Below are 141,813 nucleotides of genomic sequence, written 5' to 3' on the forward strand. Positions count from 1 at the left end.
ATTATTTATTAAATATTTATAATTCCTAATGTCTGGTACCATGGTCTACAATTGTAAAGCGTTCTACGGAGATTTAAGAAGTAGCAGACAAAAACGTTGAGTGGTCACTAGAAATGTTTAGGGACATACAAAAGTGGCAGGTGAGAACAAGACTTAGACCCTGTCTGGAGCTTTTGTTCAGGATTTGAGCTTTCATTCTATAGTAATACAATAGTATACTGACAGGCTAACAGAGAGCCACAGCTCGATTGAGCCTTCTATTCCCATAGCACTCAGTAGTAATGATTTTATGTGCTTTTTTAACAATAAAATTGTTACTCTTAGAAACAAAATTAATGACCTCTTGCCTTTGACCAGTATAGTGTTATCAACAGCTCCCGGAAACGTAAGTTCTAATATTACATTAGATAGTAAACTAGAATGCTTTTCAGCCATAAACCTTGAACAATTAAATTCAATGATTCTCTCTTCTAAACCATCAACGTGCATGTTAGACCCAATTCCAACTAAGCTGTTGAAGGAAGTTTTTCCATTAATTATCACTTCTTTATTAAATATTATGAACATGTCTTTATTATCAGGCTATGTTCCACAATCATTCAAAGTAGCAGTGATAAAATCGCTTCTTAAAAAGCACAACCTCGATCCAGAGGTTTTAGCCAATTATAGACCTATTTCTAATCTTCCGTTCCTCTCAAAAATTATTATTGAGAAAGCAGTCGCAAAACAGCTGTGTGATTACTTTAAAAACAATGATTTATTTGAAGATTTTCAGTCTGGCTTTAGAACACATCATAGCACAGAGACAGCTCTGGTTAAAGTCACAAATGACATTCTAATAGCCTCAGACAAGGGACTTGTCTCTATTCTTGTTTTGCTCGATCTCAGTGCTGCATTTGATACTATCGACCATGATATCCTATTGCAAAGACTAGAGCACTTAGTTGGCATAAAGGGAACTGCTTTAGGCTGGTTTAGGTCCTATCTATCTGAACGCTCTGTTTGTACGTGTCAACGATGAAGGGCTCAGTGCTCGGACCTATTTTGTTCACATTATATATGCTTCCGTTAGGCAATATTATAAGGAATCATTCTGTACACTTTCATTGTTATGCGGATGATACTCAACTATATTTATCAATCAAGCCTGATGAAATTAATCATCTAAATAAAATTCAAGACTGCCTTAAGGACTTAAAAACGTGGATGACCTTACATTTTTTTATGTTAAACACAACCAAAACTGAAGTTATTGTACTTGGCCCGAAGAATCTACGAAACAAATTATCTAAAGATATACTAACTATGGATGGCATTAATTTGGCCTCCAGTGAGACTGTAAGGAATCTTGGTGTTATATTTGATCAGGATGTATCCTTTAACGTCCACATAAAATCAATTTCAAGGACCGCCTACTTCCATCTACGTAACATTGCAAAAATCAGGCATATCTTGCCTCAAAACGATGCAGAGAAACTAGTCCATGCATTTGTTACTTCAAGGCTGGATTATTGTAACTCTTTATTATCAGGGTGTACCAAGAAGTCAGTCGAGTCGCTTCAGCTGATTCAAAATGCTGCAGCTCATGTACTAACCAGAGTTAGGAAAAGGGACCACATTACTCCTGTTCTGGCTGCCTTACACTGGCTCCCTATAGAACACAGGATAGAATTTAAAATTCTTCTTCTCGCCTACAAAGCCCTTAATGGGCAGGCGCCATCTTACCTTAAAGAACTCATTATACCCTACTGTCCTATTAGGGCATTGCATTCCAAGAATGCAGGGTTGTTGGTTGTTCCTAGAGTCTCTAAAAGTACAATGGGAGCCAGAGCCTTTTCTTATCAAGCCCCACATTTGTGGAATCAGCTTCCAGTTTGTGTTTGGGCGGCAGACACCCTATCCGTTTTTAAGAGTGCGCTTAAGACCTTCCTTTTTGATAAAGCTTATAGTTAGGGCAGATTAGATTCAGCCCCTAGTTTTGCTGATATGCTTAGTTTGTCGGGGGACATCTTACTTCTTCCTTCTCTCTGTCTATACCTGTGTACTCTCATGTTCCGATTAACCCAGCTTCCCCAAATGTCTTTCTTTTTGGTGTCTATATACGCCGAGATCCGGAGTCATGGATGATCCCGCAGTCCTGTGTCCTGGATCGCGAGCCCTGGATCTTGAGTCGTGGCTGTGGTCCTGGATCATAGGTCCTGGATGGATATCCTCGTGGATTCATCCTCCTATTATACACACATGCATTTCCAAACATTTGGACTACCTATGTTGCAAATGTATTATCTTTTCAATTTACACACGGCATCTATTGCACGTCTGTCCGTCCTGGGAGAGGGATCCCTCCTCTGTTGCTCTCCCTGAGGTTTTTCCCATTTTTCCCTTTAAACTGTGGGTTTTCTCCGGAAGTTTTTCCTTGTACGATGTGAGGGTCTAAGGACAGAGGGTGTCGTATTGTCATACTGATATTCTGTACAAACTGTGAAGTCCACTGAGACAAATGTAACATTTGTGATATTGGGCTATATAAATAAACATTGATTGATTGATTGATATACAATAGATGGATATTAAAGATATTGAAAATAATAACATGCTTCCAATTATGGAACTGTGGGGATGTATTTTTCCTGTTTATGGGTTTGGAGGAGACCGCAACCCCATATGATACCAATAGGATGAGGAGGAACACCGACTGAGGAAGGTCTTATCCCCAAACATCACTGCCTGACTTCACTAATGCTCTTGTGGCTGAATGGCAGCAAATACATTAAATAGTCTTAGGCTTACTCCTATTTTGTTAACTATTGGCACAATGCTTCCCATAAAGGCTGTAAGAGACCAGCTATATCCTATACTCCCAAACACTTGCAGGCACAAATTACATACACCTACACACAACACACAGACATAAAGTGAGCGCCAGTGTGCAGTGCCTGCCTCTTCTTTCTTTGGTTTTAGGTCCAACAGCATTTCGAACCAGACACCTGGGAATACAACACAGATAAATGTGAGAACAAGGCAGAGAGAAAGCAGAAGAAAAAGTGTGTCTGTGTGTCCATATGAGTTTGTGTGTCCGTGGACTTTTTGTGTGTACATGAGGTACTTTCAATCCAGAAGCTGTGACATCGAACTGTCAGGGAAGCCCAGAAGTGCTCGCTCGCACACTCGCACACACACACGCACTCACACACTTCTCCTATTGTTGTAATTGAAAGCTGTCACTTTGAGATTTCCTCCTTCACAGGGATTTGCACTGCTTGGCTGCCGCTCCAGAATTTCTCTCGTCTCTTCTTTTTGATATTACTCCTCACCTCTAGATTACAGCGCTGACTCTCTCTCTCTCTCTGCTACTGTTGATACACAGACTCCTTCTCCTTTCTCGCACATAGAGACCTGCTAAATTAGTGTTTCTTATAAATTCAGCTGTGAAAAAAAAACAACAGCACTTAACCTCTACAGGTTAGTAAAGAGAACACTGTGACTCCTAAAATGATAATTCAGTTCACTTCTTAGTGACAGCGGCTGTCTAATTGGCCATGGCTATACCTTGACGTGCCCAGGCTCGAAAGTGTCTGCAAATGAAGTAATGGTGCGGTTGAGCCATCCAAGCAGAATAATTTGTTTGTCACTTCACAAGTCTCGCTATTCTCTGATGTCTAAATCTTCTCCCTGGCTCTTCCATTCTCTCTGCTATGACTAAACAGTGTAATTCATTTATTATGGATTAGGCCCTAAATTAGGTTAGCACATATTAAATCATTCATGTGGGCTCACTTCTTTGACTGGCCTGCTGAATCATTAATTAGGAGTTTTGGAGATGCTAATTTGTTCTATGATCCACATGAGCATCTAAAAGTTGGATGAACCGGTGTCCGTTTTTATTTCCTGGAATGAACCTTGAATATTTGTTTTCTGAGGACTGAACAAACATTTTTTTGGAATGATACGCCAGACCAAAGACTCTTGTCCACTTACCTACACACAAAAAGACACCAGAGGTCCTTCACATTTGTATCAGGCTTTGGATATTGATGTACAAATAGATGAAGGATTCATAATAAGATAGACTAGATATCGTGCACAACTATGCACACACGCTCATATACTCTTATTTTCATATCCCTATGGAGTAGGTAATAATACACTTTATGTGCTACAATGTGTTGTGCAGTGAATAAAACAACTCTGGCAAAGATTTTAAACTAAGAATACAACACACATTGAAAGTACTCTCGTTATACGCTGACGATTTACTATTGTTCATTTCTAACCCTATATCTACCATTCCTCAGATAATAGATCTGTTAACCCGATTCGGAACCTTCTCAGGGTACAAGCTAAACTTTTCCAAGAGTGAGTGTTTCCCCCGTAAATGACCTGGCCCTTCAGATCCCCGATAGACTCATCACCTTCAAGATGTCTAGGAGTAATTTTAAGTATTTAGGCGTGAATATAAATGGAAAACTCTCAGACCTTTACAAAGATAACGTCCCACCACTAATTGACAAGCTCAAATATGATTTGGAAAGATGGAATAATTTACATTTAACTATCGCTGGGAGGGTAAACTGTATCAAAATGAACATTCTCCCTCGCTTTCTGTACCTCTTTCAATGTCTGCCAGTCTTCCTACCAAAATCACTTTTTCGTAAAATAGACACACTAATCTCCTCTTTTTTATGGCAAGGGAAGACTCCTAGAATTAGGAGAGAGCTTTTACAAAGGAATAGATCTACAGGAGGATTATTAGCACTTCCAAATATAAGACACTACTATTGGGCAGCCAATATCCACAAAGTAATTATATGGACTAAGGAACCAACATTGAGTTGGTGTGAGCTTGAAGCCAAATCCTGTCCTAAACCTCACTCTTGGCTTTGCTTACATCTACATTACCCAGCCGGCCAACTCAATATTCGAATAACCCGATTGTTGTTTCCACCCTAAGAATTTGGTCCCAATTCAGAAACGCTCATGGACTCTGTGGATCCTCTATACATAGTCCCATTCGCAACAACCATCTCTTTCTCCCCCCTTACACTGATGGGGCCTTCTCTAAGTGGCAGAGATTAGGTCTTATCAGAGTAAGGGACCTTTACATTAACAATGTTTTCGGTAGCTTTAGCCAACTCTCTGACAAATGTTGCCTTCCAAGCACTCATCTATTTCGCTACGTCCAGGTCCGAAACTGGGTTAAACTAAACAACCCTGCCTTCCCCAATATCCCTCCGGATTCAATAATTGACTCAATTCTGGACACTCTAACAATCGAAAAAGGTTTGATTTCAAGAATTTACAATTCCGTCTCCCAGTCACAGAAACATCGCTTGGTAAAATCAAACAAGATTGGGAAGAGGAACGATAGTTACGGCTGTAACTACGGTTCTATGAGTCCCGGATGACCGCCAGAGGCGGTGCTTTAAGCACTGGATATGTCCATCGCGCGCATGCGCAGCTCGAGTACCAATAACAACAAAGTCACCTGTGACCCACGTGACACCGGCTATATCAGCCGGTGTCGTCAGAGGATCTGTTCCCAGAATCTTCTCGCGAGCACACAAGAATTCTGAGTGACAGGGAACTCTGGCGGTCATCCGGGACTCATAGAACCGTAGTTACAGCCGTAACTATCGTTCTATTTCGTCCCTACTGACCGCCAGAGGCGGTGCTTTAAGCACTGGATGACTTATACCAACAATGTCATGAAGAATCCAAGCCCTTGCTCACCACTGGAAACAGCGGAGCTCGGCAAAAGGACCACGCCCAAAGAATGGGGAGTGGCGACATTGACCTGATGACAACTGGAGAATGTTCCAGAAGACGCCCACGACGCCGCGGCGCAGATGGTCTCCAGGGGCACCAGCCTCAGGGCAGCCCAAGATGTTGAGATGCTCCTTGTAGAGTGGCATCTCAGCCCGATGGCAGGGGGCGGCCACTGGCCCCGTAAGCCTGTGAGATGGTATCGACAACCCAGTGGGGCAGCCACTGGTTAGAGGGCATAACCTCCTTTAGTGCCGCCAGGGCAAAATCAAGAGTTGCTCCTACTGCCGTATACAGGCAGTAGCCTTGATATACGCCCTTTGGGCACCCCCAGGACACAGCAACTTCGACGTGCCGTACTCCTGAATGTCAAAGCGTGCCAGCTGGGCAGGCTGATTGAAGTGGGTTTGTGGAAGGACCCCGGGCAGGAATGCCACATTTGCCCAAAGGGCAATGCCTGAGAGTCCCACCTCGGGCATGTATTGTTTATGGAGAGGACATGCAACTCCCCGACTCGCTTCCCTGAGGCTATGGCAAGCAAAAATGCTGCCTTCGTGGGCAGCCACCTAAGCCCCACCTGGGCCAGGGGCTCGAAGGGAGGAGATGATAGGGCATCCGGCAGCAGGGGCAGGTCCCAAGCCGGAGCCCTCGGGGTGCTAGGGGGACGCTGCCGTAAAGCCCCTCTCATAAAGAGGGACACTGACCTGTGGCACCCCGCCGTGGCGCTGTCAACCCGAACATGTCGGGCAGAAATCGCAGCCACATAAATTCAGAGTGGAGTGAGAACGTCCACTATCTAGAAGGGACTGTTGTCTAAGCAACAACGTACATGCTGTCCCCAAGGAACACGCACATTCTTGCCCCCCAGTTGGGGTAGAAAGTGCGTGAGTGCAAGCTGCACAGCCCGAAGCTCTAGCATGTTGACCTGCTGGCCGCTGACCCTGAACGGTCCTGCCCTGCCGCACTGCACCCCACCCTGAGAGACATGCACCTATGGTGATGGTCTCCAGGCGGGATGGGATGGCGCCTATGGGCACGCCCACTAGGAGATAGGCCCTGCCCCTCCAGCGTGACAAGAGAGTGGAGGCAATGCTGCGACACCCTGACTTCCCTGTGCCTGTGCCACTTGGCATCCAAGTGAAGGCTGTTCAGCTACATCTGCATGGGCGCAACGACAGCGGGCCTAAGGGCCCAGCGACCGAGGCAGAGCCAGTCTGCCCAAGGGCCGGAGGAACTGAATATAAGGCACCATCTTGCCCGGCCCACGTGGAAGTAGGCATCCCTCAAGTCCACGGTTGAGAACCACTCCACCTGTGCATATGCAGTGGTCAGCATATAGAATGGCAGCACCTTCGGGAATCTGTTGATTCCTCTGAGGTCCAAGATCGGGCGAAATCCGCCGACTTTCTTGCTCACGAGAAAGTACGCCAAGTAGAACCCCCTGGGCTACGCAGAGGGTCTTACTGGCTTGATTGCGTCCTTGGACAGAAGGACGGACAACTCTTGGGCCAGAGCTAGGGCCCCTGCCGGATCGCTGACGACTGTCAATTAGACCCAGCCGAAGGCTAGGGGCCGGAGCTGCGGTCCGTACCCCTGGGTTAAGGTGAAAACCACCTAAGGGACGGAAGTACAGACCGCCCAGTAACTGAGCTGCTGCTGGGAAAGCAGCCGACGACCGCCCCCGGGATTTCAGGGCCCAGCCCCCCGGTCCCCTGGAGCCGCTTGGGGGGCGCCGGTAAGGCTCTGGGGCACGAGGCCGCCTGGAAGGCGGGCGACTTGGGGCACGAAAGTCTTTGGGTCGCGCCGCTAAGACCTCTGCAGACCACCCCTGTAATCCGGCGGCTGAGTGCGGCTGCTAGAGCGGCCCCTGGGCCTGCTGGGAGTGGGCACAGGTCTGCGAAGACCCGAGAGCTGCTGCCTGGTCTGCCTCCAGGGCAGCTGACCTAAACAGCTCCCCTGGCTCGACTGGTACACTACGGAGGACTCTCCTACATGCCTCCGTTAGTGGTGACTGGGCCAGCGAAACCTGGCGACGAGTCTGTACCAGCGACAAGGCGTCCTCATACAGAGGTGCGTCAGCCGAAGGAGGTGCGCCAACCGAAGGAGGTGCGCCAACCGAAGGAAGGGCGTCAACCGAAGGGGGGGGGGGGGGGTGGCTGCTAGCGGGCCAGGCGGCCCGCTAGCAGCCCCTACACCGGGCCCAGGCAGAAGGGCCAAGAGGCGACTTCATCATGCCCCTATCGGCAGCTAGCCGATCCACTTTAGAGGACAGCCTGTTTCTAGTCCTTCTATTGGGGGGAGCACACATAGCCATCGCTCCCTCAAGTCGCCGGGAACGGCCAAATTGATCTGGACAAGGAGAGGTGTCTGTTGGCTGCTGCCAGACGTTCCACCTCAGTGATTCTAGCCACTCTGAGCGCCCAAGGCATGCAGCTACAGCTCATGCAGGCGTTTACCGTGAGAACCTCCCTCAGATGCTCACATTTCGTCCCCACTGACCGCCAGAGGCGGCCGAGGCAGGAGGGGCAGCGGTTGTGGCCGTCCTCGGGCTCAAAAGAAGCCATACAGGCGCTCCATGAATGAGCCATTCTGTAGGTAGCCAGATGCAGCGTAGCCGGGAGCGGGTGCGGGAACACAGCCTTCACCAGCTACCTGCTTAATGGAAAGAGTAGAGCGTTGCTGCTACTCGCCGAACAGAAAGAGGGATGTAATTACACCCACGTTACCGGCAGAGGGAGCGGGAGCGAGAGCACTGCCGGCTGAGTTAGAGACGAATGCCAGATGCAGCATAACCGGGAGCGGGTGCGGGAACACAGCCTTCACCAGCTACCTGCTTAACTGAAAAACAGGGCAGTTCCGCGTCTACCAGGAGCGGGGGCTAGAACACTACCTTCACTGGTTGAGTTAGAGACGAATGCCAGATGCAGCGTAACCGGGAGCGGGTGCGGGAACACAGCCTTCACCAGCTACCTGCTTAACGGAAAGACAAGGCAGTTCAGCGCCTACCAGGAGCGGGGGCGAGAACACTGCCTTCACTGGTTGAGTTAGAGACGAATGCCAGATGCAGCGTAACCGGGAGCGGGTGCGGGAACACAGCCTTCACCAGCTACCTGCTTAACGGAGTAACAAGGCAGTTCCGCGTCTACCAGGAGCGGGGGCGAGAACACTGCCTTCACTGGTTGAGTTAGAGACGAATGCCAGATGCAGCGTAACCGGGAGCGGGTGCGGGAACACAGCCTTCACCAGCTACCTGCTTAACTGAAAAACAGGGCAGTTCTGCGTCTACCAGGAGCGGGGGCTAGAACACTACCTTCACTGGTTGAGTTAGAGACGAATGCCAGATGCAGCGTAACCGGGAGCAGGTGCGGGAACACAGCCTTCACCAGCTACCTGCTTAACGGAAAGACAAGGCAGTTCAGCGCCTACCAGGAGCGGGGGCGAGAACACTGCCTTCACTGGTTGAGTTAGAGACGAATGCCAGATGCAGCGTAACCGGGAGCGGGTGCGGGAACACAGCCTTCACCAGCTACCTGCTTAACGGAGTAACAAGGCAGTTCCGCGTCTACCAGGAGCGGGGGCGAGAACACTGCCTTCACTGGTTGAGTTAGAGACGAATGCCAGATGCAGCGTAACCGGGAGCGGGTGCGGGAACACAGCCTTCACCGGCTACCTGCTTAACGGAAAAACGAGGCAGTTTGGCGTCTACCAGGAGTGGGAGCGAGAACTGCCTTCACTGGTTGAGTTAGAGACGAATGCCAGATGCAGCGTAACCGGGAGCGGGTGCGGGAACACAGCCTTCACCAGCTACCTGCTTAACGGAAAAACGAGGCAGTTCAGCGTCTACCAGGAGCGGGGGCGAGAACACTGCCTTCACTGGTTGAGTTAGAGACGAATGCCAGATGCAGCGTAACCGGGAGCGGGTGCGGGAACACAGCCTTCACCAGCTACCTGCTTAACGGAAAAACGAGGCAGTTCAGCGTCTACCAGGAGCGGGGGCGAGAACACTGCCTTCACTGGTTGAGTTAGAGACGAATGCCAGATGCAGCGTAACCGGGAGCGGGTGCGGGAACACAGCCTTCACCAGCTACCTGCTGAACGGGAAGAGTAGAGCGGTGCTACTACTCACCGAACAGAAAAAGGGATGTAGCTACATCCGCATTACCGGTAGAGGGAGCGAGAGCACTGCCTTCACCTAGCTGGGTAAAATAAAGAAGCTTAACAGTACACGCAAGATGTTAGCCGAGCAGCTGCTGCTAACGATCAAGCGAGATCAAGTCAAATAACACACATGTTTAAGACCAGATAACTAGCTTCTAAAGAAGAGAACAGCACAGAGCCGTAGTTACAGCAGTAACCATGGCCAGTGCTCACACGGCATATAACCGTAGTTACAGTAGTAACTATGGCCAGTACTTACACGGCTTAGAACCGTAGTTGCAGTCGTAACTTTGGCCAGAACTTACACAGCATAGAGCCGTAGTTACAGTAGTAACTCTGGCCAGTACTTGCATGGCTTGGAACCGTAGTTACAGTAGTAACTATGGCCAGTACTTACATGGCTTGGAACCGTAGTTACAGTAGTAACTATGACCAGTACTTACACAGCATAGAGCCGTTTACGTATTGACTATGGCCAGTACTTGCACGGCTTGGAACCGTAGTTACAGTAACTATGGCCAGTACTTACGGCTTAAAACCGTAGTTACAGTAGTAACTATGGCCAGTACTTACACAGCATAGAGCCGTAGTTACGGTATTGACTATGGCCAGTACTTACACAGCTTGGAACCGTAGTTACAGTAGTAATTATGGCCAGTACTTACGGCTTAGAACCTTAGTTACAGTAGTAACTGTGGTCGGTGCCTAAAAGTGTCAGCCAAACGGCTGCCCACTAGATAATATAATATTGGGAGGATGAAATCCTCCTTAATGGCCACACATGCAGAGCACACAGCACACAGTGAAGATTGTTCTCTGCATATTGTCCTAGTGCTAGGAGTCTAGTACTAGGAGCAGTAAATACAACGATATAGCGCTACTGCAACCATACCATGCGTTTACCGGGAGCGGGAGCGAGAGCACTGCCCTCACCGGCTGAGTTAAATAATGAAGATTAACAGTACATGCAAGGTGTTAGCCAAGCGGCTGCTGCTAACAATCAAGCAACCAAGTCAGAACACAATGTTAAGACCAGATAATTAGCTTCTAAGAAAGAGAACAGCCCGCATAGAACCGTAGGCCATGGTTACAGTAGTAACCGCACATGCGGAGCACACAGCACCCGCAGTGAAGATGTTCTCTGCATATCATCCTAGTGCTAGGAGTCTAGTACTAGGAGCAGTAATACAATGATCTAGCGCTACTGCAATCAAACCCTATGTTACCGGGAGCGGGAGCACTGCCCTCACCGGCTGAGTTAATTGTTAAGCTTAACGGCCCGTCCACACTACAGCGTCTGCAGCGTCGACAGCTTCAATCTGCCCATTCACTTTGAATGGGGTGACGTCACGTTGCCACTTTTTTTCGCCGAACTCAATTGTGGGTAGCAGAGCGGTCCGTCTCCGGCGTCTCAGGCGTCAGAAGTTGAACATTGTTCAACTTCTGACGCCGGAGACGCCGGAATAGCCAGCGCCAGCCAATCAAATCCCGTTTCGGAAAATCTGACAGCTCAAGCCGTAGCCAATCAAACCGCGTCTAAGCTGGGAGAGATATCCCGCCGTTCATTTCTATATTTCAAAAAAAGATGGAGGAGAAACTAATTATCGCCGTAGCGAATCACCCGGTTTTGTATGACCAGACCCTCTTCACCTACCGGGATACAAACCGGAGGAACCAGGCATGGAGGGAGGTGGCAGAGACAGTGGGTGAAACTGGTAGGTTTTCGCCTGTTTGGGGAGTTTATATATATATTGCTCCCATAAAATCCCCGGGGGTTTTTGCTTTGTATGTCGGGGGCGGGAGATTCATGTGATTGGTTGTTGGTCGTGTTGCTTGAATAACATCCCCAAGCTTCAGACACGCCCAGCTCCAAGCTTTTTTTGAAGCTGTAGTGTGGACGCTCCGTAACAGCAAGGTGTTAGCCAAGCTGCTGCTGCTAACGATCAAGCGACCAAGTCAGAACACAAATGTTAAGACCAGATAATAGCTTCTAAGAAATAGAAAGTACTTACCTTACTCTATGCATCTAAACGAAAAACGGGTTTAAAATATGACACTCTGGGCTTTCCATACTAAATTGAATGAGGGACACAGCCAAAGCTTGGGCTCAAATGCTAATGATAGCTCGGGCACAACGCCACAAGCAGAACTTTCAAAAGAGCATAAGGGCAACTTTATGGGAGAGGAAGCGGGAACACTGTCGTCACCAGAAAGTCTAAGCCAAACAAAAAATAAGACAGCAATCAGGACAACTTGGCTGGGAGAGGGTGCGGGGACACAGCCATCACCAGCAACAAGCTGACACCAACCTGTCTGTCGAGGCTCTGCACAGCGCACAGCCGGCCACAGCTCCTGGAGGACGCGTTAACGACCCGTAGCTCCGACTGTCAGTCACGAAGCTGCACGCGGCCAGCTGCTTGCAGAGCAATCCCTCAGATCAAACCTGAACGCTAGGCTACAAAAATGTAGCCACGGTACCCTCGCGCAGCGAGAAGATGAAAGGAACAGATCCTCTGACGACACCGGCTGATATAGCCGGGGTCACACGTGACTTTGTTGTTATTGGTACTCGAGCTGCGCATGCGCGCGATGGACATATCCAGTGCTTAAAGCACCGCCTCTGGTGGTCAGTAGGGACGAAATAGAACTAGTCCAAGCGATAGATCAGGGGTTGGCAACCCGCGGCCCACGGGCCGCATGCGGCCCTCTGCTCTGGCTCCCTTGAGTTTAGACAAAAATAAGAAGGAAATAAAATAAAAGTATTTGTAGGACTATTTATATTTTGTTGCATGGTTGAAAATGTTTCGTATCTTGTATTTTGAGGTGATACTGTGACAGATAAATAAAAAACTAAACGGTTTTATTAGGTCAACTAAAATATGCGTAACATCCTGCTACGGTCCCGCGCGAGCGCCTTTTCTTGGAGGCGAATAACCTGACCCCCGGCTCGATGAGCGAACTATGGATAAATCAAAGAAAAGTACCGGAGGAACACAGGATTTAATTCTGTGTGGACAGAGTTATATGCTTTCACAGCAAACGGATGCTGGTTTACCGGTATGTTTGATATGTAGAGAGAAGTTGTCAACGGTGGTGCAGCCTTTACGTATCGAGGAACAACAAGGGAGAGGAAGACAGCTGACGATCTTCAGTCATAATTCAATGGGGTATGTATACAGTGACGTGCGGTGAGGTTCATGGCTGGTGAGGCACTGACTCTTTCAGAGTCAGATTTACAAATATTATATTCTGACCTTAATCGAAATATTCTGTTATTTTCAAAAGCTTTTTTGGTCTGATGTTTCGATTCATTTTAAACAGACCGTTCAACAAAAGGATACCCACAATCTAAATATTGGATTGTTCTTTCTTAGTAAGAACCAATTTTCATCTTTCATCTTACCTTGACTTGAAGATGAAGTCCATGCTCTCCTTCTGGACAACAATCTCTATTACTTTTTTGTAAAAGTCCTCCTTATCTTCCTCTAGTTTCAAAAGTCTAGTTTGTTGTTCGCGTCTATACCGTCTCTGCGTAGAATAACAGTAGCAACAAGGACCTGTGGGCTCACGTGCGCCCCCTTCAGTGCGGCAGAGGTTATGGCTGCCTCCCCTGGTGCTTTTTTCATTGCCGTTGTACGGCGAGCCTAACGGCCCGTCTACATTACAGGCGTCGAAAAAGCTTGAAGCTGGGCGTGTCTGAGGCTTGGCGATTTTTTGCGAGCAACGCGACCAACAACCAATCACATGAATCTCCCGCCCCCGACATACAAAGCAATAGCAATGTTAAAACGAAGTAAACTGGATATAAAATCCCCAAACAGGCGAAAACCTACCAGTTTCACCCACTGTCTCTGCCACCTCCCTCCATGCCTCGCTCCTCCGGTTTGTATCCCGGTAGATGAACAGAGACTGATCATACAGCACCGGGTGATTCACTACCGCTATAATGAATTTTCCCTCAATTTTTTTGAATATGAGGAAATGACCTGCGTAGTCTCTCCCAGCATACACGCGGTTTGATTGGCTAGCTTGTACTGGCAAGATTTGCATAAACGGGATTTCATTGGCTGACGCCAGCTTCGAGCAAGCATCGAGCCCGGCAAATTTACTGATTTTGACTATAAAAAGCGATTGGAATCATACATAAATCACATTTACAACACAGATCAGTGGAGACATTTTATTATTATTACTATTTAGTTTTTCTTTAGTTGTTTTTCCGTTACATTGTAGTATGGCCAGTCTATGAGTATGACAGGTGAGGCTCTGCCTCCCCTGACTGCACGTCGCTGGTATGTAATGTATTTCAGAAAACACTTTTGTTATATTCCATGGAATGCTCTTAACGTCCCGATAGCAATGAATATATTAAATGCTTTGACAATAAATACATACAAAAAATAATCTCTGGAAGCCGTAGCGCTGTAAAAAGCACGACCAATCATCTGAGCCGGCGCGGCTAAAGTAACTGGATGGCCTACCTGCCTGTCAGCCTTCCATCTGTGCACAAACTTATCTCGTGCCCTCATTGGTCATGTGCGCGTTCGTGTGTGTTGGAGGAGGGACTCTGTAAGAAAGTCTGAAGGAAGTGGCAGATGTTTTCCGGTTGTGTACTTTCAAATTCTAGCGCACTCGAGCTGGTTTCTCCATTCTTACCTACCCTACCTTTAACTCTTTTTAGGGTGCAGCTATATGTTTTATTTATTTCAAAGTGGGCCCATTTTAATAATATTTTGTTTTCCTTCAAATGTGCAGAGGACTCCCCAAGTGCTGTGTTTAATTTATTTTAAAGTAGGCCTGGTTATTATTTTGTATTCTCCTTATAAGAGTTCTTTGTTTCTTATTAGAGGTTAACAGTTTTATATCATGTAATAAATAGCCTAATAAATGCAAAAAAACTGTATTTTTTGTCTGATATAACAATAAAAAACTATGAAATATGTTTTGCGGCTCCAGACAAAAACATGTTTTGGAAAAAGGAGCAAAATGGCTCTTTTGGTCAAAAAGGTTGCAGACCCCTGCTATAGATGATGAGGTCTGGGATGGCGCATTAGCGAGAGTGAACAATAGTACGTCCTGTGCCAGGCTTAATCTTATACAACTAAAAGTTGTCCACCGTATCTATTACACCAACTCTAAACTCTCCAAAATATACCCAAAATGTTACGGACACCTGTAACAGATGCCACACGTCACCAGCAAACATGACTCATATGTTTTGGTCTTGTCCTCGCCTACAAGGATACTGGACAAGCATTTTCAAACACCTTACTCAGGCCTTGGACGTGGTATTGACACCATGTGCAGAAACTGCCCTTTTTGGAGTACTACCTGGCCACCGAATGTTGAAGAGGAAAACTAAAGACAGTATAGCCTTTGCATCTATCTTAGCACGTAGAAGAATACTCCTAGAATGGATATCTTCTATATCACCTAAAGCATCTCTATGGCTTAAAGATGTAATGTTGTACCTGAACTTGGAGAAGATTAAATATAATCTGAGGGGCTCCTCAAAACTATTTGAATCTGTCTGGGGCTCTATGATAGCCTACATAGCTGAACTTAAGACACTAAATTAAGAAGAAAGGGGGGGGGGGGGGGAACTACGAATGTATGTGTATGTTTTTTTTTTTTTTTTTTTCTTGTGTCTCTTTTTATGTGTTTGTTTTTGTTATATTACATTTTATTAATTTTTATTTATTTATTTGTTCTGTCTTTGTATACATGTATGTATGTAGGTAGGTATGTGTATGTATGTGCATGTGTACATGTGGGTATACATATGTGAGTATATGGGTACATGTATTACTGTTACTATTCTTTATTCCCTTATCTATACATTTTCTTTTAATATTATCTTCTACATTACTTTACTTTTACTTATACATGTATCTATTTTATTTAGTTAGTTATTTAATTTACTAGCTAGGACCGGGAGGGGGGGAAAGGGGGAAAATAAATAAAAATATTGACTGTATAAATGTAAACTCATTGTGCCTGACTCAATAAATAAAATATTTAAAAAAAGAAAGTACTCACAGAGCTGCTGTGCTCGATTCGCTTGATGCTTACATCCTTAACATATGCATGATGGCTAACCAGGCAGCACAGGTCCGACAAAGAAAAGCAAACCAAGTTTCCATTGGGGGCATTTTCTCTCACTGTGGGTTTTACCATCTGTTGAGAGAGTACACAGCTCTGTGTGTGATGTATGGATGAAACTGTTGGCTAATTGGCCAATCATTTCTTTGTCAGTCATATTATTTACAGAATAAAAGTATTGAATATAAATGTAAAAGTGTCAAGAGTTTGTTAAAGGCCATGAAAACAACATTTATTTTAAGGTTACAACAGAGGATGTAGTTTCATATTTGTATTGTTTTTTTTCAGGAAACATGTGGACATTCAAGTGCCAATGAGGATTAAGTAATGGTCACCAAATCATTTTCAATCACAATTTGATCGGGTTGAATCTGGTTGGTTGGTTGGTCACAATTATAGCACACCCATACAGGTACTAGCTGACGTTTTGAGTGTTAAACCCTATAAAACCTTAAATAAATGTGGCAATTGTGCATTCTTAGGTACTTGTTGTAATTTCCCTATCTTACAGTTCATTTTAGCTGAATGCTACAAGTGCTGATGTCAATTGAACTGGTTCTCAGTCTTTGATCTCTCCAAACAGAAATACTATAGAACAAAGTGCACCTCAACTCAAATAGCATTTTAATCCACCAAAACACTCACACAGTATGTTAAAGCCAATCACATGAAAAAGGAAGCTGTGATATACTTTATTATGTTAATATGTAAGGAGCTTTCACATTGAAACAAGTAACTACATAATGCTTTAAAAACATGAGGTAGCATCTTTTATGTTAAGTCCCTTGCCAATTAATCTATGCGTGAAAGCTTATGCGTGTGCAGGACTTGCGAACAAATTTGGAACATTATGCTCTCTATTCTCGTTTTACAGTTTCGGCTGAACGCTATGGTTCAGCTCTACTGTATCTAATATTCCACGCTCTGCTGCTCCTGGGTGCTTCGCTCCCTATTTGCTTTGGTGACCCGTGCGGCTTTATCTCACGTCTTCTCTCACTTAATTACCCAGTAGTGAGGTTGCCTTTCCTCTTCAGTCAGCAAAGTCCAGCTTGAGTTGGATGAACTCAGTCGGATCAACATAAGAAAAATCCTTGTAGTGCAGACATTAGGGCTTCTTTAAACTTTCACCGGCTCCAGACTCCCATATGGCACATCTTAGAATGCAGTGACTATAAAGCTGAATCATATTTATTGATCAATGTGCATTATAGATTATAGCCTCAGCTATGGCTAAAGTTGCACTATAAGCACATATTAATAGTCAATTCTTTAGGGAGTGGAATTTATCCTGGAAAATATGCCAGAAGACACCAATAGACATAGGAGTAATATAAGGGTCTCACATATAAACCCCTGCGGGCTTTGCCTCCATACATAAATTCATGAAAAACAGAAAAGCCACAGCATTGCTTCGAACACAGTGGATGGCCAGGGGTTTTCAAATTTTTTCAGCAATTTTTTCCTTTGCTACCTTGTTTCAGTCACATGTTTTTTTACCTCTGATCTTCCTTTGCTTAACAAAAAGGCATTCATGTTGAGCTTGAAGATACATGATCTGTTTATTATCAAATTGAGAATCATAAAAGAAAGCCTTCTCATGCTTACTCTTATAATCCTTTGTGTGCAGATAATTATTCCACACTCTCAATTCTCCACTTTTAATCGGCAACCCTGTTTTTGAGGATTAGAACATTCGATTGAACTCAACTGTGTAAGCCAGAGATGCTAAATAGTATAATTGTTTATCTATATTATCCCTTCAATAGTGTTTTATTTGTCAGATAATTTACAGATTTGTTTCTTCTTAACTTTTATGTTTTATCTTCTATTTTTAGATGTTTATATTGTATAATTGTTTATTTTCTATACTCTTTTTTATTTCTAATTATGTGCAATACTTTGTTTCACATGCTGCTGCAACAAAAATAATTAAGTATATCTTATCTTTATCTTATCTATAATACCTGTTTTGAATGGAAAATAGGGAGTATTATTAACAAACCACCAAGTGGCGTCATAGTGCCATTTACTCTTTGGAGATACTTAGAACTTGACAGGGTTTGAGGATAGTTCAAAATGCATAGACAAGAGGTACACAAAGTACTATTCTGAGCCTCTTGAAAATAATTGAGACTTTTCTTTTTAAAATCTACCATTTTTATATTCATAAAAAAAAATGAAGAAACACTCAAATCCAATGAAAAGAGGTGTGTCTAATTTGTCCAAGGTATTTACAATGTCTGGTATGGATTAGGTCAATGGGTTAGATGACATGGGAGTTATTGGAAGACATTCAATTGATCTTCTTATAACATATTTTTTTGTTAAATCTATTCATGACACAGTAATCAAAGGGAAATGGTGCTACAGAAGACACATTATTCGATTTGATAGCATTTGTTTAGCATAAGTTAGCGCAGAGAAATAGAATATAACATTGTTTTTATGTCACTCAAAAAGTAATTTATAGATTATATCAAAATATCAAAATCAAAATCATCCTCTGACTGACTGCCAGTCTGCGAAACTGAGGGACAAGAACCCGCTGGATATTGAGTTAATGTCTGTCGAATATCCAACCTTAAACAAACTGTATCGAGTTACTTAAGAGTGTATACAAAATGTGCATACAAACCATACAGTCTATGATACAAACCAGTGTCGTGGTTTTTTTTACTGTTATGAATTATCATACGTGATGACGTCGTTCAAGGATTCGCTGTCGATGTCCGACAAATCGAACAACAAACGGAAGTGAAGCATGAGGAAAAATAGAGATGTTTTGTGTATGAAGTTAGTTAGCTAACGTTAAGTTGTGTTGTCATTTAAAAATAAGTCAAGCATTGCATTGTGGAAGGAAGCATTTTCTTCTGTTTGATATCCTCCAAAATTAGATAGTCCTCCTGGTCTCTTTCTCTGAGAGCAGGAACGAAGAGTCAGGTACGTTGTGCTCAAGATACCATTGGACAAATCTTCAAGCTAATGCTAGCTAACAAACCAAGAGTCAGACTGTGTTTTTACAATTGCTTACCTATGTTATCTTTCAAATAACTAGAGTAACGTTTGTCAGCAACGTTTGATGAAGTAGATAACGTTTGTGTTCACGTTATCACAATATAGCAACAACGTCAGGCTAACCTGGAACAATGCCGACTGACTAAAGTTATTTGTTACCTGGTGTAAATTGTAGCTAACTTAGCCGTACACCTAACGTCGCATTAAGAGGGAATTACCTCGTTGCCTTTTCATCTCATGTTCCATTTAAACTTGATGCAAGAGCCCTTATAATTTGAGATGATTTGGCATAATTGACACATCGTTAACAACTATGAAAACGCGACATGCTGGTCCGAGTAAAGGCTGCATTTCTAAACGGGCGACATAGGAAATGCTGTGGAGCTCGTGATCCAAGGTCCCTACAAATCCTAGGTTAAATGATTAGCAGTTGATCCTGTAAGGACATTATTTTGTCAGAATCCAGATGTGTCACGTTCGTTTACATTGTAACTATATGCACATTATAACATATCGGTGTCAAAATCAAATTACTAAATAACACAAACTATAGGGCCAGGTACTGATAAATCAACATAGAAGTCCTATCTGAGGGGACACATATTGAAGTTTGCTGGGAACATGAGCATCCACTTACGATTGGAAGTGGGGTCTTAGCAGCACATTTGAACCCTAGAGCCCCAAAACCTGTACGGTGAAAACCTGTTTTTGTCCAGATATGAAAACAGTTCACGATGTTCTCCTCGCATAGCAAACAAGTATCTGGTTTACTTGAAATGTTTGCCATAACATCATTTCTAATGGATCACTTACTATATTTGTTCTGATTATCATCATTGCTGTTTTTGATGTGTGTTGTACTCTCAGCCAGGATGGATCCAGCTCTACTGAGGGAGAGGGAGCTGTTCAAGAAAAGAGCTCTGTCCACCCCAGCTGTAGAGAAGAGACATGCTGCCTCTGACTCGGGGTCCCATAAAAGGAAGAAGCCCAAAGTTGAGAAAGAGGGCTCCTCTGGATCCAAACACGGCTCTGGTAAGTAAAGGATAAAAAAGATTGTATTGATTCTTTTTTCAACATTCACAGTCAGTAATAGTAAACTGCGGGCACAGATCCTCTTATTTTGCGGATGAATGTGGATGAAAACACGAGGCACCTCAGTGTTTTTATAGGAGTTCCTCAACTATTCTGTTTCTGGAAAAACAAAATGCTTTTAGAGCATCCATCAGCTTTTGGAAGTTGTGGTAACTCCTTCGTTTTCCACCATCCTGACTTCATCAGCTGAAGGCCATGCTCTTATGAGATCTTCTGGCATCCCAAATTGAAAGTTTGTTCAGGAAAACTACTGTTTATATGTGCATGTTTATAGCAGTAGTGTCTAGGCGGTTGAGGTAGTTACAAAGTTTCCTCGTCAGTTTTAACTTCCCTTTGGACAACTTCTTCCATGATATTTTGACATGATATTTGCCCCATGCTAAGCTCACATTGTCTGAGCTCATGTTGTCATGCTCATGCTTCAGTTCTGCTTTCAAATGTTCTTATTCATAAACGGCAATGTCCTCATCATCAGTAGCTTTAGGTACATCCTTATCGTCAGGGCTAATGTAGTCAGAACCCTCTATTATTAAAACATCCTGCTCTGCTCTAACCCTGACACCCAGGTGCTGTGCCATCGTGTCATAGACACTAAGCACATCTTTTCCATCATTTGGTCAGTGTGTATTCATAGTTCACAGTGACAGAACAGTGCCATCCTTTGGCCAATCCAGGTAAACACGACCTAAGAATTCGTCACCTGCATCCAGGTTACCTTGAATAACATTTGTAAGCCTCTTTCATACCACAGGTATCGAGAGACCTTATAACCTTTATGGAGTAAAAGTAGTGCTAATAGGAAATCCTTTTAGACAAACCAGAACATTGTTTAAAAAAAAACGTTTTAAAGAAGCCCGGTGAGTTGAATGTTTATGGAATTAAATGAATACAGTAGACAAGGTTGAATATATTCTCAGGTTGCTAAAGACCCGAGGTTTGCATTTAAGAGTTGATTAAATAAAAAACTGCATTTTGATCAATGTGTTAAACACACTTGTACATACAAGTAAATACAGAAATAGAAACAGTGCTAGTTTGATGCGTATGTCCACGCTAGTATGGGTATGTTACTGTGACATTAATATTGTCATCTTTCTGGCCAGTATTAACAGCATTTGACCTGATCTGTGCCTGATGGTGAAGCACTTCCAACTAGCAGAGCTAGGTCTGCACAGCCCAGTGTTAGCACAAATGATCATGTTCAGAAAGATTTGTAATTAAGCACATTTATAATGAAAGTTGCAACATTTTAGGAACAGTAATAAACGTCTTCTAATTATTTTGAGGCCAGGCTAAGCTCTACACTAAAATGTTTTACGTATCTTACCTTTCCTGATCCCTTTTATATAGCATTTCTCTAAACAGAAAAAAAAGGCTGGTACAGAATGAAGTGGCAATTTATTAGGCATTGTGTGTAATATGACATGATAAATTACATCACTGTGCAGCAACCAAGTGTCCCTTGACTTGAGATAATGTTGACATTTTAAAACATGTTGACATCACTGGCCATCAATTAACTAAAGAACAAAGAAACACAAGCTTTATTCAAAGTAACAACATTTGCCAGCTAAGCTTGATCATTTATTTGCTGTTCGTCAGGTCCTGTTGGGAAACAATGATAATGAGGTCTTTACATTTGGACAGCGTATTCTGTCTGTATACAACATTTGACCATGTCTCTTAGAAGCTCATTTTCATTGACATCCGGCTCATAAGTATGTGCAGTGCTCACAGGGCAGAAGGATTTCCATTCAACAAGCTGATATTGCGTGTTATTAGTGTTTTTATGCAAAAATAGCCACACTTATTAAACTACTTGGGTGCTCTCTTTTTCTCTGGTTGTGTTTCTGGAGTCAAATACGGCTTTTAGTGTCTGCAATATGTGTTAGTGGTAGTGAACGCTAATGTGTGAAGATTCCCTGATTACTGAAATTCGTTTCCAAATTGGTGACAAACTGACTTTTTTTACATTGTTCTGTCACCTTATCTCCTCTCTCTGCATCCTCTAAACTGTGAGCAATGCAACCACTATTGGGCACTAGGAAGTTATTTTCTCAGGGCATCAGGGTCATGGTTGTGTTATTGCCCAGCTCAGAGCTGAAGCCCAAATTCCCATCTTCCTCATCTTCCTCCTTATAGCTGCCCTTATACCACCTCAGTGCAGGATTCTGGCTCCTTGCAAATCCTGGTCATGAGCTTGCCGCAGCTCCCCGGCCCCTCCTCCTGTAGCTGGTGATGTGTCTTCCCTTTGGCACAGCACCCACAGTCCAGTAGCTCATAGAGCACGGCCAAAGCAGCCAGAGACACAACGGTGAGGATGAAGAGCAGAAGGATGATAAAGCAAGCCACATTCCAGCCATCATGGAAAGGGTAGACCTCCTGGACCTGCAAGGACACACGGGAGAGAAGCGCCGCCTCTGGCTGCCCCGGGAGATAGCCTGGGTGTATCGTGGTAGTGATGTTGGCCATGATATCTGGTTTGAAGCAAGAAGAAGAACGTAGAGAAAGACAGATTGTTAATGCGTGCGACACAGTGTGAATCTAGGTATCGCTGCGAGGAGGTGGCAGCAGTCGGGAGACCAAATTAGAGAACAACGGTCGTAAAATCACTGTTTCCATGGTGAGAAGATGATTAGAAAATGAAAGTGGTAGAAGAATGTCTAGGAAAAAAACTCTGCGGTTCATGTGCCTGAATTTCATTTTCACTTTTATACTGCTAATGTACAAGGACTTAGTCTCACTAGAGAATACTTGTAATTTAAATAATGATACCATTTGTTATTAGAGCAAACGGTTATATGGCAATTGAGCATAAACCCTGTTGAGGCCATCTGCTTTGAGCCTGGTAGAAAAGCAAGGCAGCATCTGTGCTTGGTGTGCAACCCTTTGGCCCTAACAACTGAAAATAAATGTTAAAAATAAGCAACTGCTTACTCTAGTAATAAGTAGTAGTTCTGGAGTATGCACACTGTTAGGCCATTTGTGTCGCTTCAGCTATCCGTTGACATTTTCAGCCAAAGCCTACCATTTTAAACGGCACAGCATACTAGTGTCTCTGCCCACACACACATTCAGGTGTGAGCACATACATGCTCTTAACACACATATGCACACACACAGCTACAGATATTTTCATATCGCATACTGAGACCAGGGACGCTCACCTAGATTACTTGAGGGAACCACAGAAATGATTTGAGTTGGAGGGGCATTGGTGTCTCTCTTCACACAAGGCTAATTCCATAAGGTTACATTGTCTCTGCATTTGTATAACTACAACTGTATAAAAACACAGATTCATGTATGCAGGGTAGATTTGTGGCATCTTAGAGTATATACTGTATATGTGTATTTCAGTGCAGTTTAGGTGATGAGTGCTTCTTGTATGATGGTAACCTGGTTTTCTTGTTACTTGAAACCGTAATGTGATAGAACCTGTCTCTGTCGTGGCTTCATTAGTCTCAACAAATGTTCAATTCAGGAAGTGGCCTAAGTGCAGATGGTATGATTTAAACTGGACTATGTAAGGCCGGATAAAATACTACCAAGGGGTCACACAAGGTTATAACTACATTAACTGTGAGTGGTTTAGGAGAGCAGACTGACGCACATCTGTTTACAGAGTGCACAGAATGCAACTCAACTCCATATTTAGCAACCTCTTATTGCAGACCCAGCTCCTAATATCAACACTTCAACTCATTGCCATGACAACAACCTCTTTTAACTATTTTGTCTCCGCTGGTATTGCTCCCCCCGTTCCTCTTTTGTCAGAGCAGTCACATACACATTGACAGATTGGCTCCCTACAGCATCTGTTATCTCTCCCCCAAAATGAGCCCCACCCCGGCCTGGCTTTTAAAGGTGTTGTGGGATCATATATTGCTCTCTGCTGCCTCATTAAACACACTCAAACAAACACACCCACCAAATACACGTATGCACTCTTAATGCCCCTGGCTGGCTCCTCACAGCTGTCAGTCCCTCATTGATTTATCTTGAGAGCTGCAGTTTGCACAGAGTCATGCATTTCCACAAAACAGAGTGCATCCATATGAGAACAGACACAGAAACACAGTGTTGGATGTTTGGTATTCCAGCGGGAAGTGTGGACGGACAGATCCATGTTTATTTAATCCATTACGTGCTTGCCCAGTCTTGGCCTAAATATTACAAGTGCCACCTAAAGCTCTTCGCTTGGAAATTGTTATACTATAAATAACATTTCCCATTCTTAGTTGTTAGATATAGTGATTTGCAATTGAATGCAGAAGGAATCGGCTTCATAGAATTGCTGCCTATAAAACATTTATGATTTACCCTGCTGGGTTACAGGCAAACAGAAACCTTATATGATGCGCACACAGCCTGTAGCTTAAATGATCACTCTGGTGTGTTATGATGTGCTGATGTCAAACACATTATTGGCATGATGCTATTCTGAAAATACGCAGACTCACCTGTGTGTCTGGCTCAGTCTCCAGAAGATGTGAGTCAACAGATGCACTCGTGTGTGTTCGGTGCTCCACCTATTGCTCTGTCTCGTACTCTCTCCTTCATCTGTGTTCACTCCTCGACCCGGTTTCCTCCCCAGCACACTCTCACGCACTATCAGCCGTCGCTCGTGCACTCCGTCACCCCCCTCCGCCACTCCTTGCTGCTCCTCACGTCTCAGCCGAACAGAACGAGCTACTCTCTCCCTCATTGGCTCTTTTCTTTAAGCCCTGCCTCTGCACCATTCGTTAAACGGCCTGTCACAATGTCAGCGTCCTGCCCACAGTGCAGCTCTCAGCAGCAGAAGCTCCCGCCCACACCATGCATCATTCATGTATCGGTGTCTGTTTACAGCTCTGATTGGAGAGTCCAGACCTCCGACAGACTACGGGGGGGGGGGGGGGGGGAGCATTGTTGGACTCCCACAGAGAATGGGACCAGCTGGCCAGACTTCAAAACATTCTTAATAGATTAATCTCATATACTCCTGTACTACTAGAACATGTTTGTTACAGTAAATGATAAGGCTGTTAATAGACTGTATTCACTTATTGTTATCACATGCAATGAAAATACCAAAACTAACAATGAGCTGATCCAGCTAACACATCATTACTTTTTAGCCACGACCTGATATATCTGTTTCCTCTGTGCCAAAAGAGCTCCATAGTTTCCATAGTAATCAACAAGCCATACTGTTGCTCTAGGGTTGGCTTTATATCATGAACACATTCAAGTTTAAACATTGTATACACAAAAAAATGCAATGATTACAATATACGGACAGGAAAAAATAACAATGAAATGGCTACATATAATTAACAAATGAATTGTTCCTCAAAAAATACTTTGACTGCTGCTGAAACCCTCGTCCATGCCCTCATCATTTCCAGACTCAACTACTCTATTAGCATACTCTACGGTTGACCAAACAAAATCACCAACAAACTGCAATACGTCCAGAACTCTGCCGCCCGCCTGCTCACCTCCAACCCCCTCCGATACCACCTCACTCCGGTCCTCCACATCCTCCATTGGCTCCCAGAAAAATACAGAATCCACTTCAAAATACCATTCACCACCTTCAAAGCCCTAAACAACCTGGCCCCTCCCTATCTCTCTGACCTCGTCCACTGTCACATCCCCACCCGTTGCCTCAGGTCCAGAGACACAAGCACCCTAAAGACCCCCAGGACTCCAGACCTGGGGTGACGGGGCCTTCTCTGCTGCCGCACCATGGCTCTGGAACACTCTCCCTATACATCAGACAATCAACGACCCAATCATCCTTCTAACAAGCCCTCAAAACCCACCTCTTCAAACTTCCATTTCCCTTGGAACCCCCACCCCCTCGTGTCATAACTCCACCTGAATGTTAAATAGTCTGTTTTTCTTGTACAACTGTGTTTGTTAAATGGGACTTCTGTAGAGTGCTATATACATGTAATGAAATGTATTATTATATATTGAAGTTTACAGAGGTATATCCTCCTGAGACCAAGCCCATTGACCAATGTCCTCTGTAGTAGACATTTTGTTCACATGCTTCTCCTTTTATTCTTTTGAGCTACTCTATCAATCTCTGCTGCACTGTACGAGGACATCCTGGGCATATGTTTGTACCCTTTTAAAAAAGAGTTATACTTTTTAGTAGAAACTAATAGGCTTTAGTCTGAAGGTGCCACTGGCTGGTTTTATTATTTTCCTGGGATTTGTTGACAAGATGTAAAACAATGCAAGCTATTTAAACTCTAAATAAAGATGAATGGCCTTATTGAAAAGATTGCTTAGCCTGTCTACTGGTTCTAAGAAAAAAATGGTTTAAAAAGAATATTCACAGAAATCTGTGGCTTATGATATAGTGGTTTTGGTGCCAGCCTCTACTACAAACAATGTGACATTTAAATATCTTTCCATAACCGCTCCTTCTCTTTTCTCCTCAGAGTCTAGTAATGGCAAATTTAACATCAAGACGAGCTCTGGGTACAAGTTTGGCTGCCTGGCCAAGATAGTCAATTATATGAAGGTATGTACGTCTTCAGAGACTCTTCCTCTTTGAAAGGAACATTCTTCATCAATGTACTGGTGATTTTGTTAATATTTTATTCTCCTATGCATATTAATCAAATATTTAATTCAGTCTCATTGAAGCTTTCCCAACAGCATCTATTTAATTGCTAGATTTGAAGGTTGTCGTCATCTCCATTAAAGCACTTTAGAAGCTCTTATTGTGTGTCAGCCCAGTGAGTCAGTTGTGTCGCTGTGTAACATTTGGTCCCCAGTCTTTCTTTTGGTACGTTAACAGCTTGTTTATCATGCTGTGATTCTGAAAGAGGCTGCCCGGACCCGTCACAGTCCCTCTCTGACTCATCTCCCACACTCAAGTTGTCAGATTTTCTTTTAATGTGTTCACTTTTTGTGCCATCTGTTGAATAAACAGTTTGAATCCATGTAACATAACATGACAGTTAGATGTAAGGCACAAGATTACCGTAGACATTTGGCTGAAACGCTGTCAAAGATGGGAGCTAATAATTACGTACATTTAAATGTGAACTGTCATTTCAAATGTTGTTGACTGGTCATGTGCATCTCTCTCCTTCACTCTCAGACAAGACATCAGAATGGTGATACACACCACCTGAACCTAGAAGAGATTCTGGATGAGACCAAACTTCTGGACATCAGCATGAAACAGAAGCAGTGGCTTATGACTGAGGTGTGTTTCTGGACTTCGGTTTTATACTGCTCTTTAGTTCAGGAGTAGACCTGTCCTATTCCTACAACATTTCACTCGCCTGCTTTAAAGCTAAAATCTCCAGAACACTTATATTAATAATAATTATATATTTTATTTCTGTAGCGCTTTTCTTGAACCCAAAGACGCTTTACATTTGGGAGGGAGGGTAGACAAACAAAACAAAGACAATGCCCATATTCCCTCAAAGTCATCTGTGGGCTGATGTGAGTCACAACCCCCTGTACTGTATGTTGCAAATGAAGAATGCCATTGAGAAGCGAGAGTGACAATGCTGATGACACATCTGAAAAACGTTCAATAACTTCTTGTTGTTAAAAGTAGAAAAACAATATGAACTTAAGAAAATAACTGATTTAATTGTGGTTTTAGAGTTTATCTTTCCACGTGGTAGCTCTGTGTTATATACAAGGAATTACATAATTACAATTCTAAAGATTTTAATGGTACCACAAAATAAATGAATAGTATTAAGATTTGCAAACTAGTATTAAATAAACGTACATCATATTTACATCACATAATTGTTTAATCCCTATATACTGTACAACCCCAAGCTTGTCGAAAAGTTCAAGGTGCAATTGGTAACTTATAAGATTCAGCCACTAGATGGGGCCCTCCCCCTCCCCCCTCCCTGGTTCATATGGTGTTCAGGTCATGACAACATGGTGGCCAGTTTGATGCACAACCTGCATGTTTTATGCACAGTATGTACGTGTAGTTCCCTGATAATAAGAGAGACTTAGAGATGTATGACCTGACATCTACTTCTTCACTCTCTGAAACCATCAGGCTCTGGTCAACAACCCAAAAATTGACGTCCGGGATGGGTCTTACGGCTTCAAGCCCAAGTACAACCTGAAGGACAAGAAAGCGTTACTGAGGCTGCTGGACAAACACGACCAGCTGGGCCTGGGAGGCGTGCTGCTGGACGACGTCGAGGAGGGGTTGCCCAACTCCGCCAAGGCCATCAAGGTAACACACATTAATGTTATTTATGCTAAGCACCCCATACAGTTGTGTCTCACACCTTTGAGTAAACACCATGGAGAATACAAAATGAGGATCAGCAGAGACATGAGCTCTCGTGTGTTCGCAGGTTTTGGGGGATCAGATCATCTTTGTGACACGACCGGATAAAAAGAAGATCCTATTCTACAATGACAAGCACTGCCAGTTTACAGTAGACGAAGGTGAGAAGAAGTCTGTGTTCTAAGGCTGTCTGTGAAGTATTTCTGAAATGAATCTCTGTACCTAAAAGATTTGGATGTTGGGTGTTTTTTCGAAGTTTTTTAATTGGTTATTCAAGAGCATATACAGGCAATAATAATTCAAGTTTATTTCACCATACATGTATATGTTTGTCTTTGCAGATATAATTATAGATCTATAAAAAAAATATGTCAAGCTTACTTTCATATTTCTTTTGTTCAGTTCATCCAGGTTTTGTTGTGTTTGTTTGGTTAACATCATGAAATATAAGGTGTCCAGCTGGTCAATCGGTGTGCTTCTTGCTCAAAAATGTATTCAATTGTAGAATTCCAGAAATTGTGGAGGAGCGTTCCCGTGGATTCCATAGATGACGAAAAGATTGACGAATACCTGAAAAAGCAAGGCATCTCCTCCATGCAAGAAACAGGACCAAAGAAAGTGGTCAGTGTCCCCTGGTTTCCCCATCTGCTCTCTTTATTATTCTAATGCCCAACATTTAAATATACTTTCCCTGATTTATTATACTAGAAAAAAGGTTTCAACATTTTTAAAGTTTGTGAATCAATCATCTTGAATCTCTGCTGATGATGTTCACCTTCTCCCTGCAGTTACCAATTCATAAGAGGAAGAAAGGTGGGCAGAAGAAGAGAAACTTCAAGACACACAACAACCATTTGGCCGGCGTGCTGGAGGACTACACAGATGGTGTTCCCTCTAAGAAGTGAGATCCGTTCCCTCGCTGCCTCATGGCCTCAGTGGAGTGACGGGTGTAGAATCTGTAAATCCAAAATGGCTGAAGATGGAGACCCCGGCCACACAACAATACAAAGACTTTTTACCTGTTTGTTGTATCAAAACTGGGTTATTTTGATAAGTGGTACTGTATAACAGGGCGTGAATAGAAACTGTGTAGTGGAATCATTTGAGTTTATTGATCAGTGATAACTGGAGGAAAAGAGTACCAAGACCCTTTAAGGACGCTGAAGGCCCGTACCGAAACCATCATCCTTGAAGGGGTGCTGCAACCTCACTGTTCAAATGTAAATGAGGTTGAACTGTGTTAATACTTTTTTCTTAATTTTATAGTGTCAAATTACTTGTTAGTATTATTTCAAAAGGCAGCAGTCCTCCCATCTTTTTAATAGGAATAGCAGAAGACAGGTGTGTGTTGTGCAGTGCATCACATGGAGGTCTCTCATCCAGCTTGGACATTACTTCTCATTTCATTTCATAGTATTTACATTCTTTGCAGCACCATGGCATAGTGGTTTAAAATACTTAAACTTTTTGAACTTATTTTAATAAATTACACTGTTACAGTAAACGGCCTCTGCTTGATTTATATGACTACAGTGACAACAATTCTAATGAATTTAGTGTTGGTAAATGTGGATATACACGGAAAGTATTCGGAAATGTGCTACAGTATGTGTTCTCGCTGTACTATACAACCTAGCAATGACATTAGAGGTAGCCACTGTAATCATAAATGAGCATACACACACCGTCAGCATTTTTTTAGGTTATTTAATTAATCATAGAAAAGGGTACATCAGCACAGCAAGATAAAGAGGAAAAACTTAATCAGCTGTTGCGGTTATATTAGAAAATATTTATCAAGAGACATTTTCTTGATGAAGCTATATTATATGGTCATATACATTCATACTACCTGCCAGAATGTGGTATTTAAATATGGGTTTGCTAGCCATTAACAATGAACAAAAAAAAAAAGGGAACATTTCCATTTAGCTGGCGTTGTGGCCAGCTTTAACAGTTTTCTTCAAATGGTGGTAGTTTGGCAAAATCTTCATCAGAAAGTCGAGTTGAAGAGTCTGGGGCTGTAAGGATTTAAAAAATAAATTGAAGACATAAGTGTTGTTTTTCACAATGCTTTCAAACTCAGACAATGGCCATGTGTTATAGTATTTTCCTGAACAGCAAAAATATGCCCACTGTTATTAAGATAATATATTTCATTTTGATACATATGTGATAGTATTGTATTTTTAAACTTATTGTAGTTTTATTTCAAAGTTGTAAGACATGAAATAGCCATTTCAAAATGGGCAAGATTATATGAACCAAAATGTTTAATAATTTAGAGCAGGGACTAACCATTAAGCACAGTGTTTCACAGTCATGTTTAAAATAGGCATATTCACATAATCTGATGTGTGTTTTTGGCAATAGTACTGCTCACCCCTTAGGCTTTAAGTACATAAACCAACATGACATTAAGATAATTGATCAAATCAGTTTGACAAAGCTGAATCAAACTAAAGGCTATTTGGTCCACATGGTTTGTATTTAATTAAGCAGGAAAGGTATGCTGTTGAAATCTGCCAGCACATAGTAAATGTTCACATAAAGTGTTGTGTTTATCATTATGACAACAGTTGGGACACTTATAAGAAGGGAACTGCCTAGAATAAATACATGGGCTAAAATTGCATCTACTATAAAAACAGATCCATAGACAAAAGCCTCTTGTTACCAATGTGTTAGAGCAACACCTCTCTGACTGTCTACAAATAAACCTACATTGTAATGGTCTAGCCGAAAAATGCAATGGAATGCTGTGGTACCTGTGGTCTCTCCGTCTGAACCCGCCTCATACATCCAGAGCCGTAGATGACCGTGTTTTCAGGAATGACTTCACACGTGTTGACCTGACAGAAGGCTCCAATGATACAGCCACTGGTGAGGATCACATTCCTACCAACGTCAGCTAGAGAACGAAATAGAGGATATTTGATACGGTGACTGACAATTGCTCTAAATCTCCCATGCTACTTTGCATATGTGGGTTGCTCATACATGAAAATGCATTCAAAAATACAAGAAGAAAGCCAACATCCAACCTTTGGATTCAATGACGTTGTTGTCCCCAATGTTCAGGGCTTGTGATACTGTTGGTTGTTAGTTAAGGCAACATTTATGTTTGATTGTTATTATTCCTGAATGCCTATACTATCAAATCATTTCACTTATAGATAAGAACTGTCAGGAAAGTCAAAAGGATACCACAGCCAACTTCAAATACATTGTTCATGCCGATGGTCATTGTCTTTGGTTCCACCTCAGACTTTGGTGTGATGTTTTCTGGATAACTGTGGTGTAGAACAAACATGATGGTAATTATATAGATGCAGGATAAATTGAAAAAAGAGATTACGTATCTTGAATGTTGAACAGTGATAAACAGGGCATGGGTACAAGGAATCTTGAATACCCATTAATAATCAGAGCCTGCTCCTCGATTAAATTGCCTTCTCCAATCACAATGGGCCCTGCCTCTGCAATGATACGAGCTTTTGGATGGACTACTGTCCTGGGGCCTGTGGAAACACATTATTGAAACAACTGAAGAATAAATTGAGAGTCCGATTTGACGTAAACAAATGCAAGTTCTGTCAAGTCAGCAGTGACCAATGTCATTTGGAATTGTTCCAAAGTGAAAGATCTTACCTATGGTCACATCTCCTCTGATTTCACTTTCAACACAAACTACGGCTCCAGCTGCTATTTTGACACTGCAAAAAAAAGTAAACGAGGACCAGAGAAAACATGTTAGCTAAGTATGCTAGCTAGCCAACTTGCTAGCAGTCTAAACTAGGTACATCATTACTTTATCTCTATAGTCATCATTTGATCGGATACTAACTTTTAGCTAAGCTGTTAAACATCATTAGTGGGCTAACAATGGTATTACCTTTTCTGAGCATTTTGTTTATCTGCCATTGTGATAGATGCAATCCTATGGGAGGATCCAATGATTCACTCGACTATCGACTTGGAGTCCTTGCTGCCACTGCGTATGCGCATGCGTCAACCGACGTAATACGATTGGCTGTACAAAGCACGGATGTATGATAAGAACGGTACAAAGATGGTACAAAGCCGGTGATACAGAGAGATGGCTCTGAAGACTTTAACATGATTCTCTGTTTACACATGGGGATTCGAAAGAGTTCCATTCATTCAAAAACTCCCTTTTTTCTGTGGAAAAAGGATCAATAACACATTTTTTAACACGGATGCACAACAAGCGTGTTTAAATAAACAAGATAATAAACGTTACCATAGCAACGGACATTGAAGCCGCACCAGAGCGCTCCATTCGGCATCCAATCCATACTGTTACATTATAGCTTTTACTGAGCCCGTTTTTATCTGCGGAGTCTATGGAATATTTGATTTTAACGTGAGCATGGACAAGCAACAGTAGCAGTCCGTTGGATGAAATTAATGTAGGCCTATTTGAAGATGTAACTTATGGCCAAAAGTTAAAAAAAAAGATTTTAACAAATAAAATATGTAAACGGATGAGGGCACAGTTTGTCAATGTTATCTTAGCACTGCATAAATGTAGTGGGATTGAGCTATAGGTGTGTAACGTTAGTGTCCCTTTAGGAGCGACACACAGGAAACGTTACCGGTAGTGATGTAGTTTGACCCTCATCGCTCCCACTACAATGTCAAAACAAGGAAGGATCGGAAGTGGCATCTGCTATGGAAAAAGGGAAACGAAAAAAGAATCTTCAGATTTTGGAGTGAAACGATTAAGACAGAAAGTCATGACAAAACCAGAGAAATATATGTTTCCCTTTGCTGCCCTTGCTTTGGTTGTAGCTGTTTGCGTGGTACCACTGGCAGCTGAAATATCTAATGTCACCTGTAAGTATCCAGGACCTTTGACAAGAACAAGCAGGATAATGCTAGGTTAGCTTAGCTAGTTACCAAATGTCTACGTAAGTTTACATCTCATACACCGGTTTATTTGTTGACATTTCATTGACCATGGCTTTTACCCACCAACTGTACAGCCGCCACAAATAGATATTTTGTAGTTAAATGTGTTGTCCATTAATACAATTGCTTAGCCTGGTGCTAACCGTAGATAAACCTAAAACGGCTTAAACTCAGAGGAAGACAGTTGACAGTCCACAAAATGAGCTCCAGACATTTAAACTTCCCTCCCGGGGGTAGTGGACGGATTAATACAGCATGTGACCACAGGGCTCTGCAGCCATAACGTCAGCCCTCTCACATGCTTTCCTCTTCCTGGGAGCAACGCTAGCTGACTGGTTGTAGCTTGCTGTTAGATTTGGTATATTTTTTAAACTGTGGCTACCCATTTAGTTTTGCTACCATACACGTTTGAATGAAATAGGATTCTCGTCTATATGGATAGCCGTGAATCATATGTTTAAGGTCAGTTAATTGTACGGCTGTAGCACATAGAAAGGCTTTAAAAGGAACGCCATAATTGTATGATTTCTCTGATTTATAGAGTATGTCAGTGAAGAAGTAGTCAGGAAAACTGTGATTATTTACTCATTGCTATTGGTTGTAGAGTCACTGCCACAACAACCTCTCTTTTTGATAATATGAGTAGGCTAATGATCATGAAGTCTGTTCAGTAAACAGTGGCTTTACAGTTGGGTGTGGCCAGCTAAACTGTAAGCTGTAACATCTTGTCTATGTAGAAATGTATTTGCTTAATCATTTCAGCTAATATGTGTACTGCTTTTTATTACTCCAGCTACTCGGCATATAGCCCACAGGATGGATGAGGCGATTCTGACAGTCAGCAATGAGCTGGACATTGAGCTGGTGGTGTCCTGGATGTCAGAGCGATGCTATCAGGTACCAGATATTTCCTTGCATTTCTTTCTGTGGACATATGACTTGTTTCAGGTGAGGATGGTTGTTCTGATCTGGACCCTTGTTTCCTTGTGTGTTAGTGTTTGTACCAGCAGTTGGGTGTTGTCCCCGCAGGACCCAGTCCTGGCCAGCCCAGTTCAGTAGACTTTGTTGTGGGCACACAGCATGGCATTACACTACAGCTCAACAGCACCACCGTCAACCTGGAGCTCTGCACGTGAGTTCAAGAACACCAGCAGTATACATGTTTAAAATATTATCATGAAATCCACTTTCAATGTGAAAGTCTTATTGATTTTCATTTATGTTTTTTTACTGCTTGTTGTTAACTCTATGTTTTATTACTGGCTTTGTGTCATGTAATGACAGACGCCTTTTAAATAGAATGTATTATTAACTATGAATGTTATTAATAATAATAATAATATATTTTATTTCTATAGCGCTTTTCTTGAACCCAAAGACGCTTTACATTTGGGAGGGAGGGTAGACAAACAAAACAAAAACAAAGCCATTTTATTAACCAACTACACACAATCTGTAAACAAGTCTTTAGCTCTAATAAGCTTACATGTATTTTACAAAATGTCTTTTTTTTGGTATGTAAAACATATTTTGTGGTATTAAAAATGAAATAGGATATTCATTGGATTAAGAGAAATGGCCTTGATAATACAGCTGGGCTAATTATGAATGAATAAGAATGAAAGAACATTCAAGTGTCTTCACAGACCCTTCACAGTTGACATGCAGCAGTACGTCTTAATGTTAATATCCATTCTCGAACCATCTAGAACAGTGATTCTCAAACTTTTTTCAATAATGTACCCCCTTTGAAAAAAAAGATCAGCCAAGTACCCGCTGATCAGCACAAAAACTATTTGAAAAAAGCCTATATAAAGAGGTACAGTACAGCCTTGCACCATCAGTGTCTGATTTATTAAAACAACAACATTGTAACTGAGAAACACTTAAATGCTACATTTCAAATGTTTACAATCCATCACTAAATTCATGGCAAACCCATTTTAACATCATGCAATAACACTCAGACGACATTAGTTGCATTGAACTGATCTTTTTAATAAGTTGTACTTACAATGTAGTGAGAAACATGGGCTTGAGCTTCACTGAGGATCTTTGTCATTCTGACAGGGAGGCTAACTGCAGTTCTTACACTTCGCGTTTTGAAATATGTGTAACTCTAGTCTATTAATATAAAACCCACACTGCTCAAACTTCGTTACTTTTCCTAAAATTGGTATATTTATCTTTTTTTTCATAAAATAAATCTCATGTACCCCCTGCAGTACTCCAACGTACCCCTAGTGGTCCGCGTACCGCCATTTGAGAACCACTGATCTAGAATATAAGGGAGACATTTTTATGAAAAGCAGATTTAGGGGTCGACAGCTCTCCTGGTTGGGGTGCCCCTTCACTAAGGCTAAGTCCCTAGCTCAAAGGTGAAAACAATCAAATGTTAACTTAAAACGTAACATTGTAGCAGACATAGTTTACATAAACTTGTAAAGTGTGATGTGTGAACTCTCTATCTTGTTATTAAAACATTGTTGAATGGCAACCTACATATATAAAACATTAAAGATCCACGGAATGCCTATGAGCATATATCCATATATCAATGAGCCCGGTTTGTTTGCGGCGTGTTATAGCGTTTCATTTTTTTAATTCCAGGGTTCCATTCCACTTTGGGGAGCACGGGAACTACTCTCTCTGGGTGAAACATCTGGACGCCTCCTCAGTGGTCAACTGCTCTGTGGTGACTGGTGCAGACCCTGTCAACAGCTACATACGTGAGTCTTGCATGTATTAACACGTTCATTACACTTTATGACACACACATGTGCCAAGTTTTTTTTTATGATGTGATCATGCCATTAAAAAATGTCAAATGAAAATCGTGTTCCTCTTTCTCTCTACATGATCTCTCAAGCGATCTTGGTAGCTTTTCTTATCTTTGCTGGACTGGCCTTGGCGTCTGCCATAGGAACAACAATATTAGGGTAATGTCATTTTATTGTTTTGTTCTTCTGTATTTATTCATTACATTTTTAAGTAGAGCTGCGTTGATTTCATACTCATAGGAAAATCTAAATTCCTGTGTACATTTAAAAACAAAATCAAATCTATGTATGATGCAACATATTAATTCCTTAGAGTTAAATCATATGTATCATATGTTGCAGTGCTGCGGCATTAACTAAGGTTACAGCTAAGAACAGAGAGTCCCTGCTGCTGTGTTCTTGTGTCTCAAATGTGAACTGTTGAAATTACTCCTAAACTGGTTGACTGCTTTTTCTCCAGGCTTGATGTCGTGAGGGGTTTCTTCTACCGAATAAGTGGCTCCATGGAGACTGAGAGGCTCATCAACTCTGTGAGTGTTTGTGCAGAAGATATTTTTCGAACAACAATCTTTTTTGCCAAAATTACTATGTCAACCAAATGTTTTCATTTATTAAAGTACACACAGAAAAGTGAATGCTTCGGTTGAACAGTGTTTCTAACCAACTTTCATCATTCAGGAACTGGGCAGCCCTGACAGGACGGTATCATTGATAGCTGACAACATCCTCCCTCCACCATCGAGCCCCAGCAAGAGGCTGCGATCTCTGGACACATTCAGAGGGTAGCCCCCCCCCCCCCCCCCCCCGCCTCAACTCTGCAGCTTGGCTTCCTCAAAAAGAGATATTAATCAAGTTACCATTTGGCATAATCGGTCATACCATGTGTTTTTAAAGTACTGGGAAATGTAGGCAGCTGACACTAGATTTGTGATTTTCATAATTAAGCTTATACTGATAATATCAGCATGAATCTGGGGCCTTGAAGTGGTTTCAAAGTATTTTTTTGTCAAAAAGTGAACAATTAGGTATGCATTTTTGTCGCATAATTTGAAGCAAATATTTCAATGTAACTTTGCTTGTTTTGTTTGTTTGTTTTCCCTATGTCCTGTCAGTATCTCCTTAGTCATTATGGTGTTTGTAAACTATGGAGGGGGACGATACTGGTTCTTTAGACATGAAAGCTGGAATGGTGAGTCCCACCTGTTTATACTTATACTTTTTTTTCAACCGAGTTCTTCACAGATATTTGTCTTCTGCCTTAGAATTGTAGTAAAGCCTGTGTTTTACATGTCTTCTTCCAGGCCTCACAGTTGCAGATCTAGTCTTTCCCTGGTAAGTTCGGTATTAGTTGAAACCCCATGTCATATTCAGCTTCCTCCTCTTTGTGTCTGATTTTCTCACCCTTTTTCCACCAGGTTTGTGTTTATAATGGGGACATCCATCGCCCTGTCAACCCACTCCATGCTCCGAGCAGGTTCCACGCGCTGCTCACTGCTGAGGAAAGTTGTGTGGAGGAGCATGCAGCTTTTCATCATCGGTGTCTTCATCATCAACCCAAACTACTGCCACGGACCATGTGAGAATAAACACTACTTTGAGGTTGACTGTAATATTGCCAATCATTTTCATTTTTAATAAATCATGTTCTTTGATAACACTGTTGACCTTTTTCTTTCTTTCTTTGCTTGCTTGTCATGTTTTTGCCTACATGTGTTCTCATACCCAATACTCATCTACTCCACAGTATCCTGGGACAACCTGCGGATTCCTGGTGTGTTGCAGCGCCTGGCCTTTTCATACTTAGTTGTAGCTTGCCTGGATCTATTGGTGGCAAGAGGTCGCCTTGACATCCTTACAACGGTCAGCAAACAGCTCCATTTACCGTTATTCTTTAACTTTCTAGTTAGTGCTCAACTGGTGCAAAAGTTATCTAAAAATAAAACTGCTGTATTTGCTTTGAAAATATAAAAGAGTGATACATGTATTTTGAATGAGAACTAAAGTGTTTGATTGATGTGTATTTGTCCCCCAGGATGCTTGGTGGTCCCCTGGTCTTGACATCTTGCTGTACTGGCCAGCCTGGCTGTGTGTACTTATCTTAGAAATCATCTGGTTATGCCTCACTTTCCTACTTCCTGTGCCAGATTGCCCAACGTGAGTAAAACAAGGAATGTTAGTCTGTTTGTCTGTATTCATGTAGAATGAGCAATGCTCAGGAGAGGAACTGGCCCCTCTCCAGGACCCAGACCACACTATATCCTTGGTCCCTTTAGGAACTGGAACTGGAACTGGTGATCTTCTGGTTTCAAGCCCAGCCCCTGTGTTTGTGTGAAATGCTTTGGCAATTCTGTTTGATTATCAGGTGATGAGTAGTCTCTATCACTACATTCTGTATTCCATTTTAGCTTCAGGTACAGGTTTTAGACTTCCAAACATGTTCTGTCGTTGAAATATGTTTAGATAATTGCAAAGCCAACAAGGTATTGTAAAATAATTGATTAGCAAATCACAATTAAAAACATCTAGCATAATCAAGATTTAAAGCAGAATTGATAGAAACCCCAACAATTCCATCCTTAGTTTTGGGTTGTTTTGAATGATTAACTTTGCTCTCATTACCCTTTATCCTACATTGATAACACTGACTTCCCGACTCTCCTGAACAGAGGCTATCTGGGTCCAGGTGGGATCGGGGACATGGGCTTATACGCTAACTGCACCGGTGGAGCTGCTAGTCTCATTGACAGATGGCTTCTTGGAGAAAGCCACATCTACCAGACTCCCTCGTCACGGGTTAGTGACCAGAACAACAACTAAAACATACCGGGTGTAGACACATTTAGTCTTTTTATAACCTGAGATGTGAAACTTGAGCTTACATATAAGGTTTCCCTCCTCTAAGAGGCCCATGCACAATTGCTAGCCCCAAAATGCTTACATCACAGGTGATGCAATGATACATTTTAACTTATTCACAAAAATATTTTTTCTGTTTCCATTTAAATAAAGGTGATTTATGCAACTCATATGCCACATGACCCAGAAGGTGTTCTCGGTAGCATCAACTCTATTCTCATGGCTTTCCTTGGATTACAGGTTTGTTGTAGTACTTGTTGGTTTATCTTACCTTTTGTCTCTTGCTTATATCGGTATTTTGATGTCAAAATTGATACTAAGAAAGCTTATTTGAACAACTAAACAGATTCCAATTTTAACATTTTGAATTGTCCCCAGGCAGGAAAAATAATCTTACACTACAGAGATCTCCACACAAGTATAATTTCAAGGTTCCTTATATGGGGTCTGTTATTGGTGAGTACAATAACAAGTTGTCATAAGCATTATCATATGCTGCTACAGTATGTGCACACAGGAATCCGTTTTTTGTTACCTCAGATAAGTAAATATTTCACTGATTTGTTAAACAGGTTCTCAGTTTCAATGCTGAGACAATGTTGATCCTTAGTGAATAATATTGTCTGTTGTGACACACAGGGAGCCATATCTGCAGCTCTGACCAAATGTTCTACTGACCATGGCTTCATCCCTGTTAACAAGAACCTATGGTAAAGTTTGATTTCACTGTATGCTCCTTCAGATGTTACACGTTTTGCCTTTTTCTGTATCGCTTCTTTCAAGGAATAGACAGTTTAAGAAGGTTTTAAAGAAGACATAACAAGCTTTTATTTTGTTGTTGTTTACCACCCCATCTGATGTATTTGGTTCATAGGTCTTATGTTTCAAGCGTTTTACTGTACTTTAGTGCTTTATTGTGGCTTGTTCTGGTGTAGGCAGGTATGTTTTTATTGTTTTATAATGTTGGCCAAAGACTACTTTTTTATCTTTGTGGTCAATTACATTAGAACTAAGGTATTATTCTCAAAGTTCCAGTATTTTTCTGGTTTCCAAATGTGCGCTTCTCCCTTTTCCTTAACATCCAACAAAAAAGTAATCAGAAAACAGATGAATTCAAGAGTGTTACTGGTTGGAATTTTACTAAAAGGCAACACTGGTTGCCTCATCGGCACAGTCAACAGTTAACCTTCAGCACAAGCTACAGAGAGAAATGAAATACAATTGAAAGCTTCCTAAACTTAGAGGGATACAAATCCTTGCAATATAACTTGTTTAATAATGCTGCTTGTGTCTGTTAACTTCACCTCTAGGTCTCTGTCCTATGTGACAACGCTGGCCTGTTTTGCAAACGTGCTGCTAGTGCTGGTGTACTTCACAGTGGATGTGAAGAAGTGGTGGTCTGGAGCACCTTTCTACTATCCTGGTAAGAATTGCCCTGTATAGTCAAATATACACTGAGGATCAATAGCTGATTTTCACAATGACAATTGTGTACATTGGGCATGATTTTATATGTATATACCGACTGTAAACGGATTCGACCTTCCATTTCTCACGCTAGCTCAGTATTTTCACTTAGTTTGAATTCATATCAAGGGTATTTTCCGAGAGGAAGTTCAATAATAGCAAATGTTTCAGTCTACATAATAACTGATGTGTCTCACTTCTGCCTGAGGACAAAACATTAGATCTGCCATGTTTACGAATTGTTGTTGAACTGTGTAACTTGTGTGCATTTTTACAGGTATGAACTCCATCCTAGTGTACGTGGGCCATGAAGTGTTCGAGGAGTATTTCCCCTTTCGTTGGCGCATGTCCAACAGCCAATCCCACACTGAGCACCTCACCCAGAACCTTGTGGCTACTTCCTGTTGGGTCTTTATCGCCTACGTGCTCTACAGAAAGAAGATTTTCTGGAAGATTTAATAGCTGAGCCTCTGAATGGGACATACCAACAACAATACCAGAGGACATTGTTTACATCAGTTGCTGGAGTTCAAATCTGACGACATTTGGAAAGCTGGAAACGGGAGATTATTTTATCAAAAACAATGGTGATTATCTGTTCTCTGAACATGTGTGGTAGCCTTCAAACAGCAAATATTTGTTCAGTTTTTGTAATGACTTTTTTCAGCCAATACTTTACACGACCATACATGTTTTAAATATGTTTCCAAAGCTCTTCAGATATGAAGCAGAGCACCGGCCAAATACCTTAATTGACTCAGGAAGAACTCCTCAGAGAACAGTTCATACATTTCACGAGTATGTTATTGTTATTGGACTATGTTATAGATGCTAGTTTCAATTCATCATCCTATACCACAGACTACAGCAGCAGAGTGTTAAAGTAGTGGTTTACCAATCCCTTCTTGACTTCCTCTGGGGACAGTCCGTGCTGCCACAAAGTATTTGACTAATGCAACAGTATGTTGCATTAGTCGGAAAACTGAAGTGGGTTTTTGTGAGAGTGACACATTAAATGATGTACTATCAAGAAAATGCTATATAAACAAGAGGGGGAAACTGTAGTTAAAGCTATGTTTAAATGGAAAGTGAAACATCTGCAATATATCTGTCCTTGGCTGTCTTTTCTCCATTTGAAATGCTGCGTGTTACCAAGTGTGGAGGGGAAGTGAAGGAGGGCATGTCAGATGACTTTTGAAAACCACCAGAGGTTGCTTGCTTGGCATTTTGGTCAGTGCAGAAGCATGCATGTCCATGAGATAATCTTTATGATTAAGTTGACAAATTTCGTTTTTATTTTTACAATTTTCTTTTTTGTGATGAAAGTATTGGCAGAAATGATTTGCCTTTCATTTGTATATTTACTTTTTGTTAAGTGTGGGATGAGTTTAAAGAAAGCAATGATACTGTGTGATTTAAAAATACATATTTGATGTATTTTCTTACTATAAAAATGTGTTATCATTTGTCATTTCTACATTTGACAGTTAACATAAATATGAATCATTACCACATTTTACAAAATCATACATTCAATCTGTATAATATCTGAATGCTGTGAGAGAAAGTACTGTCTAAAATTAAGAATGAATTGTGCCACACTTTTATACATTTATTTTTTATAATCACCATTTGAATATAAGTTTATATAATAAAATATGTTCCAAAAAGTTGTTACTTTTTTAGTTTGAATTTAAGAGTGAGTTTTGTTCTAAGAACGTATTTCTTTTCACCCTTTGGGCCTTTAAATCAGGGGAAGAATAGTATAAAAAGACCATATGAAGATTTTCATCATGTATTTGTATTCCTGGTGTTACCGCTTACGTAACACTTAATCATCTTCAAGCTGTGTTTCGAAGTTCTTCACCGTAGAGAGGTGTAGTTTAGCTGTATTGCTCAATAAGGCGTGGGAAATCGAGTTACAGTGTGTGCCTTGTGAAAAAAAAGCAAGTTGTGAGAGAGCCGCTTCGTCTCGCGATAGAATAGGTCGATTTTCATTTATGTCTATTGTGAGAGTTTTTGAGTTCTCGCGTGACTTTGTAACTTTCCCACGCCTGTTGTTTAGGCGTCTGCCCTCTGCCCGTCGCCACTCCCTCCCCCTCTTCTCACCCCTTTGCACCGTCACACCTCCCCCTCTTTCTCTCCTGCTTCTCCTTCCAGTCTGGTTCTCCTGTTGTGCCGTTGGCTTTGGTGAGGGAGCTGGGGGAGGGATCTCGCGATTGTTGGACCTTTTTTTTTTTTTCCGGGGGGGAGAGTTATTTTGGAAGATGGCGCCCGTTGTTACGGGGTAAGTGCTGAAATTCAAAGCATAATGATATAAAAAAACTTTTTTTCTTGTGTTAACCCGTTTGTAGTTAGTAGTGTTCTTGAGTGATGCTTCGGGGTGTTCGGAGTGTTGCCTTGTCCTCAGTGAGCTGACCCCACGCATCGCTACTTTGAGGCTTGATGTGGGGTCAGTTGTGCCAAAGTATTCTTCGTAATATTGCTGCTTTCTCTGCCATTTGAGGAGTTGTACGATATTGAATATGTTTCAAACTACTTTTTGTCCGTCAAACGGTTTACTTTTATACTGAATTACTTGTTCTGTATTTGTGTAATGTGTGGTTTAACCATAGACAGTAAATGGTTTCAACAGGTTACGCACAGCGACAATATAATAGCTTTACAAACTGCTCAAATACTACCATTTAAAGACAATGGTCAGTGACAATTAGTATCAAATATATATTAGTGGCATTGCACAAATTGTACAACATTTGCTGTGCTATTAGTACCATTATTTAAATAGCTGTCTGAATTGTTTCCTTATTGTATACTGAGTTTCATTAACAAGTATAAAAACATACTATAAACAAAAGGCGAAACCATTTTTTTAATCTTTAGTTTACATGTGTATCTGAGTTCATAAAGCAATAGGATATTATAAGCATTTTACAGATTTCGCAACTCGCTAGCATTGTGCACATTGTCACTCAGTTGTTCACTTTCAGTCAGGCTTCTTGTTGTATCTGATGCATGAGCCCAGCAGCAGAACCACGTAAACACCTTGCACCCTGATGTTTTTGTTTTGCAGGAAGTTTGGTGAGCGACCTCAGCGTTTGACAAGGTAAGCAGAAACAGAATGGCAACCCTCACAGTGCATACATCTCAAACTCTTTCAATCTACCACAAAAACTGGGACAACTTGATTACATTTGATTGCATTAAATGTTAGAACAATTTGTTCTGTCAGTGTTAACATGATTTCCCTTCATTTCAGGGAGGCTATGAGGAATTACTTGAAGGACAAAAATGATCAAACTGTGATCATACTACATGCAAAAGTTGCACAAAAGTCCTACGGCAATGAAAAAAGGTTTGACTTCTCATATTTCTATACTTTCTATACAGTATCAATGATTTGTTATATTACTTTATAAATGTAAACTCAAGTTTAAGTTTGTTAGATGATAAATCAATGTTCAAAACTGTACTGTATGTTTTTTAACCCTACTCGTGCCTCTTAGGTTTTTCTGCCCTCCACCATGTGTGTACCTGATGGGAAGTGGCTGGAAGAAAAAGTTGGAGAATATGGCGAAGGAGGGGTGCACGGAGCAGGAGTCCCAGCCATGTGCATTCATCGGGATAGGCAACAGCGAGCAGGAGATGCAGCAACTCAATCTGGAGGGAAAGGTGAGTTGGCATTTATACATTTAATATTAAAGGGGTTTTAATTATGGTTCCACCTTATGATGTTGGTAATCGTCACTGTTAACAAAGTCTTCCCATTATGAACATTTTATTTCAAATGTATTCTGACCATGATCATTTTGACGCACAATAGTATCCTGATGCTTAAAATATGCTTATAAACCTAATATGGTACCACTTTACAATAAGACTACCCTTATAAAGGGTTTACGAATAGTTTGTAATTCATTTATTAATTAGGTTGTGAACACTTTATAAATCATTAATAAGCTTTTATAAGACATGAGATAAACAGGGCAACTGTGACCGGTTGCTTGCCAAATAGTGAGCCCACATGTATCTGTACTGCTAAGTCTTATATTGGCTACCTAGCTTACTTCGTCTTCTTCATCAGCCAGCATCCTTGGTATCTGTTGCTCACCGAGTTGATTCTCGCTAAGTAGCCAATATAAGGCTTAGTCATCTTGCCAAATAGTGAGCCTGTGTTGATGTATGAAAACTATTTTAGAACTGGTTTATAAATGGTTCTTAATGATTCATTAATCTAATTATAAACCCTTTATGAATCCTTTATAAGGGTAGTCTTATTGTAAAGTGGTACCCCTAATATTTAGTTAAAACAACTATAATTTGAGTGAACACAATTTTCAGTAAAATCAGTGATCTTGAATGAGTTAATAATTAATCATAAGTTACCCCTGCATAAATAAACAATCAATAAAAAGAAAGCACTATTGTGTGAGTCTGCTACATTCATATGATAATAGCTGTTGTATTCATGCTAAGGCTCTATTTTCCCTTCTCTACAATGAAGTCAATCATATGAATATCTATTAATTCACGATTATCTAAGTTCCTACCATCCTACCTTTGCTCAGCTTCACTCTTAGCAAAGTATGCAAAGTAACCACACCATCAAATGTACAGTTGCATTAATTAGCTGTCTGACATATCCTCTGGCACTGATGTTCTTTCTTGTGTTTTATTATTGCACCAATGCCAACAAAGAACTCTTATAAGGGGAAAAGAGGGAGGTGAAAGGGGGACAAACAAAACCATGCGCAATCGCACGAAAACCCCTAACCTAATCTGTCTCCTTGCATTAGCACTTCTGCACAGCTAAGACTCTGTACATCAGTGACTCGGACAAAAGGAAACACTTCATGCTGTCTGTGAAGATGTTGTACGGGAACAGCGACAACATAGGAGTCTTCCTCAGCAAGAGGATCAAGGTCATCTCCAAGCCCTCCAAGAAGAAACAGTCCTTGAAAAATGCAGATTGTGAGTTACAGGATGTTTGAACACACACATACACACTAGCTGATGCTTGACAGCTGTATGGTCTCACTACACACTGACACTCATCTCTCTTCCTTTACCCGGTTTCCTTTCTCCCCAGTGTGTATAGCTTCAGGGACTAAGGTGGCGTTGTTTAACCGCCTGCGTTCCCAGACAGTCAGTACCAGGTATCTTCATGTGGAGGGGGGGAACTTTCTCGCCAGCTCCCAGCAGTGGGGAGCCTTCTTCATCCACCTCTGTAAGTCTTTATCTGTGGTTCATTTTTTCACTTTACATTTTTTTCTCTGTGGTCTTTACAGTTGTTTTCATTGATGTTCATTTGTCCCTTGACTGATAGAGAGCACCTGTTAAAGGTTAAGAGAAAGTTATAGACATTTACATAATTGTTATGCTCTGTTTCGTTTCCTAGTGGACGAGGAGGAGTCTGAGGGAGAGGAGTTTGCTGTGAGAGACGGCTATATTCACTATGGCCAGACAGTCAAACTGGTCTGTTCTGTCACTGGCATGGCCCTGCCGAGACTGGTATGCACCGTCTATGTAGTCATGTCTCTGATGTCTTTCAACTGCACACACATGTTTGTGTTAAATTGCATGTATACACATATATGCATTATCTTTCTCTGTTTACTTATGATGGGTGTGTTTGTTTTCATTTCCCAGGTCATTCGTAAAGTAGACAAGCAGACTGCATTAATGGACGCAGATGACCCGGTGTCCCAGCTTCACAAGTGTGCCTTCTACCTGAAAGATACAGACAAAATGTATCTCTGTCTCTCGCAGGAGAGGATCATCCAGTTTCAGGTGTGTAATAACGCACACACTTACACACATGGGCTGGACTTGGGGTTTTGAGTAAGAGTTTCAATTCTGCCTGAATCAAATCATTTAAAAATGATACTCTTTTAATTGTTACTTACCATAAAACACGGGGCTTTTACAGAGAACATGTCTGCCTACAGCAAGTATGTGTTGTGAATTTAGTACCCAGGCTACATGTCTACCTGTTTGTTTTAATGAGCATCCCAAGGCGTTAGAAGAGAGTCTTATAATTATCCCTGCCATCGACAAGCTCCTATCTAAACTCACGTGGGTTTCTCTCTTGTTATATGTGCAAGTGGGAAGTGAAACGTATTTCTATGTTTTTTTCTCCCTCCCAGGCCACACAGTGCTCCAAAGAGACGAACAAGGAGAATGTAAACGATGGGGCTTCCTGGACTATCATTAGCACTGACAAGGCAGAGTACACCTTTTACGAGGGAATGGGACCGGTCCCAACACCGGTCACACCTGTCCCTGTGGTGGAGACTTTGCAGGTATGCATGTAACCATTTCTTTAAGAAAAAACGTCTGTTGTGCATTTATCAGCCAACCTAGGTGCTGGTTACCAACCACTTCCTCTTTCAGTTTTGACTCAGCATTAAGGGACCATTTAAAGACATAAAACCTTTTTTTTGTATGTCTGTGTGAAGTTAAACGGGGGAGGAGATGTGGCGATGTTGGAGCTGACCGGACAGAACTTCACCCCCAAGCTCAGAGTGTGGTTTGGAGATGTGGAGGCTGACACCATGTACAGGTACGTTTCTGTTTCTCTGTGGGAACATTTGTGAGTAACGGCATCACTAGGACGGAGCAGCCATCCATGGAGGACCTCTACTCCCAGCGGCTCAGGAAGAAAGCCCTCAGGATTATCAAAGACCCCCATCACCCCAGCAACAAACTGTTCTGTCTGCTGCCGTCTGGCAGGCGGCACCGCAGCATCCGGACTAAAACCACCAGACTCAGGGACTGTTTCATCCCACAGGCCATAAGACCGCTAAACACCTGAGCTCTGCTAAGTGCCCCGATAAACATTCCTGATGTCATCTTGCAATATACTTATTTATATAAATAGTTATCAACACAATACAATTTAATTTGGTCTTAATTTACATTATTTTAATTTAATATTCTGTTCTTGTACATATCATATTCTATTTACATGTATATAGACTTTTTGCACTACTTTTTATTTTGTATTTTATTATATATGTTGGATTGTTGGAGGAGCTCAGGTCATAAGATTTTCATTGCCATTTCTACACTGTAGTTTTGTGAATATGACATTAAAACCTTTGAAGCTTTGAATATTCAAACCCTGTCTCAAACGTCTGTCCCCTCAGATGTGGAGAGAGCGTCCTGTGTGTGGTGCCGGACATTTCTGCCTTCAGGGAGGGCTGGCGCTGGGTGAGACAGCCGGTACAAGTCCCTGTCACACTAGTCCGCAACGATGGAGTCATCTACTCCACCGCCCTCACCTTCACCTACACCCCTGAGCCTGGGCCCAGACCCCACTGCGGTGCTGCTGGGGCCATTCTGCGGACACATAGCACCTCTTCATCATCACCAGCATCTTCATCTTCCCCTTCATCCTCGTTGGGGGGGCTCGGGGACGGCCATGGGGCTTACAACAGTAGTGACTCAGGCATTTCGTCAGGGGCGTCCACCATGTCGCTACTGTCATAGTCAATCTGTCTGTGCTTTGAACGGCTGAGAGAGAACGTGTGCATATGCTTTTGAGCCAGACAAGCTCATGGACCTGTGAAGAAATGCACACAGACTCACAAACTCTTCATCAGAGAGCAACTGTGATCATCGGGAATGCTAAAGAAAAGTTGGATAAAAAAAGCAAGGACAAAGAGAAGACTGAATTCTCTCTTTAGCTCCCTCTACTGGTTTGTTTTGGACATTTCAAAAGCGACACTTAAAGGACCTCGATATTCAAGATGTTCAGCTAAGAGAAGGAAAATGCCCCATGTAACGCTCACAACAACCGGATTTGTACAAGAAACAATAATTTAGTTTTTTTTTTACGCCTGTGGGAAGCTGTTTCATCTGTGCTCTCTTTCTACTGAGATCACGTTTTTGCTGAACAGGTCTTGTTGATTCATCTGCTGTGTGCAAAGGAAACATTTGTTGTAAGAGTAACATAGTTTTTACGGACCAAGGAATATTATATTATTTTATTCATATTATATTTTATAAGCTTTTGCCGAGGTACATTTGACTTTTTTTATTTTATGATACTGCATAGTAAGTTCACTTTTGTTACCAAATAGATATTTTTTCATGTTGACTCCTTTTTGAGTTTTATCTAAATCTTTAGGTCACTAAGTTCAAAAACCTTCCCCAACTTTTTATAACAGATGTCATTTTTGATAAGTAGTGTATGTAAGTCAGTGTATTCTGGGAAACCTGTGCTTCCAATCTGCGTGCTGTTTTTGTATCAGAGTGCTTCAACTCGAGTCTAAACATAATCAGTTCTCTTTCTATTATAGCTATCACACAGCAGTACGTCTTCATGTACAGTTGAGAATCCTTTGAACAAAGTACAGAGTTTACGTTAAGTCAAAGAACAAAGAAAAGAGGTCAAAAGTATTATCTCACTAGTCATGTTACAGATGTATTTCTTCGCATCGGCCCGCCCTTACATTTTCTTTTGAGTTTGTGCTTAAGGCCCGGACACACCAAGCAGTCACCAGAGAACTTGCCGATGCCGACTGTTGCGTCGCCGTGTTCTCCTGCGTCTTGGCCATGTGTGGCCAAGACTTCAGCCGAGCACGTACGAACTTCAACATGTTGAATCGGCCATGCGTCAGCCATGAAAGGCCAAATAAGGCGTGTCACGGCCGACGGTGCGGGACACACCAAATTGAGTTTGGGCGACAGGGCACGCTTCGTCGTCCGACTAACGAAAACGGCCGATTTCGGCCTGGCCTTTATGTGTTGGAAGAAGAGCTTTAACATTGTTGCTTGGTATCCCTGTCTTCACACATGCACCAAACGTAGCCATTGCACTTCGTTGAACCTGGTTTTGTGAAATATGGCATCTGACTGCAAAAGCACTAAAACTCAATTTAATACCATCAGAATTGGTTGAGTTTTTGGAAATGACATGAACAGAGTTAAAAACCTATCTTGTTCAGTCGGTTGAATACAAAATGACTTTGAACTGACTTACTGAAGTACTTAGGAATGATGAGATGCCCTTGCCTTAAAAAAAAACCTACCTACACAATTTGTTTTGCCTAAAGTTCTCACACAAAACCCTGATTTGTATCGGGCTTTTTTGTCATACTGTTCCAAAATTCAAGTAAAGTTGAAGTACATTTGGAAGGTTGACCAGCTCACTGTCAGTTTTCGTGACACAGCTGTAGCTCTTTGCATGTTGTTTTAAGCTTGCCTAAGAAGTACATTTATGGTTGTACAACAAACTCCTTTGTTGTACCATCAAGTCCCAGCTGAACACAAATCTCCATTTATTTTCGTGCTCTCTCTAAACAACAGTCAGCTTGATGGACCATCTCTTGCTTCAGTTACATCACAAACTTGTTTATTCTTTTATTGCAATGTGGTCACACTTGATACAATCTCTGCTCATTCCAAATGATTGAATCTTTGGTCACCGGATCCTTGTTCGTTTTCCCCCTACTGTGCCTTATGCTAATGTTTCTGGCAGTCAAGTCTCCATGTTCTATCTACAAGGCCAGGTGTGATGTAAGTCAGTCCTGGCATAAGGTCAACTGTGAACTAGCATGGTAAATCAACAGTAACATGTTACACTGGCAGCTTTATGAGTATTTCCATGGCTTTTTCGTTTATTGAATAAGTGTCTTTACTCTAATCCTTCTTTTGATGTCCACTGCTCTTTCCCTATATGATCATCCCACCATAGTTTTAGTCTGGCGTGTTAGTCTTTCATAAGTAAATCAATCTGGCAAGGTTTCTTAGTAAAAGGTCATGAATAAAAACAAGCTGAAGCTGAATATCACTTGTAAAAATGTTTTTTGTTTTGTATTTTGTGGTTCTTTTTCATCATCATTAATGAGTAGAAACGGAGCTAAAGGACTAAGGTTAGATGCAATCATGGTAAATTCATATATAGTCCACACACTCGGATACTGGAGAGGCCTTATTGGACATGTGCTGCTTTCGGCATGCTCCACAGGGTATAGGTCAAAGCTGCCCACTATTTTTAAACTCAGGGCTGAATTTCTGGAATGAAACCTGATACTTTGTAACTGTTTAAGAGTGTGAATGTGATGTGCTTGTTTGTGTGCATGTGTAGTCCTGCGGTCTGTTTGTGTCCCTCCAACTCTCAACGTTTCTAGTAATTCAAGTTAAGGAAATACACTGTTTGCGTCTGAGTGTGTTGATGAAATGACAGGCCATATATAGCACCAGAAACCTCATGAACAGGTGCACAAACATTTACCAAGTCTATGCAAATAGCTTGAAGATCTGTGAACAAGCATACAAGTGTCAGGCCACCCAGACAGCCTGGCCTTGACTGGACATATGACAAGCTATTCCCGGCAAGATACTCTTAAACTCACTTCCCCACAGTGAGGTCTAAAGCCTTTAAATTGATCCTCCGCCCAAACCAGGATCAATAAAGCCACACAAAGAGAATGGATAGTAAAAACCAGTTGGTATGATTGAGTGTTCTGTTGTTGTGCCACATGGTGGATTACAAGCAGCTGCTCAGTTCTGTTACACATAATAGACTACACTGTAAAATGTTTGGCTGTACAATTACAGTAAATTACTGGCTACTAGTTGCATGGATTTCACAGTAATTTACTGTAAATATTTCACAGTAATTGACTGTAAATATTTCACAGTAATTTACTGTATATATTTTACAGTAAATTAGAATACAAGTACAACTAAATACTGTGACTTTACAGTTGCCATGCCCATGGAATTACTGTGATATAGCAGTACAGAGCTGTGGTATTATGGTACCTTGCTGTACATAAATTACAGTAATTACCTGTATTTTCACACTATTACTGTAGAAGTAATGCAACACAGTAGCCAGTAATTTACTGTAAATATAAAAATCTAAATAATACGATAATATATTGTAATTTTGACTGGGATTGTACCATAACTACACAATTCAATCAGCTCAATCAACAAAGAAAAACAAAGAAAATGCCCATTTTAACTTTGTATTACTCCATTGAAGTGCAAAGTACATTTCACAGTGTCTTGGACATGTTGTTACGGCCCCAACCTCTACTCCGCGGTAGTGGCTCGTGCTGAGACCCGCAACATGAAAGAATACACGCAATAACCGGTACTTGGTAACGAGCATGTATTGATAATCAGCCGTTTGCTCACACAAGTGAAATGGGAAACAAAACGAGGTCTGGAGGACTGGCCAAAAGGAACAACAACAAGGAGGGAACCCGAGCCAGCCACACCACGGACCGTAGGACCCAGAGCTCCCCCCCCCCTAACCAGAAATCATTATCATTATAAACCCAATGGGAAACAAAATAAAGCCGCGAAAACTGGACTATCAGGTCCTCCAGGCTAAACATAAACACATCTGCAAAAATATGGCCTACAGCTCAAAATGGCAAAGAGGTATTCTGAGGACAGTGTCTCCCGGATAGGCGAGACATCCTTCTCCTACAGCTTCTCTTTATATATACACGGCTGAGTGGAATTTGGAACACCTGGGCAGAGGCGGAGCCAGGGGCAGACCAGGTGCACCTGGTCAGAGGCGGAGCCAGGGAGACAGAAAAGAAAACAAGGAGGGGAGCACTTATTACATTACATTACATTGCATTTAGCTGACGCTTTTATCCAAAGCGACTTACAATAAGTACATTCGACCAGGAAGACACAACCTTGAAGAAAACAGAATCATATAAGTACATCAGGTTTCATAGAGCCAAACATTTCAAGTGCTACTCAACTGGCTTTAGATAAGCCAGTCCTTTATTAGTATATAAGTGCTTTGTTAATAGTTCTATCGCTCGAAGTGGAGTCGAAAGAGATGAGTTTTCAGTTTGCGCCGGAAGATGTGCAAGCTATCTGCCGTCCTGATGTCAATGGGGAGCTCATTCCACCATCCTGGAGCCAGGACAGCAAACCCACGTGTTTTCGCCGATGGGAACTTGGGTCCCCCTCGCAGCGAGGGTGCAGCGAGTCGTTTGGCTGATGCAGAGCGTAGTGCACGCGCTGGGGTGTACGGTTTAACCATGTCCTGGATGTACGAAGGGCCAGATCCATTCGCAGCATGGTAAGCAAGTACCAGTGTCTTGAAGTGGATTCTAGCAGTTACCGGAAGCCAGTGAAGGGAGCGGAGGAGCGGAGTGGTGTGGGAAAATTTAGGAAGGTTGAAGACCAGACGAGCCGCTGCATTCTGATGAGCTGCAGAGGTCGGATGGCACATGCAGGTAGACCAGCCAGGAGGGAGTTGCAGTAGTCTAGGCGTGAGATGACGAGAGCCTGGACCAGAACCTGCGTCGCTTTCTGAGTCAGCTGGGGACGTATCTTCCTGATGTTGTAAAAAGTGTATCTGCAGCAACGGGTTGTAGCAGTGATGTTTGCAGTGAATGACAGGTTGTTATCTAGGGTCACACCCAGATTCCTTGCAGTCTGAGTCGGGGAAACAACTTATCACATGTCTACACAGACATCCACTCAAAGTAAAAAAAAATCTGAAGAATGTGCTGACATGGAGGTTTAAATTGCCATGCCTCTTTTTGGCTTTCGAGCCCGTCTCAGGCTTAATGCCCAGGAAGCACGTGAAAACACTAAGCCAAGACAACAATTTCAATTTTACATAGATTTATATGTTGCATCGTTTATTTTAAGGCACATGCATCGGTGCCCCTTTCAATTTAAGTAAAACCTGCACCAAATAAATAAATTAGTATTTAAAGCCAAGCAAGAGCGATAAAAGCAAGAAAATCACTTAATTTGTTGTGTTATCACAGAGGATGGTCTGAATACAGTATGTTACTGTGAAATAATACAGTAATTAACTGCCTGCATTGATTTCACTGTGACATTCAAAATTACAGTATTATATTGTGAACATTACAGGTAAAGACTGTAAAGTGGTAAAACAGTAATTTATTGTAAAATATTACAGCTAAATATTGTGAAATCATGGTAATATTTTACAGTGTAGGTATATCTACCAAATCGAGGTCACTGGATCAACACTGCAGCTCCATGGTCTGGGTTGGAGGCTGGGTTAGGAAACATGATGAAGTGTTAGGGCCCCTGTTGCTAGAGAGGGAGTGGGGGGGGGGGAGTGAGGGAGGGAGACAAGAGGTGGGGCGGTCATATCCGCGTAAGAACGTCACAACTCTTACGTCTCTTTTGGGAAAGTGGTGACAGAAGAGAGAACTGGACAAATCCGATTATCAGGTTTATAAAGAGACAGACTCCAGGAACAACAAGGAGCAGGGAAGAAATATTCACCATGAGCAGGATTATAGGCTGATTTTGTCTACATATTTAAACAGCATTGGCACACTTAAAATCTATTTCTGAGTGCAATTTTGACTCTGGATTTTAATAATGATGGATGAGCGTCAGGACTTTTTTATTCTAACTTTTTATTAGGCCACGTTTGGATTAATAATACCACTGTCTCTTATTTTGCCGGAATACCAAAGACCATATTTGGAGTATTTTACGCACAGACCTCTTCGGACGATATTACAAATCATGTTGGAGTCGTGTTGGAACTTTTTTCGCGTTTTCATACAATTCGAAGTGCCAATTACCCAGCTTGCATGATTTCTCAAGTGAATCATCGGTATCACATCTCGCTTGCAAGGCTGACCCTGAAATAGTAACTCGGATCGCTTGACGACTGTCGCTGACTGACCGTGTTGCCTCCAAAACGGGGGTTGTTACTGTGTATGTTCTTACTCCTTCTGTTTGAAAGAGTTTCTTAAATCTGGACAACAGGATTATCTACCATCTGAAATGCTTCCCTTGTCCCCCCTTCTGCTCCTCGTGTTCCCCGCTGCGCTCTTTGTGGTCGCGCAAGGCGCTGGGGACCTCCAGGGCTTCACCTTCCCCGGAGGGAGCGCAGGATTCGACCCAACAGGTATTACAGAAGAGCCAATTTATATAGGAAAGCTGTACATCAGCTCTCACTCCTATAGTTGCATTTTTTCAAATATGCACTGCCAATAATGTTCCAAAAGTTAGACTAAAGGCATAACTTCAATCTCGTCTCTACAATGGCTGAGAAAGGCAGACGGTCATTTCACATTATTCTATTTCTAACTTATCCAATTTTGCATTCAAATTTGAAAACATGTATCCTAACTGTGCACATGGTGGTAACCCATTCAACATTTTTTAACCATATTGGTTTCAACCCTAAATATTGTTTATGTATTCGACTTGAAAGAAAGCCCTTGTTTTCATGTCCATTTTTTCCATTTTGATGACTCTGAAAGATGAATTGCCTTATTTTAAAGCACATTCCACAGGTCATTGTACTCGAGACAATGCAGCCAACTTTACAAGAACACCCTTTGTTAACATTTGTTCTTGAGTCATTGCCAAAATGACATGTAGAGATATATGTAAAGACATGAAAAAAACGTTTCACACTAAATATTGCTGGACCTTGTTTGGGTTGTTTTTATTCTAAAACTGTAACCTCATAACTAGTTAACTTGACTGCATTGTGCTCCTCTCATGTTCCCAGGTCTCATAACAGCTCACCTGTGAAAAGACTGAAACTCGGGTCATGTTTAGGTCCCACAGGGACACAGATAACACACTCAGACACGCACTTTCCAGAGGGTCTTTGCATAGACCATTGATATTTGATAGCCATGCCAAGCTGGGAGGTCTCCTCCTTGTTGAGAAATGCAACTTTCCTTAACAACTATGATGGGATCAATGTCTTAGCTCTATACATTCATCCTTTATGTGAGAATAAGCCGAATAATTAATCATATTCATAGATGTTGTCCCCTTCTGTTCATGTTGTGTTATTTCTAAAACTTTCGAAAAAATTCTCTGCACCCCTGGTGCTTTTCTACTAGTCTATTAGCATAATTTAGTCCGGTGCTTTTTTTACTACAGCACCATGTTGGACTTAAAACTATACTACTTTGACATTATTGACAACATTTTTGGCAAAATGTTCCGAGATTAAAATCAGAACTTTTAAGAAAAAATATTTCACAGGTTTCATCTGAAGCCACTTCACATCCCTTGTTTTCCCCTTACATTGTGGATGGAGAGTAGCATACTGTATGTTACTCGAACTGGTTTTGACAGTGGGTTTAACAAGCAGACCTTTGACCCCTGTCCCCTCAGCTCATTGGAGCAACCAAATAACACAGTCACAGAAACAAAAATGGGCTCTGATTCACGACGATGATGAAAAGCTGTGTCATCTTCTCCTTTATTAGTATTCCCGTATTGAGCCTGGAACACACTACCGTTTAACATGTAATTACAAAAGTACATTTGGTCACAATGACTGATTTTCTAGAGAATCTTTGCTGGCATTTGAAGTATGTTTGGCAAACCTTGTCTTGTAGAGCGCTGGAGTTAAGGATTTAGCCTAAAGCTCATTGGCCAACACCGTAGTTTATGTTTTATTTTTATAACAGCATTTGATAACTTACAGAAATTGAGTTTAAAAAGCATTGTGATTGTCTACAGTCTACATGTACATGTGTTTCCATTTCACAGTTGGTTAAAACTGTAGTTGTTACAGTCTGCTTAGATCTATAGACACTACAGAAACAAACTTGCTTGCCAGAACTTGTCAGTCTCTTGGTTCAGAGACTCTCTTGTTGACTCCACTATTGTGGCATAAGATGAATATAAAAGCCCTGGTTCAGACTTACATTTGGACATTGGGCTCAGATATTATGCTTAACTTAAAAAGCTTGATATTTTCCTTGATAATGGTGGTTAAAAAAAAGTGCAAACAAAAGTGCAAGGACCATGTATAGCTACTAAAGGCATTTTAAGGAGAAATTATTTTGTCAACAAATCCTTAAACTGATGTGTAGATAGTTATTCCCTATGTTTGTACACATATAAATGGTTCCTTTAAATAATTAAGATTTGTGTGGAATTTAAATGTTATCGACAGTCACAACATATATGGAGAGAGAGGGGTATACCTAGCAACAGATGTCCCTTTCCAGCATCAAGAGGGCGTTAGGATTACATGTGTCATATTGTGTGGCATAATTTTCAACTACTGGTCTAACAGGACATCCTATACAATTTATGTTAACAAACATGCAATTAATAATTGCTGTCTGAAACATTGTTTGTGTTTTAAGAGAAACCATGGCCATTTACTTTTTTTCGTTTTTCTTTTGTACATGTTTAGGGGTTCACAATATACAAAAAGAGAATAGTTCTATGATGTACAGAAGATAATGAATAACTAAATGTTCACACATCATTTTTGCTCCTTGTATTTGGAATGATTAATCGAGCATTGCCCATCCATTACTGCTACAAATAAACGATTGACATGTTTGATATGATTGATATGTGTAATATAATACTAATTGATATAATGTCATTGCCTTCCTGTCACATGTAGATCCCTGCATGGTGGTATATCCACCATGTATGAGCGAGGCGGACCGCTACAGCCTGGAAGCCCTTCGGAGCATCCATCAGATGATGGACGATGATCAAGACGGAGGGATTGAGGTGGAGGAGAGTGTGGAGGTACAAGACTCATCATTCATGTTTACCTTGTTTTCCTAGCTGGCCCTGCATGTATGCTCTTGCATTAGACAGACAGGGCAAAGCAACAACAGGTGTCCTGGCTGCTGGAAGAGTCAAATGCTACTTCAAAGATAGCAACAGTATTACTTTGCTTTTGGCTCAGTGTCAAAATTGGTTTGCACTAATAGAACACGGCAAAGCTGGTGACCTTCATAGTTACACTTAACAGTATAACTCCTCCTAATGATACCCGACCACTGCGTCTCTTATTCTTTAGACAATTTATTATAGTAAAAATAAAAAAATTATTGATTTGCCTCAGTGATGTAATACATTCTATAAAATACTATTATTGAAGTTGAGCAAACTTCTGTAATTGAGTGAAATTCCATGACAAAAAAAAACAATAAGTTAATGGGCAAATACAATACTGAATTTCACAATTGTATTTCCAAAAATGGTTAGATATGCATCTGTTATCTTATCGTATCTGATCTTTTTGCATACTTGTACTATATTGCACCTCATGGGGCGAAGCCTGCGAGCTAGTTCAGGCAGTCAACTCGAGCACTTATGCTGCATTCATACATAACGCCCCCTTGCCACTCTACAACCAACCAAACAGAGTCTCCTTAATATGCCGCTCTATTTAACCTGCCAGATCTCTCTCCATGCATTGCTTGCTGCTGCTATTGCTGCAGCTACCTCTACGTCGCTGCTGCTTGCCTGCCCCACCACCACCCCAGCTTCCACCTGTAGGCTCGGGTGTTAGTTATTTAATCATCACTCATCGTGCTATGTATATCTATGGAGTGATGATGCCCGAGCCTAGTCGCCAAACTCAACTATATGCTTCTTCTAATAAACATGTTAAAGGAACACGTGAGTTGTCTGACTGAACTAAACATAGTTTTCTTTCTACAAAAATAATTTTCTTTAACTGAAGACCATTATGCAATAGGATCAAAAATGGGATCAAAGACAAATAACTTTTTTAGTTAATTTAGGCCTTTTAACTAATTCACCAGCACTTACTATGGTATGATCTTGCTTGAAGTTAATATATCTGCACTCTGCTTGTTGTTCGGAGTTTGAAACTTCGTGGTTTTTGCACTTATTGTAAGTTGCTTTGGACAAAAGTGTCAGCTAAAATGATATGTAATTTAATGGATCACACCAGTCATAATGCCACAATTGCCCTTTCAAAACCTCCTAGCCCCCTATTTCCAGTGGCCTTGATTGGACCACCTACTTTTAACTTAGTCTTCATTTTATTCTCAAACACACCAATGAAGTTTTAGGACTGCAACTTACCCTATTGTGGATATCTTGTTGACAAAATGTGTCCAAAGACAAACCTCATTTGTGGTGGTTCACACAACAGTAGGTGTCTTCAGGATCACATTTTAATAACTATTAAGTATTAAATATCCAAAATTAATTATTATTTATTCCAAAGAGTTTGTGAGTCTTAAGTTGTATCTGATATTGGTAGTAAATCCATGATTCTAGAATACTTTCGCCATATAGAATGCAGTTCAGGGATACAGTATCCAGGGGCTCAGGTTGCGGTCGCCATAGAGACTTCAGGAGGGGGCTGGGCTCATCAAAACCCAGCCCCAAGATTCCTCTCGCAATCATATGAAGTCTCCGTTTACAGCCTAGGACACATTCCAAGACAGCATTAACACACACACACACACACACACACACACACACACACACACACACACACACACACACACACACACACACACACACACACACACACACACACACACACACACACACACACACACACACACACACACACACACACACACACACACACACACACACACACACACACACACACACACACACACACACACACACACACACACACACACACACTCACACACTCACACTCACACTCACACTCACACTCACACTCACACTGCATGCATTCTAAATACATACTAACTTAAAACACAGAGTCCTTACTCCTAGAATTGAAGTCCAAATACTTAACACATTGCAACATTATCCCGACTGCTTTTGGAAGGAGAGGTTTGTGCGTAGCTAATTTAAAAGTCTTTGTGAGACCTTAGCTTCGTTTTGTGCATCTGAATTTTTCAATATTTTTTAGACATTATATTCTCGGGTTGGTTTGTTTGTATGTGTGTGTGTGTAGGTTTGTTAGTCGTCAGGAATACAGAAGAACTACAAGTCATATTTGTATGCAACTTGGTAGAAAGATGTAACATGGAAAGAAAGAACCCAATCAAATGTGGAGGGGATCCAAATCACATGGCAAATACACAGATTATTTTTGGATTTACTGAAAGGCCTTGGCAGAGATCTTCACTCTCTCAGTTTTTACATATTCCCATTGTCCCTCTCTTATGTTATACAGTTCATAATCGAGGACATGAAGCAGCAGCAGACCAACAAACACAGCCACCTGCACAGAGAAGACCAACACATCACAATCGAGGAGCTATGGAGGGGTTGGAAGTCGTCTGAAGGTGTGTGTGTGTGTGTGTGTGTGTGTGTGTGTGTGTGTGTGTGTGTGTGTGTGTGTGTGTGTGTGTGTGTGTGTGTGTGTGTGTGTGTGTGTGTGTGTGTGTGTGTGTGTGTGTGTGTGTGTGTGTGTGTGTGTGTGTGTGTGAGAGAGAGAGAGACAGAGAGAAAGGGAGAGACAGGGTTTGTTCCACAAGGTGTGTCAGTCTATCTTGTCTTACTTTATCTTATTCTTTGTCTCACTTTCAGTACATAATTGGACTCAAGATGATGTGGTCCGCTGGCTGAAGGATTTTGTTGAGTTGCCCCAGTATGAAAGGAACTTTAAAGACTTTAAGGTCAATGGAAATACACTCCCCAGGTGAGGATATCCAGAAATAATACTATAGTCAACCGGGATAAAGGCTGCAATCAGATAGTCAAATAAATTAACATTTTCTTATCTTTTCCCCAATTTTCCTTGACCTCAATGGAATACATTATGTGGTTAAGGGAAGATGTTAAGAATAATAATTCATATTTGACTTAAACTGTGGAAATAAGAGAATCCTACTTTATTTACGGGATGAGATTATCTCCTTGCTAAATGAGATAAGAATGGAAGTATTGAAGCAACTTTTCTTCACTCATTTAGAAATCTTCCTAAGCAAAAAAGACTATTTGACTGCTGACAGATCTCTTGTGTGTCTTCCAAGCGAGACACTTTAAAAACAAGTCAGTTGTTTTGAAGGGTCACACAACACATTAAACTCTAACACCTTTGTGCAGGATTGCAGCCAATGAGCCAGCATTTCTGAGTGGCCATTTGAGGGTTCAGGACCAGAGAGACAAACAGAAGCTCAACATCAAAGCTCTGGATGTTGTTTTGTTTGGACCTCCTACACGTAAGAAGGCCTCTTTGGTGTATCTGTTACTGTTCTACCAACCTGCCACTTTAGCTTAAATACCTACAAATTCTTCAGATGTTTCCAGTATCTAACAGATAACATTTGACTTGTCCCTATTGTGTTGTTTATCCCAAAAAGTACCAGTGTGCAGCGGTTTAATATGCTGAAACAGGGTGTCAATTAAAAAAGAGAATGTTGTTGTTGCTAACTTGTTTATGTGTAAATTACTCTTCACTATCCCTTTATTTTGTATGATTAATCAACAATTCATAATCATTACTCTCAATTCCACCTCAGGTCCCCCTCATAACTATATGAAGGACCTGTTGCTCATTGTATCGGTGGTGATGGGAGTTGGAGGCTGCTGGTTTGCTGGGACCCAGAACAAAGCTAGTAAATGCCACATAGCCAGGATGATCAAAGATTTGGAAAGTCTTCAGAGGGCTGAACAGAGCCTCCTAGATATGCAGGAACAGTGAGTTTTTGGTTATCTCTCACTTACTATACATTACTGAATGTACTTAGTTTGGTTTGATTGCACTGAAAACATTTCACTTCCTCAGACTGGAGAGAGCACAGGAAGAAAAACGTAATGTGGCAGAGGCAAAACAGAACCTGGAGGAGAAGATGAGGGATGAGATCATGGGGGCGCATGAGGAGGCTTACCGACTGCACGAGCTGAGGCAGGGAGCTGTCAGTGAACTCAGCCGCCTGAGATGGGCAGAGGAAGAGCTGGTGCAGGTAGAGACACAACTACAGGATACTGCACTCTCTAGTCATCACCTGTCATGTTGTAATTCGCACATAGCTACAGAGTAGTTATGTCGATGAAAATCTTAGGTCACAGGCTCCTCCAACAGTGCCACACAATATAACAGATAAAATAGTGCAAGTAAATACAATAAAATAGAATAGAAGTAGTGCCATAAGAGTCTATATACAAGTGATAAATAATTTGTAAGTTGCAAACAGGTGAATGTTATTTGAAGGAATTGTAGGCTTTAAAGGTCTCCTATCATGCAAAATGCACTTTTTGATGTATTTTATACATAAATATGTGTCCCCGGTGTACCAGGGAACTCACAAAGTGTCAGAAAATAAAACCCTCTCTCTTTTCCTCCGTACACAAATCTCTAAAAACGGGGGTACAACGGATCCAGATTTGCGTCCGATATGACGTAATATCGGAAAATATTCTTTGAAAATAATCTTTGATGTGGTTTGGAACATGATATGGCGTTTGATCACGGCAGCATTTATCTGAGAAAAGACAGCCTGCTCGTCACAGAACTCACAGTGTGACTGCGTGCTCAAAAGGGGGTGGGGCCAGCAGAGAATCAGCCATTCTCTAACAGGGCTGAAATAGAGGGATATGAGGGATGTCTAAAATGCATGACCTGTTTGGTATTTTGAGCAAAACACATCATAGACATGTTTTTAGATATTGTTTTTATATATCTGATGCCTAAAAATAGCATGATAGGAGATCTTTAACATCAGTTTTCATTCATTTGTCTACAAACTGATCTCTAATATTTGACTGATGCCACCCCTTCAGGTCCGTGGAGCACTAAAGCAGGCAGAGAAGGACATGCAGGCTAGCTCAAATGCCTCAGAGACCCTCCAGCTGTGGTTGCAGCTGACACATGAGGTAGAAGTCCAATACTACAATGTCAAGAGGCACAGAGCAGAATTACAGCTTGCAATCGCCAAGGAAGAGGTAATGCATACAAAAGGGAGAGGGGTCTGCCTGCAGACCTCCACTCTCAGGACAGTTCCGGTGCAGACCTCCACTCTCAGGACACCTCCACTGTCAGTACAGGAAGTGACGATTCTGACGTTTGCTAGCTAATAGTGATGCTAATGATAGCTAATTCCTAATAGTAGTATGTGTGTCGTTTGTACAGTGCTACTTATATGTTATGTAAAGCCTGCATACTTATATGTGTTTTATTTTTATATTGTTACAGTTTTACAAAGTAAAAGAAGAACAGTAAAGTCAAGAAAGAAAACCTTGCATCTTTATTGGAGGACTTTTAAAAGTTAGCTAACTGTCTAGCTACGCATAGGGATGTGCGCTGTAGGGGCAGAACAGTTCAATCAATCTAAGTGATGAAAAGTGATACTGTACTGATATGAACTACAATAGGCCTACAAGGTGTCCCTATATATATATATACGCGGCGGAGGTGGGGAGGTTCAGCTGGGAACCTCCACCCCGCTGCGGGACCCGTGGGACCCCTGGACGGTGCGTCTTGGTCACGCTTCATATCGGCCGGCCCGGGAAGGAAGAGACACGCAGAGTGGGGGAAGTCCCCCACCCCAACGCAGCACACCCTCCCGGCCATCAGAGTCGAACCCGCAGTTCGGAGGAACCGACTGCCAGAGCACCGGCACTAGGCCGGGCCGGCGCGGAGGCCCTCCGACAAAAATGGTCAAAATCCGTTAATATATGGATGAGTGGGGTGACACCCGAGACCGGGCAATGTCCCCGGTAGAAACCGGGTGAAATAGCCAAAAAAAAAAAAAAAAAAACGGGGAAAATAGGGGGGAAAGTGAAAATAGGCACTCGTGAGGCGGGCAGAGTCCTCTGTCAACTCCCGTTACATTCCTCCATGGTGTCATGGAGTCTCCGTGATGAGTCTCCATTGTGATTTGAAAAATTCCATCAAACGAGTCCTTCGGTGGGCGGGAAAAAAAACGTGTTCGTCAGAATCGTCACTTCCTGTACTGACAGTGGAGGTGTCCTGAGAGTGCAGCCTGCACCGGAACTGTCCTGAGAGTGGAGGTCTGCAGGCAGGCTCCCATGAAAAAAGGGGGACAGACATGAAAAACACACCAATGGTCACGGTGACTATACTTGATTAGTTGCAAAACCCTAAAAAAAGCATTAACATTTACAGAAATTCTAACAAATTACTACATACATAACCAGGCCTGGAATTTCATCATTTAGAAGTAATGGTCAATAAGGATTTTACAATTTTTTTGAGGGCACAAAGGTCAAATGCCAAGGCAGGAATTTCATCATGGCTATGATCAGCATGGCCGCCATGCAGCCTCAGTTTGGTTTAGTGACCTTCACATGTACTTCCTCACAGGCGGAGAGGATTAAGAAGAAGAGGAGTTCTGTGTTCGGGACTCTCCAGGTCGCCCACAGCTCCTCTCTAGACCAAGTTGACCAGAAGATCCTGGAGGCAAAGTGAGTCACAAAATACACTCTGCAAGTTTTGATTGTGTTTGTTACAGTAAATAATTAACATATGTCACAACGCTCTTCATATATCCCAAAGGAATGCCTTGTGTGAAGTAACAGCCTGCTTACGGGAGCGCCTCCATCGATGGCAGTATATTGAGCGCGTCTGTGGCTTTCCAATAATTAGGAATCCTGGCATAGCAAACCTCAGTGCTCAGCTCTACTCAGACTCAATTGCCCTGGGGTTTCCCAGAGTGCCCCAACCATCATGGTCATGCCACAGCTCCGTCCATGGATCTATGGAGGATCTGTTAACAGCGCCTCCTTCTCCAGCCGTACAACATGGTAAGCAACAGCAATGAATCCTTTTTGATTCTTTACTTTGTTCCCTATGAGTGTCCACTATGTGTTTGGAGTTCAAGGCATGTGATTGGCATAGTTTTAGTTCAATTTAGTTTTTCACTCATCACAGGTTTTGTTTTTAATATATCTGTATGTATACTTAATTTAACCAAGGGACATATCAATCACTGTAACAGATGTCATCTACATCCACAAGTAACAAGGCTTTCAGACAACATTTTATATTTTAAACAAATGTGAACCTTTGGCCAATTGACTAACAATGCTACTGACTGAACGTTAGCAAGATTGCTGATTGAATTTGAACTAGTTTGTAAGCTCAGATATCATATTTTCCTTTTACAGAGTATAACAGTACAGCTATGGACAGAAGTTGTTGTGCCTGAATAGCGCCAGCATGTTCCAGCTGATAAACATGTTAGTAGCTAGCTCGTCATTTGCAGTTTACCTAAACGTCCGGTGACTTTTCCCTGTATCACAAAGCTTCCAGAACCATATATTTAGAAAGGTTGTATGGACAAATTTGGATGTTGTTTGCTGTTGTTTTAGTTTTGCTGATTATGTTATCTTTGGCCTTCCTCTAGTTCCAATGTCACCACTGAAGGCCTCCCCTCGAACACGGGGATCCACCATATGTCGGTCACGTCGTTCGGGCGTCACTCAGCCACTGGCTGCGATGATCTCCCCGGACCCCGACCTTCTTATCCCTATCAGAGCCCCATACCCCGGCGAGGAAGGGACGCTCTTCCGGAAAACTCTAAAGAAACAGTACGTCTTCCTGCCTAAAACGTTTAAATACCAATTATTATTTTTTAATCACTGATCATGCTCAAGCACAGATTATTTCTGCTACATTCTTAGTTAATTCCTTGATTGATTCATTGTCTTTTCATACCCCTATTCCTTCCTTTTATTTCTCTCACAAATAGAGACTCCCAAGAGATGTTCTACGACACAGATTATATGATCTCCCCACCTCTCTGCAAAATGTTCCCTAGCCCTTCTGTTGACACTTGCTCTCAAAAGCTCTATCAGGATGATATTGAGTTCCATGCTGACAGCTCCGTTGCAAAGCCCTTGACTAAAGAGGCAGACGCTGTTGTTGAAAGTCCAGTTCGCAAAACTACTGTAGAAGAACTTGAAGCTTCCATAGATGTTTCCTGCAGAATGTTGGCAAAAGAAGAAAAGTTGAACAGTTCTTTAGAAACCCTTTCTTTGAAAATGTCCAAAGAAGAGTCTTTAATAGAGGGTACATCCAGGAAAAAATCCAGGGACAGGAGTGAAGTTCCCATGGATGTTTCAGTTAGAAAGGTGTTTTCCGATGAGTTGGATGCAGAATTCCCAGTCAGGAAAGTAGAGAGAGATACAATTAAGGATTTGATTGACACTGCTTCAAGGAATGTATACAGAGAAGTTAGTGATTTACCTCTGGATGTCAGAAAGATTATTTGGAATGAAATGGATGCAACAACAGAGAAGCCTAGACCTAGAAAGATATCAAGAGATATGATGGGGGCTTCAATGGACAGTGCATCAAGAAAGATGACACAGGATGATGTTGAGTTTGACTCATTGTCCAGAAGGATTACAAGAGATACAATGGGAATGTCCCTCGACACAGTTTCTAAAAAGCTTCCATGGAATAAAGAAGACTGCCAGCTTGATACCTCTACGAGGGCATTAGCAATGGAGAACATGATTGAAGCCACCAGAATACCATCAAGAAGGATATCTAGAGATGAGCTGGAGTATTGCACAGATACTGCTTCCTTAAAAATGCTACCCAGAGAGAGATTTGAAACCCTTATCGATACCTCATCCTCTACAGAGAAGCAAGAGTTTGGTTTAGGGTTGTCAACAAGTAAAAGTATACTAAGAGATGAACTTGATGTGTCTGCTGGTTCTCTCAGAAGAAGAATACCAAGAATGCAAAGAGATGATATTGACACAGTTGATGTACAAATTGATATACCTAAACAATCAATACTGAGGGAGGAGTTGGGAGCATCAGGATCAAGTTCATCTCCTGGTAGAATTGGACACCCGGACCTTATGGCAGCCTCCCAGGTACCATGGAAGTCGTCATCAGAAGTGTTGACTGGCCCTTTGAGCCAGCTTGTGTATGATGGAATCCTTGAGAAGTCCTGCCACTCCGTGGCTAAAAGCCCGACCAGCCTCTCTGCTTCAACAGATGTGGAGCCACCACTGTCTCCACCAACGATTGCTTTCCAATCTCCTTCATTGCACTCTGGGACTGGAGATGAGAAGAACAAGCATAAGGAAAAGAGCAAGAAATCTATGAGGTTAAAAAATCTTTTTAAAAAGAAAGAGTCAACAACAGAGAAGCCTCAAAGTGGTCTTCAAAAACTCTGATAATCAGTGTTTTAATTTTTTTATTGAATTTGAAAATGAGTTTCATAACCTCATTGATAATATCTGGCACGGAGAGCTGAAGTTGTTTTATTTTATTTATTATAAGTCTTAGGTAGAAATATGGTTGATACCATATAGTATTTTGGATGCAGATGTTGATGCTTGCCTATGTCTGAAGGAATACATTAAGTTGATGCTGTCTTCTGTATAATAGACACAATGCTTACACTTAATATAAACCTCCTATGAAAACATTTACTGCAGGAGAGAAACTTTTTAATTTAGTGATTTTATAATCTCAGATTTTTCATCCTGATCCGGGTTTGATGCCTTTAATAATGAGTATTGAGAATAGAGAGTTATTTTCACAGTGCACTGATTACAATATTTTTATTCAGTGAATGTAATGACCCAGGTAAAACAGTTTCTGTATTTGTCCATTTCTTTCTGTTTTTCTTGCAATTTTGAAATGGGTCATATATAATTTTTCTAGGCTATGAATTTATAACGTTAGAATCATAATCTGATTACAGTTGTGGGGTTCTTTGATTAGGAAATGACATAACCACACCCTTACAGCAGAGTTGAGTTATTTTGGTTTAGACCCGGTAAATAAAACTATGTAAGGATGTTTTTCTGATATTTTATATTGTATTATTTCTTATTTAGTCTTGACTATATATTGTTTCTCAGGATTTAGTTGGAATTTAAAACCACGTTTTCAGGGGGCTTAAATATGTTTAAAAGCTGAAAAGGTCTGCACTACCAAAATATGGCCTGCAGCAAATTAATATACATAAATAGATACAAAATATGTGTTTTTATCACATTGTTTCCTGTTTTTATTTATTTTGTAAGCTTGGAAATGGGTCAACCAACCTTAACATTGCCTATATTGACCCATTTAAAAAAGAATCTGTCCTCATTCTGATCCTATGGATCGGCCTTGGACAACCCACACATTTTGAAAATGTTCTCCTTTGATTTGCCAGATGCTTATGAATAGTTTGCTTGCTAGCTGTTTTTTGGGTGCATTTTAATGCACATTTTGAATTTTCAAATAGTTTATTTGATTTGCTTTTATATTTTTATCAAGCATACAGGCAGAACCTTAAGTCTATTTTTATTCATAGTATTCATGATTTATTTTTTTGTGTTTGTTTAGAAATATCTGAATACAATGTTTTCGATTGTCTTTTACATGGACAAGCACTTTATTGGAATATGAATGTAAGATTACAAAGGGCTGTCTTTGATATATTAACAAGTAATGAGAGTAAAGTTAGAATCTTAACATTGCCAGCATGGTTAAACATTTGTGAGAGCAATATGACATAATAAATTGCAGTTTAAGAATTAATATAAATGTCATTTATTATTCAAAATCCACGTTTTTATGTCTTTCATACATAAACATGTTTCCCCTCTGAGTAAAGATATTCTGAAAGTTTCAGGAAAAAAGATTCACTCACTTTTTGTACAGGTTTTTTGTATATAAAAACCTGTCTGAAAATGAGCTGATCAGATTTTGGCCACTTTATGATGTCGTAATGTTTTTTTGGCTTGTGAAACCATTAGCCAATAACCACCCAAGGTAACCCCCCCCCCCCCACACACACACACACCTTATCACCTGAATCTCCTCCTAGAGCACCATTGTGTTCTTTTTAACCAAATATCTCTCAGAGGGGCGTTGTGAGTGGCTCCTTATTTTCATCTAAAGTATCAGACAGAGAATCAGCACTTTTGAAACAGGGCTGAAACAGAGGGGATTATGGGATGTTACAATGATCTGTTTGGTATTTCAAGCCAAACACTTCAGAGACATGTTTTGTATATATCTGAGACCTATAATATATTGATGAAAAACAGTATAGGGAACCTTTAAATAGAATATTGATTGTTTTATGTATACATGTTTTTTCCCAAACTAAATAGAACATATAGCCATACACCTTAATTCCGGAATGCATACAATAGCTATTAGAAATATAACGCAGGTAGCCAGAACAGAAAAACTGAAAAAGTAGGTTTGAGCCTTTGAGAACTCATGTTTATGGACTTTAGTAGGAAGATTACAAGAAATAATCAAGTTTGAACTGTTGGGTATAGTGCAGGGCAAACCTCTTCTGGTGGGCTTTATTTGTATGTGTTTTACTTATCATCTCCACAAGAGGTCAGGAGGAGATTAGCATGCAATTTGACAAACGGTAAACACAGTGAGGGTGTGCACCAACACCTTCATCAGACCACTAGCCTGCAGCTTCAGTCTGTCTGCATGTTGAGCTCTGCATGCGTATGAGAGGGTGTTGTCACTGTGGGTTTCCTGTAAGCCTTTACCGATCACTTGAGCTACATACTGTGGTTTGTGCTCAAATTCATTGTGCACTGTGTTTGTCTTGTTATTTCATTTAATATGTTATAAAAGCATACATAGATAATGAACAACAATATGTAAGTAATAAAACATATGCATTTGTTTAAACAATGGGTTATGCCTCTAACTGGTGTGGACAATGAAGTTATTATAAATCCCAATGGTGAGTTATTGGATGCCTGCTGTCAGATTTGATCAGCAAAGAGGCAATCACCCATTCATCCCAGCGTTGGCTACAAGAGAGATGCAATTTTCGACAGATACAGCCCACTCAAAAATATATTGTTTTATATAAAATTAATTTATATATATATATATATATATATATATATATATATATATATATATATATATTAGCTGTACACTTTATGAATATAATAGTTTTTTATGGACAACTTTACCATTCAATCTCGTCCAACTGATTTTGCTGCCGTCACTCCTCGGCTCTTGGTAGTTCAGGCATTTATCAAACCTGGCAACTCCGGGTTTCCTGGCAGCTGTCAATCAAAGTCCAGTGGCTCCGCCCCAAAGTGCCAGAAACTTTTCACGCGCGCGTAGACAGACTCCGCGAGGCTGATACTCCCGCGAGCGAGCAAGAGGGCTGTCTGCGTGATCTGCCTGTAGGGAGGGGCGGGCCGGCCCTGCGAGTAAAGTAACGAGTTACTTTATGCAGAGTAACGAAGTAGTGTAATATATTACTTTTTTTTAAGAGTAATATGTAATATATTACTTTTTTTGAGTAACGACCCCATCACTGAGTACAACACATAGAGAACAGTAGGCTACACCTATAGTGTAAGAACATACAAGCAGGTCACACAGTATGATCACAAATACATAACTCTGTTAAAAATCTGTTTTTATTCAAAAGTACAGGCTGCATGTGTTCTCAGCCTTGGAGAAACTTGACATGTGTTGAGATGTGTCTGAACCTCTCTTTCAATCAGGAGAGACAGTTTTGATGTAAGAGTAGCCTACATATTTATTGCCAGAAATACACATGAATGTAAAGGAGTTTTGGCGATTAGGCCCCGTTGTGCAGGAATATCATTCGGGAAGGGAGAACCGATCCGATGAAATCCCCCGGGGTCTAGACACTGGTGGTGGTGAATGGATAGCTGGGGTCGGTCTGAAGAGGAGTGGCTTAGCTTGACCCTGGATTCAGATGGATGGGAGGTGAAGGGGGGTGGAGGAGGGTTGCGCCGATTCACCTGGAATGAGAGCTGTCAGAGGGGAGAGCAGATTTAAAAGGTTTAGCGGAGCGCTATGATAGGCTTGTGCAGGGTCGGCGTCATGGGGGGTCATTCGCGGGCCATGCCCCCCCAAATGAGTCACTGTGCCCCCCAACGCAGGGTGGGCAAGCCTAGCCACTTTGCCGTTTAAAAAAAAAAATCATATAAGTGAAAACGTTTCCACTAAAGGTTTTTTGTGTGAAATACGTCAGAAATAAAGAATACAAATATAAAACACGGCCTGAGCTGTGCTCACTGCTGCTCTCTGATTGGTGTGTTGCTTGACCAATGACCCCCGACCTTTGTTTTGTTATTATTACGTGGCTGTGTGTTTAGATGAAAGCCCGGTGGCGATCTGTTCATCTGTTACACTGATTAGTGATTATACAGTAAAGCCATCGAAAATAATATGATATACAGTAGGCTACAGTACAAGTAGCCTACTTCTGGGTCTCTGTGTTTCATTCAGGCTCGGCTCTGTGTGTGTGTGGCACGAGCGCATGTTGTGAGTGCGCGAGCGGTAACGTGGAATGTTGATGTTAGCATCTGGTTAGCTAGCTATGCTAACGGATATAAAGAGCTGTTTCTAAACCAAGGTGGAGGACATTCCTCTCCTGTCAGACTGAGAGGATCTTATAACGTCAGCTCAGTGAGGTAAGGACCCTCTCAGTGTTTAGATAGTTCACTTTGGTGTAAGTTATCTCAGTGGGTCTCAAACGGTTTGGTCACCATTTATGTAAACAAGTATTTGCGAGGAATACCTTTATACGATCATTATAGTCATTAAAGAATAAGAGAATAAATAAAAAACGGGAATGAAATACTATAGGACCAGGGGCGGCGCCAGGGGGGAGCTAGGGGGTGCTGAAGCACCCCCCAGGATTGCCAAAGCACCCCCTAAGCACCCCCAAGAAATATGTGTTTTTTTTTTTTTTTTTGAAAATTATTATTATTATTTTTATTAAATTAAATTAGAAATATTATTGATTACATCAATGCATATGTGAAACAAACACATTTTTGACCAAAAACATAAAGCCAACACAGGTGATATGATTAGGCCAATGGTCAGCACCCATTCGATTTTTTGACCTACCCATAGGCTAAATTACTTTGTGACACTTGATTGACTTCCTGTTAGCTAGAGCGCCAAATGATTTGCTAACAGCAAAGTGAAAAATTGATCGTTTTTTAGTCCTTAAACGACCACGTGTGAACACTCAATCAAAACCAACTGAAAGCGAGAGGGATTCTGCACATAATAGGCCTCGTGAGTACAAGTAGCTTACTTCTGGGTCTCTGTGTTTCATTCAAGCCCTGCTCTGTGTGTGTGTGTGTGTGTGTGTGTGTGTGGCACGAGCCATTTTGTGTGCGTGCGTGCGCGAGCGAGCGAGAGAGCTCGCCTCGCGCACCAGTGGGTATCTACCGGAGATCGTTGTGGTTAGCATCTGGTGCTAGCTAGCCAAGCTAATGGATATAAGGAGCTTTTTCAACAACAAGGTGGAGGGAGAACTCTCTCCTGTCAGACTGAGAGTCTCCGGTAACCTCAACTCAGGTGAAGTAAAGGACTCTCTCAGTGTTTAGATAGTTAACTTTAGTCTAGTTATCTCAGTGGGTCTCAAACGGTTTGTTTTAAAAGGGGAGTGATTTGTAAAATATCTATAAAGAAATAGAAAATCTGTTGACAGTTCTGTTTCGTATGGGTGTTGAGAGATGTATCCATAGATCTCTTAATGTTGCTCTCAAAGTGCACCAGATTGATGCTTTTAACTTAAATATGTAACAACAAATCTTCCCGGGGGAGCTAGCCCCCGGACCCCCCTAGAGGAGGTGAGGACCCTCCTAGAGGAGGTGAGGTCCACTCCCCACTTGTAAAAATAGCACTTTACCCCTGCCTATATGCCGTGAGCTGATTATCGAGCCTTCATTGTAACAGTCGCGGGTGCACTGTGTGTGTGTGTGCGTGGGGAGTGTTGCAGTAGAAAATTCAACTGTAGCGCTGGTGCATTAATGGGAAACCCTAAATGTTTGAGCACCCTCTATGAAACGTCAAGCTACCCCACAGCACCCCCTAGAGAAAATCTCTGGCGCCGCCACTGTATAGGACAGTAACACAAGAATACAGTTGAAAAGGGGAGTGGTTAGTAAAATATCCATAAAGAAAAAGTAAATCTGTTTACAGTTCTGTTTCATATGGATGCTGAGAGATGTAGGCTATCCATAGATCTCTTCATGTTGCTCTCAAAGTGCACCAGATTGATGCATTGAACTTCAATATTTTTAAAATAATCTTCCCGGGGGAGCATGCCCCCGGACCCTCCTAGAGAAGGTTAGGTCCACACCCACCTAAAACATGTTCACATGGATAGGATACTAAATACATTTGCACCCTTTTTATATGGTGGCCTATGTCCTTATATGTTTCTGTTTTGGTGGTCGTGCCACAACCGTGCATGTATGCACAAGTCATAGGTGCGCTATAAAATAGCACTACACCCTGCAATGTGTGTGAAAGACAATAGACTTTACAGCATGTTTTTTGAAGTTGCGTTGGTGTTTGTGTGTTGGTTGTTGACGGCAGTGTGTGCCCCCCCCTTTGTAAATGATTGCCCCCCCATTCGATTTGTTCTAGAGCCGACCCTGGGTTTGTGAGAATAGAGCGAAGTGATTGGTTAAGCTGGGGAGAGACGCCCCTGATCACTTATTGAGAGGAGAGAGAGTAGTAACATGGAAATAGTGAATGAGTGAGTAAAGAAGGTCTTCCTGGTTGAACTTGCGCTGAGCTTCATTTAGTGGTTTAATAAAACAGATATTTCAACGTGAGCCTACTTTGTTCATGTACTGTTGAGGTTAATTTCAGTAGTTGCGTGCTATAATGTATTTACAAAGTGTGAAGAGGAGGCAACTTTAAAATAGGGAACCTGTTCAGGTCCAGTCAAACTACTAGCTTATTGGTTATGAACAAGACTTCACTTTAGAATAGGGAACATGTTCTTAGATATAAATAGCTAATTTTGAGTTGTTTAGACTTAATTAACACTTATAGTTTAATGTCTTGTTCCATAAGAATAGATCATATTTGTTAACTGTTATTATGGGAGAATTACTATTCTTGTGCTACTACTGCCTTATTAGGCTCATATTGGGCAGCGCATATTAAGACCAAAACTCATGTACAACAACTTCCTTACTTGCAACAAATAAGCACTAATTAGAGGGTTATTGAGGAAAAACTCTCAACTAATGGCTTATTACTTGTAGAATTTGGTCATGTAGAATAAGGCATTAATAAGTGTTTTATAAAGACTAATAAAGAGCATATACTGTTAATATGAATGTTAATTAACAACTAGTTGATGGTTAATTTGTGTACCTTAATATAAAGTGTTACCATTATTCTATATGCTGCTATCCCAAAAGCAGTTTTTGGAGATGTTTGCAAATGAAAAACATTGTCCAACAAGGAGGAAACAGGGAAGATGTGTTTAAAATGGGTCAGATCTCTCCTTCTGATGTAATGAACCACATAACCTCTCTGAGCTGCACTAACTCTTCTCTATAGATAAAAGAGTATTGATAAATATAAACATAAGTAGAAGAAGCATTTATTTTGTTTAACAAATAATGTTCTATCCAAAAATGCCACAAGAAGTTATTCAGACTCAACAGTGCAGATGATCATCTTGAATATGACTTTGTATGAAACCACTCTGCATCTGTCTGCAAACAATGGCCCTGTTGCACAGTGCATCCAGAGCTCGTGTTATCTGATCCAACAGTTATGATGCGTTCACTGATCAATTCCACCAACACCTTCAGCAGGTCATTATCTGCAGCTTCAGTCTCTCTGCATGCTGAGCGAGTGAGGGGATGTTTGTCACTGTGGGTTTCCTGTAAAGCTTACTTTGAATTGCCACAGACCACTGGTGAAGGGAGGGGGTCGATAGCCATTTCAGATAAAAACAGGAAATTGTCTGGAAATAAAAGTCGTGTCTTGTTGCAGAGCAAGAATTCTAAAACATCATTATGAAATGTTAGCAATTCATTTCAGTCAAAAATGTGAACTCGAAGTTTAAATGTATTTAATAACAACAAACAGGAAATACAATTACACATGGAGGTTGATCTGCACATCTGATCAAGTGTAACTTGTTATTGGAGTTGTGGAAAGAAATAAAACAAACTGAAACAAAAAAGTCGAATTTGGAAAGAATGAAAACATTAAGAAATACATTACATTTCTTTCATGAGTGCATTTGGACACACTATGTTGTGGTTAATGCCAATAACAGAAGTCCTAAATAATAACCTCTATTATGAATGATTAACTTAATTATTATGGTCTACTAAAGGGTCTGTCATTCAATCGATAATATTTAGCAGAAAAACAAAATACATTTATAGGAGGTAATGTTTTTGATAATGTCACATTGGATACAAATTAATGTTAAATGTTACATTACATTTTTAGACACAGCAACTTCGTTAAAGAGAAAATATGCAGATATCGTGTTGGCACATCCAACAGTCAAAGAGCGATGAGAAAGAGAGAAATATCCTGAATTAAGTCAACTCACTGGGATCAAAAGTAGGCTATGCAAAATGTATCTAAAATATTTAGAATTGTACTGTTTTTCTGGAATACTGAAATGTTCATCCTGCTATCCTTTCAATGTATTTATTATCTTTTCTTATATTGATCATTTTGATCAGGATTCAAATATATGTAATGATACCACATTCATACATAAGGAAATGAGCAGTTTGTTAGTTGATGATAACATTATGTTTGAACACAGCTTATTAATAAGATTTCAGTAAGTACAGGTAAAGAGGCACTAAACCCAATCTTTATAAAACACGTCAACAATTCATGATCTAATAGATTGGCACAACAACTGAGAGAAAAACAGGAGGGATTGAATACTTAAACCGAGCACATGAATGTAAACCTTCTGAATCTGAACTCCTTGCACTTTAGTTTGTTTCTGCCTAAACAGTGTGACTGTGATATTGTTGTCCATTTTCCGTCTATTGTTGTTTTCTTCCATCCTTCGCTCGGAACACAACTCGTGTGAAACACAAATCTTCATCCTGAGAGATCATTTGACATTTGTTATTTAGAAATATAGTTTGCTGTTATAAATAAAGATGTCTAACTGTGAAATATGAAACCACTGCTGACGAGGAGATGACGGCTAAAAGTTGCTATGATAGATCAATGTAGACTTTGTACATTTCCCAAATGTCTTGTGTTCATTACCTGATCCCATCTTGTTTGAATCCTGGTGTTAAGTCTTTTCTGGAGAATTTGAGGTTCCTTATCTGCAAAATAAAATACAACAACATTACAAAGTTCCACCGACTCCACCTATGAAAACATAGTTCACTATTAGAGCTTTCCTTTATGTATAAATAATAGATTTGACATCATTTATTTTAAACAATAGTAGGGAAAACAATTGTGTGACAACAGTACCTGTTTTCTGACAGAAGAGATACACCAGAATAAAAGAAATCAAGAAGGTGAAAATAGTAAAGGCTGGAGTGAGCACCATCATCCAGGTCACATCAGGGTTCAAACTGTGTCCACCGGGGTCAGGGAATTTGCTGGAATCTGGAATGAATAAATATCTAGATTTACATTTGAATTTTTCTCTGTTTGCCTCACAATAGAAAGATTTAATTTAGTAGATGAAGCTTTTTTTTAATACTGTCAATTAAGATAAATCGATTAGTAAGAACAGCATACTCACTGACATGGATCCTTGTTGAGATGTTTCCATGTGTGTAAATATGTGCGAAATTAATTTGTTCGTTTTTCTCCACCTTCAACTGATAAGTTCCACAGTAGTAGAGCCCTTCATCGGTCTCAGTGATGTTAATGATCAGCATGTCATAAGACTCAGAGGAAGAGTTTCTCACAAAGTGGAAACGAGGGAGAGGATTCTGAGAATAGTTGTTATCCATAACGTGTTTTCTCCTTGTAATTATATTAAGGACAAGAGAAGGCTGGTTCTCATGAGAGCAGTTCCTGTACCACACGATGTATACTCCGGTTGATGAATTGCAGTCACAGTAGAGAGTGATGTTGTCTCCTGGTCTGACTGTCATCTCCAACTCTGATCCAGAGGTCCAGTCATGAGTGCATGATACTACTACAGCAAAATGAAAGCAATCACAAAATCAAATATAAATGTGATGAGTGTGCATTATAACAGAGTAGCACAATGTATCCCACTACACTAAATGCAGATTACTGCTCATTATAGAACTGACAATGAACCTATGAATTTAATATAACATAATGAATAAAATATATTAAAACTGAATGAGTTTACCAAGTATTACCTAGCAGAATGACCAGAAAGATACGAAGCCCTTCCATCTGTGATGATGACCTGATGAAGAAAAACCTAAAAGGTCTTACTGCTGGATGTACTGACCTGCCCAGACTTTCTATTTAAGGACATGTCAGTTGTGATTGGCACGTTGAACTGAACACATTTTTTTGCGCTGGAAGTGGCCCAGTGTGAAAGCCACACGTTTGACACAGGGTTCAAAACCCGCTTGGGGTATAGATTGTGAGTGATTATTATATGTGTGTGTGGTTTCAATTGTCTGGTCTAAAAACAAACAAAAACATTATTCTATATGCTGCTATCCCAAAAGCAGTTTTTGGAGATGTTTGCAAATGAAAAACATTGTCCAACAAGGAGGAAACAGGGAAGATGTGTTTAAAATGGGTCAGATCTCTCCTTCTGATGTAATGAACCACATAACCTCTCTGAGCTGCACTAACTCTTCTCTATAGATACAAGAGTATTGATAAATATAAACATAAGTAGAAGAAGCATTTATTATTTTTAACAAATAATGTTCTATCCCAAACTGCCACAAGAAGTTATTCAGACTCAACAGTGCAGATGATCATCTTGAATATGACTTTGTATGAAACCACTCTGCATCTGTCTGCAAACAATGGCCCTGTTGCACAGTGCATCCAGAGCTCGTGTTATCTGATCCAACAGTTATGATGCGTTCACTGATCAATTCCACCAACACCTTCAGCAGGTCATTATCTGCAGCTTCAGTCTCTCTGCATGCTGAGCGAGTGAGGGGATGTTTGTCACTGTGGGTTTCCTGTAAAGCTTACTTTGAATTGTGTCAGACCACTGGTGAAGGGAGGGGGTCGATAGCCATTTCAGATAAAAACAGGACATTTTTCGGAAATAAAAGTTGTGTCTTGTTGCAGAGCAATAATCTTAAAACATCATTATGAAATGTTAGCAATTCATTTCAGTCAAGAATTGAGCTAGAAGTTTAAATGTATTTAATAACAACAAACAGGAAATACAATTACACATGGAGGTTGATCTGCACATCTGATCAAGTGTAACTTTTTATTGGAGTTGTGGAAATAAATTCAAACAAAAAAGTCCAATTTGGAAAGAATGAAAATATTTATTAGTATACATTTTTTTCATGAATGAGTTTGGATACACTGTGTTGTGGTTAATGCCAATAACAGAAGTCATAAATAATTATTATTATATAATGTATTCTCAATTGTTAATGTTATTATTGTGGTCTCTATTATGGATCTGCTATTCAAGTGATAATATTTAGTTGAAAAACAAAATATATCAATAGGAGGTAATGTTTTTGATAATGTTACATAGGATATAAATGAATGCTGATTTAATTGATTTAATTGTATCTGAAATATTTAAACCTCTTCTAAAGAAATGTGTTGTTGTTATTATGATGTGAAGGTCCAGCTGCTTAGGTGAATCAGTTTAAAACCAAGATGGCACGTTGTGTCTTGTTCAGGCTGTTCAGGACAGCTTGGTGTCTTCCTCATCCAGCAGTTTTTTGTTGCATTACTTCACATCTCCACTAGAGGTCAGAAAAGTTTCACATGCAACCGGTGTGGCTAACAGATTACTCCATCAGCAATTCACCAGCCCTTTCTCTATGTACATTGTTCAAGGCTACCAAGTAGACCAACTCGGTGGCACCGGAATAAACCAGGTTATACAGGTATTACATCGAAACAATGTAAAAACAACAACAACAAGAACAACAAAAGTAGGGGGATGCTTGGTGATTTGAGACTGTGGGGAAGTTGAGCCACTCCTTGTTTCTTTATTTTTTATTTTTTTCAAGTTATCTACTAAACTTGCTGTGATGAAGACAGCCCAGTGGAATTATTGGTAAATGCATTTAAATACATTAAAAAAAACAGTTCCAATTGATTTAATTATGTTTGGGGAGTCATGATTCTTGTGTCTGAACAATTTCAGTTTGAAAGAAACTTAGAAATGAATTTGTGCATCCATCTGTCATGCTTAACTTCTGCAGCTACCTTTCTTTAAAGGGCCTCTGCCTTGGAAAGGTAGCCTTGGAATGGTAACATGCTTAATAGAGCAGGCCCCTCATCAAGGACAGAAAGTGGCCCAACTCACCACGCTCTCCCCATAGTGAATGAGACCAGAACCTTTCCTGTTGTCATTGGTGTGTGCTTGTTCCTTTTTAAGCAATATCTTTGATCTAAACTTCAGTTCACTCACACTGCACTTAACACTATCACTGCAGTCGCATGAGGGGATGTTTTTCACTGTGAGTTTCCTGTGAGGCTAGCTTATTACAAGGTGTTACCTACACAATGTGGCTGAGGTTGGCTTGACTGTCATTGCTGTCTTGTAACTTCTAGTAAAAGGTCCATCCTTATTTATTTGAAATATCCTTAAAAAACAAAAATACATGTTATTCTCTGTAGCAGAATGAGCCCCAACATAACACATATTTTGATTTGTATCAGACTCTACTGGGTAGGGTTGGGATTGATGGGTAACTTGAGATAAAAACAGGAAATAGCCTGAATACATCAATCATGTCTTGTCACACACAAACAGCCATCTTGGCCATTATGAAATGTTACAGTTAGTTTTCTTCAGATTCAATGTTAACAGTGAATCTGAAGCTGAATTGTAATCAACGCAAACACAGGTTTTTTGTCTCAAGGTTTATTTTAATTTTATATCAAATAAGTGGTGTCAGGAAATAAGAAATATAGTTTAGTATTACTACTGGCTATAACTATTCCGGCAAAATAGCACATACAATTTGATGTGTTTGTCCTCTTGTTTAAAGTGTTTACATCCTAGAAGTGTTGATGGCAGAATAGGTGACAGAACTGTGGGTTGTCTTCTTCTTTGGTCTCTGTGACGCCGGACGTATTTCCACTGCGGCATAACACACATCTTCATCCTTAAATGTAAAATGTGTTGTTTAGAATAATGATCATGTTCAGATTTATTGTCATGATAACTTTATATCTTACTGTTACACCTACCCGATTTTGTCTTGTTTGAGGTGTTTGCTTATCAGTTTGAGGTTCTTCAGGGAAGAAATGAATGATTAAATAATTATCACAGATATTTCTGATATCAAAAGCTAATCTTAAAAAGTAAACATTAGTTACCTTCTTTCTTACAGAGGTGATACACCAGGAGAGAGGAGAGGAGAGAGGACAGAGCAGCAACAGCTGGACACAGAGAGAACAGCAGCATCCAGCACACACCATCGCAGTCTTGTGGAGTCTCCTGGTGATCAGGCTCACTGGAGTCTAAAACAGCTGAATTAAACGCCACAATGTTTGTTTTTTATTTATATGAAAATAGTTTTTTAACTCAGTGAAATACATGTTAAATTAAAAACCTAGAACCCAGATATGTCCAAGAATTAAATACAATGGAGTTTTGGAGAACTCAACTTCAATAAGCCTAAAGAAAAATTACATTGGCATTACCGTTTTCTTTGAGCAAAGACCAAAGCACAGGTTTTACCCTGTCAGGTTGTTCTTTTGAATAGACCCTCTCATTTGTGTCTCAAGTTTGTCAGATTTTTTATTATATGCGACATCTAACATTGTTTGAGCCTTTCCTCTCATATTTCTACCAACCTAACCATAAAAAACCGCATAGATAATCCTCAATTCCCCTTTAAGGGTGACTAACAAAACTTCAGATACATGTGGCCCCAAAATGGGTTTGAATTGTTTTTGAAAAAGTGTATACACTATTCCACTTCAAGTGGGTTTGTTGATGCAAATGTCTTTCATGTACAAAATGGGTTGTACGTATGCTGTTGAATGGAATAATTTATATTATTTTTAGATCATCAATGATATAAGTGCACTCATAACTCTGATTACATTCACTGCCATAGATCTTGCATGTACAAAACAAGAACAGCACACTTACTGAATTGGATCTTTGTTGAGATGTTGCTATATTTGTAAAGATGTCTGCGAGTAATGTGCTCTGCTTTCTCCACCTTCAACTGTTCAGTTCCACAGTAGTAGAGCCCTTCATCGGTCTCAGTGATGTTAATGATCAGCAGGTCATAGGACTCAGAGGAAAAGTTTCTCACAAAGTGGAAACGAGGGAGAGGATTCATTATGTGATCATCGGTAGAGGATTTTGTCCATACATTTATATCAAGGACAAGAGAAGGCTGGTTCTCATGAGAGCAGTTCCTGTACCACACGATGTATATTCCGATTGATAACTTGCAGTCACAGTAGAGAGTGATGTTTTCTCCTGGTCTGACTGTCATCTCCAACTCTGATCCAGAGGTCCAGCCATGACTGAAGGATACAACTCCTGTAAAACAAACACAATAGGCTCAGTGTAACAGGGTTTCACATTACAGCAGGGGCAGATTCCTCCTCCTAAAAACATAAAGAGAAGGTAAATAACAATTCTTTCCAAATAGATTTATAATTAATAAATCAAAAATAATTACCCAAGAGAACATAAATGAAAAGGTGCAGCCCGTCCATGTGTGATGATGACCAAGAGTTAGAGCAAAGCGAAACAGTGTCATGTCCTACGCAGACTTTTCCGTTAAAGGAAGTATAGATGGTGATTGGCAGGTTGAGTGGAACATGTTTTCTGATCTTGTTTTCTATTGGTTTTGTGTGATCACTAGAGGAGATATAGGCCTAAAAAAGGATTAACCTCAGCGCCTAACTGAGATGTAACCATTTACATGATAGATTACAGCCTAAAAAAACATACACAAAGGACTTACACTGTATATTTGAATATTTCATAGTTATAGACTTGGACATAATGATGCACAATTGCTAGAAGTTGAACATCCTCCAATAGGACTAAAGTAAAGGATCAAATGCATGTTCTTACTGTGTGTGTACATTAACAAAAGACTGCCTCATTTGTTACTATACTGTAACTTCTAACAGAGGGCATGGATCCCTATGCGTTCTCTCTGCTTAAATAGAATAAACGCGTCAAATGGATCATATTAAGTAGATCCTGCTCTAAGAAATGTGTTGAATCCCCAATTAACCCCTTTAACTTAATAGACCAGGAATCAAGACTTTATTTTGTTTATTCTGCAAAGTTCACAATTTGGACATGTTTCATCATCAGACCTCAACAATATGTACAATACAGGAGTGTTGAATTCGTAAAAACAACTTAAGTGAGTAGCCCAGAGTGTGCAGAGACCTTGCACATAAGCTGTGATCTGCTTGGCTACCACTGTTGTTCTGTTATTATGGAAACACTCCGCTCGCCTTCCATAATGTCTCCTGGTCAAAGAGTAAAGTAATCATCATACTGTAGCTGCTGCTTTGGCTACAGCTAATAGGAATAAAAGCACACAAAATCATCGGCTCACAGATCGTGTTATTAATTTAAAAAAATGTAGGCTCATATTTCAATATAAATACTATACCAACCAGCAATGTGTATAGGTTTGGTGCAGTGTTACAAGTTTGTTTTGAGCTGGCTTAGCTGAGAGTTAGACAGTTATTGACTGCTGTAAGATATACAACTGCTAATGTCTTCACTCATTTAACCATGCCTGTGGTTTTCTAAACCTTTTGTTTATTACAAAGGGTTGTATGCTATTTCAGCTAACGGCTTGGTTTTATAGTTCAACGGGCCACTAGTGTACATCTTCAGTATGACTGCATGCTAGGCTCTGCAGTCCTTTGAAGGTCTGTATGTCTGTTTGAGCTTCCTGCATGTGCTGATGACATTCACTTGCTCACATACTATAATACGAGGTTTTTTTGCGTTTACGGTTGTTGCACCTTAAATATTCCACGTTAATTGAAATGTTCATCAGTTCCCAGTGCTTGAGACGGCCCAGTGTGAAAGTGGCCAACTGGAAACATAGAGTTGGGGGTTCGAAACCCATTTGAGGTTTGGATTGTGAGTGATTATTATATGTATGTAAGGTTTCAATTTTCTGCTCTAAATACAAAAGTCTGATGATTTTAAACGCTACGATGTCGATTTCAACTTGCGAATTTCTGAATTTCAAACATCGTCCAACAATGAGGAAGCAGAAAACACACTTTTTAAGATATATTTAACAAGCCCCTTGAAAAGACAGCTTTTGCTAAAATGGGTCAGATCGGCCCCTACTTTGTTGACCTCATAGGATTTGATTTCTTAAAGTCCTTTATAATAATTGGTACCTTCTTGAGTTCTTGAGTAGATAAAGGGGTAATAACATCATTGGGGTCATCAGGTGGGCACCCTCTTTCCTCAGTGTTTCGTTGATAGGCCCACAACACCTCCAGAGGGCTCAACGGTTTCACCTGGCGTCCCAGGTGAGCCCCCCCACACTGCTTTGACCCCTTCTGCTGGTTACTTTGCAGCCCAGATGGAATCTCTCCTTTTCAGCCACAGCCAGTTGCTACTTTGGTCAGCCGCTTCTCCCAGTGACTTGATGGCCTGTCGGAGTGCCTGCCCTCGAACCCCCATGCTTTTAAGAAGCCTAGTGGTTTATCTGGCTACAAAGCCTCTGCAGTCGTCCTCCGCTGGGAGAACCTGCGTTTTCCATCCCCGATGTACTGCCTCGGCTGCTATAACCGAGTACTTTAAAAGCTTCATCGACTGCAGCCTCCCATTGTTCAGTTAATTAAACGATGTACAAGGACTTTGGTGAAGTTGACCACATGATAGATAGAAAGAATTGGAGGGATGAAACCCTCTTTAATGGTCACACATGCAGAGCACACAGCACACACAGTGAACTATGTTCTCTGCTTTTTACCCATCCTAATACTGGGAGCAGTGATCAAATCTGGCCTGAGATTGGTTGTGATGATCTCTGCCCGGAAGGTGGATCTAGGTCAACTTGCATATCCCAGCTAATGTAGTATAACACTTAACTTCTCTTTTCTGCCCTAACCCTTCTCCAGTAGAAGTCAGAAAAGTTTCACCTGCAGCCGGTGAGGCTAAAGTTCACAATCAGCATCCCCTCATCCTTCTCTGATTTCCCCAGCATAACCTGTTTTGCAATATTCCCAGCCTCATTATTTAAATGGAATGTAGGTGTGTATAAAGATAAATCAAGACTTGATAACTATGAGTTACCTTTGAATAAGTCAAAGGTAATTAAGTGAAAATACTATTTTGCAACAAAAAATCTTCCATCCGAAAATGCCACAAGATGTTATTCAGACTCAACAATGCAGATAAACATCATATCTTAAATATGACGTTGTATGAAACCACACTCTGCATCTGTCTGCAAACGATGGCCCTGTTGCACAGTGCAACCAGAGCTCGTCTTATTTGATCTCACACAGTTATATGATGTGGTCACTGATATGACAGATTCAAAAATAAACTGTACTTCTAAACATAGCTGAGGTTGATGAAGTTATACATAAATAACAAAATCTAAGAAACTGACCTCTGACTTCAAGATTGTGGAGACTTTTATCATGTGAACAAAATCTACCACTTTTCAGAATAAACTTAAACTCAATTCCACCAACACCTTTAGCAGGTCACTATCTGCAGCTTCAGTCTGTCTGCAGGCTGAGCATGTGAGGGGAAGTTTGTCACTGTGGGTTTCCTGTAAAGCTTACTTTGAATTGTCTCAGACCACTGGTGAAGGGTACGTGGGGGCTGATAACAGCTTATGTGTCTTGTTGCAGAGATGGAATCATAAACGCCATTATGGAATGTAGCTGATCGATCAAGATGTGGACTGAAAGATGAACTGTACAACAACTCACAGTTAAAATGCTTATTACAAAATAATACAAAAGTTAGGCACTGTTATCACTCTACAAGACATTTTTAAAAAGAGTGCTTATTAAATAACAGAATCGCCGGAGCCTACAGGCGGATGTTGGGGCAGAAAAGTAGCAGTGGTGCAGAAGTAGAGCAGAGAGAGATGGCAAGTCTGGCAGCTTAAAAAGAGCACCAGATTTAGGCGAACGTGTTTGGTTGGTGGTATGAGTGCAGGCACGTCATGTTCATGCATCATTGTAGCTCAGGTTGATGGCCTGAACTAGGTCGCAGGCTTCACTCACGTATTTTACAACAACAATGGAGAGCACATCTGATCAATTTTAACTTGTAATTGTGGAAGGGAAAAGTCACATCTATTTTGTGAAAAATAAAATAATAAAGGCAGAATATAGCCAGTATAAAATGTTTTCATGAATCAATTTCAGACAGTTGCGACAGTCCTAAATAATTAGGTGTATTATGGATGTATTGTTACTGCCATTGTTATGGTCTGCCAAAGGGAAATCATTTAATGGGAAACTAAATAAATATCAGTAGGTGTAGTATGTTTTTGTTAATGTCACATTAGATGTAAAGTAATGCTGATTTTATAATTTTATTTTCATTTTGGAAATGTGTTATTGTAATTGTAATTATGATGTAAAGTTCCAGCTGCTTTAGGGAATCAGTTCAAAACCAAGATGGTACATTGTGTCTCGTTCAGGCTCTTCGGGACAGCTTGTTGTCTTCCTCATCCAGCCCTCTTTTGGTTTATTACTTCACATCTTACTCCATCAGCATTCTGAACAATTACAGACACATTTGAATAACCCTTACACAAAAGTTATTGTTATCTACTATGATTTACTGTACTGTATGCTGCTGCTAGCTTTTAGAATGTTTTAAGTGGTGTCAGGAAATTAGAAATAGAGTAATTATAGAGAACTTTGCAACGTATAAACTTTACAAATGAACTACTACTACAAATGGGGCGAAGCCTCCAACCTAGTTCAGGCAGTCAACTAAAGCACCAATGATACATTTAAACGTGCCTTGTCCCTCTTACAACCAACCAAACACGTTCTCCTAAACCAGGGGTCTGCAAGCTTTTTGACCAAAAGAGCCATTTTGCCCCCTTTTCCAACAATTTGTTTTAGCTGGAGCCGCAAAACATAATTGATAGCTTATAAAGTTGTATTTATTTATCATACACAAAAACTACAGTTTTTTTGCATTTATTATTTATTATATTATAAAATTTAGTACAAAGAACTCTTATAAGGAGAATAAAAAAATAAAAAAATAATACACAGGCCTACTTTAAAATAAATTAAACACAGCACTTGGAGAGTCCTCTGCACATTTGAAGAAAAAAACAACGCAGAATTAAATCCTGTGTTTCTCCGATACTTTTATTTTATTTATCCATAGTTCGCTCATCGAGCCGGGGGTCAGGTTATTCGACTGCAAGAAAAGGCACTGGCGCGGGACCGTAGCAGGATGTGACGCATATTTTAGTTGACCTAATTAAAACCGTTTTTTATTTATGTGTCACAGTATCACCTCAAAATACAAGATACGAAACATTTTCAGCCATGCAACAACATTTAAATAGTCCTACAAATATGTTTATTCAATTTCCTTCTTATTTATGTCTAAACTCAAGGGAGCCAGAGCAGAGGGCTTAAAGAGCCGCATGCCATGCGGCTCGAGAGCCGCGGGTTGCCGACCCCTGTCCTAAACCTATATAACTCAGATCTGCCCTTGAGCAAGGCACCGGACACTGCTCCTCCACCACCCCAGCTTCCACCCCAGCACCCACCTGTAGGCTCAGGGGATAGTTATCTAATCATCACTCAATGTGCTCTGTAAGTCTGTGGAGTGATGAGGCCCGAGCCTAGACAAAGTCAAAGTCAAAGTCAAACTATATGCTGCTTCTAATAAACATATCAAAGAAACACGTGAGTTTTCTGACTGAAATGTATTTAATGCACATTTTCTTACACATCAGTCATAGATTCTGCTTTGTGCTGTTGTTCAAACTCTTTAAATCCTAGAAGTGTTGATGGCAGAATAGGTGCTGAAGTCAGAACTCTGGGTTGTCGTCCTCTTTGGTCTATGTGACGCCGGGCGAAATTCCAGTGCAGCATAACACACATCTTCATCCTTAAATGTTACAATTGTTGTTTAGAATCATAATAATTTTCCGATTTATTGTCATGATGATTATATTTTACTGTTTCACCTACCTGATTTAGTCTTTTTTGAGGTGTTTGCTGATCAGTTTGAAGTTCTTTAGCTGCGGAAATCAATACGTCATAATTACAGCATGGTACACTCACACAGTATCAAGAGAAGAGAATAATTGTCAATGAATTATCACAGATATGTCTGACATTACAAGTTAAACTTTAAAAGTAAGATAAACATTAGTTACCTTCTTTCTTACAGAGGTGGTACACCAGGAGAGAGGAGAGGAGGGAGGACAGAGCAGCAACAGCTGGACACAGAGAGAACAGCAGCATCCAGCACACACCATTGCAGTCTTGCATTACACCGCAGTTTTGTGAAGTCTCATTGTGATCAGGCTCACTGGAGTCTAAAACAAAAAGTTTTGTCGATTAGCTTAATCCAGGGGTGTCCACATTTGGCCCCCGGGCCATTTTGAATCAGCCCTCAGCAAATTCACAATTATAATGCAGTATGACCCTCAAATGAAACTTGTGCTTGTCTTATATGGTACTTATTTTTAACTAATTCCAGCAAAAGCAATGTATGAATCAATATTGCTTGAGCCTGAAATGTAGAATCATCCCAAAGCTCACCATGCACAAAAATAGAGAATAAATACATATGGATGAAACATGTAGCCCCAGAATTAAGGAAATTATTTGTAACAATGTTTACAGTATTTCAGTTCTGTACCATGAACATTAAGTCAATTGATTCCATACACTTCACTCACACATATATCTTGCAGGTACAACACTGGAACAGCACACTTACTTAATCGGATTCTTGTTGAGACGTTGCCATTTGTGTAAAGATTTCTGTGAATAATTTGTTTTTCCCTCTCCACATCAAACGTTTCAGTTCCACAGTAGTAGAGCCCTTCATCGGTCTCCGTGATGTTAATGATCAGCAGGTCATAGGACTCGGAGGAATAGTTTCTCGCAAAGTGGAAACGAGGGAGAGGATTAAGTACGCGTTCAATGTTTGTGGTTTGTGTCCATTCATTTTTAAGGACAAGAGAAGGCTGGTTCTCATGAGAGCAGTTCCTGTACCACACGATGTATACTCCGGTTGATAACTTGCAGTCACAGTAGAGAGTGATGTTTTCTCCTGGTCTGACTGTCATCTCCAACTCTGATCCAGAGGTCCAGTCATGACTGAAGGATACAACTCCTGGAAAACAAACATATGTAGTCAGTATTTTCACATTAAGGTATGGGCAGATTCCTTCTAAAATAAAATGAACATATCAAAATGAATCATTCCAAATGGAAGTATAATGAATTAATTCCAAAAATGGTATCAAAAGAAAAACCTAAGAGGATGAAAATGAAAATATGTGGCCCGTCCATGTGTGATGATGACCAAGAGTTAAAGACAAGTGAAACAGGTTTTACTCAGAGATATCACGTCCTGCGCAGACTTTTTCCGTTAAGGGAAGTTAAGGCAATGATTGGTTGGGTTGAGTGGAAACATTTTTTCAGTTCTTGTCTTCTGTTGGTCCAGATATACGTGCTATTCTTGGCTTTGATGTGATCACTAGATAAGATATAGGCCCACAAAAGGATTAACCTTAGCATCAAACTGAAGTGTGGAGAAGTTAACAATCATCAAATAAGACAATGTTAAGGGATCTTATGGCCATTTGGGGTTGCTGTAGATCAGGGGGTAATGATCTGAAAATCATTTACAGATGTTGACAAACCCAACCTCTTCCATAAAGACTTTATTCCGAAGAAAAATGTAAGTGGCCGTATCGCAAGCAGAACTCTTCCAAAGTCTAAAGGACCAACTTTGAATAGCTCACAAAAGTTGTTTTGGGGGGTTTATGTGAAAAGTTTAAAGGTTATATGTATAGACAGTGTTTGGGTTTGAAGTTATAATCAGGATATCATATAGGGAGTTGATATTTAATACTACCTACTTGTTTAGGTGATGCTGTTCAACGGGTTTCCAAATAGATGGTTTTGCTTGCCATGTTTATACTGCTCTAACATTTGACTCACTGGCATGGTTTTTCTGAATGAGAAGATATCCTGTTCTTAAAGACAGATTTATTTATGTTGGCTGTGGTAAAGACCACAATTATTTAAAACTAAATAACAATGTGTCATCTTATTTTTTGTTTTCATGTCAGCCTGTTGCCAGTTTTACACACTGAGACATATTTTAAACCTCAGTCGTAAGTATATTAATCAGGGATCTTCAGAAATAAATTCAATATTGATTGTATTTCCAATAATTTGATTTAACAAAATAAGTAATAAACCATCTTTTGTAGTGCCATTGTTCCATTTCAGATCTACAATGACAATCTGTGGCTAGAGGCTTTTACCTCAATCAAGTTCTTGGAAATGAATCTTGATTTACTCAATTATTAATCCACCTTCACACTATTGCATCATTCAAATATTTTATTCAAATGCGTCTGCTGACCAACATTGAGGCCTCACAAAACTGGGACAGACAGATGACACAATTTGCCCCACTCCAGATACACTGAGTTTACATACATACATACATACATACATACATATTTGTAAGTGGTAGCTCAATAAGATACAAAGCATTTCATTTCATTGTTCAAAATTAATATCTTGCCAAATATATTCAAAAAAGAAATTGGCAATCACATACAACATTATGTACATGAAATTAAATGTTATATATGCTTCGAAAACTATGCTACTGTTGATGACCTTTAAAGGCATACACATAACAAATATCTAAAAAACACATGTACAAAAATAACATTATTTACATGTCATATTTTATATTTTTACAAGTTTTTATATTGTGTAACAAGCTAAATAAAAAAACACATTCATTATAGAATTTAGACTAAAACACGGTTTGTGATGAAAGCACAGAAATACCTTAAAATATATGTCAAATGTTACATTAAACATTTAGCATTCTCACAGCAATTATGTTAAGACAAAAAATAATGCAGATATTATGTTGGCACATCCATCAGTCAAAGACAAAGGACAGAGAACAATATATTTTATTTAATTATTTTACTTCAAAAAGTTGGCTTTGAAATAAAAATGTTTTAATCATTTCATATGACCTGTACTTCTAAACGTAGCTGAGGTGGCTGCAGATGCTTAGCTTGACTGTAGATATACATAAATATCACCATCTAACCAAACCACTGACTACTGTTTTCAAGCTTGTGGGAATTTCTACCATGTGAGCAAAGTGTTGCACATTTAAGAAAAACTTTATTAACTCTATTCCACCAACACCTTCAGCAGGCCACTCGTCTGCAGCTTCAGTCTGTCTGCATGCTGAGCGTGTGAGGGGATGTATGTGGGTTTCCTGTAAAGTGTATTTTGAATTGTCTGAGACCACTGGTGAACGGTATGTGGGGGCTGATAGCAGTTTGATATACAGTAGAACAGGACATTGTCTGAAAACAAATGTTGTATCTGGAGAGATATAATCATAAAATCCATTATGAATTGTAACAGGTCGAATTCAGTCAAAATGTGAATCGGAAGCCAAACTGTATTTCAGTCAGACACTCACATTTGAAATGTTAAATAATTTTCCCCCGGAGCCTAGAGATCGATGCTGGGGCAGAAAAGCAGCAGTTGTGCAGAAGCAGTGCAGCAGCAGCATTGGTGATGCAGAGGGAGAGATGGCATGTATTGCAGGTAAAATAGAGCACCAGATTTAGGAGAATGTTTTTGGTTGGTGGTATGAGGGGTTAAGGCACGTCACACGTGTGTGTCATTGTACCTCGAGTTGACTGCCTCAACTAGCTCACAGGCTATGCACTCCATAACAACAGGTGTTTTTTTGTATAGAGTCCAATGTGCACATCTGATCAAGTTTAAGTTGTAGTTTAAATTGTGGAAGAAAATAAAACAGACATCCATTATGAAGAAAATAATAAATATACAATATGCTTTTTCACCAAATTCATTTAAATACACTTTGGTGTGGTCCATGCCACTAACAGTGTCAACAGTCCTAAATAGTTAAGTGGATTATGCATTTATTGTTATTGTCGTTATTATGGTCTGCCATAGGCTCTGTCATTAAATACATATTTCAAGTTCAAGTATTTGATAATGTCACATAAGATGTAAAGTAAAGGAGTTTTTATTGTCTTCATTTCATTTGATTGATTGGGACCTCTTTTGAAGAGAAATGTGTTGTAGTAATGTAGCTTAGCGCAAGTTCAATCAGGAAGACCAATATCCTCTGGTGTTACACGTCACTTCAATACTCTCTCCTCTCTCATTAAGTGATCAGGGGCGTTACTCCCCGGCTAGCCAATCATCGCACCCACTAACCCCTTTAAATCTGCCCTTCCCTTTCCGCCAGTTGTCATTTCAGGTGTCAACGCGCAACCCTCCTCCACCCCTTCGCCTCCTGTCTCCTAATACAGGGCCAAGCTAAAACCTTCTCCCTTCAGACCGGACCGAACTACTTATCACCACCACCAGTGTCTAGACCCCGGGGGGTTCATCGGAGCGGTTTTCCCCTCCTGAATGATCATCCTGCAAACCGGGGCCTAATCGCCAAACATCATTCCATTCACTTGTTGTAATCCGTCAATCACTATTCCTTCATATTATGTGTCCCGGTAATAAACATGTATTTCATACATCACGTCTCTCCTGATTGAAATTATGATGTAAAGGTCCAGCTGTTTTAATTTTGTTCTTGTTCAGGCTGTTCGGGAGAGCTTGGTGTCTTCCTAACCCAGCGCTCTTTTAGTTTATCACTTCACATCTCCACTGGAGGTCAGAAGAGTTTCACATTCAGCCGGTTTTTAAGTGCTACCAAATACACCAAATATGTGTCTCTGTCTCTCTCAATCCAGCAATGTATACAGTTAATACATTTAAAGCCTTTTCAGGTTCAGTGATGCAAAAACAAGAACAACAACAGTCGGGGAGTGTAACGTCATTTGAGACTGTTAGGAAGTTGAGCCAGTCATTGTTTCTAAGCAACCATGGAAAATATTGGTGACCACACATGTGAGCACACATTTTTGAAAAGTTATCTGCTGTACTCGCTGTGACGAAGACAGCCCAGTGGAATAATTGATCACTGCATTTACATTTTTAAATATTTTGCAGTTCAAAGTTATTTTTCATGTTTAGGGATTCTTGTGTACAATTCCAGACACATTTTAATAAAACGTAGACATTAATTATTGCATCCATCTGACATGCTGCTCTTCTGAAGCTACCTTTCTTTAAATAGCCTCTGCCTTTCATCGACACAATGTGGGGGCGGGGGGTTCTCTGAGAACCTGACTTAAGTGATGGACAGGTAACATAATGATTATAGTCCAGGCATTGTCAATGTGGATCAATATGCTCCGCATTAAGGGTAAAAACTGGTCACCCAGAAAAAAAAAGAATTAAAATATATGTTTTTAGTTAGAACCTTTCCTGTTGTCAGTGGTTTGTGCTTGTGTCTTTTGTTAAGTATATTTTAATTCTTCAACTTGTACATTGTACTTTGGGCAGTGAAACTATAGTCGCATGAGGGGATGTTTGTCACTGTGAGTTTCCTGCGACACTAACTGAATACAAGGTGTGACCTACATGATGTGGTTGAGGTCGGCTTGGCTGTCATTGCTGTCATGTTATCTAGGAGACTGTGGTATAGGCCATCCTTAAATAACTTGCCTGATTCAAACAGTAGCCATTGTGGCTTTTAAATGATGTATCCTTTTCACAAATTACATTTTATTCTCTTTAGAAGAATGAGCCCTAACTTAACAAATATTTGGACTTGTATCAGACTTTACTGGGGGAGGAATGGGAATGATGGGTAACTTGAGATAAAAACAGGAAATTGCCTGAAAACAGCAATACTTGTTTGTTACACACGAGCAGCCATCTTGGACGTTATGAAATGTTACGGATCGATTTCAATCAAAGAGGGAATCTGAAGCTGAATTGTAATCAACACCAACAAACAAGATTTCTGTCTCAAGGTTTTCTTTATTTTTACTTTTTTAAGTGGTTTCAGGGAATTAGAAATATAGTTTAGTATCAACTTTTGAAGACATAACTGCTTTCACCTTCAAAACAATGACTTTATGCATACAGCTTTTTATACACATCAGTCATAGATAATGCTGACTGTTGCTCAGCTTTAAATGGGAACGATAAGCGGCATAATGGTCTCTACTTATCCTGGAAAAATAGAATACAATTTTGGTTTGTTTGTGATCTTGTTTAGTAACTGTCTTGCAAGTCTTTACATCCTCGAAGTGTTGATGGCAGAATAGGTGCTGAAGTCAGAACTCTGGGTTGTCGTCCTCTTTGGTCTCTTTGATGCCGGACGTATTTCCAGTGCAGCATAACACACATCTTCATCCTTAAATGTGACATTAGTTGTTTAGAATAATGATCATGTTCTGATTCATTGTCATGATAAATTATATCTTGCTGTTACACCTACTTGATTTAGTCTTGTTTGAGCTGTTTGCTGATCAGTTTGAGGTTCTTTAGCTGCGGAAATCAATACATCATCATTATAGCATGACACAAACTCAAACTGTACATTAAGGGAATACATTGATTATCACTGATAAGTCTGACATTACAAATTAAACATTAGAAGTAATAAAAACATTAGTTACCTTCTTTCTTACAAAGGTGATACACCAGGAGAGAGGAGAGGAGAGAGGACAGAGCAGCAACAGCTGGACACAGAGAGAACAGCAGCATCCAGCACACTCTACAGTCTCCCGTTAACTTACTTTCCTGGGGATGATGCTCACTGGAGTCTTAAACAAAAATAAGTCAGTTGATTCGCTTAATTAAAACAATGAATACAACATTTTAGTTGTTTTAACAAACTCGACACAAGTCAGTTAAACTCATTGAAAGCCTGGATCTAAGAACCATAACATTTTCTAAACTAAAATCACTGTTTTAATTGAATTAAATTCATTAGAATTCAAGTTTTCATTGAACAGAAAGATATATATTTTAATTTTAATTGCAGAGTTGCATTTTAAAGAAATAGCCATTCTTATTTGACCAATGTGTCTGGTTTATCAGTTTTCAGCTTATTCCAGAAAATGTAATGTCCAACCTTTCATTTAGCTTGAGCCTGTCTATCTTATTTGAAATGTAGAATTATCCCAAAGCTTACCATGCAAAGAAGAAATACATATGGATAAAATGTGTGGCCAAAGTAAGAAGAAAATAATGATTTGAATTTTTGTTGTACACTATTTCAGTATGGTATAATAATCATTAAGCCAATTGATTACATTCACTGCAGTCGGACATAGGTCTTGCAGGCACAAAAACAAGAACAGCATACTTACTGACATGGATCCTTGTTGAGATGTTTCCATGTGTGTAAATCTGTGCGGAAGTAATTTGTTCTTTTTTCTCCACCTTCAACGTTTCAGTTCCACAGTAGTAGAGCCCTTCATCGGTCTCAGTGATGTTAATGATCAGCAGGTCATAAGACTCAGAGGAAGAGTTTTTCACAAAGTGGAAACGAGGTAGAGGATTCTGAGAATAGTTGTTATCCTTAACGTTTTTTTTCCTTGCAATTATATCAAGGACAAGAGAAGGCTGGTTCTCATGAGAGCAGTTCCTGTACCACACGATGTATACTCCGGTTGATGAATTGCAGTCACAATAGAGAGTGATGTTTTCTCCTGGTCTGACTGACATCTCCAACTCTGATCCAGAGGTCCAATGACTGAAGAATACAACTCCTGGAAAACAATCACACAGTGCTCAGTGTAAAAAGTGTTTTGAGTTACAGCAGTTTCAGGGTCCTACCAAACAAACAAGAATGCTAATGTAATACATTAATTTACAAATGGAAATATAAAAATTGGATCAAAAGATTTACCTAAGAGAACATAAATGAAAATGTGCGGCCCGTCCATGTGTGATGATGACCAAGAGGTAAAGACAGCAAACCAGGTTTTTCTCACAGATATCACGTCCTGCGCAGAATTTTCCATTAAAGGAAGTAAAGGTAGCGATTGGTTGGTTTAAGTGGAAACATTTTTTCTGTTCTTGTTTTCTATTGGTCAAAATATATGTGGTATTCTTGGCTTTGATGTGATCTCTACATGAGATAGGGCCACAATAAGATAAACCCTAGCGTCTAACAGAGGTGTTACCAAAGATTTCAGCATAGAAAAAACATGCAGTAGTGCCTCAAATGGAATCAATGCTTGGCTTTACAGTGCACAGTAGCTAAAGCAAAAGCAAATACATTGTATGGCTATTCAAAAATCTATCATAAAAGCATTTACTGATTTTGTAATTGCTAATCAAACTCAACCTCAACCACATCCTCTTCTTTTAAGACTTTATTTAGAAGAAAAATAAGTATCATGTAAGGAATGCTCTTCCAAAGACTAGAGGCTCTTCGAAATAATTCAAAAAAACATTTTTATATTTTATGTAAACTATAGTTCTCTTCTCTTGCCCTCATCTATCATTATAAGTGTATTTCAGTCAGACAACTCACGTGTTTCTTTAACATGTTAATTAGGAGTAGCATATAGTTGAGTTTGGCATCTAGGCTCGGTCATCATCACTTCACAGCCACAGGTATACATAGCACGATGAGTGATGATTAAATAACTAACCCCCCGAGCCTATAGGTGGAAGCTGGGGTGGTGGTGGGGCAGGCAAGCAGCAGCAACGTGGAAGTAGCTGCAGCAAGCAATGCATAGAGAGAGGCAGGTTAAATAGAGCGGCATATTAAGGAGACTCTGTTTGGTTGGTTGTAGAGGGGCAAGGGGCGTTATGTATGAATGCAGCATAAGTGCTCGAGTTGACTGCCTGAACTAGCTCGTAGGCTTCGCCCCATTGCTGAAGTCCTCATCAGGAGTCCACTCTTCACTAAATCCAAATCTTCAGCATCTATAATCCCATCATCATCACAACCAGTGTAGAGGGGGCCAGTTTTACACACGGAGATATTTTCTAGACATCAGTAAAAATATTTTTTCTTTTTCGCTAATCAATTATATTAAACAGGGATCTTCAGAAATAATTCAATATTGATTTTACCTCGAATAATACTAATTTAACAACAAAATGTAACAGTCAATTTTTTGTAATACCAAATACATTGTTCCATTTGAGATCTGCAATGACAATCTGTGGCTAGAGGCTTTACCTCAATTCACTCGATTGGACTATTTTGTTTACTTTTGCAACATACTGTATCACTATGTACTCACGCTTCTATTGCTAGCGCTCCAACACATTGGACGTGTAACGCAGCGTCCACACGGCGTGCGTTGAAGCTTGCCGGTGGGCTTGTCTGAAACTCGACCAACAACCAATCACATGAATCTCCCACCCCGAACAGACAAGCACGCGGTTTGATTGGCTAGAGCTTGTACTGGCATATGATTTTATTGGCTCACGCTTCCGTTGAACCTTCAAAAGTTGAACTTTTCTCAACTTTTGAAGCGAGCAACACGAGCAAAGCGAAGCGACGGAACCACAATGCAGTTCGGCAAAGTGTGACATCACCCCATTCAAAGTGAATGGGAAGAAACGTTGAAGCTTCAACGCACGCCGCCTGTGGACTGGCTGTAAGGCTAAGGGGTGGGTCATTTCTAAGAGGTTGACCAATCACAACAGAGCCAGCCGGCTAACCAATCAGAGCAGACTGGGCCCTGGTTTCAGACAGAGGGTGAAAAGAGGTGCTGCAGGACAGGCAGTATGAGGAAAAGAAAGACATTTTGTGTGTGTGTGTGTGTGTGTGTGTGTGTGTGTGTGTGTGTGTGTGCGTACACCTTGTCTGTGTGTATAATACCTGAATGGATGTTTATATCCCCAATGACATACACAAGGTCAGCACTAGTCTGCACTAGAGCAGCTGCTAATGTAACTTTAACTGTTTTCACTCACATATTTGACAGCAACAATGGAGATCAATGTGCACATCTGATCAATTGTAACTTGTAATTGTGGAAGGAAAAAAACCCACATCTATTTTTATTTAGTCAGTATAAATATGCTTTTCACCAAATTAATGTAAATACACTTTGGTGTGGTTCATGCCAAAAACAGTGTCAACAGTCCTAAATAATTTGAATGAATATATAATTATTGTTACTCTTTGTTGTGGTAAGCTAAAGGCTCTGTCATTAAATAAATAATATTTAATAGAAAATCAAATAAGTTTTAGCCAATTTCACATTAGATAATAATAGTAATGCTGTTTTTATTGTCTTCATTTGATTGATTGGAACTTATTTTAAAGAGAAATGTGTTGTTGTTATTATGATGTAAAGGTCCAGCTGCTTTAGTGAATCAGTTTAAAAAGATGGCGTATTGTGTCAGGTTCAGGCTGTTCAGGACAGCCCGAGTCTTCCTCATCCAGCGCTCTTTTGGTTTATCACTTCACATCTCCACTGGAGGTCAGAAGAGTTTCACATTCAGCCGGTGTGACAAACAGATTCACCAGCCCTCTCTTTGAGTACGTTTTTTAAGTGCTACCAAATACACCAAATATGTGTCTCTGTCTCTCTCAATCCAGCAATTTATACAGTTAATACATTTAAAGCCTTTTCAGGTTCAGTGATGCAAAAACAACAAGAACAACAACAGTCGGGGAGTGTAACGTCATTTGAGACTGTTAGGAAGTTGAGCCACCCATTGTTTCTAAGCAACCATGGAAAATATTGGTGACCACACATGTGAGCACACATTTTTGAAAAGTTATCTTCTGTACTCGCTGTGACGAAGACAGCCCAGTGGAATAATTGATCACCGCATTTACATTTTAAAATCTTCAAAGCAGCAGTTCAAAATTATTTTTCATGTTTAGGGATTCTTGTGTAAAATTACAGGTACCTTTGAATAAAACGTAAACATTAATTATTGCCTCCATCTGACATGCTGCTCTTCTGAAGCTGCCTTTCTTTAAATAGCCTCTGCCTTTCATCAACACAATGTGTGTGGGGGGGGGGGGGGAGGGGGGGGTAACATAATGATTATAGTCCAGGCATTGTCAATGTGGATCAATATGGTCCGCATTAAGGGCAAAAACTGGTCACCCAGAAAAAAAAAAGAATTAAAATATTTGTCTTTTGTTAGAACCTTTCCTGTTGTCAGTGGTTTGTGCTTGTGTCTTTTGTTAAGTATAGTTTAAATCTTCTCAACTTGTACATTGTACTTTGGGCAGTGAAACTATAGTCGCATGAGGGGATGTTTGTCACTGTGAGTTTCCTGCGACACTAACTGAATACCAGGTGTTACCTACGTGATGTGGTTGAGGTCGGCTTGGCTGTCATTGTTATCATGCTATTCTAGGAGACTGTGGTATAGGCCATCCTTAAATAACTTGCCTGATTCAAACAGTAGCCATTGTGGCTTTTAAATTATGCATCCTTTTAACAAATTACATTTAATTCTCTTTAGAAGAATGAGCTCTAACTTAACAAATATTTGGACTTGTATCAGACTTCACTGGAGGAGGATTGGGAATGATGGGTAACTTGAGATAAAAACAGGAAATTGCCTGAAAACAGCAATACTTGTTTGTTACACACGAGCAGCCATCTTGGACGTTATGAAATGTTACGGATCGATTTCAATCAAAAGAGGGAATCTGAAGCTGAATTGTAATCAACACCAACAAACAAGATTTCTGTCTCAAGGTTTTCTTTATTTTTACTTTTTTAAGTGGTTTCAGGAAATTAGAAATATAGTTTAGTATCAACTTCTAAAGACATAACTGCTTTCACCTTCAAAACAATTACTTTATGCATACAGCTTTTTATACACATCAGTCATAGATAATGCTGACTGTTGCTCGGCTTTAAATGGGAACGATAAGCGGCATAATGGTCTCTACTTATCCTGGAAAAATAGCATACAATTTTGGTTTGTTTGTGATCTTGTTTAGTAACTGTCTTGCAAGTTTTTACATCCTCGAAGTGTTGATGGCAGAATAGGTGCTGAAGTCAGAACTCTGGGTTGTCGTCCTCTTTGGTCTCTTTGATGCCGGACGTATTTCCAGTGCAGCATAACACACATCTTCATCCTTAAATGTGACATTAGTTGTTAAGAATCATAACAGCCTGTCCTCCTACAAAAAACGACCAAATAGGCCGATTGTTCATGCCCTTATTACGGCCCAGAGACACGTTTTAAAGTGTATGTTGTTTCTTATTCGACCACTAGAGGTGCTCTAGTGGTCGTGTAAGAAACAACATGCTCCCGGCCCGTTCATTGCAAACGCTCTGGAGGGACGTTTATTCACAAATAACCCTCTCTGGAAAATCCTAAATTGTGGAATAGTTTGGCCATTAAAATGCTTTTTGATTCGATTTCTGGTGAGAAGTGTATATTGTACTCTTAGAATCCACGTCCAGTCGATGTGTAAGATCTATAGTTTGATAGATATTACGAAGATGATTTGAGGTCTCGCCAGGATAACGTGTATGCAGCTTCCATGTAAAGTTAGCGTGGGTGAAAACAGTTTTTCCGGTCTCGAAGTTTTCATAATAAAACCGGATAAATTCCCCTCACTGTCAAATTATTACACAGTGATATCTGCGTTACTCATCCACTAAAAAACATCAGTTTATCCTTGTTAATTACACAATATTGATTGGTTTAAATTGTAAATACTTTTGTGTTTTTAACCTTCGATTCAGAGAAACAAATCGTTTTTTCGGAATTTAGACACTACAGTTTCCGAAGACACTACACTACCCAGAATCCCCAGCTATCGTTTGGGACTACAACATCCACCTTGCTTTACAAACCCCGTGATTAGTCATCAAGCCCTGTGATTGGATGTTGGAGTGGCAGTGCGACAAGGTTATGCTGAGCGTCAAACAGCTCTATGAAATGGAATGGAACCACGCCAGACTATCCAAATAATAATGTTTTGCACATCCTCCTGTTAATATCTTTGGACGTCCTGCACTAAACTGTTTTATTGTAGAGATCACTACAGTATCTTCTTGATATTTTCTATTCTATATTTCTATCATGCCTTCTACTTTCCCCCAATTTTGTATGTAGGCTACTCTTACTATTTAAATGTTTTCATCAAATAAAACGTATTCAACAACAACATTCAATAACGTGCTTTAACCACTAGGCGGTGCGGGTTAAAAAAAACATAATAATATCAAACATAATATGACTATTAACTTTATTGTGAAATTAAAACAGAACGGTAAAGGAAAATACAGTTGCAGTCTCTCGATTTGAAGCTTATGCATTGTACCATGAACCTGTATAGACCATAGGTCTATACCTGTAACAGTCAACTGCATGAGGAGTTGGAAAGGGAGTTCAGTAAATAATATCTTTAAAAACTACAAAAAAATCCCTTTATATCAGCTGTGCACCGTTATGGTGTAAATATAACCTATCTACCAATTGGATCAAATATAAAAGTCAGCCGAATTAGTATTGATACTGCAAGGAGACGTATTGTGTGAAAATAAATGTAAGATGTTGTTTAATTGCTAATATATTTATGATTCACGTTACGTATTCAGTTTTGGCGGCATGTTCTCAGTTTTTCCAAAGGTCTTCTCATCAGGGCTCTATAAATAAAGAACTAAGGCAGATATGTAATATTTAATGCAGCCGAACCGTGTAGGCTATTAAAATGCCGTTATGTGATGACTTCCAAAGAGAAAAGCAAGAACACTCGGAATAAAGTATTATTTTATTTTTTTTAAATATTTTTGGATTTCACATCGCATAAACACCAAATTCCGACTAAAACAATCGATGTGTTAGCCTATCAAAACCTCTGAAAAAATAAAGGTGTCTCTCAGAATCAAAAGAGAAAACCCTATGGGAAAAACACAAAAGCATTGTACACAATTTAAACCAATAAATGTCGTCTAATTAACAAGGATAAACTGATGTTTTTTAGTTGATGAGTACTGCAGATATCACTGTTAAATCATTTGATCATTGGTTTTATTATGAAAACGTCGAGTTCGGAAATACTGTTTTCAACCCGTAACTTTACATGGAGGCTGCCGCATACCTCAAATCATCTTCGTAATATCTATCAAACTATATATCCTACATATCGACTGGACGTGGATTCTAAAAGTACAATATACACTTCTCGCTAGAAATTACATTATTACATTACATGTCACTTGTTAGACGCTTTTATCCAAAGCGACTTACATACTCAATACTGTGGGCAATCCCCACAGGAGCAATTTGGGGTGAAGTGTCTTGCCCAGGGACACAATGACATGCTGACTGCAGTGGGGTTTGAACCTGTGACCTCCTGATCCGAATACCAACTCACAACCCACTGCACCACACGCCTCTAGAAATCTAATCAAAAAGTGTTTTAATGGCCAAACTATCCTACAATTTAGGATTTTACAGAGAGGGTTATTTGTGAATAAACATCCATCTGTAACGTTAGCATTCAACGGGAGCAGGACGTATTAAGCGCTTGAACAAACAACATATTTGGTCGTAATAAGGGCCTGAACAATCGACCCATTTGGTCGTATGCGTTGGAGGACTTGTTGAATCATAATCATGTTTGGATTTATTGTCAAGATAAATTATATCTTGCTGTTACACCTACCTGATTTAGTCTTGTTTGAGCTGTTTGCTGATCAGTTTGAGGTTCTTTAGCTGCGGAAATCAATACATCATCATTATAGCATGACACAAACTCAAACTGTACATTAAGGGAATACATTGATCACTGATAAGTCTGACATTACAAATTAAACTTTAGAAGTAATAAAAACATTAGTTACCTTCTTTCTTACAGAGGTGATACACCAGGAGAGAGGAGAGGAGAGAGGACAGAGCAGCAACAGCTGGACACAGAGAGAACAGCAGCATCCAGCACACTCTACAGTCTCCCGTTAACTTACTTTCCTGGGGATGATGCTCACTGGAGTCTTAAACAAAAATAAGTCATTTGATTCGCTTAATTAAAACAATGAATACAACATAACAGAAAGATATATTTTTTATTTTAATTGCAGAGTTGCATTTTAAAGAAATAGCCATTCTTATTTGACCAATGTGTCTGGTTTATCAGTTTTCAGCTTATTCCAGAAAATGTAATGTCCAACCTTTCATTTAGCTTGAGCCTGTCTATCTTATTTGAAATGTAGAATCATCCCAAAGCTTACTATGCAAAGAAGAAATACAGATAAAATGTGTGGCCAAAGTAAGAAGAAAATAATTATTTGAATTTTTGTTGTACACTATTTCAGTACGGTATAATAATCATTAAGCCAATTGATTACATTCACTGCAGTCGCACATAGGTCTTGCAGGCACAAAAACAAGAACAGCATACTTACTGACATGGATCCTTGTTGAGATGTTTCCATGTGTGTAAATATGTGCGGAAGTAATTTGTTCGTTTTTCTCCACCTTAAACTGATCAGTTCCACAGTAGTAGAGCCCTTCATCGGTCTCAGTGATGTTAATGATCAGCAGGTCATAGGACTCAGAGGAAGAGCTTTTCACAAAGTGGAAACGAGGGAGAGGATTCTGAGAATAGTTGTTATCCATAAAGTTTTTTCTCCTTGGAATTGTATCAAGGACAAGAGAAGGCTGGTTCTCATGAGAGCAGTTCCTGTACCACACGATGTATACTCCGGTTGATGAATTGCAGTCACAATAGAGAGTGATGTTGTCTCCTGGTCTGACTGACATCTCCAACTCTGATCCAGAGGTCCAATGACTGAAGAATACAACTCCTGGAAAACAATCACACAGTGCTCAGTGTAAAAAGTGTTTTGAGTTACAGCAGTTTCAGGGTCCTACCAAACAAACAAGAATGCTAATGTAATACATTAATTTACAAATGGAAATATAAAAATTGGATCAAAAGATTTACCTAAGAGAACATACATGAAAATGTGCGGCCCGTCCATGTGTGATGATGACCAAGAGGTAAAGACAGCAAACCAGGTTTTTCTCACAGATATCACATCCTGCGCAGAATTTTCCATTAAAGGAAGTAAAGGTAGCGATTGGTTGGTTTAAGTGGAAACATTTGTTCTGTTCTTGTTTTCTATTGGTCAAAATATATGTGGTATTCTTGGCTTTGATGTGATCTCTACATTAGATAGGGCCACAATAAGATAAACCCTAGCGTCTAACAGAGGTGTTACCAAAGATTTCAGCATAGAAAAAACATGCAGTAGTGCCTCAAATGGAATCAATGCTTGGCTTTACAGTGCACAGTAGCTAAAGCAAAAGCAAATACATTGTATGGCTATTCAAAAATCTATCATAAAAGCATTTACTGATTTTGTAATTGCTAATCAAACTCAACCTCAACCACATCCTCTTCTTTTAAGACTTTATTTAGAAGAAAAATAAGTATCATGTAAGGAATGCTCTTCCAAAGACTAGAGGCTCTTCGAAATAATTCAAAAAAACATTTTTATATTTTATGTAAACTATAGTTCTCTTCTCTTGCCCTCATCTATCATTATAAGTGTATTTCAGTCAGACAACTCACGTGTTTCTTTAACATGTTAATTAGGAGTAGCATATAGTTGAGTTTGGCATCTAGGCTCGGTCATCATCACTTCACAGCCACAGGTATACATAGCACGATGAGTGATGATTAAATAACTAACCCCCCGAGCCTATAGGTGGAAGCTGGGGTGGTGGTGGGGCAGGCAAGCAGCAGCAACGTGGAAGTAGCTGCAGCAAGCAATGCATAGAGAGAGGCAGGTTAAATAGAGCGGCATATTAAGGAGACTCTGTTTGGTTGGTTGTAGAGGGGCAAGGGGCGTTATGTATGAATGCAGCATAAGTGCTCGAGTTGACTGCCTGAACTAGCTCGTAGGCTTCGCCCCATTGCTGAAGTCCTCATCAGGAGTCCACTCTTCACTAAATCCAAATCTTCAGCATCTATAATCCCATCATCATCACAACCAGTGTAGAGGGGGCCAGTTTTACACACGGAGATATTTTCTAGACATCAGTAAAAATATTTTTTCTTTTTCGCTAATCAATTATATTAAACAGGGATCTTCAGAAATAATTCAATATTGATTTTACCTCGAATAATACTAATTTAACAACAAAATGTAACAGTCAATTTTTTGTAATACCAAATACATTGTTCCATTTGAGATCTGCAATGACAATCTGTGGCTAGAGGCTTTACCTCAATTCACTCGATTGGACTATTTTGTTTACTTTTGCAACATACTGTATCACTATGTACTCACGCTTCTATTGCTAGCGCTCCAACACATTGGACGTGTAACGCAGCGTCCACACGGCGTGCGTTGAAGCTTGCCGGTGGGCTTGTCTGAAACTCGACCAACAACCAATCACATGAATCTCCCACCCCGAACAGACAAGCACGTGGTTTGATTGGCTAGAGCTTGTACTGGCATATGATTTTATTGGCTCACGCTTCCGTTGAACCTTCAAAAGTTGAACTTTTCTCAACTTTTGAAGCGAGCAACACGAGCAAAGCGAAGCGACGGAACCACAATGCAGTTCGGCAAAGTGTGACATCACCCCATTCAAAGTGAATGGGAAGAAACGTTGAAGCTTCAACGCACGCCGCCTGTGGACTGGCCGTAAGGCTAAGGGGTGGGTCATTTCTAAGAGGTTGACCAATCACAACAGAGCCAGCCGGCTAACCAATCAGAGCAGACTGGGCCCTGGTTTCAGACAGAGGGTGAAAAGAGGTGCTGCAGGACAGGCAGTATGAGGAAAAGAAAGACATTTTGTGTGTGTGTGTGTGTGTGTGTGTGTGTGTGTGTGTGTGTGCGTACACCTTGTCTGTGTGTATAATACCTGAATGGATGTTTATATCCCCAATGACATACACAAGGTCAGCACTAGTCTGCACTAGAGCAGCTGCTAATGTAACTTTAACTGTTTTCACTCACATATTTGACAGCAACAATGGAGATCAATGTGCACATCTGATCAATTGTAACTTGTAATTGTGGAAGGAAAAAACCCACATCTATTTTTATTTAGTCAGTATAAATATGCTTTTCACCAAATTAATGTAAATACACTTTGGTGTGGTTCATGCCAAAAACAGTGTCAACAGTCCTAAATAATTTGAATGAATATATAATTATTGTTACTCTTTGTTGTGGTAAGCTAAAGGCTCTGTCATTAAATAAATAATATTTAATAGAAAATCAAATAAGTTTTAGCCAATTTCACATTAGATAATAATAGTAATGCTGTTTTTATTGTCTTCATTTGATTGATTGGAACTTATTTTAAAGAGAAATGTGTTGTTGTTATTATGATGTAAAGGTCCAGCTGCTTTAGTGAATCAGTTTAAAAAGATGGCGTATTGTGTCAGGTTCAGGCTGTTCAGGACAGCCCGAGTCTTCCTCATCCAGCGCTCTTTTGGTTTATCACTTCACATCTCCACTGGAGGTCAGAAGAGTTTCACATTCAGCCGGTGTGACAAACAGATTCACCAGCCCTCTCTTTGAGTACGTTTTTTAAGTGCTACCAAATACACCAAATATGTGTCTCTGTCTCTCTCAATCCAGCAATTTATACAGTTAATACATTTAAAGCCTTTTCAGGTTCAGTGATGCAAAAACAACAAGAACAACAACAGTCGGGGAGTGTAACGTCATTTGAGACTGTTAGGAAGTTGAGCCACCCATTGTTTCTAAGCAACCATGGAAAATATTGGTGACCACACATGTGAGCACACATTTTTGAAAAGTTATCTTCTGTACTCGCTGTGACGAAGACAGCCCAGTGGAATAATTGATCACCGCATTTACATTTTAAAATCTTCAAAGCAGCAGTTCAAAATTATTTTTCATGTTTAGGGATTCTTGTGTAAAATTACAGGTACCTTTGAATAAAACGTAAACATTAATTATTGCCTCCATCTGACATGCTGCTCTTCTGAAGCTGCCTTTCTTTAAATAGCCTCTGCCTTTCATCAACACAATGTGTGTGGGGGGGGGGGGGGGGGGGGGGGTAACATAATGATTATAGTCCAGGCATTGTCAATGTGGATCAATATGGTCCGCATTAAGGGCAAAAACTGGTCACCCAGAAAAAAAAAGAATTAAAATATTTGTCTTTTGTTAGAACCTTTCCTGTTGTCAGTGGTTTGTGCTTGTGTCTTTTGTTAAGTATAGTTTAAATCTTCTCAACTTGTACATTGTACTTTGGGCAGTGAAACTATAGTCGCATGAGGGGATGTTTGTCACTGTGAGTTTCCTGCGACACTAACTGAATACCAGGTGTTACCTACGTGATGTGGTTGAGGTCGGCTTGGCTGTCATTGTTATCATGCTATTCTAGGAGACTGTGGTATAGGCCATCCTTAAATAACTTGCCTGATTCAAACAGTAGCCATTGTGGCTTTTAAATTATGCATCCTTTTAACAAATTACATTTAATTCTCTTTAGAAGAATGAGCTCTAACTTAACAAATATTTGGACTTGTATCAGACTTTACTGGAGGAGGATTGGGAATGATGGGTAACTTGAGATAAAAACAGGAAATTGCCTGAAAACAGCAATACTTGTTTGTTACACACGAGCAGCCATCTTGGACGTTATGAAATGTTACGGATCGATTTCAATCAAAAGAGTGAATCTGAAGCTGAATTGTAATCAACACCAACAAACAAGATTTCTGTCTCAAGGTTTTCTTTATTTTTACTTTTTTAAGTGGTTTCAGGAAATTAGAAATATAGTTTAGTATCAACTTCTAAAGACATAACTGCTTTCACCTTCAAAACAATTACTTTATGCATACAGCTTTTTATACACATCAGTCATAGATAATGCTGACTGTTGCTCGGCTTTAAATGGGAACGATAAGCGGCATAATGGTCTCTACTTATCCTGGAAAAATAGCATACAATTTTGGTTTGTTTGTGATCTTGTTTAGTAACTGTCTTGCAAGTTTTTACATCCTCGAAGTGTTGATGGCAGAATAGGTGCTGAAGTCAGAACTCTGGGTTGTCGTCCTCTTTGGTCTCTTTGATGCCGGACGTATTTCCAGTGCAGCATAACACACATCTTCATCCTTAAATGTGACATTAGTTGTTAAGAATCATAACAGCCTGTCCTCCTACAAAAAACGACCAAATAGGCCGATTGTTCATGCCCTTATTACGGCCCAGAGACACGTTTTAAAGTGTATGTTGTTTCTTACTCGACCACTAGAGGTGCTCTAGTGGTCGTGTAAGAAACAACATGCTCCCGGCCCGTTCATTGCAAACGCTCTGGAGGGACGTTTATTCACAAATAACCCTCTCTGGAAAATCCTAAATTGTGGAATAGTTTGGCCATTAAAATGCTTTTTGATTCGATTTCTGGTGAGAAGTGTATATTGTACTCTTAGAATCCACGTCCAGTCGATGTGTAAGATCTATAGTTTGATAGATATTACGAAGATGATTTGAGGTCTCGCCAGGATAACGTGTATGCAGCTTCCATGTAAAGTTAGCGTGGGTGAAAACAGTTTTTCCGGTCTCGAAGTTTTCATAATAAAACCGGATAAATTCCCCTCACTGTCAAATTATTACACAGTGATATCTGCGTTACTCATCCACTAAAAAACATCAGTTTATCCTTGTTAATTACACAATATTGATTGGTTTAAATTGTAAATACTTTTGTGTTTTTAACCTTCGATTCAGAGAAACAAATCGTTTTTTTTTCGGAATTTAGACACTACAGTTTCCGAAGACACTACACTACCCAGAATCCCCAGCTATCGTTTGGGACTACAACATCCACCTTGCTTTACAAACCCCGTGATTAGTCATCAAGCCCTGTGATTGGATGTTGGAGTAGCAGTGCGACAAGGTTATGCTGAGCGTCAAACAGCTCTATGAAATGGAATGGAACCACGCCAGACTATCCAAATAATAATGTTTTGCACATCCTCCTGTTAATATCTTTGGACGTCCTGCACTAAACTGTTTTATTGTAGAGATCACTACAGTATCTTCTTGATATTTTCTATTCTATATTTCTATCATGCCTTCTACTTTCCCCCCAATTTTGTATGTAGGCTACTCTTACTATTTAAATGTTTTCATCAAATAAAACGTATTCAACAACAACATTCAATAACGTGCTTTAACCACTAGGCGGTGCGGGTTAAAAAAAACATAATAATATCAAACATAATATGACTATTAACTTTATTGTGAAATTAAAACAGAACGGTAAAGGAAAATACAGTTGCAGTCTCTCGATTTGAAGCTTATGCATTGTACCATGAACCTGTATAGACCATAGGTCTATACCTGTAACAGTCAACTGCATGAGGAGTTGGAAAGGGAGTTCAGTAAATAATATCTTTAAAAACTACAAAAAAATCCCTTTATATCAGCTGTGCACCGTTATGGTGTAAATATAACCTATCTACCAATTGGATCAAATATAAAAGTCAGCCGAATTAGTATTGATACTGCAAGGAGACGTATTGTGTGAAAATAAATGTAAGATGTTGTTTAATTGCTAATATATTTATGATTCACGTTACGTATTCAGTTTTGGCGGCATGTTCTCAGTTTTTCCAAAGGTCTTCTCATCAGGGCTCTATAAATAAAGAACTAAGGCAGATATGTAATATTTAATGCAGCCGAACCGTGTAGGCTATTAAAATGCCGTTATGTGATGACTTCCAAAGAGAAAAGCAAGAACACTCGGAATAAAGTATTATTTTATTTTTTTTAAATATTTTTGGATTTCACATCGCATAAACACCAAATTCCGACTAAAACAATCGATGTGTTAGCCTATCAAAACCTCTGAAAAAATAAAGGTGTCTCTCAGAATCAAAGAGAAAACCCTATGGGAAAAACACAAAAGCATTGTACACAATTTAAACCAATAAATGTCGTCTAATTAACAAGGATAAACTGATGTTTTTTAGTTGATGAGTACTGCAGATATCACTGTTAAATCATTTGATCATTGGTTTTATTATGAAAACGTCGAGTTCGGAAATACTGTTTTCAACCCGTAACTTTACATGGAGGCTGCCGCATACCTCAAATCATCTTCGTAATATCTATCAAACTATATATCCTACATATCGACTGGACGTGGATTCTAAAAGTACAATATACACTTCTCGCTAGAAATTACATTATTACATTACATGTCACTTGTTAGACGCTTTTATCCAAAGCGACTTACATACTCAATACTGTGGGCAATCCCCACAGGAGCAATTTGGGGTGAAGTGTCTTGCCCAGGGACACAATGACATGCTGACTGCAGTGGGGTTTGAACCTGTGACCTCCTGATCCGAATACCAACTCACAACCCACTGCACCACACGCCTCTAGAAATCTAATCAAAAAGTGTTTTAATGGCCAAACTATCCTACAATTTAGGATTTTACAGAGAGGGTTATTTGTGAATAAACATCCATCTGTAACGTTAGCATTCAACGGGAGCAGGACGTATTAAGCGCTTGAACAAACAACATATTTGGTCGTAATAAGGGCCTGAACAATCGACCCATTTGGTCGTATGCGTTGGAGGACTTGTTGAATCATAATCATGTTTGGATTTATTGTCAAGATAAATTATATCTTGCTGTTACACCTACCTGATTTAGTCTTGTTTGAGCTGTTTGCTGATCAGTTTGAGGTTCTTTAGCTGCGGAAATCAATACATCATCATTATAGCATGACACAAACTCAAACTGTACATTAAGGGAATACATTGATTATCACTGATAAGTCTGACATTACAAATTAAACATTAGAAGTAATAAAAACATTAGTTACCTTCTTTCTTACAAAGGTGATACACCAGGAGAGAGGAGAGGAGAGAGGACAGAGCAGCAACAGCTGGACACAGAGAGAACAGCAGCATCCAGCACACTCTACAGTCTCCCGTTAACTTACTTTCCTGGGGATGATGCTCACTGGAGTCTTAAACAAAAATAAGTCATTTGATTCGCTTAATTAAAACAATGAATACAACATAACAGAAAGATATATTTTTTATTTTAATTGCAGAGTTGCATTTTAAAGAAATAGCCATTCTTATTTGACCAATGTGTCTGGTTTATCAGTTTTCAGCTTATTCCAGAAAATGTAATGTCCAACCTTTCATTTAGCTTGAGCCTGTCTATCTTATTTGAAATGTAGAATCATCCCAAAGCTTACCATGCAAAGAAGAAATACAGATAAAATGTGTGGCCAAAGTAAGAAGAAAATAATGATTTGAATTTTTGTTGTACACTATTTCAGTACGGTATAATAATCATTAAGCCAATTGATTACATTCACTGCAGTCGCACATAGGTCTTGCAGGCACAAAAACAAGAACAGCATACTTACTGACATGGATCCTTGTTGAGATGTTTCCATGTGTGTAAATATGTGCGGAAGTAATTTGTTCGTTTTTCTCCACCTTAAACTGATCAGTTCCACAGTAGTAGAGCCCTTCATCGGTCTCAGTGATGTTAATGATCAGCAGGTCATAGGACTCAGAGGAAGAGCTTTTCACAAAGTGGAAACGAGGGAGAGGATTCTGAGAATAGTTGTTATCCATAACGTTTTTTCTCCTTGTAATTATATCAAGGACAAGAGAAGGCTGGTTCTCATGAGAGCAGTTCCTGTACCACACGATGTATACTCCGGTTGATGAATTGCAGTCACAATAGAGAGTGATGTTGTCTCCTGGTCTGACTGACATCTCCAACTCTGATCCAGAGGTCCAATGACTGAAGAATACAACTCCTGGAAAACAATCACACAGTGCTCAGTGTAAAAAGTGTTTTGAGTTACAGCAGTTTCAGGGTCCTACCAAACAAACAAGAATGCTAATGTAATACATTAATTTACAAATGGAAATATAAAAATTGGATCAAAAGATTTACCTAAGAGAACATACATGAAAATGTGCGGCCCGTCCATGTGTGATGATGACCAAGAGGTAAAGACAGCAAACCAGGTTTTTCTCACAGATATCACGTCCTGCGCAGAATTTTCCATTAAAGGAAGTAAAGGTAGCGATTGGTTGGTTTAAGTGGAAACATTTTTTCTGTTCTTGTTTTCTATTGGTCAAAATATATGTGGTATTCTTGGCTTTGATGTGATCTCTACATGAGATAGGGCCACAATAAGATAAACCCTAGCGTCTAACAGAGGTGTTACCAAAGATTTCAGCATAGAAAAAACATGCAGTAGTGCCTCAAATGGAATCAATGCTTGGCTTTACAGTGCACAGTAGCTAAAGCAAAAGCAAATACATTGTATGGCTATTCAAAAATCTATCATAAAAGCATTTACTGATTTTGTAATTGCTAATCAAACTCAACCTCAACCACATCCTCTTCTTTTAAGACTTTATTTAGAAGAAAAATAAGTAGCATGCTCTTCCAAAGTCTAGAGGCTCTTTGAAATAATTCACAAACATTTTTATATTTTAGGTAAACTATAGTTCTCTTCTCTTGTCCTCATCTGTCATTATAAGTGTATTGCTGAGGCCCTCATCAGGAGTCCACTCTTTACTAAATCCAAATCTTCAGCATCTATAATCCCATCATCATCACAACCAGTCTCTAGGGGGGCCAGTTTTATACACACAGAGACATTTTCTAGACATCAGTAAAAAAAATTGTTTAATATTTAGCTAACCAATTATATTAAACAGGGAACTTCAGAAATAATTCAATATTGATTTTACCTCCAATAATATAATTTAACAACAAAATGTAACAATCCATCTTTTGTAGTACCAAATACATTGTTCCATTTGAGATCTGCAATGACAATCTGTGGCTAGAGGCTTTACCTCCATTCACTCAATTGGACTATTGTTTAATTTCGCAACATCACTATATAACAGTCGCGCTTCTATTTCCTAGCGCTCCAACACATTGGACGTGTAAAGCTAAGGGGCGGGACATTTCTAAGAGGTTGACCAATCACAACAGACCTGGCCAGCTAACCAATCAGAGCAGACTGGGCTCTGGTTTCAGACAGAGGGTGAAAAGAGGTGCTGCAGCACAGGCAGTATGAGGAAAATACAGACCTTTTGAACATTAAAATACACAAATCTGAAAAATACTTTACAGGCAAAGTTCACCTCTTTCCATCACAATAATCTAATTGAATTGACTTTTTGTAAAGCCACCAACCCACTATTGCATCACTCATATTCTACTCTGATCTAGGGATCTATGTGTTAGTGGCTTTTATTCAAATACGTCTGCTGACCAAACATTGAGGCCTCACAAAACCGGGACAGACCGATGACACTATTGGCCCCACTCCAGATACACTCGGTCTACATACTGGGCTTGAAAACATATCAATATAATTTCACAGACAACTTTTATGAACCTAAAAACTGAAGCTGCAAGTGCCAGGTCCACTGTTCTGGACTTGGCAGCTCATGCCCCGGCCACACGAGGACGAAAACGGCCAAACGCATAGGATTAACGCAAACGCAATCGCAAAAAATCTTCCGTCCACACGCAATAGTCATCCGGATAGTGTCTGTCCACACGAGACAGCTCCGTTTAGCTCCAACCACTGGAGAAGCTGCAGTACATATGCAGGAGCCTGTACGTGGCGCTGTAACTTCCTCCACAAAAGCAGCAAAGAAGCATGGTTGTCATGGTTTCCCTTCTGTTTATTCTCCGCGGTGGGGGCCGAGGGAACCGGGCAGAGTTTTTCGCCAGTCAACGTGTATTAAAGTTTAAATCTTTCGACAAAATGATAAAAGTGCCGGTCAAAGGTCTTCTTTGTTATTTATTGAGCTTTAAAACAAATGAATAACGACTCTATATAATATAATAATACAATACACGGAGCCTCTCTTTTTCCTCCCTCTCTTTGGACAGCGTCAGTGTCTGTTTCATTCAGCAGCTGATCCAGTAATGAGTGACCCGGCCGACAATAAAAATAAACATATTTATATCTAGTTTAGGTAGTTTGAGAGGTGTCTCCGTCCTGTCAGATTAGACTTCACTCGCGTTTATGTCCATATCGAGAGAAAGATAAATAATCTGAATTCAGTTTGCAGTTTACTTTGACGCGGGGGTGAGCAGCAGAGGTGGGGAGAGGCGGGGCTATTGCCTCATCATTATCAGAAAATGATCGTATAGGGCGTACACACGGAGCCGTTGGACCCCCCAGAGCGTTGCGTATGCCGTTCTATCCACCTTGGGACCCGTTATCGTTTCCGCAGTCGTTTAGTGCCGTATTCGGTCGTCCTCGTGTGGCCGAACGGTCTATATGACACTAAACAGTAACGCAAACGACCGTTTTCGTCCTCGTGTGGCCGGGGCATTAGTGTACTGACTTGGCAGTTGACTTTTGTTTACAAATGCAATAAAGGATCAGTTCAAACCATAGGATATTTATTCCTTTCCCCCTTCTTTTTTTTTAAACACAAGCTCCCCTTCCTGACAAGAACCTGAAACAAAGATATTCCTCCAGTTTATAAAATATTTTACAATAAACGTGGCCCTTTCAAGGTAGTTGTAGGTGCTAACTCCTATAAACTGTATTATAATTTATAACTCCAACTCTGCCACCGGAAAAAATTAAAAGTAATTAAGATTACGAAGAGTATCATGTAGAAAACATTGCCAAAAAAACCTGATAGTTTAACTGCAGTCCAAGGAGAGTGGTAAACGGAAATGGTGTGTGACAGAGCAGTGCCTGGAGACTTATTAAATGATGCTGATTAAAAGCAACAAAACTGGGACTCAAAAAATAACACAACTTAATTGCAAGGCAGGCTGAAACAGAATATACATATATATATATTTCTTAATTTCTGTGTGTGCATTTGGTCTGCATGTTTGTTACTGTGAGTGGGCGCAGGTGTTAACCAGAGGATTTACAGCTTACGGCATCTGCAGCATCAGGGGAGGGGAGAAACCACAACTGTTTCCATCCACTCGTCAGACGTCAACAGCTTGGTCACCCAGTAAAAATATAGTGTAAAAAAAGCACTTGCCTATTTCAGTGATAATAACAATTCTAAGAAGTTACAGTATGTTTGAAATGTTTTAAGGTTGGTAGAGTCAATTATAATATGTTGTTGCTGTTTACTAAAGGAACATGGAGCCGCCCCCACATCAAAACTCTTTTACCAGAATCTATACGCAGCCTTGGTACGGAGGAGAGCAGGGAGCCTGTGAGCACAAGCTGAATGACATTGCTGTTGAACGTACATCAAGACACATTATGGAAGGTGCTCAAGGATACCCTTATAAATGAAGGAGTAGTAGAGGTGGAATGTCTGTGAATGTGCATAGGAGATGGTCAGCACATGTACAACACTGTAAAATGTAGAGTACAGCACAGGATTAATTACACTTTATTTAACAGTCTTTAATAATCTATGGACAAGAGCTGCATTATTTTTCTTTGTGTGTTTATGTTTATGTGTGTGATGATGTGTGCATCTGTTAGTACATCTCGTCTGTGTGTATAAAACCTGAATGGATGTTTATATCCCCAATGACATACACAAGGTCAGCACTATTCTGCACTACAGCAGCTGCTAATGTAACTTGAACTGTTTTCAAGCATGTGTGTCCTTTCAGAGTCACTAGATGGCAGTGTGGCTGTTTATTGAGACCATTAGACACAAACTACCCGTCTAGTACATCCTTTATGTAGAATTACAGTGCTCTTCTCCAGTTAGCACTGTACAGGGTGGTATGCAGTTGTTGGTGTATTGCATTTATATTTGAGTGACATTTTGGTTTGGGAAAGGAGAACAATAATATTTGAAGAGGGTACTAAAATAACACTAAGTGATTTTAACTGCGTTATAGCAGAACATTATAGGCTTGAGGAAGCCTTTTTTATATTTTGCTTTGTGATTACACGTAACCTAATACTCTACCTATGTCTCTCATGTCTTCTGAAGGCACTATTAATTCAGACAGTGTTAATTATAATACTAACAATCATGTTCTGAACAAAACACATTTTCAAATGTACTTGTCACCACTATACTATACTGAAAACCAATTATCCTATTTTATGTGATAAAGAGAAATAATGTAATGACGGAAAATGTGCCAACTCAGCCAGATGTCAGGGCAGCATGACCTCTTTCAAATGTTTGGAAAACTCTATTTACATGAATGTAACGCACATCGAAACAATGAAAGGGACATATAATATACGACTGTGAAATGTAGTGCAATTCAAGTCAGCAACCATGCTGTTTTTAAAGCTCTAATTGTCCAATTTGTGTTTTAATTCTTTAAAAGGTGCATTTATTATTACACATAAATAAGAAAAATAAAATTCAGATAATGAGAAAATATAATAAATGTTACAGTATAGAGGTCAAGAAGACACAGACATTCCCTCTAACAATAAGATTGATTTAGATAATAATAATAATAATAATAATAATAATAAAAGAAGGATACCAAACGAATTGAGCATGAATCATAGACAACAATCCGATAAAAAAACAATGAAATACATGAAAACAAAACAGGAAAAAGATGAAAAAATATACACATTTCAAGAAGTAATTGAATATTATGAATTAATTGATAATGCCCTTTCATTTCCTTTTAAAATGTTCAAAGGATACCGAGCTCTTGATAACCTTTACTTTGGTATTTCATATCTGTAAAGCTCGGGAGTACCTGCCATGTTTCATTTGAGTAAAACGAAGATGATCAAACTGTCTAGTAAGCCATTTATAGAATTCATTTAGGAATTGCATTTTTAGATTTGGTTCAATGATGATGATAAAGACAACTATAATGACAGTCATCTCTGTATGTATATGTGTGTGTATGCTTGTGTGTATCTGAGTTTTGATTATCTCGCCAACTTTTTTGACTGATTGTTCTTCCCTCTTGGCATGTTTGTTGCCAAGGACCAGAGGGGGTGCGATGATGCCTGTTACGTTTCTGTATGTTTTCTATAAAAAAGCATTTATTTCCGTGCCGCTATGCTAATGGAGATAGTGTGTGTGTGACGTGGGAGTTAAAAACGTTTCATTTGACTGTTTCGGTGCAGGTGGCGAGAGTGGCAAAAAGGTGCACCCAGTTCTGCACAATTGCAAATAAAGACAAGGCTACACTTATATTTTTAGTGTCATACAATTTGATTCCAGTGGTAGCTGCATATTTATTTCTAATTTGTGTACTCCATAATAAACAATAACTCCAGGGCTTTGTTAAGTGCAAACTCATTCAAATAAGTTAAATACATTTATTAAAACAATTCACAACATGTCTTTTTCCAATAAAATACTCAAAATGTGTTTCTTTTTAAACTGTTACAACATTTTCACTGCAGTGTAAAACTGTTAGCTTTCTGCTTCCTACTCACACAGAAAGTAATCATCTTCATCAATTAAAGAGCCAAGAAGGAATCACCAAAAAAGAAAAGGCTGCACTAAGAAAAATCAGGAAGGAAAATGCAGCTCTCAAGAAAACAATGAAAATTAGGGACAAGAAATATAAGAGAACGTTTTCAAAAGACCAACTGAAGGCATTAGGCAGACTCACCACAAAGGGGATGAAATGGAGCAATGAGACAATTAAGAAGGCTTTAAAAATTCGCTTTGCGAGCGGACCAACGGGTTACAAAACTCTGCAGGAATTGAAGATTCCCCTTCCAGGAATAAGGACACTACAAAGAAGGATGCAATGTGTTAAGTTTGAGCCTGGTGTGTTGACAGAGGTCTTTGATTTCCTAAAATTGAAGGCAGATAGATTGACAGACCTTGAAAGGGAGTGTGTGTTTGTTCCAGTTGCAATCAAACAGCACCATAAATAACATTTAGATAACCACACGTATTCAGGTTGATGAAACTGACCTCATTATCATATTACAATATTCATTAAATAAATTAGATTATACCAACAAAGATAAACTCAATAATCCAATACATCACTGTTTCCCAATTTAGGATTTTGTTGAGAGTTTTGATTTTTCTTTTAGAATGAGACTTAAAAAAATATATATCATGAAACACATAAACGTGATGTTAAGACCTTAATTGAAGCTTCAAATGTAAAATAAATAACATTTGGTATACCCCTTCAAAACAATATATAAAGACAATGACGAGCGGACTCCAGAAAGTAAACTGTCCATGTACACTAGGGAGTACATCAGGAGCTTTAGCTTCACATGGCTAGTTCAGGCGCAGTTGAATTTGGAGAACCATCTGGAGTAAACAATGATAGCCAAAACGATCCTGCCTTACCTATCATCATGGTGGTTCCTATTACCATTTACCCTGGGTGCTAGTGCTTTGATGCTTTTTGATTTGAAGATGAAAAATGGATATGGGAAAATCCCTCTTTAGAAGGTAAGGCAATGGTTTGGACACAGCATTTGGGAAAATGTTTGTTAGTAACTGAAACCCACAAAGCAAAACTATCTGGCCATGAATGCATGTTCTTAACAATTATTACTCAATATACAAAGAGATATCTGTACACTTTTATTTTTTCTCTCAAACCCATGTTAATGATAAGCAGGTTAAACGTCTTTGATAGATTTACTAATCCTTTGAACCTCACCAAAATCAGTCGACTCTGTAAGCTAATGTATTCATTTGATCACAACTCAATCAGCTACAGTTTGAAATATATAAATGTACGCAACCATGAGTGTGATAGAAGTCTAATCCTAAACTTAAGAATATATTTTTAGCAAAATAGCCCACCCTTTGTAATTGCAGATATAATTAATTGCCTTGTCTCCTTTCCTCCTTTCAGAACCTATACGTTTTTTTATTTATTCTACTAATTCATCCAAAAAAGAAAAAAGTATAATTCATACATACAAACATAAACAAAATGAGTAGAAGCGGGAGGGCTGAAGCATAGTTTATGGGAAGTAGAATCATCCTAATATAACATTGGCATTATTGCGTCAAAAACGTATAGAAATGAAGGAGTACAAAGAAATAAAGAAAAATAAATTGAAGTTAGGCAAAAAATAAATAAATGCATATATATGAAAACTAGATATAAGGTCATTTTCTGCACATGTTGACTATCTTTTTTGTTAAGCAAATGAACATTTTTGATAACTAAGGTTGGGTTCAACTTGTATCCAGGCAAAAGATGCTCATTAATCCAACATTTTGAAAATCATTGTTTTCAAATGTTGATGCATCATTAAGCATCAACAATCAAAATTACTTTTTAAGATTAGCACCTCTACATTTTTCTAGGAATGGGAGATTGCAGGACACATTTTCTCCAAACATATCTTTTCTCAGCAACCTAAACTCAACACACAGCTTCACAAAAACCTTCACATTTGTGCAGTCCCCTACTATGAGTCTTTATGGACAACTCTACTCCTTTTATTTGCCTTACAACTGCTTTGTTACAATTGTGTTGTATCAAGGTCTTCATACAATATGTCTTTTGTAGCTTTACTGTAAAAACAGACTTTCAATCTTAATAGATGCTTCAGTTAAATTATAGGTGGAGGTTGTCTTTTTTGATGAATGTTGCTGCTCACAAAGAAATACAGAATTCTGCTGGATTTGGATGCACCTGAGGTTTTTCCCAGGTGAATAGGGATTATTGAATTTTGTGTGCATGGTTTGGCAATGGCATTCAAATGTACTACGCTTGAAACCAAACCAATATAATTTAATTTATCAAACATAAAGGGTTGAATAAATAACAAAACAAATCATCAGTCCATCTTCTCTTGAAATTCTCTATGGTGTGGTCCGGACCTTTTTTTTCTTTCTGAAATGTCATTACACTGCCTTGTTCGTCACATTGTCAAATAGGACCGAGGTTGCAACCAAAGATTTGATATAAAAAGTGGATGTCACTGTTTTGTTTGTGGACTATGGTTTTAAACCCTCAAGCATTTATTTTGGCAGTGAAAAATATGTTTTGAGCAAACAAAATATTAAAATGAACTTTCAAAAACTGATAACACTGTGAAAGTGATACTGTTCTAAGATGAAAAATAAATAGAAGACCATGTCTGGACAACACAACGCTAATGACCTGTCAGCAAGGTAGCAATGCCCTAAAGCAGGGATGTCGAACTCAATTTCATCACGGGCCACATTATCATTAAGGTTGCTCTCACAGGGCCTGTTGTAACTTTAAGACTATACAAATATATCTGTATATACATATATAAATTGGTGTATTATATTACATTATTGCCTATGCATTGGGTTATTATCGAATAGGATAATAACTTCAGAATGAACTACGTCTGAAAGCAGAAGTCTAGGGCAATTAATTGCAAATAATTGCAAATCTTTTCAGTGCGCATGTCACAAAACGAGATGCATTGTGGGACAATGCTTCTGTAAAGTGGCATGAAACCGTATAATAAACGTATTATATTCCTTGCAAGCTCTTGCCTGCCACATAAAATGATGTTGCGGGCCGGATTTGGCCCCCGGGCCTTGAGTTTGACACCCCTGCCCTAAAGTATATCAGCTTTATTGTTTATTTTATTAAAAATTAACATCATGCCCTATTGAAAACATATTTTAAACTAGCGACCCAGGGGATAATAAATAAATCAAGTGAAAAGTCAGGTAATTTTCTCAGCGACTCAGCGAAACTCAGTCCTCTTTTTGCAACCAGTGGAGTTACCCCTGCTGGATATTAGAGGGAAGGCACATTTAAGGCACTTCCTTATTGACACTTTTCAGACATGAAGGTTTAAGGAATTACATTTCCTTTAAAACAAATGTTCTACTTCAGATTAGATGTATATAAAAGTATAGACGACAGGTTTAACTATAGAAATGACTGAAAGCACTATAGAATAGCTCAAATCTGTAGAGCACATCATTGCAATACCAACCAGTAGAAGTGAAATGTATAACAGCGCCAAGGACTACTCCAGGGAGAAAGATAAAGAAAAGGCCTAAAGCGACTCCTCTCCTTTGACATCCTATCAAGGTCAATGTATGGGCGCTTTCTCATCTTACCTCAAGTGCACTGCACACCTCAGCTTGTGAATACACATTTAAACAATGGTGGATTGGTCTCTCAGTAAGACACATTGAGTCCTTATGGCCAGCCTGTTCGGTGGTCCAAGGAAAGAGACAGAATAGCTCTGCAGCAGCTACGTCACTGTGGTGCTGCACACATGAGACAAATTGCCAAAAAGCATTCTCCAGTTGACTCCTGCTTAGCTTCATTCACACAGAACTAATTTTGAATAAACACGCACAGAGACATAGGAGGCATTCAAATAAATGCACACATCCACCCACCCACGCACACAAACACACAACACACACACACACACACACACACACACACACATCACACACACACACACACACACACACACACACACACACACACACACACACACACACACACACACACCACACACTACACACACACACACACACACACACACACACACACACACACACACACACACACACACACACACACACACACACACACACACACACACACACACACACACACACACACACACACACAAATAAACACTCACTTACTCACTCATCCAGTTTACTCTCACGGCATGCCAAAGCTAGGGTCACACAACCCAGTCTCATGGCATTTCGTGTTCACCAACACGATTTTTAATCTATTGATTCATGTTCACCAACACGATTTCCCCCTTTTTTTTCGTGTTGCACAGCACGATTTTAAAAGCAATGTATTTCTAGTAATGTGTTTCGTGCCTGCAGCACGTCTATTTTCTCCGGTCGGGTCGTGGAAGACCGGAAGCTGTGTGGTTCATAAAAACATGTTCTTACTCAATATCAAGCCACAATTATTGCTTTTATTTTAAATCGTATAATTTCGGACTTTTGTTGCCGTCTGTGAGGAAAATAAATGGGGCTCAGAGCCTCAGGATACTGAAATCTGTATTTTTAAATCTTTTTTTCCTTGTAATTTGTTATTCTTTTCAAAATAACACACTGTTATTTACTCACCAATAACACACAATTATCCTTGCTTTTATTTATTGGTTTAATTCCATAATCTCGGGCTTTTTTGGCGTCCGTCAGGAACTGAATTTCAAAATAAAAATAACCGGAAACAGACGTAGGCATTTCAAGCGATTACCCAAGATCCTCAGCTATGGTTTAAGCTCGCTGATTGGATGTTTTAGCCGCAATGCATGCTGGGATTTGGTGTTTATATGATATGAAATCCGGAAAACATTTTAAAAGAATAAAATAATACTTAATTCCGAGTGTTCTTGCTTTTCTCTTTGAAAGTCATCACATAACGGCATTGTAATACACGGTTCGGCTGCATTACATATTACAGATCTGCCGTAGTTCTTTATTTATAGAGCCCTGATGAGAAGACCTTTGGAAAAACTGAAGAAATGCCGCCGAAACTGAATACTTGATCATAAATATATCAACAATTAAACAACATCTTCAATTTCTCTTCACACAATACGTCTCCTTGCAGTATCAACACTAATTCGGCTGACTTTTACATTTGATCTGATTTGTAGATAGGTTATATTTACACCATAACTGTGCACAGCTGATAGAAAAGGACTTGTAGTTTTTAAAGATATTATTGATTTTCTTTGAATATAAGAATGTAAATACTGAGTCTGAAATAGTATAGCAATATGCTGTAAAATTATGTGAAAACATGAATAAAACTACACATCTTCAGATGTTGTACATACATAAGTGTCCTACACTAATAATACAAAGTTATTATGGCTGTGTGTACCTTGTGTGCACCGCCTAGTGGTTAAAGCACGTTATTGAATTATTGTTTTTATGTGTTATATTTGATTAAAAAAATATTAAGAGTACATACTTTCATAGGGGGAAAGTAGAAGGTTTGTGATAGAAATATAGAATACAAAAAATCAAGAAGATACTGTAAGTGATCTCTACAATAAAACAGTTTAGTGCAGGATGTACAAAGATATTAATAGGAGGAGGTGCAAAACAGAAAAACGAATTAACCTTTATTTAAACATTAAATAACAGATTAAGGTCTTCTTTTAAATAAGAAAAAAACGTTGGGGGTATCTATCTACAGATAAATATTAAGCCTGACAAAGTACTTAACGTCTAATATATTGCTTTCCTGCAATGTTAACTATGTTGAAGCACTTATTTTAACTGATATTATACATATGAATTATACTCTTATGTATGTAGATAGAATAAGAAATGTGCAGAATATGACAGTTTAATGGTGGAGGTACACACATATTGATAGATGTCTTGTAATGCACTGTTGAGGAACCTGTGACCCAAGTTTTTCATTCATTGCATAACTACACCATAGTTGTGTAGATGATATGTCAATAAACCTCTGAAAATCTTGAAATCTTGAAAGGGATGTGCAAAATAGCCATTATACAGTCTTTAATTAACTATTAGTAGAGAATAACGAGTAATGAATATGCTTTATTACTCGTTTCCATTCATGTCAATTGCAGATACATGTTTAATCTTCTCAAGCACCAACTATCAAATATCTCTCCTGATTGTTGGCACTTGACAATCACCTTCCCTGAATTTTACTCAGGTGTAACTAAAGTCTGATTTAAGGGTTGTTTATATTTCACATAATTAATCAGAATCTGCAAAGTAACTCAAATAAATGCAGTGGAGTAAAAATACCAGGTTAACCTCTGAATTGTAGTGGAGTAGAATTACAAAGTAACAATGAGCTGTCATGTGGGTATTAATGCTGCGCATTATGGACACAAGCTATTTTCACCCATTTATTAATTATATGTTTTACATTTGATAACACCAATGTGTTTAATACTGGCAACTTCTAATTGTGGGAAAAACGAAAACGTTCAGTAGAGACGTCCCATAGAACATTTTGCGAAACACAATAGCCAGCATGTGTAGTTCTGGGGGGGGGCGTTCGATTCCAGTTTTGGATAGTCTGGCGTGGTTTTGTTCCATTTCAAACAGTTGTTTGACGCTCGGCGTAACCTTGGCGCACTGCCACTCCAACATCCAATCCCAAAGTTTGAAGATTAATCACGGGGACTGTAGTCCTAAACGATAGCTGGGGATTATGGGTAGTGTAGTGTCTTCGGCCATCCTAAACTCAGAAATGTTGACAATCGCAATGATGCTCGAAATGTCCCTTATAGGCCTACATCTGTTTCCGGTTATTTTATTTTGAAATTCAGTTCCTGACGGACGCCAAAACAGCCAGAGATTATGGAATCAAACCAATAAATAAAAGCAAGGATAATTGTGTGTTATTGGTGAGTAAATAACAGTGTGTTATTTTGAAAAGAATAACAAATTAGAAGGAAAAAAAGATTTAAAAAAATACAGATTTCAGTATCCTGAGGCTCTGAGCCCCATTTATTTTCCTCACAGACGGCAACAAATTATACAATTTAAAATAAAAGCAATAATTGTGGCTTGATATTGAGTAAGAACATGTTTTTATGAACCACACAGCTTCCGGTCTTCCACGACCCGACCGGAGAAAAAGACGTGCTGCAGGCACGAAACACATTACCAGTAGAAATACATTGCTTTTAAAATCGTGCTGTGCAACACGAAAGAAAGGGGGAAATCGTGTTGGTGAACATGAAATGCCATGAGACTGGGTTGGGTCACAGCCACTCGTGGTGAATGAGTGCCAAACAGACTTGAGCAGATGAGGTGAGGGGAACCCAAAAAACTCAAATTATCTCTCTCTGTCTTTCTCTCTCCTGTTTCCCTCTCAGTGCCTCCCTTTGTGTGTGCCCCCCATGTCTGTTTGCCTCATTGCTTCAGCCTAAACTGACGTTGTTTTCCCCCCATTAGCCTTATTAATCTTTTTAATCAGCGGAGTGTGCACACTCGTTAGCATCAGGGTTAGCCATATGGCGACCCGGTGGGGATTAACATTCAGCAGGTTAGTCATGATGTCAACCACAGCCTCAGAAGCTATACACCTCCCATTAGCAGCCAATAGGTGACTTGTTCTCAATTACTGACCGATACACAATAATCACACTTACTGACTTTTCAGAAAGAAGCTCAAATGAACGCGCACACACACAAGAAGAAGTGGAGCAGGTTAAATGAAGCGAGGGAGACAAGGAGGGACAAGTTAAATGAAGGAAAGAAGAAGAGCTTTCCCCTCCACCTCATTCTAATCTGTTGTGATTGTATCCATAGTCAGCTCAGTTCGAGGCCAGATGGCCAACAACTCACGAACGCATGCATGCGCACACACACACACACACACACACACACAAGAGCACGCATGCACACTCACACACAAGTGCAAACACACACGCTCACACATAAGAGCATGCACGCACGCACACACACACACACACACACACACACACACACACACACACACACACACACACACACACACACACACACACACACACACACACACACACACACACACACACACACACACACACACACACCACACACACACACACACACACACACACACACACACACACACACACACACACACACACACACACACACACACACACACACACACACACACCTTCATTCTCAAAGGAAAGCGATCTGAAGTACAGTACATTTGCCTAACCTTTAATCATATTACTTTAACTTTTTTTTTTTAAAAGAAAGAAAATACAAGAAAACTTTAAAGGGAAAATAGAGGACAAAATAAGACTTATTTTTTATCTCGTCTTGTGTTGTTGCAGCGTGTGACTGTTTCGACCCGCTGGCAAAAGGGTTTGTGTTCAATCATACTTTCCTCTGAGACGGAAATTAGAGTGCTCTCTTTGGAGCCTCACGGCAAATCTGCACACATGCGCACACACTCCTGCCCATAGCACACGGACTCGCATGCATCCACACACACTTTGCTTGTCTTTATCGGAATAACCAGAGACTGCACGCCTGCTTGCCTAGCTGGCTGGATGGCTCGCTACTTGCTCAGGGGCAAGTCTGACATGAATCCCGTCTGATGCCTGTTTTTGCACTCCGATGATTCAATTAAGAGGGAGGATGGCCCGTGCACTGCTGCTTACACCGGTCAGAAGTCGCGCCAAAACCCCGGGCCATGGGGTTAAAGTGAGAGGAGGGATACATTACATGATGTTACCTTCATGTGCTGACAAGAAGAGACAAGGTGTGACCTATGGAGCATCAATGGCAATATGACCAGTGTGACTCTGAAGGAAGGCGGCTTAGATCCGCAAGGGCATTTTGGTGTGATACATACAGTGGTTACAGTGCATACTCAAATGCCTACAGCCTGCACCCATAACTACACCAACAGACAGTCAACATATTTAACAACAAACCTGACTACTTTGGAGAAACGTAAGAAATGCAGATGTGAATCATGCTATAGATGTTGTCAACACAATTCAACACCTTACTAACATCTGTGTAGGATATATAAAATACACAACCGACTCCAGAACAATTAGAATTGAAAAAAGCTTAGAGTAAGTTCAATCATGAAGACTATCTATATGCTTGTACTAATTGGGTGATTAGGGGTGATTAACTTAAACCAATCAGATTTGATACAATCTCCACCAGCCAATCATGTCGCTACTGTCAAATTTTCTGTTCACCTCTCTACTTTCAGCTGTCAGGCGAAATCATCGCAGCCCTCCTTCACCCCGTTCACCTTCAGTTCATCATATACAGCACAGTGCTCAGGTCGAGCTCATCAGAAGTCCACTCTTCATCACTGCCGGATCTTCAAAAATTCCCTTCATCCTATCCCCACCACCAGTGTCTAGACTTCACAGGGGGATTTTCTGTTCTGCTACACCTTCCCCCATCATATTTGTTCATTTAGAAAGAAGTATCTCCTGATCAATCTTAAAGAATATCTTTGCAAGGAGCCCTGAAGTTGGTTTTGCAGCCGAACAATTTAGTGTAATATGTTGATTATTCCTTTAATTTGACACCTACCTTTCAATAAGCCAATTAAAAGAGATATTACAAAATATATCTTTATAATTAGACACATTACACACAAAATGCAAATTAGACAGAAAATGAAAACATATATTTAGAAAAACACATGACATTGAATATAAGTAAACTGAGACATTGCTCATCACATTATTAATTAAACCAGCTCTTTTTGAAAAAGAGTGACTATTGCTTCCTTTAAATATTTGTTGGTCTTTATTGTTAAAGATAGATGAGACAAAGAGAGAATAGAGACTTTAATGCCACTCCATTTATTTACTGACCTGTTATTCTAGTCCTCATTAAGGGACACTACGTAACATCACACTTCCACTCCCACCTCTCCATCCCATTCCCTACTTAACTACACTCCACATCCATTACACACATGTGCACTCCTTTTAGATCCAATGTGGCTCCCTATTCTCACTCAAGCACACACACACACACACACACACACACACACACACACACACACACACACACACACACACACACACACACACACACACACACACACACACACACACACACACACACACACACACACACACACACACACACACACACACACACACACACACACACACACACACACACACACACACACACAACTCTTGAACAATAAAACACAATCACACACACAAGCAGATCACGTATGGTCATCTCAATTGAAAGAGAGAAACACAGAAAACTCACTCAACCATGAACAGCTTGCCCCCCCCCCTCCACCACCCCCACCAGACACACACACATGCAATGCCCTGCGTTTCTTGCCCTCCTTCTACTCCACTGCTCCGCTAATGTCATTCTTGACATGACACCAATGTTATTCCTCTTCACATACGTTAAGGAGCAGTGAACATCGTGTCCTCCTAACTAGGGCAAGCATAAGGCCAGTTAGGATGTTTTATGTTCGGAGGACCTGGAGTGTGTGTGTATGTGTATGTGTATGTGTATGTGTGTGTGTGTGTGTGTGTGTGTGTGTGTGTGTGTGTGTGTGTGTGTGTGTGTGTGTGTGTGTGTGTGTGTGTGTGTGTACGGTGTGTGGTTCTTGGTATATTTTAAAAGGAAGCACTATTGTTAGAGGGGAGATTGCACATCTAAAAGCAAAATTCACTCAGGAAGCATTTGTTCCGGGAGGAGATGAGTAAGGAGATGAGATGTTTTCCTACCAGACACACACATTCTAACACACTCTGAACACACAAAGATACAAGGACTATAAGCAACAACACACACTCACACACTTACATACACCCCTCCTGAGGCAGAGAGAGGAGAGACGGGCTGATGGAGGATTGCAGGTAGTGGATGATATTAAGGGTTTCTTATATTTAATGGGAGAAGGGAAGCACAAAGCGTACACTGTATCCTTTTCACATATGAAAACTACCCAACAGGCATGAAAAATAGATGATTAGAAAGCCTTCTTTCATGAAACATGAGGAGATCGTGATAGAGGAAGACAACGGAGGGATAATGACTGAAGATAGAGGTTATTTACACTCTAAAAACAAATGCCTTGGCTCAACAAAGAAAATCAACGCAACAGTTTTCATCGATGTTTATAGAGTTATGACATCTTCTAATGAAATTGTCTTAAAGCAACAAAGTTATTTGAGTTAGGGGAAAAGGCTTTTCCTCTACAATCAGAGGTGTTTTTAATTGCCACTTACTTAATAATTGGTAGCATAAACACAAGTTTTGAAGTTGATTACTCAAAAGATTAAGTTGTTCTGACTAGTTTTACCACATGATTTAAAAGGAATTTTAAGTTGTATGTACTTAATTACCCTCATTCGGGATACAAGTTTTTAAGTTGATTACTCCAAAAATTCAGTTGTTCCAACTTGTTTTACCGTATGATTTAAAAGAAATGTTAAGTTGTATGTACTTAATTACCATCATTGTGAACCATAGACTGTATATATAAATGGACGTAGTGTCCGTGACGTCACCCATAGGATTCTGCAGAGTTGCCGTGAAGCCCTTAGTAGGCGGAGTCAGCCACTAATGGCTTGACAGCAACGTCAGAGTCTAATCCCGCCTGCTCCAAATAGAGAGGCGAAGTCCCTCCCTTTCCGGGAGCCTCCATGGGACCCCGGAAGCGGAAAATTATACATTGAAGTCAATGGAGAGAGAAAGGTTATCTTTTGATCCCGTTTGAATTGTGCCACGAATGACACATATGATGTTTGTCAATTTAAAAGAACATTTTGCAAGTCAAAAAAATAAAAATGTGTCGTAAAACTGTGGTTACACATTTTTTTGTGTGAAACCGCTCAGTGAACTACAGGTCTCGCACAATACGCGTCACCATCACAAAGACGGCCGTCACGTTAGCAAATTTCACCTGTTTCTTTCAGAATGAGGCGAAAAGTATAAAACGAGGTGAACATCACTACAAGTCTGGGCATGTTGAGAGCTGTACATACACGAAAGGGGAGTTAGTCGGTTCTGTAAGAGCCAGCATGCGGGACCGGTGAGTAATATGAGTGCAATGTGTAACGTTAATGTCAGCTAGCTAACATTAGCTAACAAGGTACACTAACGTGTTTTGTTTTAGTAACTAGATTTCTCCTTAAGAACTTCGTGGTCTCTGTGTATGCTGTGGATAACATTAGTGTTCACAAGAACAAGGTACACTCCCGTGTTTTGTTTTAGTTGCTCTTCAGATTGAAGCGGACAGTTTTATATCGACTATACTGTATGTGTGATCTCCTTTTTCTCGTTGTGTCATTTGACTTTATTTGCTGTGTGTGATTCAAGGATTTTGGTTATCTAGGCACAGCTGTGTGTGACTCCCTCTGGTACACTGGTATGTTTTTTCCTAATGTAGAGAGCATTGATTAATTAATAAACTACATACTGAGTCTAGATCCTGACCAAATCCTTTTTTATTGTTGATCAAATGTTTTAAAAAAATGTATTCATACACATTTAGAAAAATACAATGTACAATCACAACCAATACAACACAAATTACAAAAAATACAGAAAAAAACAAACAATAACAACAATCAGACAAGAGGACAAAACTATGGAAAAATAAACCCTCCCACCCCCAGATCCGGACCATCCTTGTATTATTGCTCATTCAATCTATTATAGCATGCTAACAAATGGTACTTACTTTATTTTTTACAGATCTGCATGGGAGACGATGGCGCGATGCAGAGCGCTGTCTCCGTGTGCACAGACAGGGCTGCTGTTAATGTCGGTCTGTACAACGGAATTGTGCCAAAACTACGCCAACCGGCTGCGGAGCGAGACTCCCCCCCTTCACTGGAGAACTGCGCTAAAACAGCTGATCACAACGTTCACACTCTGTGGCCACGAAGTACTCCACTAGCGCGCCCCCCCCCCCCCCCTCCTGTCGACTTTCCTGAAGTACTCCCCCGTTGATAGAAATCAACACGTAATGAATTAAGACCCCACGGTTTGATGATTGATAGGTATGTGTGCTGTCTTTCCTTTTGACACGCAGACAAATGTTATAATAAACATAGATACTGTATGTTAAATGGATATATCCGCCTTCTTTCATTTATCTTTCCATTCCCACAACAATATACAGTATATACAGTATACATATCTGTAAATTGTATAATTTTATTTAAATGTCTTTTTGATCTCTCTGTCTATAAACACAAACTGAGTAAGATTGACAATGAAGTTGACTGTGAAAAATATATATATATGAAAATAGTTGACTGTTGGAGAAATGAATCCAAATGAAACGTTGGACTGAACTACAACTACGCCTTAAAATCTCTACAGACTGTTTTTCAGTGGGATGGCAAGTTCCTATCTTTAAACATTTATTAGTTTTTTCTCAGAACAGATTTGATTTTCTGAAGTTAATTTAACTTTGCCAACCATGTAAGGTCATTATTAAAAAGGTACAATCAATTTGTTTAGGGTTGACTAAAATAATGAAAAACATTCATTTGGATAATTTACTGACAGAATAAGAAACTCAATGATGCTCTACTCACCTGTTCCCTTTTTATAAAGTGAAACAGTTGAGACGATAGATTTTAGTAAACTTAAAAACAACCTTCTCCAAAAGCTATCAAGGAATATACCGAATACTTGTTTTAGAACTTTATTACATATTTTTATATAAATAGTTTGAATGATCCATAACTGACAGAAGCTTGTGTTTACACTGACCTGTTACTCATATATTAATGTCTTTGTAACTTCAGTAAACCACTACCTCACTAATTTCTTTCATTCATCACGGTTCAGTAAACTAAGTGATACATGAACCAGTTTAATCATTATAATAACGTAGGATTGCAACTCTTTGAAACTGTAGGTGGCTCTTAAAAGAGCAGTTGTGTTTGGGTGTGCTGGTCTCAGGTCAGTCTAAGCCCTCTCTCCGCGGATGCGGCGGGCCAGCTGGATGTCCTTGGGCATGATGGTGACCATCTTTGCGTGGTTCATCTTACTGGGGGGCAGCTACATGGATGTCGGTGCAGTCCACAATCATTGTTCAGTTGAAGGCAGAATGAATTTATTATTGACTCCGAATGAAGCACAACTTCATGTCATACAATACATTGACTTTATTTGTAATTGTGTACAAATTATCTCTTCTAACAATTTTCTCTCAGTAAGCACACAACGACTGTCTATCCAACAAACAGATTGACTCACCCTCACTGTCATCACAATGAAACACGTCCAGAAGAATGTCATGCAAAGCTCCCTGCCTGCCTTCGACTCTCCCTGAACTGCTTCCTTAGCACCCGGTGGAGGGCGCAGTAGGCTACTCTTCAAATGTTTCACGAAATACTTACCATCATGACTACTCTTACTGTTTAACATTTTTGTTTACTTCATGTAATAAAATAATAACTTCATGGTAAGGCTACTACAAATGACAAGGCTAAGTAATGTAATGCTAACTAACGTGCTCGCTACTCGTCGCTACTAGCTAGGTAGCTAACTTGACTATGTTCCATGCACAACATGTATATTACCTATGATATTACCTGATATGTCTGATCCAGCTACTCCTGGTCCTTTCATCAGACGGGAAGCGATAGAAAGTGGTATGATCACTTTTGTGATTACAACCTGGTACAAAGCACACAGGCATCTTGTAAAAGTGAACCAACCACTTGGAGCATTATCGCCGGTGACATCACTTACGTGACCCAGAATGGGATTAGGGATTTGTAGTCTTTGTAGTCGCGTATTTTTCATAGTCTTATATTTCAACAGTTTTACTTTTTTGACATGGAAATTATTGTTTAAGATTGAAAAACATCATATGTGTAGTTCGTGGCACAATTCAAACGGGATCAAAATATACGTTTTCTCTCTCCATTGAATTCAATGTATAATTTTTCGCTTCCGGGGTCCCATGGACCGGAAGTAGATGGGCGTGACTTCGCCTCTCTATAGGGCAAAAAGGCGGAGCCGAGGCGGGACCTGCTGCCTCCGAACTGGAAGTAAACAGAGCTAGCTCCTCAGGCTAAGAAGCTAAGCTAACATGAAATAAATGCATACCAAGTTACTGCTAACAGTGTAGTTCCCCTATATAAACGTTACATTCATAATCAAATGAGATAATCTGCAAGAGAATTAGCTATATTTTGTTATTCTTAATGCTTGTCATTCACACGTTAAGAAAATAAGTACCGGTATGACGTTGTTGTGAGTGTGGACGGAGCAGCAACAGGTTAGTTTAGCCTGATGGATCCAATTCCATTCAGAAAACACACATTTAAAAGCTTTTCGCCTGCCGTCTTGTTTGCAGACTTGTTAAAGCGTTAATTCATGGGTTTTATTAACCGTTATCAGTATGTAGTTGCTTCGGCATCACTTTGAAACGTGTATTACAATTAAATTACGGTCAAATATGTTCATTTTGTTGTAGTTGGTATCTCCCTTGTCACGGGAACGCGCATTTCTAAATGACACGTTTACACCTCTAAATGACACGTTTACACCATAGGTTTACACCAAGCAGCAAACTGTGGGGTAGAGCCGGGAAGCCAATACGGAAGTGCCACACACTGCAGTTCATATATTGGCCGATAGGCGATGGCTGCAGAAAGGAGCAATTTCCATAGTTAAAATGCCCGATTTTACAGCAGAAAAAAACATGTTTCTACCCCTGGCTCCATACATTTTATTATCGATATAGTTAGATTCCACCTTCATGATTATGGATCTGTGAGTGAATTGTTTTCTAACGCGACCCTTTATATTTATATTAGGTCTTAAAGTTTGTGCATACATTAGGGCGTGGTCACTTTGATTGACAGATACGTGCCTCACTGTCAGCTAACAGCAACTTGTCCAATCTGCTAGGCTACAACCATAGAGGCTACAACGTTAGTTAGTTGTAGTTACTGTACTTGATCCTTTAGCTGTGTTCGTGGTGATCGTGCCTGTTAGGGAATATTGTTACAAATACCAGATAATTAAAATGTCGTGCTGTGCGCTTGAATGTACTAACAGATCTTCCAAGAAGTCTACGTTCAGCTTTTTTCGGTGAGTAAAATGATACTATTATACATGTTAACCCCGTTAGCAGGTGTTTGTGTGCTTGTTAGCTTAGCCTGTTATGTAGCTTATTAGCCAGCTAAGGACGTAACCCTTTATACATATATACAGTTTAGTGTATGATTCAGCCTTGGGTAAGACTTTTATACTATATGGCTATGACGCCCATAATGCTAAACGGGAGCAAATGTTAAAAGGGGTGGGCCGCCGGAGTCCACGCCACCGAAGCTAACGGGGCTGCAGGGTGCTAGCTCGCTAGCGCGTCCCGGCGGTCGTAGCTAGCACCCTGGGGCTCCGTTAACTTCGGCCAGCGGCGGAGTCCGGCGTTATAACTGGAGATCAAGGAATGCATCGTAACGCGGACTTGGTTCGCCTGCAGCCCGCTGTAGTATTAGCTAAATAAATGATGTTGAGCAAGGCTTATTAAGCTGAACACCGCCACAATTATTCTGCTATGTATCGGTACTTATTTTTATTTTATTAACGTGTGAATGACAAGCATTAAGAATAATACCAAATAGCCAGGGGTGCACATCACTTTTTTGCCCTGGTTCTCAAAGGAGCACCTGGAGATGTTGCTTGGTGCTCATCCTTAAAATGAAATAAACCGTAACTTTTGAGGGGGTCTTGACTTTATTTGCCAGACACACGGCACTGAACACACAGAGGTGAACACAGAACACACATGCAGAGGTGAACACAGAACACACATGCAGAGGTGAACACAAGACAACATTAGTACGACCAGTAATCCTACAAGCTGTCATCACTACCCTCCTGACTGTTCTCCTGACTGTCTTCTTCTCTGTCAGACATGGTAGCTGATGATGTAGGCCTACTACATTCTCTCTGGTTGAGTCTGCGATTAGATGCTTGCATCCACAAGTCAACAGCTGGGTTTGGGTCGAAAGTCTCTGTTGTCATCTTAGACAAGTGGATGTAATCAAATAAGTATGTGAACATAACCAATAACCTACCATAGCCAATAACAATTTAATGTAACTTATTTTATTTATGTTGTTCATTCATATCTTATTTTACCTTAACATTTATTTATTTATGCATATTTTTTTATCTCTCCAGTTTTAAAGGATATGTTTGGTTACTGTCCTATAGTATACATTGGAATGATTTCAAACCTGTTTATCCCAATAATTATAAAGGAGTGCCTTGGAAATATGTATTTACATAAATTGTGACCAAACCGTTTGAACTTAGACTAAAGTGAACTATCTAAACACTCAAGAGTCCTTTACCTCACTGAGCTGTAGTATCAGCCTCTCAGTCTGACTGGAGAGGACTCTCCCTCCACATCATTGTAGAAACATCTTCTTCTTCCGTTAGAGCAGCTAGCACCAGATGCTAATAACAACAGCGCCGGAACCGGTGCACCCTCCCTCGATCCCACGCTCAGTCGCACTTTGGCTGTGAGCTGCGGGCGCCAGATAAGCTAACATCCCCCATTTTCATCACTTACAGCGCCCATCGTACAGGGCAAATGAAACGTGTAACCGGGGTGAAAAGGGTGTTACATTTACTTAATTGTGAATATTGTTACATCAAGGCCGAAAATTAGGATGAGCACCAACGGTCAAAAATGTTTTTTTCCCTCCCATAGCAGCCAGCGCAGCGCCTCCACAGATCTGGCGCCCTAGGCGAACATTACGCCAGCGCTACGGGCCGGCCCTGAGTTCATATCATAGGTTCATATGCAACTCGCAAATATATTTCTCTCTCTCTCTCTTCTCTTTTCTCTCTTCTCTCTCCTCTCTTTTCTCTTCTCCCTTCTCTCTCTCCCTCTCTCTCTCTCAATGTTGGTACGCAAATGCGCCTTTTTTCAAATGACACAGTGCTCTTTTTTTGGCGGAGGTGCGCATGCGCACCTGCGCACCAGTTATGTGCAGCCCTGCAAATAGCTAATTATCTTGCAGATTGTCTCGTTTGATTATGAATGTAACGTTTATATAGTGGAACTACACTGTTTTATCAAAACCAAAGTGCCACGCAGTGACTTGGTATGCATGTATTTCAGCAGGAAATGTGCAACCTAGATGACATTTACCAAGACAGACTATATAGAAATATTTGTAAAAGTTGTTCATGCGTTACTAAGTGAATATGGCATTAACCCTCCTGTTGTCTTCGGGTCAAATCTGACCGATTTACTACTTTCATCAATCATGTTTTACATTCGATTGATACTGAGAGCATGTTAGCTTAGCTTCTTAGCCTGAGCTAGGACTCAAACGTCACGCTCGTTGGCAGCAGGTCCCTCAGCTCCGCCTCAGCTCCGCCTCTTTGCCCTTATTTGGAGAAGGCGGGAGAAGGCGGGAGTTAGACTCTGACGAAACCGTCGAGCCGTTAGTGGCCGACTCCGCCTACTAAGGGCTTTACGGCAACTCTGCAGAATCCTATGGGTGATGTCACGGACCCTACGTCCATTTATATATACAGTAGGGGTGTAACGGTACACGTACCCGTACCGAAATTATTCGGTACGGGCCCTTCGGTTCGGTACAGGTGTGTACCGAAGTGTACCGAACGAATATAACGTTAAACGTAAAAAAATTGAGAACGTGAATAACTTTTTGGAAGTAATCTCAGGTGCTGCGTCGCAGCATTCAGAGTAATTTGCTCACATTGGGTTCAACGCGTCATAGAGCGAGCAAGTCATTTCATTGGATGAGAGGCATACTATGAGAGCTGGTCAGAGGGATGCGTTCAAATGTAGTCAGTAATTTGAGGAACTGTCAAAAATGTATGGCGAACGCAGATAAAGTTGAGCTCGAAAATCCTCCAGCATCATTGAAGTCTCCGGTTTGGGAACATTTTGGTTTCGCAGTTACGTACAAGGATGAAGGACAAAGACAGGTGGACCGAACCAAAGCTGTTTGTCGGCATTGTTCAACTAAAATTGGTTACGCGGCTGGCAATACATCAAACTTGCACACTCTTGAAAAGGCATCACCCGAACGTGAATATCACCGGTAGCAAAAGAAAAAAGACTGAAGTGCAAACCCAACTCCCACTAGCATTTAAGCCTCCACCACTCGCAGAAAGATCAGACCGAGCCAAAGCTATTACAAACACCAAATATCCTTATGTTGCCATGTTAGCAAAGCGCTACCTGGCTGCAGGGGCGGCGGGTGCTGTAGGCTTGGGAAGGCTAAGCTTTCCCAAATATTTGTGTCACTGCATCCTGGTAAAATAAAAATATAATGTATAATGTTTGTGTCTTTGACATTAGCGCTGCTAGCCACCTGTGCCCTGTGCTACGAAGCCAGTTCAACAGACCCTGGATATGTTTGAGTAATCTTAACTAACCCTAACAAACGAGATCTCGCTAAGCGGTCCTACAACGCTGGTTATCAACTCGGTAAATCAAGCCAGGGATTCTCTCTCCAGCTGAGAGCACGTTCACGTTAAAGGGGCGGGGTTAGCAACATTTGACCAATCACAAACAGGGACAAGTGTACTGACAGCGCAGCGTCATACTTCATTAATGAAAAGTAAACTAATATTAGACAAATATGAACTTTAGACATCCATGACTTAAACATATAATCCAGGATACAAGCCACAGAGTTGCTGCAAGGTGAATACAGAACAACTCGTTAAAAAATAAATAAACTACAGAGTGTTTGAAAGCGTACAACAGTTTTATGATACTGCCCCATCTAAAACACGAGGGGATCTGACTTTAATTACATTTGAGTTGAGTGTTTCGTCAACTTAATGTGTTGCTTAAAATAATACATCTGCATACAGTCTGTGACACTGTAACTAAGTGTTGCACGGCCAGATACGGCTCAGCTGACTCAGATAAGGAGATATTGTGATATCGATGTGAGATAGATGATCTGATTGATGATGTGATATCAGTGTGATATGAATGATAAAGTGCGACACGTTGGCGTCTTCTCTGCATACGGCAGTTTAAACTGTATTTCCTTTATCCTGTAATATGACTTGATAGATTTAAACTCCGCACACTGAGCTCTGATCGGTCAGCAGGCGGTGCTTTCACTGAGTTGATCTCTTTTCTATAGACGCCGGAGGCGGGCAGCGTCAGGTAAAAAAAAAAGTGATTTAGCCTTCCCAAACCTGAGTCTCACGCGCCGCCTATGCCTGGCTGTATCGGCTACCTCTGTCCCTAGCGAGAGGGTTTTCTCCACATCAGGAGACATTGTTAGTGCCAGCAGATCTGCCCTTTCGGCAAGCAATGTGGACAAGTTAATTTTTATTTAAAAAAACATGAAAATACAATGACAAGCAAGTCCTAATGTCAAACTGGCTGCTTAGGTGCTAGTACAGTAGGCTACAGTTCAAATACAGATTATTTCAGTTTATCGAAATGCTGCACCTTAATGTTCATTTTATTATATTTTGTATTTATTTGAGTGAATATTCACAGTTTAATAATAATTAAAAACCCAAAACTAATAGTTTATATTTTGTGAGTACTAGTACAGTAAAGTTCAAATACAGATTATTTCAGTTCATCGAAATGCTGCACCTTAATGTTTATTTTATTATATTTTGTATTTATTTGAGTGAATACATTATTCACAGTTTAATAATAATAATACAAATATATATATATATGTTTTGTTTTGTGAAAAAAAATGCTGCTGTACCGAAAACGTACCGAACCGAACCGTGACCAAAAAACCGAGGTACGTACCGAACCGAAATGTTTGTGAACCGTTACACCCCTAATATACAGTCTATGGTTTACACCTTAAAACGATGTTTAAAACGAAAAGTAAACGTTCAGGGTTTTTATTAATGGTAATTTTCAGACTGTGAGTTGTTTAGTGGTAGCTCATAGTCTTGATTCTTCTGGTTTAACTTTTCGCTCCGTATTTGAGGTGTCGAAATTCATTCGTCACTTCCTTTTCAGTTTTTTTTATTTATTTTTTTATCATTATTGTTACGTCCTGTCTGTATAAACGTGCTTTAAAATGTATTGTTTAATTTTACATAGTTGTCATCTAATAATCAAAATATATGTTTACAACTATTACATAGTCTTTGTCAGCATATTATTATATACGCTATGCGTACAAAATAAAAGGGTGACATTCATGAAACTTGCTCCATTTATTGGTACCAGTCCTAGAACCATACCCTGAAAAATGCTTGAGGGTGGGATTCATAGAATGATGGTTCCTTTGGGGCATTATGTGCATCCAGGGCACAAGTATGGTTGATCCACTGGAGGCCTTTGTACACATTGGTGGTGGTACCACCGCTGACAAATGTCACAGCAAATCTGAGAAAAACAATAAATACTTGTTATGTAAGGTATGCATTATTTTTATGATAATAGAATATCTCTAATGTATTTCCCACTAACATTCTAACCATTCCTTCAATAATCGAAATCTTTCAAAAACATAAATGTTGTGTTATGAGAAAGAAAGACATTTTCAACAAAAATGTATGGAAAAACAAGCAAAACATTAATCCTTTATCAGTTAATGCTGAAGATGCCAAATATAGTAGCAATTACCAACGCAAATGTTATGTTGATAAAGTCTGGAAACATATTTCTGCTAATTTTCTTTATTTGTAATGTGCAATAGGAAATTACCCAATGTTCTTCATCCTGCTCCTCCATCCCGCAGTAAAAGCAAAGCCTGCTTAGATCATCTGTTGAGACAAAACGTAATCAATATCTTCAGATAAACCACATTGCAGATTTGGGGTCAAGGTAACCCATTCCAATTTTTGACTAAAAGGTCAATTATATAAGGACACATTTGTTGTGGTCTTTTATTATTTTGTGTGAAGAAAAGGCAAAACACACACAAACACATAGATTTTCTAAATTATTAAATCTGAGCACAGAGGAGCCATCTGCTCCTTCTTTCACACTCTCCTTACCCTCTGTAGAATGGGAACCTGCACAATGTCATTACAAAACATCCAAAAACTTATTTCGCACTGTACGCATCAATTTAAGTTTGGTTCTCATGGTTCTTTTGTTGTTCATCACATGTATTAGCTTTACAGCTTTGATTATAATAAGTTCAAGGTAAAAATTAACTGAGGATATCAGTTAAAAGTAATACACACCAATGAGCACATTGAAAGGAGGAAGATGGGGAAATCTCACATCTTAAATAAACCGCAGAATTGAAAGGGTGTGTTAGAGTGTGACGTGTGTAGCCTATATGAAATTGCAGTTGAAGATGCCGGCCTGCGATGCTTCATATGTTATCTGTTTGGAGTTGAGATACACAATATACTGTATGTAGTGACTATTTACCCTAATCTATACTTAAGCCACTGTGTTGCTTTTAAAACCCTGATAATGTTCCTGGTCAATATTAACCCAACAGTACCAATGGTCCAAGCAGTGATACAATACAACAATTTGCATGGCACATTATTAATATACTAGGTTATTGATGCATACTTATGAGATACAATTAATAAAAGTAACTACATGAAGTCATTGACAATGTTGAGAAAAGGTAAGAAACCAGATTCTCTGAGGAGAGAAGTAGCAATGTCCAGCCTCAGCTCATGCACTGCCTTCTGTGAGGTTTCAAACTCAATTGCCTCCCCCAGTAAAATCTTCTCTGCAAACTGAAGAGAACCTTGATTAGTATATGGACTGCATGGTCTATGATTTTACCCTCAAATGGAATACAAACAAATGACCCAAGAGATTTAAAGAATGACATGTTGTATATGTGTAGTTTGACACAATTCAATACATCTTTGATCAAGATGTATAAAAGCAAGTCAAGATATTCAGTCTAATTGCTACTGAATTTGAGTTTGAGAGTAATGTTTGGCTAAATGCATTTCACACTCACTTTTAAGGCCAGGACACCACAGGATGTGCTGTCTTGTTGGCGATTATGGGGGAGGGTGCTGCATGTCCACCTTGACACCTTGCAGCCTTTCATCCACATAAAGGCTCTACAGTATGTAGATAGTACATGTGTCAAGATGCAGCACATCATTGTCAAAAAACTCATACAACATAGGAACTAGTACACTGTATCAAATGTACCTTGTAGACTGTAGGCACACCCTCATTTTGCCTTTCCCTTCTCCAAGGATCCAAGAAGAGGGTTTTCTTCTCATGGGGGTACATTACCTTTTATTATGCACATGGAAACACAACATGCATTAGGCAGGAACCATACATTAGGCAGGTACGATGCAGGGTATTGTTTAGATGTTATCAATAATAAGTGACAGCATGTATGTGTGGCCCGGTTATCTTGCAAATCACTAATTATATATGGTCTATACAGCACTATAGATACAGATTGGAGCTTAAAATATGCTCCTATTCTCACCACCAACATCCAGTGATGGTTCTCGTTCACAATTCCCACGATGACTGTGTGTGCCATTGGATCAACCTGAGAGTAGTTGCAAAAGTATTACATTCCTGTTGAAAAATGCACATTTTTCTGGGTATGGTTCTAGGGCTGGTACCAATAAATGGAGCAAGTTTCATGAATGTGACACTTTTATTTTGCACGCATAGCGTATATAATAATATGCTGACAAAGACTATGTAACATTTGTAAACATATATTTTGATTATTAGATGACAACTATGTAAAATTAAACAATACATTTTAAAGCACGTTTATACAGACAGGACGTAACAATAATGATAAAAAAAAAGTTTAAAAAAAACAAAAACTGAAAAGGAAGTGACGAATGAATTTCGACACCTCAAATACGGAGCGAAAAGTTAAACCAGAAGAATCAAGACTATGAGCTACCACTAAACAACTCACAGTCTGAAAATTACCATTAATAAAAACCCTGAACGTTTACTTTTCGTTTTAAACATCGTTTTAAGGTGTACATTTATGGTGTAAACGTGTCATTTAGAGGTATAAACGTGTCATTTAGAAATGCGCGTTCCCGTGACAAGGGGGGCATTTCATGACGGGGAGGCATAATGTGACACAACACCGGCCCGTCTCTCCCCTATGGTCTCTCCCCCATTCTCATTGAGTATTTTACAAAGAGTGAAACAGCGCCCCTCTAGATGTTATGGTGAAACAGTAGCTTGCAGTCTCTGTTGCGAGAGGAGGCCAGCCGAAATTGGCTTCCCTTCGTGAAAAAAAATGGAGGGATTGACCAATCAGACAAGACTCACGTCATGCCCCTGCCAACCTGTGATTACGGCCCGTCTACACTACAGGCATCGAAAAATGCTTTCAACGCTTCGCCCATTCATTTGAATGGGGTGACGTAGAAGATTTTTAAACCTCGCCGAACTGCATTGTGGGGAGCATGGCATGGCTTTGCAAGCATCACGAGCATCTATCGGCATCAAAAGTTGAACAATGTTCAACTTTTGAGGCTCGATGCTTGGCATCAGCCAATCAAATCCCGCGTATGCAAATCTGACAGTACAAGCGCTAGCCAATCAAACCGCGTGTATGCTGGGAGAGACTACGCAGGTCATTTCTTCATATTCCAAAAAATGGAGGGAAAATTCATTATAGCGGTAGTGAATCACACGGTGCTGTATGATAAGTCTCTGTTCATCTACCGGGATACAAACCGGAGGAGCGAGGCATGGAGGGAGGTGGCAGAGACAGTGGATGAAACTGGTAGGTTTTCGCCTGTTTGGGGATTTTATATCCAGTTTACTTCGTTTTAACATTGCTATTGCTTTGTATGCCATGGGCGGGCGGGAGATTCCTGATTGGTTGTTGGTCGCCTTGGGCGCGAGAAATCGCCAAGCCTCAGACACGCCTAGCTTCAAGATTTTTTGATGCCTGTAGTGTAGACGGGCCAGTCAGTCAGTCAGGGCCATGCCAAGGGAAGCCAGAGGCGGCTGGCTTCCCTCACAATCCAATCAAATCGCATCAACTTAGTGTTGCAGTGACGCGTCGTAAAACCCGGAAGTAAGCTGCGCTCGGTTTCCCTCGACAAAAAGGCAATGGGATTTCTCCATAGGATTTTGGAAAATAGCTCGAAATAAGGTCAGTGGAAAACGAACCTGTTTGATACATGCACGTTTTGTTCAGCCGGATAATATCCACATGTCTACCCTACTTTTATAATTTTCGAATCATAAATCTAATCGAGAGATGATAGATAGCGTCACTGCACCACTCTCACCACCGTTAGAAAGTAGCAAGCAACTGAAGCAAGTGCAATTATTATTGTATAATAATATAATAATAATTGTACTAAACTACAGCAGCAACTAAAAATGAAATCTGATGACAGGCCAATGCCCAAACTGGAGCTGTGTACAGCGAGGAACAAAGGAGCGAATCGGACGTAAAACGTTAAAGGTCTCCTGATTTAGTTTGTGAATGAATGCTTATTAGAGTTTCGGCTGGAGAGTGCGTGCGGACCTGTCGGTTAGATAACAGGCGTGTGTAAGTCCTGCATCTGTATGATACAAATGTGTGTAAAATGATACCGGGTGCTGTAATCACTCATCTGGTTACTATATTACATTGACCACCAGACCCCCGACCCAAAAGAAAGGACGTATTATTGGCTTCCCCTAATTTTTTTCCCACGCCACGCTACTGTCTACCATAGCATTTACATGGAGATAAGCCCCTTAAAAACCATGAATGAATAAAGCATTAATTCTGTGTTTACTCCTGTCATTCAAACAAGACGCTGGAGAGGGGGCGGGCCGTATCTCCATGTAAATCCTATCGGAATCGGATCGACCAGGCTAAACTAACCTGTAGCTGCTCCGTCCACACTCACAACAACGTCATACAGACATAAATAAAGCAGCGACTGTAGTCGCCATGACATAGACAGTCTGTGTTTTGTATATGTTTAACTTTTGTCCAGTTTCTGAACAGATATGAGGAGCTGTGAGCTCTGAGTGTGTGCTAACAGCTAACGGCTGATGTGTTGGGCCAATCACGAAGCGGAATTTCTTGACTGGCAGCAAAAACAACCAATCACAGCAGTGCTTCTATGGCTGGCTCTGTCCAATCACAAACAAGAAGTGTTCTCCCTAAGGAATACCCTTTCCGTCCAATGTGAAATGCTGTGGTGTTTGCTGAAATGCTGTTGTGTTTTGTGAAATGCTGTTGTGTTTTGTGAAATGTTGTGGTGTTTTGTGAAATGCTGTGGCGTTTTCTGAAATGCTGTGGCGTTTTGTGAAATGTTGTGGTGTTTTCTGAAATGCTGTTGTGTTTTCTGAAATGCTGTGGCGTTTGTGAAATGCTGTGGCGTTTTCTGAAATGCTGTTGTGTTTTCTGAAATGCTGTGGT

The 141,813-nt window shown here is 40.0% G+C and overlaps 12 protein-coding genes and 1 long non-coding RNA gene across 18 annotated transcripts; 4 read left to right on the plus strand and 9 right to left on the minus strand.

Annotated features, from left to right (window-relative positions):
• The first annotated feature begins 18,749 nt into the window (after positions 1 to 18,749).
• Positions 18,750 to 29,921, plus strand: gtf2e2 (general transcription factor IIE, polypeptide 2, beta). The gene is made up of 8 exons (XM_034203343.1): positions 18,750 to 18,963; positions 19,906 to 20,070; positions 26,571 to 26,653; positions 27,239 to 27,346; positions 28,178 to 28,360; positions 28,485 to 28,578; positions 28,923 to 29,038; positions 29,206 to 29,921. Exons 2-8 carry the CDS (start codon positions 19,911 to 19,913, stop codon positions 29,320 to 29,322), a joined length of 861 nt encoding a protein of 286 aa, XP_034059234.1. The 5' UTR covers positions 18,750 to 18,963; positions 19,906 to 19,910; the 3' UTR covers positions 29,323 to 29,921.
• smim18 (small integral membrane protein 18) lies at positions 21,512 to 24,850 on the minus strand. The gene is made up of 2 exons (XM_034203346.1): positions 24,594 to 24,850; positions 21,512 to 22,607 (listed from the first exon to the last, which is right to left on the minus strand). The coding sequence occupies exon 2, from the start codon at positions 22,600 to 22,602 to the stop codon at positions 22,279 to 22,281; it is 324 nt and encodes a 107-aa protein (XP_034059237.1). The 5' UTR covers positions 22,603 to 22,607; positions 24,594 to 24,850; the 3' UTR covers positions 21,512 to 22,278.
• Positions 29,922 to 30,109: 188 nt separating the features above from the next.
• Positions 30,110 to 32,461, minus strand: LOC117537931 (dynactin subunit 6-like). The gene is made up of 7 exons (XM_034203345.1): positions 32,313 to 32,461; positions 32,069 to 32,133; positions 31,833 to 31,938; positions 31,625 to 31,710; positions 31,462 to 31,509; positions 31,186 to 31,328; positions 30,110 to 30,438 (listed from the first exon to the last, which is right to left on the minus strand). Exons 1-7 carry the CDS (start codon positions 32,339 to 32,341, stop codon positions 30,346 to 30,348), a joined length of 570 nt encoding a protein of 189 aa, XP_034059236.1. The 5' UTR covers positions 32,342 to 32,461; the 3' UTR covers positions 30,110 to 30,345.
• Positions 32,462 to 32,573: 112 nt separating this feature from the next.
• On the plus strand, positions 32,574 to 42,126 carry hgsnat (heparan-alpha-glucosaminide N-acetyltransferase). 3 transcript variants are annotated; one of them, XM_034203340.1, is made up of 18 exons: positions 32,574 to 33,277; positions 34,146 to 34,249; positions 34,348 to 34,484; positions 35,963 to 36,081; positions 36,222 to 36,291; positions 36,593 to 36,662; positions 36,811 to 36,914; positions 37,245 to 37,321; positions 37,434 to 37,464; positions 37,548 to 37,708; positions 37,877 to 37,992; positions 38,165 to 38,286; positions 38,799 to 38,925; positions 39,142 to 39,228; positions 39,367 to 39,444; positions 39,628 to 39,698; positions 40,299 to 40,411; positions 40,733 to 42,126. In XM_034203340.1, exons 1-18 carry the CDS (start codon positions 33,076 to 33,078, stop codon positions 40,912 to 40,914), a joined length of 1,971 nt encoding a protein of 656 aa, XP_034059231.1. In that variant the 5' UTR covers positions 32,574 to 33,075; the 3' UTR covers positions 40,915 to 42,126. The 3 variants fall into 3 exon arrangements, with proteins under 3 accessions (XP_034059231.1, XP_034059233.1, XP_034059232.1); XM_034203342.1 differs by having other exon boundaries at positions 33,095 to 33,351; XM_034203341.1 differs by lacking the exon at positions 32,574 to 33,277 and adding an exon at positions 33,648 to 33,814.
• A 596-nt stretch (positions 42,127 to 42,722) lies between these two features.
• Positions 42,723 to 50,251, plus strand: LOC117538054 (recombining binding protein suppressor of hairless-like). Of its 2 annotated transcripts, none has more exons than XM_034203558.1 (11): positions 42,723 to 42,742; positions 43,529 to 43,561; positions 43,715 to 43,810; positions 43,962 to 44,127; positions 45,252 to 45,426; positions 45,545 to 45,682; positions 45,854 to 45,966; positions 46,105 to 46,245; positions 46,602 to 46,757; positions 46,914 to 47,017; positions 47,604 to 50,251. In XM_034203558.1, the coding sequence occupies exons 1-11, from the start codon at positions 42,723 to 42,725 to the stop codon at positions 47,944 to 47,946; spliced, it is 1,485 nt and encodes a 494-aa protein (XP_034059449.1). In that variant the 3' UTR covers positions 47,947 to 50,251. The 2 variants fall into 2 exon arrangements, with proteins under 2 accessions (XP_034059449.1, XP_034059451.1); XM_034203560.1 differs by having other exon boundaries at positions 42,727 to 42,907.
• Positions 50,252 to 53,634: 3,383 nt separating this feature from the next.
• On the plus strand, positions 53,635 to 66,922 carry LOC117538057 (stromal interaction molecule 2-like). Of its 3 annotated transcripts, none has more exons than XM_034203562.1 (12): positions 53,635 to 54,349; positions 56,837 to 56,967; positions 59,363 to 59,474; positions 59,719 to 59,830; positions 60,238 to 60,353; positions 60,654 to 60,831; positions 60,920 to 61,097; positions 61,915 to 62,076; positions 63,458 to 63,558; positions 63,650 to 63,897; positions 64,500 to 64,683; positions 64,845 to 66,922. In XM_034203562.1, the coding sequence occupies exons 1-12, from the start codon at positions 54,226 to 54,228 to the stop codon at positions 66,286 to 66,288; spliced, it is 3,090 nt and encodes a 1,029-aa protein (XP_034059453.1). In that variant the 5' UTR covers positions 53,635 to 54,225; the 3' UTR covers positions 66,289 to 66,922. The 3 variants fall into 3 exon arrangements, with proteins under 3 accessions (XP_034059453.1, XP_034059454.1, XP_034059455.1); XM_034203563.1 differs by having other exon boundaries at positions 61,915 to 62,007; XM_034203564.1 differs by lacking the exon at positions 61,915 to 62,076.
• A 7,096-nt stretch (positions 66,923 to 74,018) lies between these two features.
• Positions 74,019 to 76,345, minus strand: LOC117537905. Its single transcript, XM_034203297.1, has 5 exons — positions 76,249 to 76,345; positions 75,654 to 76,055; positions 75,377 to 75,514; positions 75,161 to 75,222; positions 74,019 to 74,991 (listed from the first exon to the last, which is right to left on the minus strand). The coding sequence occupies exons 1-5, from the start codon at positions 76,283 to 76,285 to the stop codon at positions 74,929 to 74,931; spliced, it is 702 nt and encodes a 233-aa protein (XP_034059188.1). The 5' UTR covers positions 76,286 to 76,345; the 3' UTR covers positions 74,019 to 74,928.
• Positions 76,346 to 78,822: 2,477 nt separating this feature from the next.
• LOC117537904 lies at positions 78,823 to 80,797 on the minus strand. The gene is made up of 5 exons (XM_034203295.1): positions 80,710 to 80,797; positions 80,166 to 80,567; positions 79,385 to 79,537; positions 79,256 to 79,299; positions 78,823 to 79,170 (listed from the first exon to the last, which is right to left on the minus strand). Exons 1-5 carry the CDS (start codon positions 80,744 to 80,746, stop codon positions 79,057 to 79,059), a joined length of 750 nt encoding a protein of 249 aa, XP_034059186.1. The 5' UTR covers positions 80,747 to 80,797; the 3' UTR covers positions 78,823 to 79,056.
• A 5,168-nt stretch (positions 80,798 to 85,965) lies between these two features.
• LOC117537906 lies at positions 85,966 to 87,537 on the minus strand. The gene is made up of 5 exons (XM_034203298.1): positions 87,517 to 87,537; positions 86,976 to 87,374; positions 86,407 to 86,568; positions 86,219 to 86,268; positions 85,966 to 86,135 (listed from the first exon to the last, which is right to left on the minus strand). Exons 2-5 carry the CDS (start codon positions 87,325 to 87,327, stop codon positions 86,016 to 86,018), a joined length of 684 nt encoding a protein of 227 aa, XP_034059189.1. The 5' UTR covers positions 87,328 to 87,374; positions 87,517 to 87,537; the 3' UTR covers positions 85,966 to 86,015.
• Positions 87,538 to 92,169: 4,632 nt separating this feature from the next.
• Positions 92,170 to 94,097, minus strand: LOC117537903. The gene is made up of 5 exons (XM_034203294.1): positions 94,059 to 94,097; positions 93,517 to 93,918; positions 92,821 to 92,967; positions 92,640 to 92,689; positions 92,170 to 92,555 (listed from the first exon to the last, which is right to left on the minus strand). Exons 1-5 carry the CDS (start codon positions 94,093 to 94,095, stop codon positions 92,436 to 92,438), a joined length of 756 nt encoding a protein of 251 aa, XP_034059185.1. The 5' UTR covers positions 94,096 to 94,097; the 3' UTR covers positions 92,170 to 92,435.
• A 3,795-nt stretch (positions 94,098 to 97,892) lies between these two features.
• Positions 97,893 to 102,087, minus strand: LOC117537902. Its single transcript, XM_034203293.1, has 5 exons — positions 102,051 to 102,087; positions 101,509 to 101,910; positions 100,951 to 101,097; positions 100,773 to 100,822; positions 97,893 to 98,228 (listed from the first exon to the last, which is right to left on the minus strand). Exons 1-5 carry the CDS (start codon positions 102,085 to 102,087, stop codon positions 98,109 to 98,111), a joined length of 756 nt encoding a protein of 251 aa, XP_034059184.1. The 3' UTR covers positions 97,893 to 98,108.
• A 3,791-nt stretch (positions 102,088 to 105,878) lies between these two features.
• LOC117537884 lies at positions 105,879 to 110,079 on the minus strand. The gene is made up of 5 exons (XM_034203275.1): positions 110,043 to 110,079; positions 109,501 to 109,902; positions 108,943 to 109,089; positions 108,762 to 108,811; positions 105,879 to 106,214 (listed from the first exon to the last, which is right to left on the minus strand). The coding sequence occupies exons 1-5, from the start codon at positions 110,077 to 110,079 to the stop codon at positions 106,095 to 106,097; spliced, it is 756 nt and encodes a 251-aa protein (XP_034059166.1). The 3' UTR covers positions 105,879 to 106,094.
• Positions 110,080 to 136,755: 26,676 nt separating this feature from the next.
• LOC117537893 lies at positions 136,756 to 138,481 on the minus strand. The gene is made up of 4 exons (XR_004567787.1): positions 138,397 to 138,481; positions 138,058 to 138,163; positions 137,163 to 137,221; positions 136,756 to 136,841 (listed from the first exon to the last, which is right to left on the minus strand). It is a non-coding gene; the product is annotated as an uncharacterized LOC117537893 (long non-coding RNA).
• Between the last annotated feature and the right edge of the window lie 3,332 nt (positions 138,482 to 141,813).

This window comes from Gymnodraco acuticeps, unplaced genomic scaffold, assembly GCF_902827175.1.
Source record: "Gymnodraco acuticeps unplaced genomic scaffold, fGymAcu1.1, whole genome shotgun sequence".
Lineage (NCBI taxonomy): Eukaryota > Metazoa > Chordata > Actinopteri > Perciformes > Bathydraconidae > Gymnodraco > Gymnodraco acuticeps.

Excerpts from the sequence above, each read along its gene's own strand:
- smim18 (XM_034203346.1), bottom strand. The coding sequence starts at position 22,602 with ATGGCCAACATCACTACCACGATACACCCAGGCTATCTCCCGGGGCAG.
- LOC117537905 (XM_034203297.1), bottom strand. The coding sequence starts at position 76,285 with ATGGAAGGGCTTCGTATCTTTCTGGTCATTCTGCTAG. Across the intron at positions 76,056-76,248 it reads CTTTCTGGTCATTCTGCTAG|TAGTATCATGCACTCATGAC; the intron begins GTAATACTTGGT and ends ATTTTGCTGTAG. Across the intron at positions 75,515-75,653 it reads CTCAACAAGGATCCATGTCA|ATTCCAGCAAATTCCCTGAC; the intron begins GTGAGTATGCTG and ends TATTCATTCCAG.
- LOC117537931 (XM_034203345.1), bottom strand. The coding sequence starts at position 32,341 with ATGGCAGATAAACAAAATGCTCAGAAAAG. Across the intron at positions 32,134-32,312 it reads AAACAAAATGCTCAGAAAAG|TGTCAAAATAGCAGCTGGAG; the intron begins GTAATACCATTG and ends TTTTTTTTGCAG. Across the intron at positions 31,939-32,068 it reads CAGAGGAGATGTGACCATAG|GCCCCAGGACAGTAGTCCAT; the intron begins GTAAGATCTTTC and ends GTGTTTCCACAG.
- LOC117538054 (XM_034203558.1), top strand. The coding sequence starts at position 42,723 with ATGGCGCCCGTTGTTACGGG. Across the intron at positions 42,743-43,528 it reads ATGGCGCCCGTTGTTACGGG|GAAGTTTGGTGAGCGACCTC; the intron begins GTAAGTGCTGAA and ends TTTGTTTTGCAG. Across the intron at positions 46,758-46,913 it reads CTGTGGTGGAGACTTTGCAG|TTAAACGGGGGAGGAGATGT; the intron begins GTATGCATGTAA and ends GTCTGTGTGAAG.
- LOC117537902 (XM_034203293.1), bottom strand. The coding sequence starts at position 102,087 with ATGGACGGGCCGCACATTTTCATGTATGTTCTCTTAG. Across the intron at positions 101,911-102,050 it reads TTTCATGTATGTTCTCTTAG|GAGTTGTATTCTTCAGTCAT; the intron begins GTAAATCTTTTG and ends ATTGTTTTCCAG. Across the intron at positions 100,823-100,950 it reads TCACCTCTGTAAGAAAGAAG|CTAAAGAACCTCAAACTGAT; the intron begins GTAACTAATGTT and ends TGATTTCCGCAG.
- LOC117537903 (XM_034203294.1), bottom strand. The coding sequence starts at position 94,095 with ATGGACGGGCCGCACATTTTCATTTATGTTCTCTTAG. Across the intron at positions 92,690-92,820 it reads TCACCTTTGTAAGAAAGAAG|CTAAAGAACCTCAAACTGAT; the intron begins GTAACTAATGTT and ends TGATTTCCGCAG. Across the intron at positions 92,556-92,639 it reads CTCAAACAAGACTAAATCAA|GATGAAGATGTGTGTTATGC; the intron begins GTAGGTGTAACA and ends GTCACATTTAAG.
- LOC117537884 (XM_034203275.1), bottom strand. The coding sequence starts at position 110,079 with ATGGACGGGCCGCACATTTTCATGTATGTTCTCTTAG. Across the intron at positions 109,090-109,500 it reads CTCAACAAGGATCCATGTCA|ACTCCAGTGAGCATCATCCC; the intron begins GTAAGTATGCTG and ends TTTTTGTTTAAG. Across the intron at positions 106,215-108,761 it reads CTCAAACAAGACTAAATCAG|GATGAAGATGTGTGTTATGC; the intron begins GTAGGTGTAACA and ends GTCACATTTAAG.
- LOC117537906 (XM_034203298.1), bottom strand. The coding sequence starts at position 87,327 with ATGACAGTCAGACCAGGAGAAAACATCACTCTCTACTGTGACTGCAAG. Across the intron at positions 86,569-86,975 it reads CTCAACAAGAATCCGATTAA|ACTCCAGTGAGCCTGATCAC; the intron begins GTAAGTGTGCTG and ends TTTTTGTTTTAG. Across the intron at positions 86,269-86,406 it reads CCACCTCTGTAAGAAAGAAG|CTAAAGAACTTCAAACTGAT; the intron begins GTAACTAATGTT and ends TGATTTCCGCAG.
- LOC117538057 (XM_034203562.1), top strand. The coding sequence starts at position 54,226 with ATGCTTCCCTTGTCCCCCCTTCTGCTCCTCGTGTTCCCCGCTGCGCTC. Across the intron at positions 60,832-60,919 it reads CTCCTAGATATGCAGGAACA|ACTGGAGAGAGCACAGGAAG; the intron begins GTGAGTTTTTGG and ends TCACTTCCTCAG. Across the intron at positions 64,684-64,844 it reads CGGAAAACTCTAAAGAAACA|AGACTCCCAAGAGATGTTCT; the intron begins GTACGTCTTCCT and ends TCTCACAAATAG.
- LOC117537904 (XM_034203295.1), bottom strand. The coding sequence starts at position 80,746 with ATGGACGGGCTGCACCTTTTCATTTATGTTCTCTTGG. Across the intron at positions 79,538-80,165 it reads CTCAACAAAGATCCAATTCA|CTGTTTTAGACTCCAGTGAG; the intron begins GTAAGTGTGCTG and ends CGTTTAATTCAG. Across the intron at positions 79,171-79,255 it reads CTCAAACAAGACAAAATCGG|GATGAAGATGTGTGTTATGC; the intron begins GTAGGTGTAACA and ends TTTACATTTAAG.
- hgsnat (XM_034203340.1), top strand. The coding sequence starts at position 33,076 with ATGTCAAAACAAGGAAGGATCGGAAGTGGCATCTGCTATGGAAAAAGG. Across the intron at positions 33,278-34,145 it reads TGAAATATCTAATGTCACCT|CTACTCGGCATATAGCCCAC; the intron begins GTAAGTATCCAG and ends TTATTACTCCAG. Across the intron at positions 39,229-39,366 it reads TGGCTTTCCTTGGATTACAG|GCAGGAAAAATAATCTTACA; the intron begins GTTTGTTGTAGT and ends AATTGTCCCCAG.
- gtf2e2 (XM_034203343.1), top strand. The coding sequence starts at position 19,911 with ATGGATCCAGCTCTACTGAGGGAGAGGGAGCTGTTCAAGAAAAGAGCT. Across the intron at positions 20,071-26,570 it reads TGGATCCAAACACGGCTCTG|AGTCTAGTAATGGCAAATTT; the intron begins GTAAGTAAAGGA and ends TTTTCTCCTCAG. Across the intron at positions 26,654-27,238 it reads AGATAGTCAATTATATGAAG|ACAAGACATCAGAATGGTGA; the intron begins GTATGTACGTCT and ends CTTCACTCTCAG.